Consider the following 144,179-nt stretch of genomic DNA (forward strand, 5'->3'; position numbering starts at 1 on the left):
GGGACTTTTAATGGGACAGTTGAGTAATACATATTCTCCATCCACTGGGATTTCTGTGGAAAATAAGCTTGGAGCTACTGGTGGTCATCTTGTCATTCCTCTGAAGAGAGGAAAGCAGAGCAAAGAGATGGGGACGAATTCCTAATGACATTTAAGCACTTGGATCCAGTTACACTTGAAGACTACCCTCAGAATTTTCAGCTAGGAGCCAATAAATTCCCTTTGCTTCAGCCAGTCAGGTTTCTGTCACTTGCATCTGAAAGAGGCCTAAGGAATGCATGGTGTGCACAGTTCAGTGTACTGCAGAACTCAACTCATGGAGCCATCAAGATGATCTCCTGCCACCCGAAGCAGTGGCTCCTAACCCATTCATTTCACTAAATGTGGGCTCCCTGTTCTGTGTGGGTGCCAGCCCCTGTCTCTCCATAACCATATCCAGCTGCAGCCTGTTTGTAGGTAGTTCTAACCATGAGAGCCAGGTATCAATGGCCCAGAGGCATCATTAAGCAACATCTGGAATTTTATGAATTTGATGTGTTTGGGTCTCACACAGGATTAACCCAAGGAGGAATACACTGAGACACATAGTTACCAAACTGACAAAAATAAAGAGAAAGAGAAAATATGAAAAGCAACAAAAAACATACAAAGAAATCCCCACAAGGTTATCAGCTGATTTTTCAGCAGAAACTCTGCAAGCCAGAAGGGAGTGGCATGATATATTTAAAGTGATGAAAGGGAAAAACCTACAACCAAGAATACTCTACACAGCACGGCTCTCTTTCAGATTTGACAGAGAAATGAAAAGCTTTACAGATAAGCAAAAGCTAAGAGAATTCGGCACCACCAAACCAACTTTACAACAAATGCTAAAGGAACTTCTCTAGGTGGAAAAGAAAAGGTCACAAGTAGAAACAAGAAAATAACGAAATGGGAAAGCTCACCAGTAAAGGCAAATATATAATAAACGTAGGAAATCACCCACACACAAATATGATATCAAAACCAGTAATCGGGAGAGAAGGAGAGTACAAATGCAGGATATTGGAAATGCATTTGAAATTAAGAGCTCAGCAACTTAAAACAATCATGTATATATATAGACTGCTACATCAAAACCTCATGGCAACCACAAACCAAAAATATAAAATAGATATACACACAAGAAAGAAAAAGGAATTCAAACACAACACTAAAGATACTTATCAAATCAATGTGTTTGGGAGAGACAATGTTTCAAAATATGAAGGGAAAATAATGAAGGAAAAAAGGCTAGAGTGAATATATTCTGCAGTTATATATTTAATTGAGATATTAAAATGTAGGCAAAGTTGGTCAATGTTGGGGCAGATCACGTAATTCTATGGGAGAGCTATTTTAACATAAGGCTAGGCTCAGTCCATGTGCTCAGTTTCAGTAATACCTGTTCTGAGAGATACTTAGCCTCAAAGGACATTTGATAAGTCCTTGGTCAGCATCTTGGTAGGTGGTGGATCCTCTATTTATAGGGAGCCCTCTCCTTGGAGTGTGTGTGTGTGTGTATGTGTGTGTATAAAACAAAGTCACCTATAATATTATGTTTTTCACCAGCAAGAAAGAAAAGGGAAAGAGTTTGTGGGCAGAGGGCCAGGAGGGTTCAGTCCTCTTCAGAGCAGCCCTGCAGCTCACCCTTCCCCCAAGCTCCCATCTCTAGCATTCCCTCCAACCATATGGAGCAGAGGGTGAAAATCCCATCTGTAATTTCAGGGCTGGGGGAAGGGCTGGAGCACAGTGTGGCAGAGCAGACAGAGCGTAAGTTTGGACCCAGTTTCTTCCATTCATTAACTGTGTGACCTTGGATTAATCTCTTTGAGTTCCTGCTTCTTCCTTTGTAAGATGGGGATAATAATATCTTCCTCAGAGCATGGCTGTGAGGATTAAATGAGATCAAGTGAACAAAGCTCCTAATGTACTGCTTGGTGAATGTTTTCATAAATGGCCAAAACAACATTAATGACAACAAAATTGGAGAGGCCGGATTGCAGCACATCAAAGATTCAATTTGAAGCCAGCATGATGCCTGACACTTGACAGCATATGCTAGTTCTTTTCTCTTTCTTCCTGCTCCCCCGCCCTCCACCCCGTGCCCGCTGGAAACAACAAGGAAACTATTTATGATTTAATGTTAAATCGAAAGATACATACAGAATTGTGTCTATACTATGATGCACTATGGCACCGGCTTGTGTACATAGGAGGGGCACCATTGGGCGTCCCCTAGGTGCTTCATTTTTGTCATCTTTACACATGGGGTTTATGTTCAGATGGGGGAAATTCTCTAAGCTTTTACAACTTAGTTTATTTTTTGACCAGGTGTGAGTATTTATTACACATAAACCTTACCAAGGCCAGTAGAGAGGGCACTAAAAACTAAAAACAGTTTGATTCTTTGGAGAAATAGGAATTGTGCATTTCAACTCCTGTTGATGGGCAAAATAAACGTTAGTGATAATTTAAATTAGAATTATGGAATGATCCTCTGTCCTTGTTTTACTTTGCTAAGGAAAAATGAATGATTGGATGTAAAGTATTTAGAATAAGTCCTGACATAGAGTGAGTAATCAATAAATGTGAGCTTGTAGCATCAACATTTATGACATGAGAGGCACCATTCCTGCATGAATAAACTTACAGAATCCTCACAACAATGCAGTGAGGGAGGGACTATTAGTATCCCAATTTTGGAGGTGGGAAAACAGGCACAGAGAAGTTAGATCACTTGTCTGGGGTCACATCACCAGTAGGTGGCAGAGCTGGAGTCACCCTGGGGCCCAGGCACCAGTCTTGCTCCTCAGCATTCCACCCATGTGAATGGCCATTTAGCAAAGCTGCTCCCTGTGGGGCTCATGGAAAAGAAAATCGAGTGGCTGGCAGAACTTTTAGGGGAAGATGGTCTTTGGGTCCCTGGGCCTCTAGGGAAGGGGATGACGAAGGCTGGAGAGGAGGAAGAGGGGCGCAGGGGCTGGTCCTGGCCCTGGTTTCTGCACCTTCTGGAGGGGAGGGAATGGAGAGGTTGGGAATGGCGGAACCCTGGGTGGACTCATTTATTCTTTGGTGGAGGGGGCGGGAGGGACAGACATGTCCCTAAAGTCAGACATGGGATCTGGCAGATGAGGAAAAGGGACTGAACCATACGGGGCCACTCTTAACTTCCAGAGTCTTACGTCCAGAAGGCTGTCTGAGATATCATCTGGAGCAACATACCCGCCCAACCCCACCTCCACCCCATGTGCACAATTTAGAGAGCAGGACGCAAGGGCCTGAGATGGCAAGTGCCCTGTCTTCTACTGGCCCATTAGGCTTCTATCAGTAACCCTCAATCCGTAGATGGAAATGTTCCCAGACAGAGGAGACAGAGGTGAAGCTCTCCCCAGTCTCTGCGCCCTGTCTGGGCTCCGCTTGAGGCAGCGTTTCCCTCTCTTCTCAGACCCCCACTCCCACTGAGACCCTTCCCCACTCCAATCTCAATGAGATAGTGGGTAGGGGGTAGGGGTGGGTGGGCCTGGTGTAACCCAGGCAAGGCCAGGATGAAATCAGACACTGAGCCCAGGGCAGAGCTGTCCTGGGTGAGGGATGGGCTCCAGGGATCAGGACCTAAGTTGGGGCCAGAAGCCAGAGGCGTGATTGGGGAGCTCCCACAGGTGCTGCAATTGGAGGGCAAAGCAAGGCCGAGGAGTCAGAAGCAGGCAGGGGCCTTAGGAAAAAATCCTGACCCTCTGCCTTTCCCGGGAGCCATCCCCACTGAGCGGGTACCCAGAGGCTGGAGCTGAATCATGGCTCCTCACCTGAGACCAAGAGAGAAGCCGGCACTGCAGAAGCAAGTTGAGTCAGAAACATGTGAGAAGCTGTGGTCTAAAAAGGGAAATCCAAAGGGTCACCGAAGTGAAGGGGCCAGAAGCAGCTATGGCAGCTGGGCTAGGGAGCCAGGAATCTGAGAACCAGGGAGGTGAGAACAAAAATAGTATGTCCAGGGTAAACAGGATTGGCTTAGAACAGGTGCCGCTGGTAGCACACTCTGGTGGGTCAGCTGGGCATGGTGGGAGTGTGGGCTGCTAAATTTAAAGCGCCAGAACGGACACCAGTGTCCAGGAGACCCGGAACCCATCTCAGCCTGAGAGCCTCTTATAATAGCTCAGCCTGGGTCTGAGATGGTCTAGGCACAGTTTGCCCTGGACCTGGAGCTGGCAGACCAGGCTGAGTCTCTGGGGCAGAGGAAGGCAGCCTTGGAGATAAGGACGAATCTTGCTGGGCTGGACCCTCAGCACCCTGGGGCCTGCACGCTTAGGCCTGCAGGAGAATGTAGGGCTGCGGGAGAAAGTGGCTGATGAGTCACAAGTCCCAGATGTGGAGCAGATGCTATGGGCAGCTCAGGACTGCTTGTCAGTGGATCTGACCACGCCTGGACCAGCTGTCAGGCTCAGGCCACTGGCCCCGTTCCTAGCACAGAGAGCCTAAGAACTTTCTCCTCTGTGAGTGTTCCCGCTTTGAAATGTTTCAAAGCCCCACTCGGGTGAGCAAGTGTATTCTCAGAGCCAGGCTTTACAAGTTGATTTTATGACGCATCTAGGCAGAGGGCGAAACGCCCCAGTCATTAACTCACTTCCCCTTGTGGATGAATTCCACAACGAGTCGTTCATCTGAGCTGTGGAACGAACTTCTCCAGCACACACAGACCTGTCTGTCAGTGTACATTTGGCTGCTCAGATAAATCCTTGGCACCTCACAGGATGTCCCTGGTTCACCTCTGAGACCACGTGCTTTCTCTCGCAGGCAACTTTGCCGGCTGCTTCCTGGAACAGGCCGGGACACAGGGATGGTGTTCTGTGGATAAGGCTGTGCTGTGTCAGGCGAGGCCCAGAATACACATTTGGATGCTTAACCCCTAGCATACCATGGCAGCCAGACGGCTTAATCCGTCCTCTGCTTGTGTCTGTCCTTTTGTTATTTTATTATTATTATTATTTTTTAGTTCACTCTTTCTTTTTAAAATTGAAGTATAGTTGATTTACAACATTGTGTTAGTTTCAGGTGCATAGCAAAAGGATTCAGCTATATATTTTTTTTTTTCAGATTCTTTTCCATCATAAGTTATTACAAGATACTGAATACAGTTCCCTGTGCTGTAGAGTAAATCCTTGTTGTTCATCTATTTTATATATAATGGTGTGTATCTGTTAATCCCATACTCCTAGTTTATCCCTTGCCCCCGTTTCCCCTTTGGTAACCATAAGTTTGTTTTCTATGTCTGTGAGTCTGTTTCTGTTTTGTAAATAAATTCATTTGTATTATTTTTTAGATTTCACATATAGGTGATATCATATAATATTTGTCTTTCTCTGACACTTCACTCAGTATGATACTCTCTATCTAGGTCCATCCATGTTGCTGCAAATGGCAATATTTCGTGTCCTTTTAAATCCTAACTTAATGGTCACAGGTTTTAGGCTACTTCTGTTGTTTTCAAATAGGGCTCTGACCATGTCTCCGAAGGAGGGTCCCCGAAGCAAACGCTGCAGGCCGGCTGCCAAGGCTGACAGAAGGAGAGGCAGCGCTAGAAATAAACACAGGGTGTTTGCTTACAGATTCTTCTCCACAACGTCATGGGTGAGTCAGATGATTTCTCACCCCAGATTCTGTTTTTACCCACTTTCCTACTCAGAGGCGGGGTGGGAGGATTAGATAAAGCTTAAAATATACCCCCCAGCTATCTCCTTTTGTCTTTTGGGTTTTAATGCAGAATCGGGATTCTTTCATTCTTTGATGCAGTCAGGAATTATTTTTGATTTTCTCACTTGCATTCTGTTTTTATTCACACTTGGTTGCAGAAAGAGCACTAGGTAGTGACTCAAGAGACTTCAATCAAGTCTCTTCTCTTCTCTCTTCTCTTCAATCCCAATCACTGGGATTTGGGGCAAGTCAGTCCGCCTCCCTGAGCTTCAGTTCCCTTGTTGGCAACATGGGGTGTCAGTTCCCCCAGGAAGCTGTGAGCATCCCTTGGGCAGGGCCAGTTCCCTGTCTCTGTAGTCCTGGAATCTGAACCCCTGCCCTTCATCCTTTACCTCCCAGATTGTTATGACAGCAAGTTAGATCACTCCTGGAAGTGCTTGGAAAACGAAAATCCTGCATTCCTGAGAGCGATAATTATGACTACACACCATGTTAAAAAAAAAAAAGAGTTTCTCTTCTCTTCAGCTCTCAGCATCTCAGGCAAATCACTTCACTTTGGCCTCCTGAGTCCGGACCAACCCCTTAACTCCATTTCTAGCACCTTCGGGTAATTTTTGTTTTGTTTTAAGACCGATCTATAAGTTCTTTTATTTGTATTGTGGTGAAATAGACATAACATAAAATTTACCATTGTAACCATTTTTAGGTGTAGAGTTCAGTGGCATTAAGTATATTCACACTGTTGTACAGCCATCATCATCATTCACCTCCAGAACTTTTTTCATCTTCCCAAACTGAAACTCATTAAGCAATATCTCTCATTCCCCCTCCCCAGCCCCTGGCAACCACCATTCTCCTTTCTGTCTCTATGAGTCTGACTACTCTAGCGACCTCGTACAAGTGGACTCAGACAATATTTGTCCTTTTGTGTCTGACTTCTTTCACTTAGCATAATGTCCTCCAGGTTCTTTCACATCTGCTTCTTTTCAGAGAGAGAAAATTTTCAGAAACTTTTAAGCAATAGATTAAAAAACAAACCCAACATTTTCTCCTAGAAACTACGGTCAATTAGGAGGGAAAGGCTAAATGGACATACCTACTTCTTTGTTTGTGTGGTTTGTAGCTGTAAAGTTACTTTCTTAAATAAGGAATGAAATACATTGTGTATCTGCATCTGAGTCTCAGCTGGGGAGGAGCTGAGAGGCCAGCATCTGGCATGTGTTGCTGGGCAATGCCCTTCCTTCCAAGTGTTAATTTATACCCGATGATTCACTTGGGGAGGGAAGAACCCCTTAGAAAGAACACTTAAACCATGTCCACTAAAGGGCTTCAGGCATATGGTGTCACAGCTGAGAGTTTGTGGGGTTCTGACTGAAGCCATGTTTCAGGAAGGCAATTTGACCCTTTGAGGGAGAATTCACTGAAAGGGAAAAATGCAGGCTGGCATGGTGAGCCGGATCCAGCAGTGGGGCATGAGCACCTGAGGGGAGCAGCTTTGAGACCCCCGAGTACCCTGGAAGGAGGAGACAGATGTGAAAATTAGAAGACCTCTTTGACTAAACTCTGTAATGCTTTGGGACCCAAAGCAAACCTGCTAGGGGAAGTTACAGCAGGATGTTCCCCATGACGAACAGAGAAGCACATCATGGCCCTCAGTGGCTCAGCAATCTGGGGTCAGAGAGAGGGTCTCCATCCAGCTCAGCAGAGTCAGCGCAGTGACAGTGGTGGGCTAGGTCTGTGATGATGTGATCCAGGCAGGAATCCCAGATGTCGGGCCTGGTGGAGGGCATGTTAGCAGCTGCGTTTTGCATGGACAGAGGCCTGCAGCGTGGGGAGGCTGAGCTGATTCCTGTTCATATGCAAGCCCCCTTAGAGACTCTGGAAAGTCCTGGGGTGAACTTTGTAAGACACTGCAATTCTTTTTTTTTTTTAATTTTTATTTATTTATTTATGGCTGTGTTGGGTCTTCGTTTCTGTGCGAGGGCTTTCTCTAGTTGTGGCAAGCGGGGGCCACTCTTCATCGCGGTGAGCGGGCCTCTCACTGTCGCGGCCTCTCTTGTTGCAGAGCACAGGCTCCAGACATGCAGGCTCAGTAATTGTGGCTCACGGGCCTACTTGCTCTGCGGCATGTGGGATCTTCCCAGACCAGGGCTCGAACCCGTGTCCCCTGCATTGGCAGGCAGATTCTCAACCACTGCGCCACCAGGGAAGCCCGACACTGCAATTCTTGACTGACTGGATGGGGGTCCAGGCCAATGGATTCAGATATTAATGTCAATGTAACCCTAGCTGTACCTCCTGGCTGGTGAGGCTCAGGAACCTCAGGTTACATATGTTTTGATTTGTTAATAACATAATGATGATGTGGTTTATTCCAACAAATTATCAATTTAATAATCTCATTTAATTTAAAATGTTTTGTTTCCAGCAGAGCTACAAATTACTGATACAGACGGACTACGCCTCTTAACTTTTGGCTCATTTATGAAACAGGGACTTTGGGAACAGATGAAATCATCATTATTATAGTCTGCTTTTTGGATTTAGTCACATTTTCAGAAAACAAAAAGACATTGAGAAAACAGGAGGCAAACGAGTCTTGAAACCTATGGAATATAGTTTTTCTATGTGGAAGTTTGTCAAATCATTCTCCACTTCTGAGTGGCCACACCATCAGTGGTTTCTGCTTCTTCCAATGTTCCATTCATCGTTGTCCTAGACCGCTGGGATCTGGAGGGTGCTTGCTCAGAAGTGACAGTTTTTTTTTTTTTTTTTGAGCCTTTCTATGCTAGTTTCCTTCAGGAATGTGTTTGGGGATTTCTACATGTCATGTGGGTGGGTTTTAACAACTCTTGATCCCAAGAAGAATTCTCCAAATGGTTCCATTCAGTCCTACACAAGTACAGGCACTAGAGGGTAGGACCTATTAAATCCCCATCCTCCCCTCGGTGGGGTTTATAAGTGTCCTGAGCCATTGAAAATAGGATCTTTCTCATTAAATAGGTCTCTTGGACTAAGAAAATATCAAGGCATGGGTGGGCATTGTCCCTGTTGGACCATGAATAGTTGCTTCACAGAGGCAACTCCTGGTGGGATGCCCTCCCTTGGGGACAATGAGTGCAGCAAAAGGGGCTCATTGGCACAGGCCACAAGTGTTGGCTGAATTCTGGTCATTGGCCGAGCTCCCATGTGGCACGTTGCACTGCCCAGTGACAGTGCTTACTTGGGCCCAGGTGGTGCTGACTCTCATCTTTGAGTGGCCCCTCCGGTCTTGGAGGCTCCACTGACTTCCCTTCTGGTGCCCCCACCCACTCACCCACGGCAACTCCAATTCCACCTCTTGAGGTTGGATAGTCTAGGTCTTCATCTGTTCTCTCTTCTCTCTCTCTCTCTCTCTTTTTTTTTAATATAGCAGGTTCTTATTAGTTATCTATTTTATATGTATTAGTGTATAGATGTCAATCCCAATCTCCCAATTCATCACACCACCCCCACGCCCCCACCGCTTTCCCCCCTTGGTGTCCATACGTTTGTTCTCTACATCTGTGTCTCAACTTCTGCCCTGCAAACTGGTTCATTTGTACCATTTTTCTAGGTTCCACATATATGTGTTAATATACGATATTTCTTTTTCTATTTCTGACTTACTTCACTCTGTATGACAGTCTCTAGATCCATCCACATCTGTACAAATGACCCAATTTCGTTCCTTTTGATGGTTGAGTAATATTCCATTGTGTATATGTACCACATCTTCTTTATCCATTCGTCTGTCGATGGGCATTTAGGTTGCTTCCATGTCCTGGCTATTGTAAATAGTGCTGCAATGAACATTGGGGTGCATGTGTCTTTTTGAATTATGGTTTTCTCTGGGTATATGCCCAGGAGTGCAGTTGCTGGGTCATATGGTAATTCTATTTTTAGTTTTTTAAGGAACCTCCATACTGTTATCCATAGTGGCTGTATCAATTTACATTCCCACCAACAGTGCAAGAGGGTTCCCTTTTCTCCACACCCTCGCCAGCATTTGTTGTTCGTAGATGTTCTGATGATGTCCATTCTAACTGGTGTGAGCTGATACCTCATTGTAGTTTTGATTTGCATTTCTCTAATAATTAGTGATGTTGAGCAGCTTTTCATGTGTTTCTTGGCCATCTGTATGTCTTCTTTGGAAAAATGTCTATTTAGGTCGTCTGCCCATTTTTGGATTGGGTTGTTTGCTTTTTAAATATTGAGCTGCATGAGCTGTTTATATATTCTGGAGATTAATCCTTTGTCCGTTGATTCGTTTGCAAATATTTTCTCCCAATCTGAGGGTTGTCTTTTCATCTTGTTTGTGGTTTCCTTTGCTGTGCAAAAGCCTTTAAGTTTCATTAGGTCCCATTTGTTTATTTTTGTTTTTATTTCCATTACTCTAGGAGATGGATCAAAAAAGATCTTGCTGTGATTTATGTCAAAGAGTGCTCTTCCTATGTTTTCCTCCAAGAGTTTTATAGTGTCCAGTCTTACATTTAGCTCTCTAATCCATTTTGAGTTTATTTTTGTGTATGGTGTTAGGGAGTGCTCTAATTTCATTCTTTCACATGTAGCTGTCCAGTTTTCCCAGCACCACTTATTGAAGAGACTGTCTTTTCTCCATTGTATATCCTTGCCTCCTTTGTCATAGATCAGTTGACCATAGGTGTGTGGGTTTATCTCTGGGCTTTCTATCCTGTTCCATTGATCTATATTTCTGTTTGTGTGTCAGTACCATATGGTCCTGATTACTGTAGCTTTGTAGTATAGTCTGAAGTCAGGGAGTCTGATTCCTTCAGCTCCGTTTTTTCCCCTCAAAACCACTTTGGCTATTCGGGGTCTTTTGTATCTCCATACAAATTTTAAGACTTTTTGTTCTAGTTCTGTAAAAAATGCCACTGGTAATTTGATAGGGATTGCATTGAATCTGTAGATTGCTTTGGGTAGTATAGTCATTTTCACAATATTGATTCTTCCAAATGAAGAACATGGTACAACTCTCCATCTGCTGGTATCATCTTTAATTTCTTTCATCAGTGTCTTATAGTTTTCTGCATACAGGTCTTTTGTCTCCCTAGGTAGGTCTATTCCTAGGTATTTTATTCTCTTTGTTGCAATGGTAAATGGGAATGTTTCCTGAATTTCTCTTTCAGATTTTTCATCATTAGTGTATAGGAATGCAAGAGATTTCTGTGCATTAGTTTTGTATCCTGCAACTTTACCAAATTCATTGGTTAGCTCTAGTAGTTTTCTGGTGGCATCTTAAGGATTTTCTAGGTATAGTATCATGTCATCTGCAAACAGTGATAGTTTTACTACTTCTTTTCCAATTTGTATTCTTTTTATTTCTTTTCCTTCTCTGATTACTGTGGCTAGGACTTCCAAAACTATGTTGAATAATAGTGGTGAGAGTGGACATCCTTGTCTTGTTCCTGATCTTAGAGGAAATGCATTCAGTTTTTCACCATTGAGAATGATGTTTGCTGTGGGTTTGTCGTATATGGCCTTTATTATGTTGAGGTAGGTTCCCTCTATGCCCACTTTCTGCAGAGTTTTTATCATAAATGGGTGTTGAATTTTATCAAAAGCTTTTTCTGCATCTATTGAGATGATCATATGGTTTTTCTGCTTCAATTTGTTAATATGGTGTATCACATTGATTGATTTGCATATATTGAAGAATGCTTGCATCACTGGGATAAATCCCACTTGATCATGGTGTATGATCCTTTTAAGGTGTTGTTGGATTCTGTTTGCTAGTATTTTGTTGAGGAGTTTTGCATCTATATTCATCAGTGATATTGGTCTGTAATTTTCTTTTTTGGTAGTACCTTTGTCTGGTTTTGGTATCAGGGTGATGGTGGCCTCATAGAATGAGTTTGGGAGTGTTCCTTCCTCTGCAATTTTTTGGAAGAGTTTGAGAAGGATGGGTGTTAGCTCTTCTCTAAATGTTTGATAGAATTCACCTGTGAAGCCATCTGGTCCTGGACTTTTGTTTGTTGGAAGATTTTTAATCACAGTTTCAATTTCATTACTTGTGATTGGTCTGTTCATATTTTCTATTTCTTCCTGGTTCAGTCTTGGAAGGTTATACCTTTCTAAGAATCTGTCCATTTCTTCCAGGTTGTCCATTTTATTGGCATAGAGTTGCTTGTAGTAGTCTCTTAGGATGCTTTGTATTTCTGTGGTGTCTGTTGTAACTTCTCCTTTTTCATTTCTAATTTTATTGATTTGAGTCCTCTCCCTCTTTTTCTTGATGAGTCTGGCTAATGGTTTATCAATTTTGTTTGTCTTCTCAAAGAACCAACTTTTAGTTTTAGTGATCTTTGCTATTGTTTTCTTTGTTTCTATTTCATTTATTTCTGCTCTTATCTTTATGATTTCTTTCCTTCTACTAACTTTTGGTTTTGTTTGTTCTTATTTCTCTAGTCCCTTTAGTTGTAAGGTTAGATTGTTTAATTGAGATGTTTGTTGTTTCTTGAGGTAGGATTGTATTGCTATAAACTTCCCTCTTAGAACTGCTTTTGCTGAATCCCATAGGTTTTGTATTGTCGTGTTTTCATTGTCATTTGTCTCTAGGTATTTTTTGATTTCCTCTTTGATTTCTTCAATGATCTCTTGGTTATTTAGTAACGTATTGTTTAACCTCCATGCGTTTGTGTTTTTTATGTTTTTTTCCCTGTAATTCATTTCTAATCTCATAGTGTTGTGGTCAGAAAAGATGCTTGACATGACTTCAATTTTCTTAAATTTACTGAGGCTTGATTTGTGACCCAAGATATGATCTATCCTGGAGAATGTTCCATGCATACCTGAGAAGAAAGTGTAATCTGCTGTTTTTGGATGGAATGTCCTATAAGTATCAATTAAATCTATCTGGCCTATTGTGTCATTTAAAGCTTGTGTTTCCTTATTAATTTTCGGTTTGGATGATCTGTCCATTGGTGTTAGTGAGGTGTTAAAGTCCCCCACTATTATTGTGTTACTGTCGATTTCCTCTTTTATAGCTGTTAGCAGTTGCCTTATGTATTGAGGTGCTCCTATGTTGGATGCTTATATATTTATAATTGTTATATCTTCTTCTTGGATTGATCCCTTGATCATTATGTAGTGTCCTCCCTTGTCTCTTGTAACATTCTTTATTTTAAAGTCTATTTTATCTGATATGAGTATTGCTACTCCAGCTTTCTTTTGATTTCCATTTGCATGGAATATCTTTTTCTATCCCCTCACTTTCAGTCTGTTTGTGTCACTAGGTCTGAAGTGGGTCTCTTGTAGACAGCATATATATGGGTCTTGTTTTTGTATCCATTCAGCGAGCCTGTGTCTTTTGGTTGGAGCATTTAATCCATTTACGTTTAAGGTAATTATCGATATGTATGTTCCTACGACCATTTTCTTAATTGTTTTGGGTTTGTTTTTGTAAGTCCTTTTCTTTTGTGTTTCCCACTTAGAGAAGTTCCTTTAGCATTTGTTGTAGAGCTGGTTTGTTGGTGCTGAATTCTCTTAGCTTTTGCTTGTCTGTAAAGCTTTTGATTCCTCCATCAAATCTGAATGAGATCCTTGCTGGTTAGAGTAATCTTGGTTGTAGGTTGTTCCCTTTCATCACTTTAAATATGTCATGCCACTCCCTTCTGGCTTGTAGAGTTTCTGCTGAGAAATCAGCTGTTAACCTTATGGGAGTTCCCTTGTATGTTATTTGTCATTTTTCCCTTGCTGCTTTCAATAATTTTTCTTTGTCTTTAATTTTTGCCACTTTGATTACTATGTGTCTCAGCGTGTTTCTGCTTGGGTTTATCCTGTATGGTACTCTCTGTGCTTTCTGGACTTGGGTGGCTATTTTCTTTCCCATGTTAGGGAAGTTTTTGAGTATAATCTCTTCATATATTTTCTCGGGTCTTTTCTCTCTCTCTTCTCCTTCTGGGACCCCTATAATGTGAATGTTGTTGCATTTAATGTTGTCCCAGAGGTCTCTTAGGCTGTCTTCATTTCTTTTCATTCCTTTTTCTTTATTCGTTCTGCAGCAGTGAATTCCACTATTCTGTCTTCCAGGTCACTTATCCATTCTTCTGCCTCAGTTATTCTGCTATTGATTCCTTCTAGTGTATTTTTCATTTCAGTTATTGTATTGTTCATCTCTGTTTGTTTGTTCTTTAATTCTTCTAGGTGTTTATTAAACATTTCTTGCATCTTCTCGATCTTTGCCTCCATTCTTTTTCCGAGGTCCTGGATCACCTTCACTATCATTATTCTGAATTCTTTTTCTGGAAGGTTGCCTATCTCCACTTCATTTAGTTTTTTTTCTGGGGTTTTATCTTGTTCCTTTATCTAGTACATAGCCCTCTGCCTTTTCATATCATCTATCTTCCTGTGAATGTGGTTTTAGTTCCACAGGCTGCAGGATTGTAGTTCTTCTTGCTTCTGCTGTCTGCCCTCTGGTGGATGAGGCTATCTAAGAGGCTTGTGCAAGTTTCCTGATGGGAGGAACTGGTGGTGGGTAGAGCTGGCTGTTGCTCTGGTGGGCAGAGCTCAGTAAAACTTTAATCCACTTGTCTGCTGATGGGTGGGGCTGGGTTCCCTCCCTGTTGGTTGTTTGGCCTGAGGCGACCCAACACTGGAGCCTACCCGGGCTCTTTGGTGGGGCTAATGGCGGACTCTGGGAGGGCTCACGCCAAGGAGTACTTCCCAGAACTTCTGCTGCCAGTGTCCTTGTCCTCATGGTCAGACACAGCCACCCCCCGCCTCTGCAGGAGACCCTCGAACATTAGCAGGTAGGTCTGGTTCAGTCTCCTATGGGATCACTGCTCCTTCCCCTGGGTCCTGATGCACACACTACTTTGTGTGTGCCCTCCAAGAGTGTAGTCTCTGTTTCCCCAAGTCCTGTAGAAATCCTGCAATCAAATCCTGCTAGCCTTCAGTCTGATTCTCTAGGAATTCCTCTTCCCATTGCCGGGCCCCCAGGTTGGGAAGCCTGATGTGAGGCTCAGAACCTTCACTCCAGTGGGTGGACTTCTGTGGTATAAGTGTTTTCCAGTTTGTGAGTCACCCACCCAGCAGTTATGGGATTTGATTTTATTGTGATTGCCCCCCTTCTACCATCTCATTGTGGCTTCTCCTTTGTCTTTGGACACGGGGTGTCTTTTTTGGTGAGTTCCAGTGTCTTCCTGTCGATGATTGTTCAGCAGTTAGTTGTGATTCTGGTGCTCTTGCAAGAGGGAGTGAGGGCACATCCTTCTACTCTGCCATCTTGAGCCAATCTCTGTTCTCTTTTCAAGTTATGTTTTCAATGGACTGTTCCAGAAATCTTCAAGTATACGGAAGATATAGAGCAGAACCATGACATTTGCATGTACATTATCTTGATTAAACTCTTGTTAACATTTTGCCATATTTACTTTAAGAGAAAGTTTTATATATGAAACACTTCAAATTGTAGACTTTTCTCTCCTAAATACTTCAGTATTCAGTATGCATCTCCTAAGAATAAGGTTATTCTACATAATAATACCATTATCACACCTAAGAAAATGAATAATAACTTGCTAATATCATCTAATTTAAATTACATATTCAAATTTCCCCAGTTGTCCCCAACATAAATTTTTGAAATTAATACTTTAGAACCAGAATCCAATCAGAGTTAATGAACTGCATCTTGTTGTTATGGTTTTTAATCTCTCTTATTCTAAAAGAATCCCCTCACCTTTTTCTTTTAAGTTACATTGACATTTGAGTTGTCATGTAGAGTCTCATCTTCTGATTTGCCTGATCATATCCTTGTGGTGTCATTTAACTTTTTTTTAATATAGTTTTTGTTCCCTGTAAGCTGGAAATTAATTTTAAAGGCTTGATTATATTTGGTTAACAATTTTGGTAGAATGCTCACTTTTTTTTTGTTAATGGACAAATATCATTCCTTATTCCTTAATGGTTTGTCCTTTGAATTTCAACAATTCCTGTTTCTCCCTTTTTCTATCAAATAGCTTAGTTCTGGCAAAGCGCTTTTTTTTGGTTGTTGTTCCTACAGCTATGACTACTGAATGATTTCATCAACCCATTTTGGAGTCTTTTTCTTTGTATTCCAGTATAACAATCTTAATCTGCCCTGTGGCAATACACACGTCTCATGGGGAGAAATGGAGTACAAGGAAATGTAAATGAGAAAAGCACCTTGATTACAGTTTAAGAATTACTGTGCCATGCCTTTTTTTTTTTTTTCTCATGAAACTTACAGTCTAATGCAAACGTGGGGGCAGATACTAGTCAAATAGTCACACAAATGAGTGATTAATTAAAACCAAGGCAAGGGCTTAGAAGGAAAGGAGAACAATTCTAAGAAAGCAATCCTAGGAGGACCTAGCCTGGATGGTGGGGCCAGAGAAGACTTCCTGGAGGATGAAACTGTGCCATGCCTTTAAAAAAGTTGTGGCGGACGAAGCTTCTGGAGCAGGTGAGAAGTCAGAGGAAGCAGAGGTCTTGCCCCCAAAGGTCTTGCCAAGGATAAGGCTCATTTTGTAGCCACTCATATTTTTTTCACAGCACCATCATCCTTAGCATTTTTTCTGTTGACTCGGATCTCAGAGATTAGTAGAAGGATAAATTAACTGTGAAATTCACCTTGATTCTGAATAGAGTCTTATAATAGTCTCTATCCTGTTGTGACTTTTCCAATAGTCTTGTGAAATCAGTAGGGAATAGACCATTTATTTCCATTCCAGAGGAAAAAGAATCAATTTTGAACTTTTTTTTTTTTCCAGTACAACAAATGTTTATTGAACCCTTATTGTACAAAGGAGTTGTACATAAAGTTAGCTTGAGCCCACATGTTGCTAATAGTGGGGAAGAAGACACATAAACAAATATCTTCCTTGTAAATGTCAGAGATAAGGTGTCAAGGGGTCAAAAATGAAGGGCTTGGGACTGCCCTGGTGGTGCAGTGGTTAAGAATCCGCCTGCCAATGCAGGGGACACGGGTTCGATCTCTGGTCCGGGAAGATCCCACATGCTGCAGAGCAACTAAGCCCATGCGCCACAACTACTGAGCCTGTGCTCTAGAGCCCTCGAGCCACAACTACTGAGCTCACGTGTCACAACTACTGAAGCCCGGGTGCCTAGAGCCCATGCTCCGCTACAAGAGAAGCCACTGCAATGAGAAGCCCACGCACCGCGATGAAGAGTAGTCCCCGCTCGCCACAACTAGAGAAAGCCTGCGCACAGCAACGAAGACCCAACGCAGCCAAAAATAAATAAATAAATAATAAATAAATAAATAAACAAACAATAATAATTTGTATGATGGTTTGAAAACATCAAAAAAAAAATATGAAGGGCTTATCTCAGCCTTCCTGGAGGAGATGAGGCTGAGCTAAGCCTTGAAGGATGAGCAAAAGTCAGATGCCAAATGGTGAGAGGAGCCTTTTTGGCTTGTTCACTGTGGTATTTCTAGCATCTAGCACATGGTAGACATTCAATCCAGTGCATTTATAAAAGAAATCTCAGCAGAGGAAATGTTATAAGCATGCGCGCGCACACACACACACACACACACACAAAGGCATGGGAAACTATAAATAGATCAGAGTTACCAGAAGATGAATCCTTACCCTTTATAGGGTCACAGACCCCTTTGAAAAATTAATGGAAGCCATGGACCTACTCCCTAGTAAAATAAATATACATTCAAAATTTTACAGATAATTTTAGAAGATACAGATATTCTCTAACCCCATCCATATTAAGAATCTATGCTGTAGAAAAAGAAAAGAAACAAACAAAAAAAGAATCTCTGTGGTAGGGAATTAGGAGCATTGAGGTTTTTAAAAACATATATTTGTTTTATTTTGTTTTGTTGTAAACTAGGGAATGACAAAACTGAAGATTTACTTTGGATGCATCATGAAGGGTGGGTTTAAGGGAGATAACATCGGAGGCTGGGCTAGGGAGCCAGGAATCTGAGAACCAGGGAGGTGAGAACAAAAATAGTGTGTCCAGGGCCACTTAGAGCACTGCTTCTCAAACTTTAACATGCATACAAAGCGCTGGGGTGCTATGGACTGAATGTTAGTGTCCCCCTAAAACTCCTGTGTTGAAATCTTAACCCCCAAGATGATGATATTAGGTGACCTTTGGAGTTGCTTAGGCCATGAGGGTGAAGCCCTCATGCAGGGGGTTAATGCCCTTATAAAAGAGATCCCACAGAGCTCCCTAACCCCTTCCAGCATGTCAGGACACAGCAAAAAGACAGTTGTCTATGAACCAGGAAGAGGGCTCCACCAGACAATGAATCTGCTAGTAACTTGATCTTGGACTTCCCAGCCTCCTAAACTACGAGCAATGAATTTCTGTTGTTTATAAGCCACCCAGTCTATGGTACTTTGTTATAGCAGCCTGAATGGACTAAGATACTATGCACCTTTTTAAAATGCAAATTCTGATTCAGTAGAGCTAGGATGGGACCTGAGATTCAGCACTTCCAACAAGGTCCCTGGTTACGTTGACGTTGCTGGTCCAGAGACCACACTTGGAGGAGTAAGGTTCTAGGGAGTCCCTAGGAGGAAGTGCCTTGATACTATCATGGTCTGTCCTCGGCTTTGCAAGCCCAGAGTAGTGTAATCTAAACCTCTCATCTGCAATTTTGAAATTCTAATGATCTGAAAACCAAAAGCACTTTTGTAACTCCTTTGGAGGCAAAACCTGAACTCACGTGAGGCTATTTATAATCCTATTTCCTATTTTGTATGAATATTCATGTTTTCATTCTAAAAATATTGATGTGTTTGATTATGGGAAGCTGCTTTAGACTCTGCTGGGGGGGGTGATGTTATGTGAGGTACCTGATCATATCCTAGAATATAAAAAATTCCAAATTCTTGGGAATGTAAATTGGTGCAGCCACTATGGAAAACAGGATGGAGGTTCTTTAAAAAACTAAAAATAGAATTGCTGTATGATCCAGCAATACCATTCCTGGGTATCTATCCGGAGAAACCTCTAATTCAAAAAGATACATGCACCCCAATGTTCGTAGCAGCAGTATTCACAATAGCCAAGACATGGAAGCAACCTAAGTGTCCATCGACAGATGAATGGATAAAGAAGATGTGGAATATGTACACAGTGGAATACTAAGCCATAAAAAGATGAAATAATGCCACTTGTAGCAACATGGATGAACCTAGAGATTATCATACTAAGTGAAGTAAGTCAGAGAAAGACATATCATAAAATATCACCTATATGTGGAATCTAAAATATGATATAAATGAACTTATTTACAAAACAGAAACAGACTCACAGACATAGAAAACAAACTTATGGTTACCAAAGGGGAAACAGGGGGAGGGGGCAGGGATAAATTAGGAGTTTGGGATTAGTGGATACAAAGTACTATATATAAAATAAACAACAAGGTCCTACTGTATAGCTCAGGGAACTATATTCAACATCCTGTAATAAACCATAATGAAAAAGAATATATATATATATATATATATATATATATATATATATATATATATATATATATATGCATAACTGAATCACTTTGCTGTACACCTGTAGTAACATTGTAAATAAACTATACTTCAAAAAAAAAATTCCAGAAAGTTCCAAAAAGAAAAAAATGTTCCAAACTCTGAAACATTTCTGACTCAGAGTTTGTGGCAATCTGGGGGATGCTTGTCCCATCCATTCCATAATCTTCCTTCTTCTTCTGGGAATTGTTCTCAATTTCATGGAGCTGGGCCTGAACCTGTCCTCCGGCTCCCAGCTCCCCCAATCAGTCACAGAGAATTTGATTAGGGTGGATATCTGACCCAAATCGGGCCAATCAGATTCTATCTGTGGGAATTTAGAATTGGGACTCACAGGTGCTTGTCTCCTTTGGCTGCTGGCGCTGAGGCAGGTGAGAGGTAGCCTTCTTCAGCTGCATGTCTGAGAAGCAGAGAAAGCTAATCTGTAGAGAGAAAAAAATGAAGCATGTGTGAGACAGAAACGAGGGGCAGCCTTGGGAATGCGAGATGCAGACCAACAGCAGGGGCAGCAGCTTCAATCCTGACTGCTTTCTGGTTTCTGGTTCTAGTCCTAATTGCCCTTTCTGCCCTTGAGTTCTGTGACACACCACCACCGTCTTGTAATAAATTCCTACATTGTGTTAATACTACCTAAAGTGGGTTTCATTGAATTGCCTTAACTAAGACAATAACATAACTATTTTTAGTGCAGGAAAAAAATTTTTAGACTCTGAGAATGGACATACAAATCAAATTCCCAAGAGAAGACTGATTTATTAATTTCTGTGCAGAGTAACTGCCAGTGGGACCAGAATACTCCCACTTACAGGTCAGCCTGTTCTTTCCCAGTGGGAAAATCTACATGGGAAGCCACATTATAATGAGAAGGCAGCTTGATGAGTGCAGACGAACCAGATAATTAGGGGATCTGAGCAGACTGTCTGCATGTGAGGATGGCCACAGGCACTTTTCCCCAGGTCCAGGATGTGCTGAACCTGCCGTGTGGTGTACAAGTGTGCACGTGCTAGGGCACACTTGGAAAACAGGCCACCTCACGAAAACCAGTTCACCCAACAGCCAGGTCAGCTAATGAGCCATTTACCTTAAATGAGTATTTGTTAAAACATTTCATGTGTGATGGAATGGTTTCCACAGCTTTCTGAGTATTTTTCCCCTAAGGCGACTGGTAACTGTTTTATGTTATATAGTTCTTTTCCATCTTTTTTCCTTTTCTTTTCCCTTTCTCTTCCCCTCCCTCTTCCCCTTCCTTCGTTCTTTCCTTCCTTCCTCCCCTCCTCCTTTCCTTCCTTTCCTTCCTTCCTCCCTTCCTCCTTCCCCCTCTCCCTCCTTCCTTTCTCTTCTACCCCTATTTCAAAGATAATTTTGCCCATTGGTTGAAGGTTGTCCACCTTCTCACCTTTATCCATGCTCCCTCCCCCCTCCCCCCTGCCCTTCATCTCCTAGATCCCAAGACTGGAGGTAGAGTCTTCAGAGGTGAGCTAATGAAGACCAGAAATAGTGTCCAAGAGAGAAAATGGGTGGAGTGAATCTAAACTAGACTGTGGGGTGGGGATGTTGGAGGGGGAGCTGAAGGTCAGGAACCAGACCCTCCAGGTGACTTGAAACACCAAGATCAAAGCAGCAGGAGCAGGACCTGTCAACAGGAAATCAAACCTGGAGTCCAGGATGGGACAAGACACTGGACTGAAGGGAGAACAGGCAGAAAGCAAGTGAGGAAATAATAACAGTTGTTCTGTATTTCCATTCCATTAACTATCTCAGACTTCTCTGTTTCTTTAAAATCATATTATGTGTCTTTTGGAAATTTTTGTGCAGTGTTGAATTTGCATAAATCTGGAGTTACTCAGCTCAGGGAGTGTTTTTACTTATGATTCATAGATTTTATCCCCTTTTTAAAACTTCTCCTTCCTGTTGCTTGTTGTCTGCTTCTCAGACATTTGTGTACTAGATTTCATTTTTAAGAAAATTACCCCAAATCCAGTGTTTATTGCTGTGTAGTGAGGCATTTCTGTGTTGACAGGGAGAGTGGAAAGAGGAGACAAGTTCATCAGAAACATATTAAGCTCTATTGCTTTATATTTTGTGACATCTAAATGATGAAGTAACACTACTGGACTACAAATATTAACCCACATATTATTTTTAAAGCTTTTTAAAATCAAATAAAGTGAGTTTTAACCAAAAAACTTTGTTTCCACCATAAAAATGGTATATATTTGTATCTGCTTCCTGTTGCTGCTGTAACTAATTACCATAACTTAGTGGCTTAAGATAATGTAAATTTCTTTTTTTTTTTTGAGATTGTATGATTTTCTTTTTTAAAAAATTTGTATGGAAACACAAAAGACCCCGAATAGCCACAGCAATCTTGAGAAAGAAAAAAGGAGTTGGAGGAATCAGGCTCCCGGACTTCAGACTATACTACAAAGTTACAGTAATCAAGACAGTATGGTACTGGAACAAAAACAGAAATATAGATCAATGGAACAGGACAGAAAGCCCAGAGATAAACCCATGCACATATGGTCACCTTATCTTTGATAAAGGAGGCAAGAATATACAATGGAGAAAAGATAGCCTCTTCAATAAGTGGTGCTGGGAAAACTGGACAGGTACATGTAAAATAATGAAATTAGAACACTCCCTAACACCATACACAAAAATAAACTGAAAATGGATTAAAGACCTAAATGTATAGCCAGACACTATCAAACTCTTAGAGGAAAACATAGGCAGAACACTCTATGACATAAATCACAGCAAGATCCTTTTTGACCCACCTCCTAGAGAAATGGAAATAAAAACAAAAATAAACAAATGGGACCTAATGAAACTTAAAAGCTTTTGCACAGCAAATGAAACCATAAACAAGACGAAAAGACAACCCTCAGAATGGGAGAAAATGTTTGCAAATGAATCAATGGACAAAGGATTAATCTCCAAAATTTACAAGCAGCTCATGCAGCTCAATATCAAAAATACAAACAACCCCATCCAAAAATGGGCAGAAGACCTAAATAGACATTTCTCCAAAGAAGATATACAGATTGCCAACAAACACATGAAAGAATGCTCAACATCATTAATCATTAGAGAAATGCAAATCAAAACTACAATGAGATATCACCTCACACTGGTCAGAATGGCCATCATCAAAAAATCTACAAACAATAAATGCTGGAGAGGGTGTGGAGAAAAGGGAACCCTCTTGCACTGTTGGTGGGAATGTATATTGATACAGCCACTATGGAGAACAGTATGGAGGTTCCTTAAAAAACTAAAAATAGAACTACCATACAACCCAGCAAACCCACTACTGGGCATATACCCTGAGAAAACCATAATTCAAAAAGAGTCATGTACCACAATGTTCATTGCAGTTCTATTTACAATAGCCAGGACATGGAAGCCTAAGTGTCCATCAACAGATGAATGGATAAAGAAGATGTGGCACATATATACAATGGAATATTACTCAGCCATATAAAGGAACGAAATTGAGTTATTTGTAGTGAGGTGGATGGACCTAGAGTCTGTCATACAGAGTGAAGCAAGTCAGAAAGAGAAAAACAAATATCGTATGCTAACACATATATATGGAATCTAAAAGAAAAAAAAAAGGTCATGGAGAACCTAGGGGCAAGATGGGAATAAAGATGCAGATCTACTAGAAAATGGACTTGAGGACACGGGGAGGGGGAAGGGTAAACTGGGACAAAGTGAGAGAGTGGTAGTGTATATATGGACATATATACACTACTAAATGTAAAGTAGATAGGTAGTGGGAAGCAGCCACATAGCACAGGGAGATCAGCTCCATGCTTTGTGACCAGCTTGAAGGGTGGGATAGGGAGGGTGGGAGGGAGGGAGATGGAAGAGGGAAGAGATATGGGGATATATGTATATGTATAACTGATTCAATTTGTTATAAAGCAGAAACTAACACACCATTGTAAAGCAATTATACTCCAATAAAAACGTTAAAAATTTTTTTATTAGAGTATAGTTGATTTACAATGTTGTGTTAGTTTCTGCTGTACAGCAATGTGTATCAGTTACACATATACATATATTCACTCTTTTTTAGATTCTTTTCCCATATAGGTCATTACAAAGTATTGAGCAGAGTTCCCTGTGCTATAGAGTATGTCCTTATTAGTTGAGATAACGCTAATTTATTATCTTACAGATATAGAGATCAGAAATCCTAAAATTAAGGTGTTAGCAGGGCTGTGCTTCTTCCGGAGGCTCTAGGAGAAAATCTGTTTCCTTGCCTTTTCCAGCTTCTAGAGGTGGCCTGCATTCTTTGGCTCACAGTCCCTTCCTCTATCTCCAAAGCCATCAGTGAAGCATCTTCAAATCTCTCCCTGACTACAACCTCTGCTACTGTTATCATATTGCCTTCTTTCTCTAACACTACTGCCTTCCTCTTACAAGACTTATGTGATTACATTGGACCACATAATCCAGGATAAGCTCCCTATCTTGAGATCCTTAATTTAATCACATCTACAATGCCCCTTTTACTGGGTAAGGTAACATATCCACTGGTTCTGGGGATAAGGATATGGACATCTTTGGGGAGTCTATAGAAATACTCATTTATACTATTTGGCCTACCATAATAATCACTCATAGGCATTAATAAAATACATTTCAGAAAAATAGAAAAATATAATTCATGGCTCAACTACTGAAAGGTAAACACAATATTTCCTTCCATCTTTTTTTAAATGAACAGTTTTACATAGTTATGATCATGCAATGTATATGTATGTATACAATTTGAAACCCTGTTTCTTCACTAAATATTATATCATAGTCCATTTTCCATGTTAGTACCTAGCCTGGGCAAACAGTTTTATTGACTACATAGTATTCCATTGAGTGAATATACCATATTTTACTTAAGCCTTTTCTTATTGTTTGGAAATTAGAAGTTGTTTTTAATTTTTAAATATTATAAATAACTCTGTGACAAGTATTTTTGCTCATAAAGATTTTTGTGTTTATGTTTTTCCTTGGGGATAGATTCCAGACATGGAATTACTTTATCAAAGTCTTTTTACAGCAAATGTTTTTCAAAGAGTTTATATAAAATTTCAGAGCCATCAAGATATATATTAGTACCCATTTTACTATATTCTCACCAGCACCAAACAAAACAACAATCACAATAATAACTTTGCCAATCAGGTAGGTAGAATAGATAACTTACTTTTGTTTTAATTTGCATTCATTTGTTTACAAGGGAGAGTGAACATTTTCTCATGGTGTTATTTGACAGTTATTATTCTTCTTTGATTAATTATTGATTCAGGCCTTTTACATTTGGGGGTCAAAGTTTTTGTTTTTTAATTTTATTTATTTATTTTTGGCTGTGTTGGGTCTTCGTTGCTGCACGCAGGCTTTCTCTAGTTGTGGCGAGCGGGGGCTACTCTTCGTTGCGGTGCACGGGGTTCTCATTGCGGTGGCTTCTCTTGTTGCGAAGCACGGGCTCTAGGCACGCAGGCTTCAGTAGTTGTGGCTTGTGGGCTCTAGAGTTCAGGCTCAGTAGTTGTGGCTCACTGGCTTAGTTGCTCCGCGGCATGTGGGATCTTCCTGGACCAGGGCTCGAACTCGTGTCCCCTGCATTGGCAGGCAGATTCTTATCTACTGTGCCACCAGGGAAGCCCTCAAAGTATTTTTAAAATTAACTTGTCTAATATCTATACATTTTAAAAGTTTATTTAATGTTTGTGATATTTGCTATAATTATTTTCTCTTGTCTCATTTCTATACTTTGTAAGTTTTAAATTTGTACATAGTCTAACCTATCCATCCTTTTTTCCACCTTTTTCTTTGCTTCTTTAAAAGTCCTCCTGTCCCTGCAGCAACATGGAAGGACCTAGAGATTCTCATACTAAGTGTAGTAAGCCACAGAAAGACAAATACCATAGGATATCACTTATATGTAGAATTAAAAAAAAAAAAAAAGATACAAATGAACTTATTTACAAAACAGAAAGAGACTCATAGACATAGAAAACAAACTTATGGTTACCAAAGGGGAAAGTTGGGGGAGGGATGGATTAGGAGTATGGGATTAACAGATACACACTACTGTATATATACTGAATCACTGTGCTACACACTGAAACTAACACGATGTTGTAAATCAGCTATACTTCAATTTAAAAAAAAGCTAGGCTAGTTTATTCTAAGAGACTGGCAAGGGTCAGTCAGGACAACCTCTAATTTGAGCCTAAATGCCAATCTGTAAGTTGGTGGCCTAACTGTATATATGAAGGAAGGAGCACAAAATGTGTCCTGGGCTGAGCATGTGAAGACAAAGAGTCAAGCCTTACTTTAAAATTAAATGTTGTTATTTTTATTTCAGTGAATTAAAAGATACTTTTATTGTTTGCAAAAAATCCTCCTGTCCCAATGGTTAAATACACAGTACATTTAATATTCTTCTAGTTTTTCTTATGGTTTAAAAGTGTCTCTTTAATCCATCTGGAATTTATGTTGGTATGAAATCTATGGAGAGGATATCACTACGTAAGTCCCCTACATACGAACCTTCAAGTTGCAAACTTTCAAAGATGCAAACATGCGTTCCATCAACGTCAGGCGTGAGTGAAATTGCAGCTTGCCCCCGTTTCCTATTGCTGAGGTTCCTTCAGCTCTACCATCTCCCACTTCCTCTCCCTCCTCCAGTCAGTAACTCATCTTGCCTGTTCACTCGATGCCAGCCCCTGTATGCCAGCTGTTGTACTGTACTACTGTACTTTTCAAGGTACTGTATGTAAGATTAAAAATGTTTTATTTTTTGTATTTGTTTGTTTTTTATGTATTATTTGTGTGAAAAGTATTATAAACCTATTACAGTACAGCACTATGTAGCCAACTGTGTTAGTTCGGTACCTAGGCTAACTTTGCTGGACTTACAAATTGAACATACGAACGCGCTCTTGGAAAAGAACACTTTCGTATGTAGGGGACTTACTGTACCTGCTAAAATTCTACCCAGAGGAGGGGGCCTGATTTGCACTTCTGAGTTCTTTGCACTGAGCTGCCTTTTCCCTCTTCACTGAAAAGAAAGAAAAGTGGTGACAGAAAGGTGTGAAATGCTATGTTGTTTTCCTAGTCATAGGGAATAATCTCCCCCTTTTCTGAATATGTCCAAACTTCTCCAAATATTCTCACCTTCTGATTAGTATTTAAGCTTAAAATTGAAACAAGTAGCTTTAGATAAATTGGCTTAAATATATTGAAAGTACTCAAAAGTGGGCAAATAGAAAAAAAAAAGTCAAACTTTTAAAAAGCAATGGAAACCATTCTATCAGACATAAAATATTGTATATTTGATAAATATAAATTCTGGATGAATGGGTTTAGGTAAGTTAAGCAAGAGCTGACAATCTTTCCTCTGGACAATAATTAGACCAGCACTGTCCAGTGGAAATAAAATGTGGGCCACACATGGAATTTTAAGCTTTCTAGTAGCCACATTAGAAAAGTAAAAAGTAGCAGGTGAGGTTAATCTAAATAATGTCTTTTATCTAAACCAATATATCTGAAATGATATCATTTCAACACACAATCTATGTTAAAATTCTTGAGATAGTTTATATTCTTTTTTTCATACTAAGTCTTTAAAGTCCAGTGTTTATGTTCCACTTATGGTACATCTCAATTTGGATTAAACTCATTCCAGATGCTCATTAGCTGTGGGGCTAGTGGCCGTTCTCTTGGATAGAGCAGCTCTGGACACAGTGACACATTTTGGCTGCTGGACTTTTTTCCTACACTCCATGCTGAACAACCTTTAAAAAATGTCTTTTTTCAGGGCCGAATATAGTTGATTAGCTTTTGGTATCATTTGGTTACAACTATTTTAAACATAACCCTTCTCACATACAGATGGTCAATAGGCACTTGAAAAGATGCTCATCATCGCTAATTATTAGAGAAATGCAAATCAAAACTACAATGAGAAAAAAAAAAAAAAAACTACAATGAGGTACCACCGCACAACGGTCAGAACGGCCATCACTAAAAAGTCAACAAATAGGGAATTCCCTGGTGGTCCAGTGGTTAGGACTCTGTGCTTTCACTGCTGAGGGTGTGGGTTCAATCCCTGGTTGGGGAGCTAGGATCTCATATGCCGCGCAGCGTAGCCAAAAAAAAAATTGCTGCAGAGGGTGTGGAGAAAAGGGAATCCTCCTACATTGTTGGTGGGAATGTAAATTGGTGCTGCCATAGCAATTCCACTCCTGTGCATATATCTGGAAAAAACTATAATCCAAAAAGATACATGCACTCCTATGTTCATAGCAGCACTATTTACAATAGCCAAGACTTGGAAACAACCTAAATGTCCAAGGACAGATGAATGGATAAAGAAGATGTGGTATATGTATGCAACAGGATACTACTTAGCCATAAAAAATAATGAAATAATGCCATTTGTAGCAACATGGATGGACCTACAGATTATCATACTAAGTGAAGTAAGTCAGGAAGAGAAAGACAAATACCATATGATATCCCTTATATGTGGAATCTAAAATATGACATGAATGAACTTTTCTATGAAACAGAAACAGACTCACAGGCCTAGAGAACAGACTTGTGGTTGCCAAGGGGGAGGGGTGGATTGGGATTTTGGGATTAGCAGATGCAAACTATTATATATAGATTGGATAAACAACAAGGTCCCTATAACACAGGGAACTATATTCAATATCCTGTCATAAACCATAATGGAAAAGAAAAAGAACATAACTCTTCTCGAAAGAACTTGGGTGTTTCCCAATCTCTGCAGCCCTGGTTTATAGACAACCTCTTGGTCACTCTTTCCATCTCTCTGACTCTTTCTCCCTCAGCCTCTTACCTCCCACTCATCCCCCTCCATTTTCAGAATAAAAATAGCTTTATTACTTTTTTCTGATTAAAAAAGTAATAATTATGTTTATTGTAAAAAAGGAAAGAATCAGGCACTCAGAAGGAAAAAACAAAGAAAGTGGAAATCAATTTTAGCTTATTACAGAAAGATAACCCATTAATTGCATTTAGGTAGCTCTTTTTTCAGTATTGCAAATATACATTTATGAAAACAGAATCATACAGCATATGCTATTTCACTTTGCCCTTCACAAATAATATATCACGGATATACTTGTGTTCAGAAATATGAATTGACCTCATTGTTCTTCATGGCTGCACAGCAGTGTTCCATATATGTATTTACCATGTTTATGTAACTGACCTCCTAGTGTTAGACATTTGGGTCATTTCCAACTTTTCACTCTTGCAACTAGTACATCAGAGAACATACTTATATGTATCTCTTTGCATAAGTGTTTCATAATTTTCTAAGAAGACATTTCTAAATTGGGTTAAATTTTGATAATTTGAATGATAATATGTACCTGGTAGTAGCTCCTTGCCTCCAAGATGTGCCAGTCATGAGAGAAGCCACAGATAGTCCTGTTCTCCTGCTGGGTAAATGATAGGTTTGCACTTCCCTATCCAGGGAAAGGGTTAGATTGTCCTTCAGAAAGCTTATGCAATTTACATTTTTATAACAGAGTGTGAGAATATTTGTCATCCTGTATCTTCACTGGCACTGGGTATTAGCAATCCTTTCTAATCACATCCATTTTACTTTGAATCTTCCTAATTTTGCTTGTAAAGTTCTAGAAGTACTTTGACATTGATTGTAACATATGGAGAGGTTCAAAGTTTTGAGAGAATTAAATTACATGCTGAATATCTCTAAATGACTTCATGTAAGTAAGAGGGGCTACCTTGGTGCATCAAACAGGGTGGGCTTGGTTGTGCTGAAGTAAGGAGCAACTCAAAACCTATTTCTCGTTCATGATCCATATTCAGTGCAGTTCACCAGGGGAGTTTTTTTCATGATAGACACCAGGCAATTCAGGCTGACAAGAGACCCAATCTTGTGTCTAGAATTACCTCGTCAGGTAGAAGGGGACCTAACAAATCACGCTCTGGCTCTTGAAGCTTCCACCTCACCAGATACAAGGCACTTCACCTCACATTTCATTTCCCAAAGCAAACTACAAGAATACACCCCACTTCCAAGGCGATAGGGAAGCACAAACCCATCATATACCCAACAGGAGAACAGGGCTATCTGTGACCTTCCCTAATGCTTGGCACATCTTGGAGGAAAGGAGCTACTACCAGTACATACTCTTATTCAAATGTCACAGATAAAAAACCTGAGAGTTAGTTTAAGAAATAGCTCAAGATCACTTAGCAGGTAAGAGACTGTAGTTTAGGTGTGTATAACTTAAAACACGCGCTCTTGGTACCACATTAACCTCTTAGGAGCACCTGCAACATTTCCAAAAAGAAGTCCAGCTTTCGGGACATACATCTCTTTGGAGTCATCCCTGGAGCTGTTTTCATGCTCCTTGCTTTCTCAGTTGGCACATCAAACATGTCACTGTGCCTAGTCCTTCGTAGGCCTTCCTGCTTCCCATCTGACAAACTCTGCTCAGGGTCAGTTCTCCTGTGTGGCCATAGTTCTGCAAAAGTGCCCACTGTGATGTCCTTCTCCTAAGGCATACACTTTGGTCCATCATTTGTAAATATAGCAGTATCATTGCTTTGGGGATGTTTTCTTGCAAATACCCTATGCTCTGATCATGTTTCAGTTCAAAAGAGGTCCAAAGAACATTGTTTTGGACAACTGTGTAAGTCTTGATAATTTACAAGTGTCTTGTCTGTGCACATTTTCTTTTATTTCTTGGCTGCGTTGGGTCTTTGTTGCTACGTGCAGGTTTTCTCTAGTTGTGGCAAGCAGGGGCTACTCTTCTCTGTGGTGTGCGGGCTTCTCATTTCGGTGGCTTCTCTTGTTGTGGAGCACAGGCTCTAGGCACGTGGGCTTCAGTAGTTGCAGCACGCAGGTTCAGTAGTTGTGGCATGTGGCCTCAGCAGTTGTGGCTCACAGGCTCTAGAGCGCAGGCTCAGTAGTTATGGCGCACGGGTTTAGTTGCTCTGCGGCATGTGGGATCTTCCCGGACCAGGGATCGGACCTGTGTCCCCTGCTTTGGCAGGTGGATTCTTAACCACTGCGCCACCAGGGGAGTCCCTGCATTTTGTTTTTGGACAATAATATTCTGGGGGAAGGAAACTAAAATTTCTTGGGAACCTATTGAGTGCCAGGCACTGTTCTAAGCATTTTCATATATTTTTATCCTCATTTATTCTTCATAACAACACTCTGAGGGAGGGATTATTATTCAGGAATATAACTATCCAATCAAAGAGGATGATTAAAGTAAAAAAAAGACATCTGGTCTCGGATTTCTGAATAGGGATAATAACACTTTCTTTATCATGTCTTCCTTTAATTACTCTCATGGGGAGTTTTTCAGCTTCTGCAGTATATTTATAATTTCTAAAAGGTGTGTTTGACCATCCCTGTAGGATTGGAAATGGGTATTAAGGTTGCAAATAAAAAAACTCAACCTATCCTGGCTTAAGCAATAAAAGGGGAATTTATTGGCTTATGCAACTAAAAAGCACAAGGATAGACAGAGCTTCAGGTATAGTTTGACCCAGAAGCTTGATACTAGGTCCAAATCTCACTCTGTTTCTTGGTACTGGTTCTCCTTATATTGGCTTCATCTTCAGACTCTAAGTGGTGGAAAAGAAGGTTTTTGGTAGCCTTTTGTCCTCCTAGATTTAAGTCCAGTAGAAAAGAGCATGTGTTTCTCTCTCAGGAGTCCCACAGAAGTTTTATTGCATTTCACTGGCTATGTTTAGGTCGAAGTTTATCCCTTAAGCAATTACTATGGGGTGGGGACTGTGATACTGTAATTGATCAGGTCTGAGTTTATGTCCGTCCCTGAAATTAGGGATTAGTCACCTTGCCCTTTGCACAGGGACTTCATGAGAGTGAGGGTGGGTTCCAGAGAGGAAAATCAGGGAGCAGTTGCCAGAAGAAAGTTATATGCGTGCTGCATAGTGAAAACAGCTGATACCCAGTACAAACAGTGCTTTAAAATTGTCCACCCCCTTTTCGACCCCTTAGAATAATTTACAGTATAAAAAGGTTTTCATGTTATACAAGCTTAGCTCACAAGTTTACTTTGAGGATAAAGAAAAGTGTTCTTTAGAAGATACACATTTATCTAATAATCACTATGAAACATGAAAACTTTATATTTTTCCTCAGCTATCAGAAAGCTTAAAGCTGTGTTAGTGTTCAATTACAGAGAGTTTCTCTTCCCAAATTCTTGCTACAGTTATTTAGCTTATCTTTTTAAAAAGTAACTTCTTTTTACTTAAAACGAAAAGAAAAAAACATATTCTTGCAGAAAAATTGGAGAATACAGAAAAAAACAGGGATAATCATTTTTCTATCTTTTTTCCTTGCGTTTATGCCATAAATTCTTTTCATGTGCAAAATTGGGATAATGCCATGCATACAACATAACTTTTTTCATTTAACAATATATTGTGAATATTTTGCCATATTTTAAGATATTATTATATGTGATTTTTAACGATTGCTTAGTATTCTCCCAACGGATGTACCACAATTTACTTACAAATGTGTCCCAACATTTTTTCCCCTGTTATATAATATAGCAATGGACATCTGGCGCTGTGTACAGCTGCAGTTAATTCCTTAGGATAAATTTTAGAAGTGGATTTGTTCCCCAGAAAAGCTGTACCGCCATATACAATTTTCATAGACAATTTTTTTTTCCATAGCTGGCAGAGAAGTAAAAGAAATATCAGTAGTTTATTGCTACTTTGCACAAGAACACTAAGCTATATCCATTTAGTAGTTTCCCGGGAAAGGTCACCTGATTGACTCTTGAGCTGTTCTTGAAAAGTCATTTGGCAGTTCTAATTTTCCATCTGCTTTCTCAGTTAGTGGGCAAAAGGCATTTTTTCCCAGATGACTATTGCTATCCTGTTTTGAAGTCATATGAGGCCATTAGTGCTTTATGACCACCATTTAGAGGGAGCACCCTACAAAGGCTGCGAAAATTCTCAGGATACAAGTCAGAGCAGACTTCCTGGAGGAGACAAGTCTTCAGTGGGGAACTGTATTTGGGTAGCATCAAGTAGGCACAGGAGGAGCAGATTGTATCTACTTCGTAGGGACAAAGACCGTTTGGAGCACCTTGCCATAAACCAGCATAATATAAAACCACTGGTACACAAAAGGAATAAAACTGAAAACCTATGCCATTTTCCCATCAGTGAACAACATGCTTTTTTGACCAACAGTTTATCCTCCTAAGAAGCTTCTGTTTAGAGTGTTGCCAGTATCAGCTATGTACCTTCTATGGGCTAGGCTGACCTGCATTCTTTTTATTAAGGAATGAGATGACTGTTTTAGGACATTTAAGAGCTGGAGACTAGTGAAAGGGATATTCTTTGTTTACTTTCATTCTCTATAGAAAGCATTGCTGAGCAACATTCAGATATGACCTGTGTTGTTTTGCAGCTCTTTACCCAAAGTGGGGTTGTTCTGGAAGTTTGAGTAGTCTAGGACCCCCTGGATGGAATGGTCCACTTGGTCTTAGGGAGTGAAGACAGAAGTCATTTGCCTGCAGCTCTTGGCCAAGTCCTCTGAACACTATCAAGCTCCTTTGGCTACTACCCCTGGGGAACAAAATGGAGTGTTCCTCTGTTTGATGTAGGCAGTCCCAGCGGGGAGGCTTTCTCTACCCTTAACAAGAATATTTAAAGGACAAGTGAACATAATTTTTGGACACAGAGAAATTATTACAGAAAATTTGCATCCATTTCACGTTCCACTGGTTACAAGAAGCATAGTCTTCTGGAGGGGTACCCACAGACTTGGTGTGACTTAAGCACGAGGGTCAATTACAACTGTCTAATCCCAATGGTTTCCCATGAGAAGGAAGAAGCTATCATTAACTGCATGAGGAGTGTTAGGGGGTGTTGGGTCCGTCAAGCAGAACTTGTTCAGGACCTTCCAGCCCTTTTACATCAGGTTAAGCCAGTAACTGAAGAAACACCAAATACTTTCACTTGAATTGGAAGTGCTCCAGAAATATTGCTGCTAGTGAATCATGCAAAGGTGTAGTCAGAAAGCAATTCCAGACAGGTGGGAAGGAGAGGCTTTGGAATACTCCATGGTTTGAAGTTCCCCTGGGATAAATATCTAGCCTGAGACCAACAGTAGTGGCACCAGCCTTGTGTTCTGAACTCTGTGGAATCTCTCAAGAGCCAACTAGGTCCAGCCCTAAAGCTCCTGGTAAAGATGACCCCTGGAGAGAAAAGTGAACACACATGGGCTGCAGACTGAGCAGCCTGCAAAATAAGTCCTTGTTTGTCTTTGAGGTCCTCATGCTAAGGAGGGGACCTCTGTGCTGTTTGTTCCTGCCATAGCACCTGGCCTGCAGCAGTTGTCAACATCTGCTGGAAGGATGAACGGATGGGTGAGGGAGGCTAGGCAAGAGCAGTTCCAACCGCCTCTGGTCCTGCCTGCCCGGTCTTCACGCATGCGTGCGCAGCGCTGTACCTTAGCAATGAAGGACGACGTGACAGAGGCCGCGGTAGAGCACAGAGGTGATGAGCTTGGGATTTGGGGTCAGACACATCTGGGCCCTAATCCTAGCTCTGCCACTTGTTCACTGTGTGACCTCAGACCAGTTACTTGATCTCTGACTTTCGTTTCCACACATAGAAAATGGATATAATAAAATCTTCCTCATTTGGCTATCAGGAGAATAAAATAAGATAATGCCTTTAAAACATTTAGCTAAGTCCCTGACACACAGTAAATGCTCAATGGGCCCATCTGGGATTCTTTGCATCTGTAGATGCAATGCTGTAAACCCAGAGAGTTAGCCTGGGGGGCACGGCACACGTCACTCTTTCTAGAGGGTGTGGCATGGTGGGTTCTGGACCCTGTGGTGTCAGCCAGTGTACAGTACTGGCACTCAGGGTTATTGTCATGTGTGTGGGCCACAAATCATGAGTGAAAGGCTCTGAGGCCACATGTGTGGGGATGAGGTCAGAGCTAGACTTGATAGAGTCACACTGAGCCAGAAGCAGATCTGCTTGATTCTCTGGATAAGAGTTATAACTGATATCATAGAAGATGAGAGATGGAAGGGAGCTTCAGCTGGGTTTAGCCTGGGTCTGAAATTTGATGGGGCTTCCTCATCAATCAAGGCATGTGTCTGCTCAGCAGGGATGGACCCTCCCTGTCCAGCGCATTTATAGGGCCATCATGACTGTTAAATTTGATTCAGGCAAGATGCACCACTGGGTAAATTTTATTGTGAGATCTCCATGCCAGGAGCTCATACAATCTGTGATCTGAGAAAGCCCCAGAACATTGAGATAAGAGCCAAGTTTTGCCCTGTCGGAGTGATGATTGTGTTTGTGAAATTTTAATTGCTCAGGCATGACTGATGGTGCTGTGAGTGATTACTGAATTACACCTTTGGTAATCAGTCGTTCACGCAACAAACACCATTTTCCTTCTTTGCTTTCCTCTCAGGTGAAACTGTAGCAGTGAAAGATCACTTATTTGGGCCCACAATGTGCCAGGAGCATGGCACGCTTCTATGCAGGCTTTTTCCTCCTGCTTGCTTCCATACACAAAAGTGACTCTACATATGAATCCCAGGAGGTTTGGTGGCTCTTTAATATTGCCAGACCTACCTTTTAAAGAGTGAGGTTACTCGAATTCCAGCATAGAGGCTGGATTCAAATGCTGAGCAGGAACACTTGAGAGAAGATGCATATTGTAGCTATTGTTTAGCATCTTTGTGCATGAACTATTCTTATTATCAGATAAAGGAATAATTAAATAGCAGCCACGGTAGCTATGACCACTCAGTGGAGCTCATGGTAATAAATACACTTTGAGATCAAATCCCAGTGCCCCTGTGTACGGTACATAAGTCTCTCAGAGTCACTCTTTCTCCAAGGAGTCAGCATGATATGGTGAATGCTACGTTCTGACCTGGAAGTTGGGATACTGGGGTTCAAAATTCTGGCTCTGTCACATACCTGCCAAGTGACTCTGTGAAAGCTGCTGCTTCCTTGTCTGCAGAACAAGGGGGCAGTCCTTAGAGTTACTCCCAGTTCCAACATTCTAGGAGACTGAGCTAGCTTGGAGGGTCATTTAGAAATAGGGAAACAACGTAACAACTGTTCAAATTAGGGTATCCATGGTAACTCTGAGCAGGGGTCACAGACATTTGGCACTGGATAGCGAAATCTCAGAGCTATGGAACTCAACTCAAGTGCAAAGTCCCTAGAACCACTCAATTGTCACAAGTTTTTAATGTGAAATTCTTTAATGGACACTTCCATGATATTGGTGGATAATGACTTTGATTAAATTAATGCTCTTTGAAATCTATTTGCAAACTCTAGTCGCTTATTATTTTTCATTATTATTAGTAGGAAGAAAACAGCATCAACTATGTATTCAGTGCTTATGATATATTAAGCACTTTTTACACTGTGCTAAGCATTACCTCATTAGATCTTCCCAATAACTCTATTATTGCCCCCATTTTACAGATGAGAAAACTAAGGCTCAGAGAGGTTCAGAGGCTTTTCCAAGTTCCCATCATTAGTAAATGGATGCAGTAGGATTTGAATCTGGCTCATTCTGACTTCAAGTCCACACTCTATTTTTTTCTTTTTTTTATGGCTAGAAATCTAGAGTTTTGTATCACATATGAACAGCATCATTATAATCAACACGCATTTGCAAACTGTCAGCTGTGGGCAGAAGGCAGGGGAGGAGAAATCAAATTTAGTCCTTGCCTTTAAGATCTTCAAATCTAGGAGATGGAGCATGCCTGTAAATGATACAACAGTATAAGGCAATGAGTGGTATTGATTGTTAAAACTGGAAGGGCTCAGAGGCAGGAAAAGTCCCTGAGGATTCTGAAAAAGCTTTATTAACAAACTGGGACTTCATTTGGATCCTAAAGAATGGAGGCTGAAAATACCTTGGGAAAGCAGAGAGAAGAAAGATACTGGAGGCAGGTGGAAGTGTAAGAGCAAAGACCTAGAGATGGGAATGTACTTGGTATGTTCTAAGAACATTGGGTAGGTGTGGCTACCTGACACTAGCATAAGCTTTGGGGAACAAGAAGGAAGCTTGGCCACCAAGTAAGGACTCAATCTCCTCTGTGAAGACAGTTCCCCTAAGCAGGTGCACATATACTGGGTGTGTCTTCTTTGTAAAGCAAGAAATGAATGACTTCTATAGAGATATTAGATTGTTTCTCCTACATAAAAATACTGACTCAGATAGTTAGAGAAATTTTGCTAATGAACAAGCACCCACTTAGAGGATATTTGTAAATCTCATCCAAGACTCTAACATTTGCTTGGTTACACTAATGAAGCAAATTAATAAGCTGTCTTTCACACTGCTCATGTTAAATGCTTATGCATTTATTGACAGGAATTGGAAGCAAACAGAATGACTAAAAAAGCTGTGTTAGGATGGTGGCATTATGGGTGATTTTCTTTTCCTCTTTAAACTTGACTTTAAGATTACTGTTAAATACTGACTTTTTTTTCAATGAGCCCAGTCATGTTGGCATCCTAAGGAAATTTCTGAATTGAATATTAACTAAGTTATTTGCAATTTTTAGTGACCAGAAATTCTGATTTTAAAAATAGATGGATTGGAAGAATTAATATTGTTAAAATGGCCATACTACCCAAAGCAGTATACAGATTTTATGCTACCCCTATCAAAATATCCATGACAGTTTTCACAGAACTAGAACAAATGAATAATCCTAAAATTTCTATGGACTCACAGAAGACCCTGAGTAGCCAAACAATCTTCAGAAAAAAGAACAAAGCTGGAAGTATCACACGCCCTGACTTCTGACTATACTACAAAGCTACAGTCATCAAAACAGTATGGTAATCGCACAAAAACAGACACAGAGATCTGTGGAACAGAATAGAGAGCCCAGAAATAAACCTACACACTTATGGTCAATTAATCTTCAACAAAGGAGGAAAGAATATACATTGGAGAAAAGACTGTCTCTTTAATAAATGGTGCTGGGAAACCTGGATAACTACATGTAAAAGAATAAAATGAGAACATTTTCTCACACCATATACAAAAATAAACTTAAAATGAATTAAAGATCTAAATATAAGACTGGAAACCATAAAAATCCTACAAGAAAAGATAGGCAGAACACTCTCTGACATAAATCGTAGCAATATTATTTTTGGATCTGTCTCCTAAGGCAAAGGAAACAAAAGCAAAAATAAACAAATGGGACTTGATTAAGCTTAAAAGCTTTTGCACAGCAGAGCAAATCATCAACACAATAAAAAGACAACCTACTGAATGGAAGAAAATATTTGCAAATGATATGACTGATAAGGAACTAATTTCTAATATATATAAACAGTTCATACAACTCAATATCAAAAAAACAACCCAATTTAAAAATGAGAAGACGTGAATAGACATTTTTCCAAAGAAGATATTACAGATGGCCAATAGGCACATGAAAAGATGCTCAACATCACCAATCACCAGAGAAATGCAACTCAAAACCATAATGAGATATCACTTCACATTGGTCAGAATGGGCTATCATTAAAAAGCCTACAAATAACAAATGTTAGTGAGGATGTGGAGGAATGGGAACCCTTGTACACTATTGGTGGGAATGTAAATTGCTGCAGCCACTATGGAAAACAGTATGGAGGTTCTTCAAAAAACTAAAAATAGAACTGCCATATGATCCAGCAATTCACTGCTGGGTATTTATCTGAAGAAAACAAAAACACTAATTTGAAAAGATACATGCACCCCAATGTTCATACCAGCATTATTTACAGCAGCAAAGATATGGAAGCAACCTAAGTGTCCATCAACAGATGAATGAATAAAGATGTGGTGTGTATATACAATGCAATATTGCTCAGCCATAAAAAAAATTCTGCCTAGAGAGTATTATGCTGAAAGACATACTGTATGTTATCACTTATATGTGGAATCTAAAAAAAAATAAACGAATATAACAAAACAGAAACAGACTCACAGATATAGAGGAAAAACTAGTGGTTACCAATGGGGAGAGGGGAGGGGAGGGGAGAGGGGCAAGATAAGGGTAGGGGATGAAAAGGTGCAAACTACTATGTATATAATAAATAAGCTACAAGGATATATTGTACAACACAGGGAATATAACCACTATTTTATAATAACTTTAAATGGAGTATAATCTATAAAAATATTAAACCACTATGTTGTACACCTGAAACTAATATAATACTGTAAGTCAACTATACTTAAATTTTAAAAAGTGCTTGCTACTTAGTAGGTACTTAGTAAATAAATGTTGTTGGAGTTTGAATAGCTTGGGAAAAAAAACTCATTAGAGAAGAAATCTGCAACAAATCAAAGGAGATTTTACATACCATTTGTTGGCCTGGATTGCCTTTGTTCTCTTTGGCAGCCAGGGGAACTCCTATTCATCCTTCAAAAACCCAGCAGGCTTTCCCTTCTCTTTGAAGCCTTCCCATCCACTCTGCCCATTTATACTCCAACCCCCACCACCCCCTGCTGGTAACTCTGTTTGTCCATTCTACCTTATATCAGTAGGAAGCAGTAATTTGGGGTCATTTAGGCAGTTTAAGAATCATAGCTCCACTATTTGTTAGCTGTGCAATTGTTACATAACTGAGCCTCAGTTTCCTCGTCTGTAAAATGGAGATAAAACCTTTGAGCAGATGAGGATTGAAATAAAGTAGCATAAAACGCTTAGGCCAGTTTACAGCATTTAACATGTGCTCAGTGTTTCCTTTCATAATTAGCTGTTTTTATGATTGCATTTATCACATTGTATTTGCTGCTTACTTGTTCTTCTCTCTCACCAGCCCTTAAAGGGCAGGGACAACATTCTGCTTATCTCTGGTACCCAGTACCTGGCACACACTGGGCTCTCAGTTAAGGGTTTATTGAAGAAGGGAACAGAGTGAGCTGCTTGGAGGTCTGGGGTACCGGCTCCATGAGCTCTCCTCTTCCCCTGCAGCCGGTGCTTTATGCTCACTGGCTAAGCCCCCTCTGGGCTCCACCATCACCTCTAAGCGTATTTGGAGTCTTCCTGACAGCTTCTGCCGCGGGAAGAAAGGCTTCAAGCGAGGGCAAAACAGTCCTGAACTCCCTGCAGCTCTGGGCCTTCTCGGAGAGCCCAGGCCCTGCGGCCCAAGTCGCGTCAGGGCACCGAATGCCCCTCTGAGGTGGCAGGACACCCCCCGGCCCCCCGCGAGCCAGTTAGGCCCCAGAGGCCCCAGGAGGGCCTAAGGCTGCGGCTCAAAGAAGCCGGTGTTGAGGGCTGTTGTGCAGGGCCCCTCCGCCTCTCACTTGGGTGGCTTCCAAGCAGGGACTGGCCCCTTCAGCTCCACTCCAGGGTTTCTGCAGTTTGTTTGAAGGCAGCAGAGGGGGCCGGTGGAGGCCCCCAGGCCCAGGGCCTAGGCTGGCAGCCCCCGAGGCCCAGCCGGGGGAATAACATCCCCCCCACCAGCACTGCAGGGGCCCCGGGAGGCAGAGCTGCGGGGCAGCTTGGGGAGAACAGTCCCCAGCAGACGGGGGCGCCCTCGGGAGGGACGTGGGGCAGGATTTGAGGGGAGGAGGCCTTAATGAGGACTCAGCGGAGAAAGAAGCCTGAGGGATACGAGTGGGGAAGCTGGAGGGAAGGGGCCAGAGGCCCCCAGCCTGGACGCTCTGACACAGAAAGGAAGGAGCCAGGGCAGCCAAATGACCTCCATCCATCGGGGAGTGGGGCAGAGGCCAGGGAGGAAGTGGTGCTGGATTCAGTGGGGGGAGAGAGGAAAGGAGCTGAAGCGAGGGGAGAAGTAGAGGAAGGGAAGACAGGAGAAAAGAGGAGAGAGGCAGAGAGACAGAGGAGAGAGAAACAGAGAGAGACACATACAGAGACACACACACACACATCAACAGAAAGAGAGCCAGCGGCAGAGAGGGAGTGGGGAGGGGAGGGGAGAGAGAAGGAAGGAGATGGGGGGTGGAGAGACAAGGGGAGGGGAGAGAAAGAAAGAGGGGGAAAACCTAGAGAGAAGTGGGAGGGGGATAAAGGGGGAAGGGAAGGTGGAAGAATGCAGGGAAGGGAGCAAAAAGGCGAGTGAGCTGTAGAGCCTGAGCCAGAGGGAGAGGGAGGGGAGGCAGCTGCGAGGGAGAGGCTTGGCAGGCAGCCTGGAGGAGGAGGAGACTTTGAGGAGGCCAGTCTGGCAGTTGAGAGAGAGAGAGCTCCCTCTCTGATATGACCAAATAAAAAGGCTCAACAAACAGGGAAGCATGTTCCTTGGTCCTTGGGTCACTTAGTCAACAGCAGGGCGGGCTGTGCCGGGGCTGCTGAGTACTTCCTGGAGGTGGCAGTGGGGAGGGCAGGGAGGAGAGCAGAAGGAGAGGGCAGATTCGTTGCCTGGGTGTTGGCTGAGGGTCACAGATGGAAGGAGGTGGTGTTTATTTATTCTTTTATTTGTTCAACAAACATTAAGTGAGCAACCATGCTGAGCACTGCCCCAGACTCTAGGACCACAGAGACATAGCCTCAGCCACATATTGTGAGCAGTCTAGTGGGGGTTACAGATGAAACACACATCCCAGCAGTACAACCGGGGGCCAGTTACTTAACTGCTCTGTGCCTCAGTTTTCTCATCTGGAAAATGGGGTTTATTAGGAGACCTACTCTATAGGGTTGTTTTGAGGATTAAATGAAATAATCTATATTAAGTACTAACATGGTGCCTGGCACAAAGTGATACTCCAAAAGGGTTTACCTATCAGTGTTTTTGAGCTGTTGGGTCTTGAAGGAGAAGACATTTGCCAAATGGGAGCAGAAGGGGAGGAACCTCCCAGGCAGAGGCCACAGAAGCCCTAAGAAGGAGGGCTGACTATGATGGCTGTGGGGCTAATGAGAGCGGTGGGAATGTGGATTACCTGCAATAGCATCACCCTGGGGGAGGGGCTTGCTAAATGTTCAGATTCTTGGGCCCTTCTTCAAACCTACTAGATCTGGGTCTTTGGGCAGGGCTTGGAAATCTGTATTTTAAATTGCTCCCCAAGGCAGTTCTGTTGCATCCCTTCCCTCCATGCTAGCCCAAGGCCCTGTCCTAGTTCAGGCTTTATTGTGTGCAGTATAATAAACAGCTTTCTAATGGATCCAGCCCTGCTTTAGTCTCCCCTGTAATCTGATCCTCCTTTAAAAGAGGTCTTCTCCGTGAAGACTTCCCTGACTGCTCAGGGCAGAAGTAATGGCTCACTTCTGTTTCCACTGCACCTTGGACGGCCCTGTATTATAACTTATGAAACTATCAGAGTCGTTGCTATGTGTGTCTATGTCTCTCCCTATGCCTGTCTCTTACAAAAAGATGAGGCCTTGAGGACAGAGGCAGGGCCAAATTTATCTTCTACCCCCTGGCCTGACACATAGTAGAGAATCTTATGAAGACTTGTTCACCAAATGGGTGTCTGGCTCTCTAGAGGATGCCAGTGAGAGGGAATCCCCTTACATCCTCTTCTAGGGGGTCTCTGGGTTTTTCTTCCCTTTGTTTTCTTTTGTTCATTGGGCCTCATTTGGCAGCAAGATGATCTCCTGTAGAGAAATTTCTGGTCAGAGTACACGGCAGATTTTAGGCAGTTATAAGTCAAGTTGGCCTTGACTGAATCTCAAGGACCTCATGGGGTAATGTGTCCTGGAGAGAATCCTAAGCTTGTTCCCACATTTCTGAGCACACTGTGTTTTAGATGAAGGCGGTGGTAGGTAAACTCCTTTTTTCTTTGTAGGTGGGGAACCTGGGGCCTGCAGCAACTGGGAAGAGCCAGGACAAGGGACATACTGCTTGGTAGTGATGCGGAGGAGTGGGAACAGAGGGACCTGACCGGGAATCCCATTTGCCTCTCCCAAGGTCCTAGCCTCTAAAATCTAGGCTGCTTCATTTTATGTTTTTCCAGCTGAGTCAACTCTTAGATTTGCACTTTCAGGGCTCCCATCCAAGAGAGGTCTTCAGCTGGCATCAGTTGTGATGGTTCCCATGGGGATGCATTTAAAAATGATAATGATGCTGATGTCAGGGCTATGGCCTGGCCCTGTGTTAAGGGTCCCCTCACATATTGTTATTTCGTCCTCATAACAGTCCTATACAGTAGATCATATTCTTCCCTTGCCCCATTTCACAGATGAGGAAATTGAGATACAGAAGGGTTAAGAAACACACCAAAGATCACCAGCTAGTAAGTAGCAGAGCTGGGTTTTGAACCCCTGCCTGTGTCATTCCAGAAATGGGGCACTTAACGACATGCCTGACGAACAGTTTAATGCCTTTTCATTCCATTTCATTGCACTAACATGCTATTGACTGTCAATGAAGAGAACAACTGCAAAAACCTCTAATGAGCATGGAAAATACTGATGATCAGAGATCCATGGAAAAGAAAGGGATGCTTCATGGAGTGGGTGTTGTGGTTGTTAATTGTCAGAAAATAATTAAGAGTAGGAACAAATAAAAATAATCCTGTTAGCATGATTGTGGGTGAACTTTAGTTTTTTTACTTTCAGAAAATATCCTTAGGTCATTGTGTCATAGTCTTTACAAAAATATAACATAAAGAACAGAAGCCCCGGGAATTCCCTAGCAGTCCAGTGGTTAGGACTCCACACTCTCACTGCAGAGGGCCTGGGTTCAATCCCTGGTCAGGGAACTAAGATCCCAAAGCCTTGCAGAGGGCCAAAAAAAAAAAAAAAAAAAGAGCAGAAGACCCCTGGCTTGGTGTGTCATACCGGGTATGGCCACATGGTGTCCCTCCAGCTCAGTCTAAACCTTCCAGACTACGGACTTCCAGTCTCCGCCTGGCTGAGAGGCAAGGGCTAGTCGGAGCTGAGAGGACCGTAATCCATCGAGCCAGCTTCTAACTGCTGGAGCAGGAAAGGCACTATGGCCTGAAGGGCAGAGGGGACAGAAGGCCAGAGGATGGCAGTTTGTTTGCTTCTGAGTGTCCCAATGTTCTGACATTGAATGTTCATTATACTTGTCTGAAGAAAGGAAACAGGAAGGTTTTAGATTTGCAGAATAGGAGGGCTGCTTTCTGGGTCAAATAATTTGAGGGAGGGCAGGAAGGAGGTTGGAGTGGGGGCTGAGAAACAGGAGGGTCCAGAGTTTTTGTAGGAGGGTGAAGGGGCGGCAGTGTAGTTGGAAGGAAGGGTTGGGGATTTGTTTTGAAGCTGTGTTTGCACAGCAAGCACGCTATGTCACACATCAGTAAGAAAAAAAAACGTTGTCTAAAGAAGACTTTCACCCCATATTTTATTTTCGTTTTATTGCCAGTTGGTTCTAAACTCTGGCTTTTAACCTATCAAACCGGGCAATCGTTATTTTTTGGTATGATGGCAGACATTCAACCTTTTCAGTGGCATTCGGATTTCTTGTAGGACAGTGGTTCTCAAACTGGTGTGTATTACTATCAGCTGGAGGGCTTGTGGAAGCAGATTGCTGGGCCACACCCCAGAGTTTCTGATTCAGTAGATCTGGGGTGGGGCCTGAGTATGTACTTTTCTGAAAAGTTCTCAGATGATGCTGATATCGCTGGTCCCAAGACCACGCTTTGAGAACCACGACTGTAAAGGAATTACTTTCCTCACACGGTCTGCCATTGTACTCTCATTTTAAAGCCAAAAGTCAAAGAGCTTAAATTCTTTCACTGGATGCCCACCTTTAGAGTGGGTGGGCTGCGACATTTGCTCAGCCAGTGGGGCTATTTTTTCAGGGAGACTGGAGCAAATGTTGCAAGGCTAAGTTGGATTGGTGGGAGGTTGTTAGGGGCAACAGCAGCCTCCTGCTGATTGGGCCATCAGTATTGTGTGTTGCCCAGGGTTTTGGTGGCTTGGCTAGTCCAAGCCAGGTGTTCCAATCTCCCCTGATTCTATTCCTTCAGTAGGAGTAGTAAATTCCCTTCTTCTTGACTTAGCCAGAGTCCCTTCTGTTGCTTGCATCCAAGATCTCTGACTCAGCCTCTCCTCTGTACTGTCTCCCACTACAGCAGCATGGAGGGAACTGAGTGAACTCGGATGGCATTCAAGTTAGCAGCAGAGCTAAGAACTGGAGTCTTGAATTTCTCTCTCCCAGGCGAGGGCTCTTCCCTCTACATCTACAGCTTCCACCTCTGATCCACAAAAGAGCCCTGCTTAGAAAGGCATTTGCAGAATGAGTGTATTAAACTTTTCTGAAATATGGTAGGGCATCCAAATATATAAATAAAACCAAGCAGTAGGCACTCAAAGTTTGCAGCCCTAAGAACGCTACAATTCCATGACTAATGTTTCTCTTAAAAAAAAGAAAGGATTCAGCCCTTTTAGCAATTGCAGGCAGTTTTAAAAATGGTAGGACTCCCACTCTGCCTTTAAGTATTGTCAGCTTTTCATCTGTTTTAGGATTTCAGACCTTGTTGCTATGGATAGTCATTTACTATAAAGATATTGGTGGCTGGGGAGCAGAGGCTCCCAAAGGAAAATGCGCTTGTATTCAAGTCGGTCCCTCTGCTCTTCCCTGTATAGCACCCTGCAATCCCTAGGAAGGGGGCTGTGGAGGAAGGGAGGCAGGTCAGCAGCAGGACTGACAGAGGTATAACCAAGAAGTCCACAGCCCTGGAGGGGTGCATGCACATAGCAGAGCTGTCCCTTCTCCCCTTGTATGGTGCGCCCGGCTTCCGGGTACCCTTGGAGTGTTAGAGCAGGAGGAGAATGAGCTCTGGTCTCAGCTCTTCCAGGTACTAGCTGTGTAACTTCGGGGTTTTTTTTTTTGTTTTTTTACCTCTCTGGGTCTTGTAGGAGTTTCCTATTACTGCTGTAACAAATTTCCACAAACCCCATGGCTTAAAACAACACAAGCTCACTATTTTATAGTTTTGGAGGTCAGAAGTCTGAAAATGGGTCTTACAAGGTTAAAATCAAAGGCTGTGTACCTTCTGGAGGCTCTAGGGGAGAATCGACTTCTTGCCGTTTCCAGCTTTTAGAGACTGCTCGCGTTCCTTGGCTCCTGAGCACATCACCCTGATCTCTGCTTCCATCATCACATCTCCTTTTCTGACTCTGACTCGCCTACCTCTCTCTTTTAAGGACCTTTCTAATTACATTGGGCCCACCTGGATAACCCACAATACACTCATTTAGATCTTAACCTGCCAAACCCCTTTAATCATGTAAGAACATAGATTCTGGGGATTAGGGCATGGACACCTTTTGGGGGCGGTCTATCATAATATTCGTTTATACTGTTCAGCCCTCCATAATATTCATTAATAAAGCATTAATAAAATACCGTTCAGATAAATAGAAAGAAGAAAAATATAACTCATGGTTCAAGTACTGAAAGATAAACACAAGGAACATGCTTCCATCTTTTTTTAAATGAAGTTTTTACATAGTTATAATCATACTGCTGCTACAATTTGAAATCCTGGTTTTTCATTAGATATTATGTCATAATCTCCTGTAATAATCAAGATTTCACAGGCAGCTGCGAAGATCAAAGGCACTAGTCTTTCTGAAGAGAGCTTGGTATACAGTAAGGACGGGGACAGCTGGTAGTTATTGCTCTTATGACCCAACTCACCTGGGTGGGTGGGTTGGGAAGAGGCACTTGAACTCATGACTCAGCTGTATCACCCTAAGTTCCTCATGCTGTGTGTATGTGCGCGTGTATCTGCGTTTGCCTGCATGAACGTAGGGCCTAGAGTGGGGACAGTTTTGTATTCAGCAGCTCCTCTCATTCAGAAAGACCCAGCAAACCTATGGACAAATGTCTAGAACAGTCGTTTGTAACCCTCACTGTGCATCAGAATCACCTCATGAGCTTCTAAAAAGCATAGATTCCCTGAGTTCCATCCACCAGAAGTGGTGGTTCCATTAGTCCAGGGTGAAACCCAAGCGTCTTGTTTTGCCAAAGCTCCCCAAATGATTTTGATATACTGGAACCACTGATCTAGACCAACACGTGGGGAACCTGGGAAAAGATTCCAGCTGGTGTGGAAGGCTGCGATGGGCCGATGGCAAAGGCAAAGGTTTTAGTCAGGCGTCTTCATTTAAGAAGACAAGCTGTTACCTCTCCCTGCTGCTCTGCTCTCTGGCCCCAGTACTAACCCAGAAAAATTGTCTTGGGGGAGCCAGCGGAGGGGCTCTGAGTGTATCAGGATAGTCACGAGGGTTTGCTCTCTACCAACAGATCCTCTTTCCTCAGGCCACAGTGAGGCCAGGCCATGCCTCTGAGCTGTCTGGGCTCTGCAAGGGGGATGCACATCTTTCAGTATCTCCTGTTTTCAGTGAGAGGAGCAGGTGGTGGAGGGAGTGCAAGCAGAAACCTCCCTGAGACATGCCCCACCCCCAGCCTCCCAGGGAGGAGGAGGGGCAGCAATCAGTCACCTGGGGCAGCAGCCAGACTGTTAATTAGTTGGGGACAAGTGAGTGAGGCAGTGAGAGGGCACCTTTTCCAGAACTACTGGTACTAGGATGAGCAGCCTTCTTTGATCTGGAAAAAGAGGCCTTCTGTTTGCTGATTGTCTTGTTTCTAGACATGAAGCAGTGCCTTTGGGGGCCCCAAGTGCCATAGGTGCGTGGAATTTGCCACATTGAGGGATTTTAAGACCGACTCTGGGTTCTGTCCCGCAGACAATGCTCGGTTCACTCACAAGCTCATTTTTCTATAAGAGCAAGGGAATATGTATATATTTAGGGCTTATTGCATGTTCACCACTTATGCTACTTACAGGCATTATCTCACTTATTTTCCTCACAACAATCCTGGGAAACAGATACTATTACTTTCTCATTTTACAGATGAAGATGCAGTGACTTAGTTTGGTTAAATAATTTGCCCAGCATTACTGGTGAAGGCTGAGCCCAGATCTTGTTCTCTGACCACAATGCCTTTTACCAACAGATGGGTATGGGGAAGATGGGTAGAGGAGAGTGGAGCAGGGGACCCAGAGGAACAGGTCACATGTGCACAGTATAGTCTGTCTCTGCCCTCCAGCCATGCCTGGCTCAGCCCATTTGATCCAGGGCGAGGAATGGCAGTGGGTGGGTCTGGAATTCCTACTCAGGAGCCTGATGGTTCACATGCCTGGGGGGGCCCTGAATCTCCAGAGTCCACCAAGTCAAAGGCTCTCTCTCCCATTACATGGCTTGTCCTTGATCACTGAATTCCTGCTTTTCTCCCTTCCTATCTGTCCTCTCCCCCCAGCCCCATTCAATCGACATCCACCCCATCAGATCCTTTGCTGCGTGTGGGCTTCCAGGCTGGGCTGGGAGCCCTGCCCTGGCATGAAGGAGCCGTGTGGTTGGGTTCTGATTCTCTGCCTGGTCCTCTCTGTGGGGCCCCCTCCTTGGAGAGTTTGGACCTGTCCTCTCAATCCCCAGCCCTCACTCAGCAGGGCCCTGATGGATGGGCTCACGGCTGACTGCTGGATTTGCTCTGGCCGCCCAAGGGACCTGTGGCTTTGGCTGTGGTTATTGGATGGCCCTGCTGACCCTCGCGGCCCTCCAGCTGTGTGTTGTTCTAGTCTCTGTCCTGCTGGGCCACAGATTCTTTCCCTTCCTTCTGTAGGGGAAGCTCTTTAGCTTTTATGCAGTTGCCAGACTGAAGTCAAGAGGACACTGGCTGCTGGGTGATTCCACCTCTTCTGTAATTCAGACATTCTGCCCTGCATTTGGCTCTCACCCTCCACAATTTCTCATACGTATGTATGTAAGTGGTGTCTGCGTGGGTGTCCAGATATTCGGTGTGAATGCAAAGCATAGTCTCCTGGGAACAGAAGAGCAGGAGCTTCTTTATTACCTCTATTCAGAATCTGCATATGAAGATACACGCTGTCCCCAGGGAGGTGCTTTAGTCACTCTAATGAGCCTTCCTGCAGATCTCAAGGGACACTCACTGAATGGCCATATAGTAATTGGGAATTTGGATGTGGAGCTGATGTGGGCCAGATGTGCTCCCTTTATAGTAACCATCAAATACTAGAAGTCTCTTTAGACTTTACAGATGAGGAAACCAAGGCCCTGAGGGGAGAGGGTTGATGTAACCAGGGCCTGACTGCAGCTGCCGTAGGACTCCCTGGGTCGGGAAGCCGTTAAGCAGGGTGAACAGTCAGCACACAGGAAGATTTAACAGAGAAATCGCCAACCCCACAGCCACAGGTGAGCCATCATGTTGTATTTCTGAAGGACCGGCAGACAGGATATCCCCTTGCTTTGCCTTCCAAATCTGCTGAGGATGAGTAGACGGGGAATTACATGCTTATCTTTTATGGGAAAGAAGTGCAGTTGCTCCTTAGTTATTGCCACAAGCACTGGAGGAAGAACTAATAAAGGGGGCTGCTATGGGTTGAATCGGTGTCCCCCCAAAAGATATGTTGAAGTCCACAGTCCCCTAGTACTTGGGAATGTGACCTTATATGGAAATACAGTCTTTGCAGAGGTAATCAAGTTCAGATGAGATCATGAGGGTAGGCTCTCATCCAATGTGACTGGTGTCCTTACAAGAAAAGGAAAATCCCGCATGAAGCTGGAGACACAGAGAACGCCACGTGATGACAGAGGCAGAGACTTCAGGGATGCACTTGCAAGCCAAGTCATGCCAAGGATTGCTGAGCACCACCCGAAACTGGAAGAGGCGAGGAGGGATTCTACCCAGAGTCTCAGAGGAAGTGTAGCCCTACCAACACCTTCATTTTGGACTTCTAGCCTCCAGAACTGTGAGAGAATAAATTTCTCTTATTTTAAGCCACCCAGTTTGTGATCCTTTGTTACAGCCGCCCTAGGCAACCAAGGCAGGGCTCTACATAGTGAGTCCCTGCTCTGTATGTGCCTGACACTGAGGCTTAGGGCTCTTGTAAGTTGGGAAAGCCCATCGTGGCCTTGATGCAATTAGAGAGGGAGGCTGTGTGTGAGGGCTCGGGGGAGGAGGTGATGAGAACGGCCTGTGTGAATGTCCCCCTTTCCTTCCCTTTCCTTTCCCCATCTCCCTCCCAGTCTGAGCTCTAACCCTTGGAGCCTGAGCTCTTGGAATCTTGGGATGGAAGTGATGGAACTCAAGGTGGCTGATAGATTCACACTTATGGACTATTTGCCTCCCAAAGGAAAAGCTTGTTGAACCACCAGCATCTCCATGCAGTGGGCTGTTTGGATCTTGAGTGGGGCGGGTGGGGAGGCTGAGTGAGAGTGGGGACTTCCAGTTTCTCTGCAACTTCAGGGGGTTGAGCCCTGGCTATTAACATTAGCTCTCCTGGAGCCAGCACTTGGCCTGCCAGCCCACCCCCTGCTTAGCCCTTCTGTTGTGAACTTCCCCAACATCCACAACCTCCCTCACTCCTTGTGTGAACTTTGTGGTTTGGGAGGGAATGTCCAATCCCACAATCCAGGTCTAAACCTGTCAGGTAGTCCCACCCTTTAGCCACAATGATCGGCTCATGTAGACCAGGTCTAAGCCAATCAGCACATGAGTCTCCTCTGACCACAGGGAACTTTTGTTTTATAATTGAAGGAGCCCAGTTTTCTTTCTCTGGCTAGATATGAACAAGGAAGCATATACCCCTTAGTGCTGTTAGCAGCCATTCTGTGACCATGAGGAGAGCCAGTTTTAGAATGATACGTTGGATAACAGAAGAGTCAGAAAGATTCTGGGTCCTTGATGACTTCAATGAGCTACTGGATGAATCACCATCCTGAAATCTGCCCTATCTCTGGATTCTAGCGTGAATCAATACATCTCATTTATTTTTCAAGCTAATTTGAATTGGTTTTTATCTGTTGCTTATAGTGGTGGTTTTTAAAATGTAACCACAAATTTTTTCGTATTCCTCCTTTCAAAAGATAAAGCCTAAATCCCCTACCCTTAAGTGTGGGATTGACTTTGTGATTTGTTTCTGATGAATAGAGATTGTGGCAGAAGTGACAGTGAGTGACTTCTGAGATTAGGACATAAAGACACTGTAACTTCCTCCTTGCTTTTTCTATTGAGTTACTCACTCTGGGGGAAGTCAGCAGCCATGTTGTGAGAGGACACTCAAGCAGCCCTATGAAGAGGTTCATGTGCTCAGGAACTGAGGCCTTCTGCCATCAACCAGCATTAAGTCACCAGATATGTGAGTGAGCCATCCTGGAAATGAGTTCTCTAGCCCCAGTCAAGCCTTCATATGACAGTGGCCCCAGCTGACATCTTGACTGCAACCTCATGAAAGAATCTGAGCCACAACCACCAAGCTGAGCCACTCCTAAATTCCTGACTTGCAGAAGCTGTGTGATAATAAATGTTTATTATTTTAAGGCAATAAGTTTTGGGATAATTTGTTATGTGGCAATAGATAATATTACACTTATATCTGAAGGCATGCTAACCAATGCACTGTGCTAGTTATAATTACTGAAGCCCAGGAGTGAATCTAAAACTGTTTATTTTACTGGGGCCACCATATTCATTTCATTCTAGGGTCCCAGGGAAGTGAGAAGATGACAGAGAATACACAACTGGGTCGTGTGTCTTGGTCATAAGTTCCCTTTGGCCAGCCTGTTGTGGATATCCACAGGGTCTTACACAGCTCCACAGTTGTGGAGGTCCAGCCTGGTGTGGGAGGAGCACATGGCCAGCACAGTGTGGGAGAGCAGAATTCCTAGGCACTGGAGAGGGGTATGGAAGTGGCTGGACAAGATGAACCTGAATGGGGTGTACAGCTGGGAATAACAGGTGATAAAAGAACATCTGAGCTTTTATCAGTGAGGGTAGATAATAGCAGAAGACCAGAATAGCACTTCCACTTCAATGCCCTGGTGCTCTATAATTCTGGGAAAAAAAGAAAGGAAACTCAGTGGAATGAGGCTTAAAAAGAAAATGAGTTATGGAAAAGTGAAGTCATATTTCTTGTGTGCTTGAGTTGTGACCTTCGATTCATAGCCACCACACTTGTAATACAATTTGCTTGTTGCTAGAATGCTTCTTCCTCCCCTGCCCCACAACATATGCACAGTGAAATGACTATGTCTCAGGGCTTCTTCCCCAAGGAGCTCCCCTCCCTTGTGGGTCCTAGAGACTCATGTGAGTTCCTCTGTAGCCTATATCCTCCTACTTCCAATGCTGTTCTACATTCCCACCCCCAAGCCTTCACAGAGGCTGTTTTACTGTAGTTCCTCACACATGAGCTAGCCTGTTTAGCCCATAAAAATCTGTCCTCCATGCTGACTTAACCCTTCCTGCCATCACTGGTGATGAGCTAGTTATTTTTGCATGGTTTCTGATGTTGCTACCTTTCCCCTTAACCTCATGCCATCTTGTTTCTCTGCTCAAATAATTGTTGAGCTAGGATGGGAGAAGTTTCCTTCCCCAAATATTATCATTATTTTTCTAATATGCTCTAAAAAGAATGACCTTATTCTTTATTTTATTTATTTTTTTAAATTGGGGTATAGTTGTTTTACAATGTTGTGTAAGTTTCTACTGCACAGCAAAATGAAGTGGAGTTCCCTGTACTATACAGCAGGTTCTCATTAGTTATCTATTTTATACATATTAGTGTATATATGTCAATCCCAGTCTCCCAATTCATCCCACCCCCCCATTCCCCCTTGGTGTCCATACGTTTGTTCTCTACATCTGTGTCTCTATTTCTGCCTTGCAAACCGGTTCATCTGTACCACTTTTCTAGATTCCACATATATGCATTAATATACCATATTTGTTTTTCTTTTCTGACTTACTTCACTCTGTATGACAGTCTCTAGGTCCATCCACATCTCTACAAATGACCAATTTCATTCCTTTTTATGGCTGAGTAATATTCCATTGTATATATGTACCACTACTTCTTTATCCATTCGTCTGTCGATGGGCATTTAGGTTGCTTCCATGACCTGGCTATTGTAAATAGTGCTGCAATGAACATTGGGGTGCATGTGTCTTTTTGAATTATGGTTTTCTCTGGGTATATGCCCAGGAGTGCGGTTGCTGGGTCATATGGTAATTCTATTTTTAGTCTTTTAAGGAACCTCCAGACTGTTGTCCATAGTGGCTGTATCAATTTACATTCCTACCAACAGTGCAAGAGGGTTCCCTTTTCTCCACACTCTCTCCAGCATTTATTGTTTGTAGATTTTTTGATGATGCCCATTCTAACTGGTGTGAGGTGATACCTCATTGTAGTTTTGATTTGCATTTCTCTAATGATTAGTGATGTTGAGCATCATTTCATGTGCCTCTTGGCCATCTGTATGTCTTCTTTGGAGAAATGTCTATTTAGGTCTTCTGCCCATTTTTTGATTGGGTTGTTTGTTTTTTGATATTGAGCTGCATGAGCTGTTTATATATTCTGGAGATTAATCCTTTGTCCATTGATTCATTTGCAAACATTTTCTCCCATTTTAAGAGTTGTCTTTTCATCTTGTTTATGGTTTCCTTTGCTGTGAAAAAGATTTAAGTTTCATTAGGTCTCATTTGTTTATTTTTGTTTTTATTTTCATGACTCTAGGAGGTGGGTCAAAAAAGATCTTGCTGTGATTTATGTCAAAGAGTGCTCTTCCCATGTCTTCCTCTAAGAGTTTTATAGTGTCCGGTCTTACATTTAGGTCTTTAATCCATTTTGAGTTTATTTTTGTGTATGGTGTTAGGGAGTGTTCTAATTTCATTCTTTTACATGTAGCTGTCCAGTTTTCCCAGCACCACTTATTGAAGAGACTGTCTTTTCTCCATTGTATATCCTTGCCTCCTTTGTCATAGATCAGTTGACCATAGGTGCGTGGGTTTATCTCTAGGCTTTCTATCCTGTTCCATTGATCTATATTTCTGTTTTTGTGCCAGTACCATATTGTCTTGATTACTGTAGCTTTGTAGTATAGTCTGAAGCCAGGGAGTTTGATTCCTCCAGCTCTGTTTTTTTCCTCCAGATAGCTTTGGCTATTCGGGGTCTTTTGTGTCTCCATACAAATTTTAAGATTTTTTTGTTCTAGTTCTGTGAAAAATGCAACTGGTAATTTGATAGGGATTGCGTTGAATCTGTAGATTGCTTTGGGTAGTATAGTCATTTTCACAATCTTGATTCTTCCAATCCAAGAACATGGTATATCTCTCCATCTGTTTGTGTCATCTTTGATTTCTTTCATCAGTGTCTTATAGTTTTCTGAGTACAGGAAGAATGACCTTATTCTTATTTTATAAAATAACACAGCTAGCATTTCAACTTTTATTTTGCTCTTTCTTCAGTTTTAGGCTCAAGGGCTACTTCCTCCATGAAGCCTTTCCTCATGCAGGGCCAAACTCCCCATCACTTATTCCTATATCTGTGGTTTACATGCATTATATTGTACTAAGATGATCTGTTTCTGCATCGTTCCCTCTCTGAGAGCCTCTAGAGGCAGGCACTGAGTCTGATTTATTTCTGTATCCTCAGTTCCTAGTATAAAATAGGTGCTCAGTGAACATTTGATGACCTGAGATATTACAGACCATAGCTCTGTGATTCTGTTTAATATCTTTTGCAAATCTATAGCAATTTCTCAACACTTAGAACCTAGGAAGAAAGGCCAGTATTTTTCTGGAACTTTTGGCCTTCAAAGGGTTTTGGAACTAACAGGACTGGTTTAGGATGACTGGATCTGACCTTCCAATATTTAGAGACCAAGATTATTTTAAACATGTATGGAGGAGGATAACAATTTGCATTTTTCATTAATAACTGGGATGGAGTTTGCATCCATGTTCCATCTCACCCATTAGCTGAAAGATGTTGGTTCTTTAGTATAAGAAGGAAAGTTAGAAACTGGTCCAGCCTTCCAAGGGCTGACTAGGCGTGCCCTTCTGTTTCCACTTAAGTTCTGCTGCAGTCATTACTCAGTGATGGTTTTCTGCCTCTGCCAGGCCCAGACTCAGGGGGCTATTCTGAGAGTGTTCCCCTTCGCTCAGGTCTGAGCTGAGCTCCTGCACAATGGCCTGACTACACTCAAACTAGTTATGGAGCAGCTGGGGACATGCCACCCGGATATGTGCAGCATCAAGGGCTGCAGGCTGTGGCTTGGGTAGATGGCTTTGCTTAGGGCTGAGGTATTTCATAAGGGCTCCCTTTCTGCTCTTGGAGGCCTCTGGCTCTGAGATGTGATGACCCCAGAGATGCTCCCTGGGTCCTCATTCCTTCCCCTACTCCTCCAGCAATTAGACAGGACAGCTGATCATCTGTAAGAAGATGATCATGACATTCTTTCCTCTCCAGCCCCTTCTTCTGTTCCCTGAGCCCAGCCCTGCATTCCTAGGAGGTCCGGCAGTGATTCTGTCCTGAGAGTCAGGCCAGTATGGCCTCATGTCAGCCCGATTCCTTCTACCTGGGCTCCAGATCAGCCCAATGGCACCTACACCTTGCCTGCTGCAGTTCAGAAATGCTCTCCCTGGCCTAGTCTGAATTGTGGCTTTCGGTTCAGCAAGCCCCCCTTTCAACAGCTCCTCGCCTGCTTCACTAATAGGCACCAACCACTGACTGCAATCACCAATCTCGGGTCTCAGCTGTGGGACTCGATTCATCCTCTCCAAACACATGCCCTCCAAGGGGGGGCAGACACCATTGTAGTTGCTGAAGAGCCATTTCACATATGCTCACAGAACGTCCTCCAATTCCACATAGGAAATGGGCTCCATAAAACCTTTGTTCATTAAGTGTTCCAGGGACCACAACAAAAGGACTTAGAATTAACCAGAACTGATTAGAATTGGACCATCCAATTCTTTGATTAAAAAGTGCAGGGAAGCTGGTTGTCTGGGCAATCAGGGTGGCTCTAAAATGGGCAATGTTGTATTATAATTCGAATAAACTGCTTGACAAGGAATGAGCACTGTCTGTGCAGAGGGAAACCACAATGAGGGGGTGTTACCAGTCACCCATGCTCTCCTTGGCCCACCATTCTGGAAACCTATTGCAAATGAGGAGGAGGTACAGGGATGGCTGTTTGACAGTTCCTGCCACTTTAAGGTTTAATTGTGCAAGAGCCACTGGTTATTTCCTCCAGGAATTCATATGCCATATGGGCACTTGCTACCAGGTGAACTTAGTGCCTGAATTATGGTTACTGAATTAGATTTTTCTTGGATGTTTTAACTGAGAGAGAACACATGATCCAACGCAGTGGTACCCCACTTTTTTGCATGTCAGAATAACAAGGGGAGTTTAAAATTCCTATGACCGTGCTGCACCCAGATCAATTAAATCAGCATCTCTCAGGGTGAAACCCTCTCTGGCATTAGTGTTTTTAAAAGCTTCCCAGGTGACTGAGAGCCACTGTCTAGTCACTTACACTTTTCCCATCAAAATCCTGTATTAAAATAATTGAATTGTTACTAAATATACATAAAATGATAATTCAGAATTAATAGTGAAATAAATATAACTACGTTAAGTACAACATAGAGATTCTCATGCTAGATTTCAATTGCTATCGATTATTGCTCTCTGTAATTCTGGTTTTCTTTATTCTCCTTTAAGGAAAAGCCCTGAACTTTCTCTCACTTATTCTTGGTGCTAAAAAGTCCTAGGCCATTTATGAGAAACGGATCAAGTGCTAAAAGCTGAGAGGAAAGTTCCATCTCTGGAGTAGAGGTCAAATTTGAAAACCACTCCCAGAATTTAAAGAAAATATGAGTTGAAAGAGATGGAAAAGCTGATAACAGATACGAAAACTCAAAGACTAAGAAGCGGGTCAGAAACTGTTAAGAAAATTACATGAAAAACAATTGAGTAATTTTTAAAAATGCTGAAATTAAAGATTAACCATCTTCGGATCATGCAGATCTTAGATGGTTTCACAGAGTTGAAGTCAGAAAAACTGATCAGCTTGAATCCACACCTAAGTGTTGGCATTCAAACTAGACATAGACTGGCCTGGTCATTAAAAACCTGCCTTGAACGACTAGAACTGGTCTCACCTATGTGAAGGGAAGCACATCCTGAATTTCCATGCCTGTTACTTTTTAAAAATTTAATTTTTATTTTAAAAAAGTAATATGACTATATAGTTTAAAATGGCAAAGAGTACTCTACAGATTTTAATAAAAAGCAGCTGTTTTATGCCTGTCCCCAGAAATCCATGCCTGATTTCTGCTTCCTAGAGACACATTTAACTCTGGTTATTTCTATAGGCATTTATATCCTTATTTATAAATAACAGGCTTATACTGTTATTTCTTACACTTCCAATTTTAGATGCTTCCTACTAACTTCCCATGATGGGAGATGAAGACATCTTCCAGTTCTCTTCCTCCTTTTCTCCTTCCTGCTCAAACTTCTCTCCATCATCCTCTCCAGAGAGTTACACCATAATTCTTAGTTAGATCAACATTCAATATTTACCTGCTTATGACCATTTAATTAAACCACAGATAGCCAATAGGTAACCTATGAATACATTTCCTTTCTTTCATGGCATTTTGTTTTTCTTGGAGTTAAAAACTGTCTTATTTTCTCAGTTTCCAGGGATATTTTGGTGAACATATTCCCCATTCCCCCCAAACTCTTCCACAGAGCTGTAAAACTCGTTGGAGTAAGTCAAGCAAGCACATGAGGGAATCTAGCAGTTCCCTTTCTTTCCCTTGGTACATCCCTCCCACAGCCCTCTGTCCTCTTGATGTGGTTTGGACTGGTTGTTCTCTAGCCTCAGGAACAGCTGAACTTTATTGAACCCCCCTTTCTCATTACCATGTTGGGTCCTTGTTTCTAGAACTCAGTATTTTCCTCTGTCTTGTTTTACTCTCGCTTTGCTGGAGTATATCCTCCAGTTTCTTTTTCAGAAAGGGTGCATGTAGCTAAATTCCTTGAGACCGTGTGTGTCTGAAAAGGTCTGAAGAAGAGCAAAGGTGGTGGGGGGAAGCTGAGCAGGGCCAGAGCACCAGGCTCGTGGAGGGCTGGAGGCCCAGAACCATCCCAAGGAGGCAGACAGGCAGTGAGAGATGGAACTGTGCTGAGGATCCAAGCCCCCGGCTCAGTGCCCCATTGGAATTCACTTACAAAACACAAGCTGAAAGATCCAATTATTAAGAATTTCAAAGTCAGAGCATTAAACCAGGCACACAGGGCCATGAGTGTGAAACCCCGTGTGACTCCACATGTAACACATCTATGAAGCCAGCCCTGGTGGGAGAAAAAAGATCGGCTTATGTATTATACCATGTTCTCCAACTGACCCTATCCATCCAGAAGAAAATGAAGAGAACTTTAACTCCTTCTACATATTAAAATAAATTTCAGATGGATTAAGCATTTAAATGTAAAGGATGGGCAAAATAATACAAGGGCAAAATTTAGGAGAACACACTTATAACTTGGTGGCCTGGGAGATCTTTAAACCAAGACAATAAACGCAGATGCTATAATGGAAAAGACAGTCACATTTACTTGACAAATGATAGACTGGGAAAAAGCTGTAGCATATGAAACAGATAAAGGATTAATGTTTAAAATATGTAAACACCTCTACAAACTGATAAAGAAAAACATCCCGGTTGGAAAATAAACAAAGAATATGAATAGACAATTCGTCTAAGAGAAAAAATCCAGATACAACGTGAAAGATGTTAGGAAAGTGCAAATCAGAGGGACAATGAGATAATACCTCTCACACACCATACTGGGAAAAATTAAACAGAGGTAATAATTAGTAGAGGTTTTTGCTGCGGAAAGGGCACTCTCATATAACTGGTAGAAACGTGAATTGTTAAAAGCACTTACCAAGGGGAATACACATGCTCATGATGCAACAATTTCATTTCTGGGGATTCGTCCTGCAGAAATTAAGAGACCAAGAAATAAGGTTGTGTCCACAAATGTGTTTATTGCAATACTTTTTGTTGTGGCAATAAACAACAATAACAAAACAAAGCTACAATTAAGAATAACAAAAAGTAAACTAAATATCCATCAACATAAGGATTGTTGACCAAACTGTAATATATTCATAATTGAATCATTGTGTAGCCTAGAAAAAAATGAGTTCTATCTATACCAGTTGACACAGAGAGATTCAGTTAGGAGGGAAAAGCAGGATATAGAGAAGGGTATACAGTAAAATCACATTTTCTTTGTGTTTGCAAAATAATGCCTAATCCCCCAAATTGTGTGTGTGTGTATAATTTCATGAATGTGTGATAGTAGAGAAAAGTGTGAAGACACACATCAGTTTTTGATCCTTGATTTTGCTGGGAGTTGAGAAGGAGGAAGGTAAATGGGAGGATAGGATGGAGGTTGTTTTGGTGAGAAGAGGTGAGTCTGAACTCTGAATGGAATGCGGATGATTGCACAATGGAGAAACCTTTAGTGAAAGCTTATTCATTTGAGCTGGGCTTTGGCTGTTGCTTTCATTTCTGACACTTGGGTTCCAGGGTCAATAACAGTCATAGTAAAATTTAATTTCAAGGACGTAGTAGTCCCAGAAGCAAATAAGCTGAAAAACTTAGGATACCTTTAGAGGAATCTGCCTAATGTTAGATTTCTTCTCTAAAACAATAAATTTGAGAAGTCAGTGGTACAATGCCTACAGAAATAGAGAACTCTTACCTAATGCTATAAACTGAATGTCTGTGTGTCCCCCACCCCCAATTCATATATTGAGACCTAATGCCCAAAGTGATGGCATCTGGAGGTGGGGCCTCTGGAAGGTAATTAGGTCATGAGTGTGGAGCCCTCAGGAATGAGATTAATGCCCTTAGAAGGCGATTCCAGAAAGTCCCCTCCTGCCCTCCACCATGTGAGGTTGTATGAACCAGGAAGTGAACCCTCACCAGACATGGTATCTTGGACTTCCCAGCCTACAGAACTGTGAGAAATAAAATTTCCGTTGTTTATAAGCCACCCAGTCTATGGTATTTTGTTATAGCAGCCCGAATGAACTAAGACACCTAGCCATGTTGTCATCAATCCATGACAACATTCTCTGATCTCCAAAGGCTAAGAAAAGGTACCACCCAAGCACTCTTTCTATAAAATGACTCAAATATTTTTTCCAAATTACATGAAAATGAATCAAAACAAAAATGCAAGATGGGAAATTTGGGATTGGAAAGAAGCAGCAGCAAGCACAAAAACCGGTTAAAGAAACACAAAGTTAATCATAACCTCTAACCGCTAATGAGAGAGGGTTTGATACAGATATTTGTAAATAATTGCTACCATGGCGACAAAATGGAATGTAAAATCCTACAACTTTAAATATTTATTTACCTATTTATTTGTAACAGCATTTTCAGGTGGTAAAAGAAAATAAGCTCACTGTAATTAATTTTAAAATGCAGAAAAAATTATAAAGAGTATTTATATCCCATCATCCAGAGGGAATGCTGTTAATGCTGTTTTTGTGAGTTTTTCTTTCTCTGTGTGTCTCTCTGTGTTTAAAAAATGGAATTTTATTACTTATGCAGTATAATATTCTATTTGATTCACTTTATAATATGTTATGAATATTTGCTCAGTTCATTAAATATTCTTTGAAAAGTTGATTTTAAGGGACTTTATAATATTTTATTGTAAGGAGTACCATAAGTTATTTAACCGTTTCTCATTGGGCAACATTTAGGTTGTTTCTAGTTTTCAGGTATATTTAAGAAAAATTCTGGTACAAACTGCTTTATTAATTATAATTATTCTTAACTGAAATAGCTAATAATTTTCTTTACATAGATTCTGAGAAGTGGATTTACTGGGTCAAGAGATATAAACTATTTTTAAGTCTCTTGATGCCTGTTGCCAAATAATTTTCCGGGAAGTTAGTTCCAATTTATCCTCCCACTAGCAGTGCATGACAATGCTCATCTCCGTGTACCCTTCAGTGTTGGAGTAAGAAATGAAAGTTTTGCCAATTTGATAGGTAAAAGGTACCATTTCTTTAAAAGTTCTGTATAATCTTTCTTTTAAAATCAATATTGTAGATAATTTGGAAAACACTGAAAAACATGGGGAAGAAAATAAGTATATTACTCTTGAAAATACAGAGCACTTTCACACATTTTTCATTGAGTCCTCCAAACAACTTCATGAAGTACAGCCTTTAGTGTTGCCCCCACCTTGCAGTTATTCCCAATGCAGATCAGAGAGGTTAAGGGAGTTGCCTACATCACACAGCTAGTGAGAGGTGGGCTGGGCACTACATCAGGTCCTTTTTAACACTTAATCTCATGCTTTCCCCACTATACTAGTTGCCCCTGGAGGGGCTAGAGATGAGAGGTGAAGTGTACCTAATATATTCCTGATAACTCAGAGCAGGGAATGCATTGTTAGGTCCCAGGAGACTTAGTGGGGAGTCTGGAAGCCGTGAGAAGAAAACCCGGAACCAGAAGCCAGGAGCCCTGGGTCCCAGTCCCAGCTTGCCCATGGATTTGATCTGTGACATGGAAGTCACGCCTCCTTTCTAAATCTCAGTTTCACAATTTTATAAATAAGGGTTTTCATTGGATGGTCTCACAGGCTGTGACTCTAGGAGGCAAAGCCTGTGTTCTAAAGAGGTTGGCTGGAGAGATGGGCATGGATGCCAGGGTGCAGTTGGCTGCTGAGTCTTTGATATTTGGCCCGGCTTGATCCACATCTGCTTTGGAACCCTAGCGGCAGGGTCTTCATTCTGCCTTCAGCAGGGAGAGGCTGCTTCCTGGACCACATTCAGGGGAACCAGGCACTGGGAACAACAGAGCAAACGTCCCCTCTATTGGTGACCCTTAGCAGAGGTCGGGGAGGGTCATCTTCAGGCTATGCAGGGACCCTGGCAGCCCTGCTAACTGTTCCACTCTGGGATCCTCTCAACTTTGCTTCCAAAATGAAAATTTGGAAGGACATGGGTTAGATCACAAGAGATTGGCCCTGGTGGGAGCATAAGCTACCTCTGGATTCACAAAACTCTTCTGATTTATAACAGAAGACCCAATGGGGAGGTGAAGCTTGGGCCTTTCAAAGATGCCTAGTTGGGAAGATCCTTGTAATCTGTAGGAGGTAGCCTCTCTCACTTCCCAGATCACTTTGGCAATGAATCTGTTGTTACCCCCACTTGTGGCTTTTTCCTCTGCTTCCTCCAAATACATAGCTTAGATCCTCTGGCCTCCTTTAAAACTCTGGTTTCTTGACTCCAGGTGCTGGCAGGCCCTGGCTCTGGTCCTGCATCCTCTTCATACCGTAGACAAGCTCTCTCTTCTTGGTTTGGACATTCCTTCTCCCTCTCCCGCTAGACTCTCTGCTTAGGACAGATCTATTGGGTTAGAGAAACAACCTGAGAATGGCACACTGGGAACACCCCCTTCTACCTCTGCTTTATGGTTCACACCAGGTCTTGAGAATCTGGATTTCATTTTAGTTTTCCCCTTGTGTTCATAACTTTAATTTTAGGAAAAAGTTTGTGATCTATATCCACATAGCATAGTCTTGGTAATGAAATGACCACTTAGGATGGTCTTAGATATTACATTTGGGGTTTTGCTTAGACCTGGCTATATACAAAGACAAAGCATGGCAGCTGTTAGGGGTTGGTATGTTTCTACGATGTATAAAGTTAGGGATCCAGGAATTCCCATATCCTAGCACTTGAAATTCCTAAGGGAACCTGTATTCTGCAAATATTCATTCATCAAACAAATATTTATTGAACACCTGTTACATGTCAAACACTGTGTTGGCATACAGTAGTGAAAAAAAAAGACAAAAATTCTTGCTCTCACGGAGCTTATGTCATGGTGGGAGCGGGGATAGGACACAAGGGGTGGGGGGCAGCTAGGGGACCAGGCAGGAGGGTGAGGGGCACAGTTTGTATAACCCCAGGGGCAGACTGTCTGCATTTCACAATCACATAAGATAACCAGACTGGCTGGCCCTGCTGCAGTCATTTGGAAAGATGACCATTGTTTTTTCATCTTAGGTTATTCATAATCATAGCAGCCAACACTGAATGCATACTGTATGCCAGGCACTGTGCATTATCACTCCCATTTTACAGATGAAGAAACTGAGGCACGGCATGGTTAAGTAATAGTCCCAATGTCACACAGCTGGAATGTCCATCTCACTCTAAAGATGTGCTCTGGAACACTGCTGATGACTGCCTCCACCCATCTCTGAATGGGAGTGCTCAGCCCTGGAGGAAGGCCACTGGGCCTACACAGGAGAATGGAGGCAAAGCAGTGGGGATGGCAGGGAACTGGCTTACATATCATTCCGCGTCTTATTCAACTTACTCGTTTCTGCACCAAGGCCACCAATAAAACTGTTTATAAAACAGTTAGAAAGCACTGAGCTGATCTCCCTGTGCTATGCAGCTGCTTCCCACTAGCTATCGATTTTACATTTGGTAGTGTATATATGTCAATGCCACTCTCTCACTTCATCCCAGCTTACCCTTCCCCCTCCCCGTGTCCTCAAGTCCATTCTCTACGTCTGTGTCTTTATTCCTGTCCTGCCTCTAGGTTCTTCAGAATCGTTGTTTTTTTTTTTTTAGACTCCATATATATGTGTTAGCATATGGTATTTGTTTTTCTCTTTCTGACTTACTTCACTCTGTATGACAGACTCTAGGTCCATCCACCTCACTACAAATAACCTAAAGAGGTGGGATAGGGAGGGTGGGAGGAAGACGCAAGAGGGAGGAGATATGGGGATATATGTATATGTATAGCTGATTCACTTTGTTATAAAGCAGAAACTAACACATCATTGTAAAGCAACTATACTCCAATAAAGATGTTAAAAAAAAAAAAAAAGCAGTTAGAAGAACTCTCTTACAGAAGCTGCTGGTGACAGCAGCCGGTTGCTAGGTGTTGCTAGGGCAGCTTAGCTGGGAGTCTGGTAGTGAAGTAATTAAGCAGGGTATTTAAATTACCTCAGCTGATTCTCCCCAGAATAGGCAGTTGCCTGCATGAAGGGAGGTGACTAAGTTCCATCTTTCCTCCCAAAGACAAAACAGACAGGAAACCTTTTGAAGATGTGTAGGAACACGTTGTGGTCCGGGTGGTGAGCTCCTCTTCATCTCCCCCAGACTAGCTGGGCTGGCCAGGTGAGACAGGGGTGTTCAAAGGTGCGTGTGGGCAGATACTAGCAAGGGCAGAGCATGATGGGGGCCTAGGGATAGGCTGGGAGGAAGGGCAAGAGGCAGAAGCCAGGACCAGAGCTGATAGAAACCAGAGAAGAATGGGCAAAATAGCAGGGGAAAACCCCCCAAACTAGCCACCCACATCAGGTATGAGGAATCACCAGAATTTACAATGAGATGGAATGAAGTTACTGAACAGGGCTAGGAAGGGATTCTAAGCTGTGATATCAACCCTTCCACTTCTTGTCTTAACAGAAACATTTACTGAGCAAAGTGTCAGGCCCTGTATTAAGAGGTTGCATAGATTTAATATAATTGTATTGAAGGTATGCAGTATTATGCTCCCATTTTACAGAGGAGGAACCCAAGGATTACTCTTCTTGTCCAAGGTCAATCAGTTAACACTGGATTCTGGAATCAAACCCATTTCTCTCTAGCTCCAAAACAGAGACCTTTAATCACCCTGCTAGTTTGTAGTCACTCTACTTATGGGAATCTCCATGTCCAGCTTGCTTTAAAAGCACTGAGCTACCTCTGACACTGCCTGTCCTGTCCAGGCTTGGCTCAGGACCTGCCATGGGCTGGGGTCTGCAGGTGTGAACACCAGTGTGGCCAGCTGCAGGTTTCTGCGGGAAGACCAGTGTACAAGGAGTTAGGAAGGGGCCAAGAGCATGCATACTGTTGGTGAAAGAGGCTGCAGAACATGGTGAGTTCTGTGAGAGATGAGACAGTGCTTGGAGGATGCACAGAGGAAGGAGGGAGTGAGTAATGAGTGGCCCGAGGCATGCCCTCTTTCCTTAGATCTCTGTTTTTCATTCTCCAGCAAGCTGTGTAGTTCCCAGAGATTTGGCTAGCTTGTTGAAGACCTGAGCAAGCTTCTGATGCCCTCACACTCACTTTGCAGTGGCTTTGGAGTCTTGCTGTGGAGGCTGCAGTCATTCTGGCCTTGAATATTTGAGAAAATATGTGAGAAAAAAATTTTCCCATAAATATGGTGATGAGAGTCAAGAGAAGTCACAATGTGTATTAGTTCGCTTTTGCTGCCTGGTAGGTCACCACATCCTACCCCATTCTCTCATGCACCCCATTAATACGGCAAATCTCATACAGTTTCTGAGAGTCAGGAATTTAGGACAAGTTTAGCTGGGTGGTTCTGGCTCAGGATCTCTCATGAAGCTACAGTCACGATGTCAGCTAGGGCTGTGGTCTCATCTGAAAGCTTGTCTGGGGTTGGGGATCCACTTCCAGGATGGTTTATTCACGTGGGTGTTGGCAAGAGGCCTCAGTTTCTCTCTATAGGACTGCATGAGTCTTATATAGGACTGCCTCTCGTAATGACAACTGGTTTTCCCCAGCGTGAGTGTTTGGAGAGAGGGAGAGGGCAATGCACTTTTTGACCTAGTCTCAGAAGTTCCATACCATCACTTCTGCCGTATTTTATTTGTTGGAAGTGAATCACTAAGTCTAAGGGGAGGAGAAATAATCTACACCTCTTGAGTGGAGGAGTATCAAAAAATCTGGGACATATTTTGGAGACCACCACACTGTGCAAACAGAAACCTGGGTGAAAAAAATTACATGGCCAAATGCAGAGATGGGGAGTGGGCAAAGATCCTCCAGAGATGGCTGCCGGTGCTAGGCAACACACCTGCGCTCTGCACACAGGGGAGAGAGGGCTCGTGTGCTAGTCTCTGGTGACTGCTACCATCCAGATGACAATGATACATTCCATTTTCTCTTTGTCTGAAGAGAAATCTCATTCTGTGCAAGCCAAGCTGTTTATGGATCTTTCTAGCTATTCACCCATTCATATGGGACCCAGGGCATGATAACAGCTATTCAAATTGTGGAATGTTAATTAGATGGAAAAATGTACACACCAGCTATCTCCATTTCAACTGAGAAATCTGGCTGAGGTACATAATTTGCTTCAATGTCATCTGTGTCAGGATTTTGAAAGGGTGGCAATATATCACTGTGTTAGACAAAAGGCGTGGGATAAAAGGAGAAGGAACTATTCATGGCAACATGGGTTTCAGGATATTAGTAAGTGCAAATATTTGCTTCTCTATGGAAGCATTAAAGCTCCCTTCTTATTTCTCGGTTCTCATGCCCTAAGTTATTTGCTTTCTACTACTGACATTGAAGTAGAATATTAGATCATCTTTTGGCTCTGAAATGTAGCTTGTGCACTTGCACAACGGGCAAGTGCAACAAACAATCTCAGTGCTGACTAGTCCCCCCTCTGTCTTGACTGTGATTCGGGGAGTCTGTAATGAAAGGAGTGACTGATAGCCAAGTGTGATATTAAATAGGCTGCAGAGGCAGAGCTCCGAATCATCTTCACTTTGAACTTATCTCTCTCCCTTCCTCCTTTCCTCTCTTCCTCCATGCTACAGTAGCTACACTGATGAGGAGATAGGTGCCTGGTGACTCTTCCTCACACGAGGAGTCATTGGTCTTGCCTCCGTGAACCTTGATCCTAAGGCAGTCTCAGTCACATCTTGGCAAATAGCTCAGACACCTCTCCTGTGGAAGAGGACATCGCCAAGAAAGTCACAACTGCCTCCCAAGTAGAGGAGGTGATACAGGCTCCCTGTGGAGGGGACAGGAGAGCTGTCCAGAATTTCTGCGGACTTACAGTGAGCAGAGCATGCTCAGGAAGGGCATATTTCATAGGACCAAACCATACTCCACGCAGATTCCTCTCTACTCATCAGGGAGGGTGTAGAACTTCAACGACATCCCTTTTCTAGGTCACAAATATTCCACAAAAGGGAGAACAGACACCTCTTTCCACATCCTACCCCATTCTCTCATGCACCCCATTAATATGGCAAATATGAGTTTATCTTGGGGGCAAGAACTAGTTTGGAAGGAAACTGACCCTTGGGTGGTGAGATGTCTCATTTTAGACACACCAGAGGAGCATCCACTGCAGCTCAGAGGGGCCGACCTGCCTCTGTTTCTTCTACCCCCCTGGCATCACAGGACCAGAAACAACTCTCTCCCTCCCAGGGGAGTCGGTGGCCTCTGTGTAAACTTGGCGAAAGAGGGAGTCACAAGCCCACACTACTTCCCTCTAATTTCTAAAGCCAGATCATCAGAGGTAATGGATGTGAAACTACTTTCACACAGTGGGACCTTGATCAATATTTGTTGAATAAATGAATGAATAAACTCTAAGGTGGTGCAAAAGTACAGCAGTCTGATTATAGCTATTTATTTCATTGTCAAAGCATGAAAGGGTTTGGGTTCTTTCAGAAATCACCCTCCTGTTCTCTTCAGTTTCCACTCCAAAGCCAGGGAGGTCGTCTCAGAGGAGGTGGCATTTGAACTGCGTGTTGAGCGGATCATTCATACTTTAGGTCAAGTGAATTCAAATTCACATGTTCTGTGTATGAGCAGGTGCTGGGTTAGGGTAGGAAGTTACTGCAGTATAGGGGTTTAAATAGAGGGTTCCAGACAACATCTGGATGTGAATCCTGGATCCTCAATTACTGACTGTAAGTTGCGTGGATAGTATAATTCTCACCTTCCCAATTTATATAACGAATTTAATAGTAGTACCTTTCTCAGGAGCTGTTGAGAGGATTAATTAAATGCAAGTGTGCATACAAGTAATCAAGGTATCACAGCATAGTAGGTATACACATTGGCTTGGCACACAGACTGTGCCAGAAGCCCTGGATTTGAGTCCTAGCTCTGCTACTAGAACGTGTGTGAATGTGGGTAAGTTACTTAAGTTTTCTATGCCTCAGTTTACTCCTCTGTACACTGGTGATAATATATTGTGGGGATTGATGTAACATGTATAAATAACTTAACACAGCGCCTGGGACACAGATAACAGTCCCACTTGTTAAGAGGAGTATAAAACATTAAGAGCGGGCTTCCCTGGTGGTGCAGTGGTTGAGAATCTGCCTGCTAATGCAGGGGACACGGGTTCAAGCCCTGGTCTGGGAAGATCCCACATGTCGCGGAGCAACTAGGCCCATGAGCCACAACTACTGAGCCTGCGCGTCTGGAGCCTGTGCTCCACAACAAGAGAGGCCGTGATAGTGAGAGGCCCGCGCAACGCGATGGAAGAGTGGCCCCCGCTTGCCACAACTAGAGAAAGCCCTCGCACAGAAACGAAGACCCAACACAGCCAAAAATAAATAATAAATAAATTTAAAAAAAAAACAAAAAACAAACATTAGGAGCACAACCCATGAACCAGACTGCTGGGGGTGAATCCCATGTCTGCCATTCATAGCCAGGTGCCCTTGGCTAAGTCCCTTAACCTTTCTTTGCCACAGTTTCCTCAACTATAAAGCAGACATAATAAAAGCACTTGCTGTGTAGGGTTGTTGTAAAGATGAGTTAATGCATGTAAAACAGTTAGTACCATAAGTGTTAGCTTATTGCTATTGTACCGATTTGGCTGTTTTCCATTCACTTGCTTTTTCCCTGGGACATTCCACCCACGGAAGGTTCTGTCCCCAGTGTGCCTTGCAGGTTGCGTAGCTAGGCTGTCCTAGAGACATGGATGGAACACAGGCCTGCTTGGCTTCGAAGTCCAAGTGCCTTAACTTGTCACAGGTCACTCCATCCACTTGTGGGAAAGGCGAGGAGGAAGAGTGACTTCTGCGGCTGTGTTTTAGGGGTTGGTGGGCCAGCAGGTGTGGCTGCTCATAATCTACTCTTCTTGCGCATACCTCAGGAGGAGGCCTTGGAGGCACCTGCTTCTGCCAGAGGCAGGGGCTGTTGGACCTTCCCAACGTGATGGGGCGGGAAGCCGGCTCTTCCGTGGCTGTCACCTGGTAGCCTCCAGTCATGACAGGTGTGTAGCTCGGAGCCCAGACTGATGACAGCGAGGGCAGGAGGCTGCAGTCATCACTCAGTGGCCTGATCATTGGGTATTTCTATAATGACAAAGCATAACTGCTTCTCTTGTCATCGGTGTAAAGCATTTCCAAAGCAGTGATTTCGCAGGAGGGGACGTGGCTGTTATCCACCTAAGACCATGGAAATGCCCAGCGTTGGGGAGGCGAAGCCTGGCTGAGTGGGGCCATGTTGGTGCACTGCTGGCCCCTGGGTATTCAGCGCTGGCATTGTATGCAGAGAGATCAGCCTCCTGTCGTAACATTATCACTGTTAATTCTGCAGAAGCGTCACGTTGAGATGGTCTTGGATACTTGCAATTTATTATTTGGCTCCAACCTCTACTATTTTTTAATTTGACGAAAGGACAATTGTGAGACATAAACATCAGTGGAAAGACCAGTCTTTCTTAGTCTGCAAAATGCCTAGCATTCAAAGTGAAGAATAATCTTGGAAATTTATTCTCGGGCCTCTGGCCTATTACCTGAGCCCTGAGGATCAGATTGGGGGTAAGAAAGCTCCAAAAGGTCTGCTTTGGCCTCCAGGATGTCAAATCTCTGCTGTCCCCCCCAAATCTAATTCCTACGAGAGAAATGCTGGAAGATAGGCTGAAACCCTCCTTGTCCTAGGGCATCTAGGGGCTGCGGAGGAGGAAGACAAGGCCACAGGTAGAGAGAATAGCACGTGTCATTGAACCTTTCTGAGCTGGGCGTCCATTTCCTCATCTGCAAAATGGAGTAATTGTGAGGATTTATGAATTAATGCTTGCATAGCACTTAGAACAGTGCTTGACACATGACTTGGGCTGCCTGTAAGTGTCAGCTACGAAGAGTATGTGTTTCAGACCTCTCAGAGTTTGAGCCCTTTCCAGCCTAAGAGATGCCATGGAGATGAAGATGAAAACCTCTCCAAAGGGCCAACTCATTCTCTCTGTCTTTTATTTTTCCTGGGAAGATCTCCCTTCAGTCTCTGTCCTGGTAGCCCCTGCCCTCCCCAGGCTCAGCTGCTTCCAGGGAGGACCTTTTGCCTCCAGGGCCAGACCCACCCGGTTGTGGAGCTGGCTCTGATTCAGCTCATCTGTTCATCCAACACAGTACCAAGCACCAGTGCCAGGTGCTGGTGACACAGAAGTGAAAGGAACGGGGCCCTTGCCCTCAGGAGCTCACAGTCCGCTGGGGAAGATGGGCCTGGACACAGATCACAGCCATACATTTTGACAACTCTGAGGTGGATGTAGGGACAGGGTGCCAGGGGAGAGTCTGAGGTGGCAAGGGCTAGCTGCCCACCTGGTGGCACAGGAACATGTTCCGTCCAGGAGTGACCTTGTGGCTAGTTCTCGCGATGGGATGAGTGGAGTGAGGTGTACCATTTCTGGCCAGGGATTTTAAGAAGCAGATATGCCCCTTCCAGCTCCTCTCACCCCTCCCATCTGCTGGATGCAGAAGACTCTGAGATTCCAGGGTTATGGAGCCAGAAGATTCACCCCTAAATTTCCATGTGAGGGAAAGCTTCTTGCTGAACAGGGACACTACATTAAACTATACTGGGATGAGAAATAAACTTCGAAGGGGTTAAGTCACTTACATTTAGGAATTTACTTGTTATCTAGGATTATCCTAGTGGACACAGATGTCTAATCCAACTGGTGCCTTCAGGGAAGGATTCCAGGAAGAAGTGACCCCAGGTCCTTGGTGCTAGCTGGGTTGACTTGTGGGGACAGTGACTGTGTTGAGATGAGGGTTGGGTGGAGGGAGGTGGGGGAAGCTGGGAGGATCCTTCAGGCAGAGAGATCAGAATAAATGGAGTATGGAGAGAGAGAGTGTGTGTGTGTGTGTGTGTGTGTGTGTGTGTGTGGTGTGAATAACAGGCCATTCAGTGTTGCTGGACTATAAACAGTGGGGCAGAGGGCAGTAAATGAAGCTGCAGGACTTTGTTGAGGACCACGTAGGACCTCATGTTCCAAAGAGTTACAATGACTCCTATAGACCACAGAATGGCTTAAGGTGGGCAATAGGACCAGATTTGTGATTTCTAAAGATCACTTTGCGGGAAGTGTGATGAGTGGATTGGGGAATGTGAGACCAGAGATAGGGAGACCAGAGAGCAGTAGGACGGGAGGTGGTGCAATAGTCCAGAGGGGGATGGGGGTGGTGTGCCTGGGCCGGTGGTGGAAGGGGCAGAAAGACCTGGTGATTGGTTGGGCTGGTGGTGGGGAAGGAGGCACATGAGATGAAGCCTGGGTTTGTAAAGCCATCCATAATTTTTACTCACGCTACAAGTGGATAGGAAGGGGAAATTGGGATTAAATTTTTTGTGATAGGCAAGCCCTTATTTTTTTTCTCTTCTTTCTTTTTTTTTATTTATAAATTTATTTATTTATTTCTGGCTGCGTTGGGTCTTCATTACTGCGTGCGTGCTTTCTCTAGTTGTGGAGAGCGGAGGCTACTCTTCATTGCGGTGTGTGGGCTTCTCTTTGCGGTGGCTTCTCTTGTTGTGGAGCACGGGCACTAGGCACGTGGGCTTCAGTAGTTGTGGCACACGGGCTCAGTAGTTGTGGCACATGGGCTTAGTTGCTCCGCGGCATGTGGGATCTTCCCAGACCAGGGCTCGAACCCGTGTCCCCTGCATTGGCAGGAGGATTCTTAACCACTGCGCCACGAGGGAAGTCCCTTCTCTTCTTTTTAAGTTAACTCTCTATAGCACTTACTAGGGGGCAGGCACTTTTATAAGCCCTTTACATATATTAACTCATTAATCTTAATAATAACTCCACGGTGGGTACAATGATTAGACCTATTTTACAGATGAGGAAACTGAGGCACAAAAGGTTAAGAGACTTGCCTAAGCATAGGATTTGGACCCAGGAAGTCTGGCTCACAGCCCATGCTCTTAGCTGCTGTGCTGTTTCTTCTCTGGTACGTAGTATAAGGTCCCAGTTAGAGTGCTTCTCTGAACCCAAGGGCCCACATAGAACTTTTTGGACGCTGAAGCCAGCCTGGACTGGACCTGACTATTCAGTGATCCCAGTCTGGACACTGAGATCTGGATTCCTGGGACTCCCATCCAGGGCTCTGCTCTGTAGTCAGCCTCCTCCCCCAACTCCAGACTCGTTCTTCCTTAGCATCCTTTATCACCCTCCTTAGCCCTTCCACTGCTGAGACCCAGTGTGAGGGGCAGCTGGATGCCCATCGTTATCACACCCTTGGGACCCCTGTAGCCCTGAAACACCAGGACAACTGCCCAGGCCACACAGCCAGTAACTAGTTAAATTGGATTAAAACTCAAATCTGTCTGGCTCCAAAACCACATACTTTCACCATTCTGTGGGTTCCCCTATTATCTCCAGAGGTCTACACTCCATCCTCAGGACTACAAGATCAAGCCTAGAGCAGTCCCCCATTCCTCCTGGGCAATGCAGAGTTAGATCAGGCCCCCCGAGGCTGTACTCCAGCCCAGGTGCCATCCGTGGGGACACCCCCGTTCTCCTGGTGCCAAGTAGAAAGGAAGAGAGCCCAGACTGGCTGTCCAGGTGAGCCCAGCTGGCTAAGCTGCAGCTCACAGACTTTGGCTAATTTGTTATTAATTATTTAGGAGCACAGAACAATCCTAACAAGATGCAAATATCAATGGCTGAGGAAAAGAAAAAGCAACCTTCTGAGCAGAATGTGCGTGAGGTGAGTGGCTTTTAAAAGGCCTTGACAAACTATTTGGTGTGCAGCCTGGCAAGTGGAGAATAAATGACTTTCTTACATTGATTCATATATTTTTTTCCAAGTTGGAAAGAGGAGGGAGGTAATGGGCGAGGGTGAGGGACCTGGTTGGCCTCGCAATGCCAAGATAATTATTGTTCAGTTAGAAGCCAGTGATTTTTTACTAATCATATGCATGGAGAGCAGTGGGGGCTATAATGGGTTTCCAAGTGATGGAGGGTGCAATAAAGGTCAATTAGCAGTAATGGCATTGGTTGGGAAAAAAGCATCAACAACCCAGGACACAGCCAGCGCCTTCCTTCCTACCTCCTTTGTGCCCAGCAATGGGGAGATAGGCTGAGCTAGAGGGAGAGTGATCCCTGCTGAGGGATGGGACTGGGCAGGAGAGGCCCTGGGCACACAGCCTGTGTGAGGGCCACACTGCATGCCTGGGTCTAGGCTGCCAAGTTCAGTGCCAAGACACATGGCAGCCATTCCTGAGACAGCGCCATGGCCTCCATTTGGCAGAACAGGCTGGGCAGGCATCCCTGCCCTGACGTTCCCACCAGGGGCCCAAGTAAGTCAAGAGGAGTTGCCAGGGGCTGGGAGCCTTGGGGCCTCAGAGCAAGTTTATAGAATGGAGAGACCTTACAGTGGCTTACCAGGCCCTTTGTGACCTGCCTGGCCACTCCCTGCCACCCCCCCCCCCACCTCCGTTGTGATTTCCTCTCACTCTGATGCACACATGCTGGCCCTCTTGCTGTTTCCCTAACGTGGCGGGCACCCTCTGCTCAGAGCCTTTGCTCTGTTCCCTTTGTCCTGATTGTTCCTCATCTAGATATTTCTATGGCTTGAAATCTTACCTCCTTCAAGTCTTCAGCACTCAAATACACCTCCTCAATGCAGCCTACTCTAATTTTTTTGGCAGGGGAGGGTATACACCTAGGAGTGGAATTGCTAGATCATACGGTAACTCTACATCTAACTTTCTGAGGACCTGCCAAACTGTTCTCCACAGTGGCTGCGCTGTTTTCCATTCCTACCAGCCGTGCACGACAGTTCTAACATCTCCACACCCTCCCCAACACTTGTATTTTCTCCTTTGTCGATAATAGCTATCCTAATGGACATAAAGTTGTGTCTCTTTGTGATTCTGATTCGCGTCTCCCTAATGACTAATGATGTTGAGCATCTTATTGTGCTTGTTGGCCATAGGTATGTCTTCTTTGGAGAAATGTCTATTTAGATTGTAGCCTCCTAATCTCCTGGGTGCAGGGAATAGAGGGAGTGTCCTGTTGTCTGTCTTTACCCTGCCCGGGGCAGGTAGGCCTGCAGAGGCACTGGCCAAGGGGCTGGGATTTGAGCTGATGTCTTCAGGAGTGCAGCTGGATGGGACTACTAGGTGCCTTGAGGTCTTCAGGATGAGCTAAGTCATGGCTCACATGGGAGAGGTGAGGTTCTGGTGTCAGGGTCCTTGTACAAAAGCAACATCTCCAGGGCTGGAATTGGGGTGGGGATGGTGAATGGGGTGAGGTCAGAGAGGAGGCAGGTTAGTGATAAGTAAGGGCAGTTATGTCCACACAGTGATTCTGGGCTGGCAGGGAATGGTGTGTGCATGGGTGTGTTGTCTGCATCTCTGGGAGGGGGCAAAGTGTCTACTTAATCTGCCATCCTGCAGCCAGGCCAAGTCCCAGGCTGCATATCCTCTGCAACCCGCCTCTGTGTTTCCTGGGAACTGGGCTAATCCATAGCTCTGTTCTCACATCTTCACCCCACAATCCACACTGGGTGCTGACGCCTAGCAGTGGGCAGGCTTGTGTGTACACACGCCAAGTGTGTGATGCTCTAGAGGGGAAGGAATTGGGAGGCATGTGGATCCGAGACAGGAAATGGAGATATTGGTTTCAGTGTTCCACTTTCAATTGATAGAGATGTGGTGTTAGTTTCTGAGCTTAGGCTCTGAGATCTGCTTCTTCACAGCCCAGCGGCAAGAGCACTGGACATGAGATCTCGTCTTGGGTCTGCCTCTCACTGAGTGAGAAGGGGAATTAAAGTTGGTAAGGAGAGGCTCGTGTACTTGAGCAGGAAAAGGCTGGCTCCCTTTCCTCTGTGGGGGAGGGCCAGGGGGCCTGCTTCCTGAGTCTGACCCTGCTAAGAATCATGGGGGGCTACTGTACACCTCACCTGCGCCCTCAAAGGTACAAACAAGCACCCTTTATTTAGGAATTTGTAAAGACCACAAACAGCTTAGCTAAGAAGTGAGCCCCCTGCATTTCGCTGACTCAGTTAACTTCGTCACGACTACACTTACGTGAGCCACACACAATACGAGGCTCCACTTCAGAGAGGGCCATGTGCTCACTGCCAGCCCCGGTTCCCCAAGGTGACATTGACCTCTTTAGACACAGGCCACTTAAGCACCATCCGGTTCCCCCACCGCCTGCCTTGTCCTGATTCTGCATATTCCGCCAGCCCATTTCTGCTTCCCACGCCAGTTCACGACCTGCACGGCTCCACCCTGGTCATTTCTCCTTTCAGAGCAGAGGCCTCGCTCACCCAGAGTTCTCAGGCATTCCTGCTTCGGGGGATCAAAATTTAGCCTTCCAATGACTGAGTTTTCATAACTGTGTTTCTGGGTTTCTAGCGATTCCTGGTCCTGTGTGCTACTGCAAAGATTACTGTAACAGGGAAGCAGTGGAAGTTTGCTCTTCTCCCATGTGAAGGCATATTGGCTGCTGCAAGGTGTCAGCCCAGGGCTTGCTTGGGTCCCCAGAGCCAAGTCCAGCAGACCAGGTGCCAGCATGGACTGTGGTCGAGGCAGACCCCACTTCACCTTCCTGTTTTGCTAGGGTGACCGCATTGCCCCAAGGCCTGGGTAGGCCAAGTCAACTGGGTAGGGCTGGACAGGACGGTACTCCAACTTGTCTCCCTCCTTTTAGATATACAGACCACCAAGACCCCCAGACCCGCCAAGAGTGGGTGCTGGGCAGACAGCCCTCTGACATTCATCTAAGTTGTTCATCTTATTATTTTGTTTCCTATTGTATTGTTTTATTCTATATCATTTCATTTTACCTTATGAGCTTGGTTGTTTTCACAACCGACCTCCTGCTTGGCTCTCTGCAGTTATTCTTTTCTTTAACATCTTTATTGGGGTATAATTGCTTTACAATGGTGTGTTAGTTTCTGCTTCATAACAAAGTGAATCAGCTATACATATACATATATCTCCATAGCTCCTCCCTCTTGCATCTCTCTCCCACCCTCCCTATCCCACCCCTCTAGGTGGTCACAAAGCACCAAGCTGATCTTCCTCTGCTATGCAGCTGCTTCCCACTGGCTATCTATTTTACATTTGGTAGTGTATATATATCCATGTCACTCTCTCACTTCGTCCCAGCTTACCCTTCCCCCTCCCTGTGTCCTCAAGTCTACTCTCTAAGTCTCTGCAGTTATTCTTGATCACAACTGCAGTCCCAGGGAGGTCCCCTCTCCAGGGGTGTCTGGCAGAAAGGGGAGCGATATGTCAGGGGCAGGGGAAGCTGGCAGAACCTTTTTGTCTACCTAATATTTTATTAGAGTCCATGTAGCAATGTATATAAAGCAAGTCCCATGGTGGGAAAATGCAGAATAAATTACTGCCTGCAATTTCCTGTTTGGCATTGATTTTGTAGATTGGAGACTCAAAGTGGGAGTCTGGTATTAGTATGTCAACATCACTGTTGAAGGTCCCACCAATTGCTCATGAATCCTACAATGTCAGAGCCACACGGAGCCTTGAGACCAGCCAGTTGAACCCAACATAACAGGGAAGAGCCTCAGAGACCCAGAAAGGCCTGAGGCTACATGGCGAAGAGGACATAATCAGGGCAATGATACTAGTTCAGCTTCAGCATCCCGAGGCCCAGATTTTAGCAGGTGTGAAAGATTGTTTTAAGGCAGCCACAGTTGGTTATTACTTATGGAGAGTTCCCGTCAGAGCAGGTGGCCTGCATTCTCTGTGTTTCAGGTTCAGCCTTGAGGCTCTTTGGATTTTTTGATTCCTTTGGCAGCCAAAGGCAGCTTTGAGCTGCTAAGAGCTGTTACAGGAGCAGAAAGTGCCCAGGGCCTGGACAAGTCAGTTACCCAGTGGGACCCTCAGTTTTGTCCTCTGTGCCATGGGGCTGGTTATCCCTGACCTGTTTCTGCCAGATGGTGACAGATGGATGTAAAAGAGCCCTGTAAATGGAAAGGCCTCCTTCGTAGCAACAAGCCAGGACCTGAGAGGGCTTAGTGAGGAAAGGAAAGGCTCCCATCTAAAAGGCCTGCTCCCCTCTTGAAACTGTCTCCCCAAGTCTCACCCTCCCCCAGCACCTCACCTCCTGATCCCCGATGCCAACACCCACCAGGAGAGAGAAGTTGCCATTTATCATGCTGCCCGACACTGTGTGTTCTCCTGTGTCTACACATTTTCTTTTTACTCTCGCCAGTGATTACACTGGATTCTCTTTTTCATACCCTACAGAGCTGTGTTCATCATCTACGGGTGTGTAACAAATCACCCTAGAACTTAGTGGCTTAAAACAACAATCATCATTTTTTTTCTCTCTCATGTTTTCTTTGGGACAGAAATTCTGGAGCAGTGTGGCTGGAAGGTTCTGGCTTGGCCTCTCCCGAGGCCACGGGCAGATGTCAGTTGGGCCTGCCCTCATCTCGTGGCTTGACTGGCCCTGGAGGATCTGCTCTCAAGCCAGTTCACTTGCACGGCCGGCGAGTTGCTGCTGGCTATAGGCAGGGCCCCAGTTCCTCTCGCCAGGGTAGTGTGAGTGTCCTCACATCATGGCAGCAGGCTTCCCACAGAGCAGATCTGAGCCCAAGGAAGAGGCTGCCAGGCCCTTAAGACCTAGCCTCATCTTCTCTGTATTGCGTTAGTCACACAGGGCCAGCCAGCCCTGATGCAGTGTGAGAGGGGATTACACAAGGGCAAGAATACGAGGAGCCAGGCATCCTTGGAGGTTGGCTACCTCAGTCTACCTTCCGGCTCCTGTGATCCAGACATGTCGCACATGAAAATACACTCACCCCTTTCCAAGGTCCCCCAAAGTCTCATTCCACCGAAGCCTCAACTTGAAGTCCTGGGTCTTGTCATCTAATCAGGTCCAGGTTCAGATGAGGCTCCTTGGATGACTTTCTGAAATACAGCTCCTCCTGTACAGTTCCTCTTGATCTGTAGGCCTGTGAACTAAAGAAACAGGTTGCCTTCACTCCACCTAATATACAACGGTGGGAGAGGCACAGGATGACCACTATAGGTCCTCTTGTAAAAAAGAAAACCAAAACAAAACAGAAAAAGGAAAATGAGAGTTACACAGGGATCCTTAACAATTCTGAAATTCTGCTGGGCACATGGGTAGTTTATGGATTAGAACTCAGCCCTGCTGCTTGGGAATGGCTCTCCATGACTCTTGGCTCCACCCTCTGGGCTCAGAGGCAGAAGTTCTCTGAGCCATCCTTTCTTTTCCATAAGAAATGGCCATTGTTTGCAGCTAAGTCATTTTCTCAGCCTGCTTTTATATGATAGTTTGCAGGGCCAAAGACCAATTTTCGTACTGTACTGCCTCTGCACCTTTTTGTCCAAACAGGCAGTGTTTCAGACAGTGCAATCACCTTAAAATCATTGTGAGCTTTCTATGAATCTTACTGCTGTTCTCTCCATTAGATAAAACTCACAACCACAAATATCAATAACATAAGCCCTTTTCTTCCTTGAGTTCCCTGTAAAGCTGCTAGGGGACACCGCACTTAAGATTATCAGAAGCCCTCAGTGGGGGTAGGGAGGCAAGGATTGGGAGTTTGGGATTAGCAGATGCAAACTATTATATAAAGGATGGAGAAACAACAAGGTCCTACCATATAGCACTGGGAACTATATTCAATATCCTGTGATAAACCATAATGGAAAAGAATATGAAAAAGTATATATATGTATGTATGTAACTGAATCACTTTGCTGTACAGCAGAAATTAATACAACATTGTAAATCAACTACAATAAAATTTTAAAAAACGATTATCAGAAGCCCTATTGTTTATTGGTGAGGCTCTATGAGGGACTTTTTCTTCTGTTTGAATCACTGCCTTACATATTTCCAAGGTCTTAATAAAGGGTTTTATGTTCATTTCCTCAGGGGCATCTTCAGACTATAACATCCTGACAGTACCCTAGGTTTGATCTTTGCCTAGAGGTCATTTAAAATTTTTAGCATCATTTCCTGCCTGGAGAGTCAAGAATAAGACATTTTAATTTTCTTTCTTTTTTTTTTTTAACGTCTTTATTGGAGTATAACTGCTTTACAATGGTGTGTTAGTTTCTGCTGTATAACAAAGTGAATCAGCTATACATATACATACATCCTCATATCTCCTCCCTCTTGCATCTCCCTCCCACCCTCCCTATCCCACCCCTCTAGGTGGTCACAAAGCACCGAACTGATCTCCCTGTGCTATGCGGCTGCTTCCGACTAGCTATCTGTTTTACATTTGGTAGTGTATATATGTCCATGCCACTCTCTCACTTTGTCCCAGCTTACCCTTCACCCTCCCCGTGTCCTCAAGTCCATTCTCTGTGTCTGCGTCTTTATTTCTGTCCTGCCCTTAGGTTCTTCAGAACCTTTTTTTTTTTTTATTCCATATATATGTGTTAGCATACGATATTCGTTTTTCTCTTTCTGACTTACTTCACTCTGTATGACAGTCTCTAGAAGACATTTTAATTTTCAAACCCAGCGAGTCCTGACTCCTTTGTGCTCAATGGTTCTTTCCTTAACATGTTCTCTCTCTTTTCACATTTGATTATAAGCAGCCAGAAGAAGCCAGGTGACGCCTTTGATATTCCGCCTGGAAATCGCCATTGCTAGATTATCTAATTCATTTAGTACATTTTGTATTCTCCTTTTTACCACAGAAGACAGTGTTACTAAAGTTTCCCTGACTGTATTATGCGCTGAATGCTTATGTCCCTCCAAATTTATATATTGAAGCCCTATCCCCCAATGTGACCATGTGTGGATATGAGTCTTGTGTGGAGGTGATAAAGGTAAAATGAGGTCGTAAGGGTGGGGTCCTAATCTCTAGGGCTGATGCCCTTATAAGAGGAGGAAGAGACACCAGAGAGCTCTTTCTTTGCCGTGTGAGGACACGGTGAGAAGGTGGACATCTGCAAACCAGAAGAGCTCTTATCAGGAACTGAATTGGCTGGCCCCTTGATCTTGGACTTCCCAGCCTCCAGAATTGTGAGAAATAAGTTTCTGTTGTTTAAGCTACTCAGTCTGTGGTATTCTGTTATGGCAGCCCGCGCAGAACAACACACTATCTAACAAAGATCCCTTTTCCTCCATCTTCCAATGTGATCTTCCTTACTTTCCTTTACGTCCTCATGGGTAGCATCCTTGAAGGCCATCAGATTCCACAGTTTCTTCAATACACTTCCACCTTCTGCCCTCAAAGCCACTGTTTTTAGTATTTTTATTACAGTATCATACCCCTTCCAGGTACCAAAATCTACATTAGTTACCTGTTGCTGCTAATGTAGGTCAAACGCCCCAAAACTTATTGGCTAAAACAGTGATAGTCACTTATTCTCTCTCCTAGTTTCTGTGGGTCAGGAATTCAGGAGCAGCTTGGCTGAGTGGTTCTGTCTCAGGGTCTCTCAGGAGGTTGCCGTCAGATGGTGTCTGCAGTCATTTTACAGGCTTCCTGACTCCTGTGTCTGGGGCCTGGGCTAAGAAGACTTGAACAGCAAGGAGCTGAACAGCCAGCACTCCTCCCGTGTCTTTCTCTATGTACTTTCTCCATGTGATTTCTCCAGCATGGTGCCTTCAGGGTAGCCAGAATTTTTACACGAAGGGCTTTTTACAAGAGGGGCTCCCAAGGCACGTGTTCCAACAGAGAGCCAGGCGGAAGCGGTGTGCTTTTTATGACCCAGTCTTGGAAGTCACAGAGCATCATGTCCGCTGCACTCTATGCATGAGAGTAGTCACAAGCCCTTGCCAGATTCAGTGCGAGGGGGCATAGGCCCTACCTCCCACACTGTAGCAAATGCATGTGGGAGGGATACATACTTACATACATATGATCTGACATAAGCACCCAGCACATAGTGGGTCTTTATCGAATGTTTGTTGCTCATTTAATTGGTTTACTGACCTTGTGGCATAATCATCATAATAATGTTAAGAATAAAAGTAGTAATGATAATAACAACTATAACAACCTCTTTTTTTTTTTTTTATTCAAGACCCATTTATTCTCTAGTTCTGCCCACATGGAGACACCCTCCTTGAAAAGGGGTTGAATCCTTCCGTTCACTTTAACACCCTGTGCTGAAATCATGTCTTCTGAGGTTTCAACTCCGAGATCCACAGTCTTAAAGCACTGATTCTTAAACCTCATCTAGAATTCTCCCCTTGGATGGGGGGTGATGACCCAAACACAGAGAAGAACAGCTCAGGACTGTGGGCTCTGCTCACCCAGAAGACCTTGCAGCTCCCCTGACCAGCCGGCTGGAGCCAGGATTAGGGCCCTGAGACGAGGGGCGCCTGCTGGGCTGCTGCCAATGCCCCCACCCCCGTCCTCTTCACTAGGCTGGCTGTCACCTCTAGTTTCCCTGGAGTCTGGGGATTCCCAGCGGTCTCTGCTCACACTTCTGTGTCCGGCCTGCTGCCTCAGCACTGCTGATCCACACCAAGCGGGAAAAGCACACAGAACTGCTTTGCAACACACCAATGTTCCACACACAAGTTATTTCATAAGCCTGCGGGTTCTTTTTCATCAGAGGACATTCCCAAGGCCATGACTTCCCCGGCTCCCCACTGCCCTTGCCGGCACACTGGATGTGCGTGGCCACCGTGCTGAGTCGGGCACACCCCCTGGCTCCCCTCGGGCGCACTCTCCTGCAGAACTGAGGGCGGTGCCCTGGGCGCATCAGCAGGATCTGTCCTGAAGCCAGTCCTAGAGTGACAAGAGCCACACCTGCAGGTCTATTCCACTGACCAGACGCACAGGACCGAGCTGGGCCCACGGACCTTGGTCTGGACTGTGTCGGCTGGTCATTCTTGCCTAGGTTCACAGGCCAACAGCCAGTGTCCTTCCTTTCCTGCTCATCACTGCACCAGCGGCTCCCTCCTACCTGCTGCCGTCATGCGCCTGGCAACCTCGTGTTCCGGGGCCAGCCAAGAACTGAGACCCCAGCAGGCCCCTAGTTCCCAGCAGGCAAACTCCCCATTAAACTACTGCTGCCTAGCCGTGTTCTCGAGGCTTCAGAGCCGGGAAAGTGCGGAGAGGATAGCAAGCCGCGGCGCCCCCAGCCCCGGACCCGCGATGCTCCGCGGAGGCGCCGGAACCTCGCCGCACCCACCCCCGCCAACACAAGGGACCTCTGCGCCCGCCTGTCCCGCGAACCCGGGCGCACATCCGACCACCGCGACCCACGATGGAGACACGGGGGGCGGGGCTCGGCCAGCGGCGGGCGCTGGGGCGGGCGGGGACCCGGGCTCCGGCCCCGAGGCCGCGCGGACCCAGCAGGCCGCCCGCCCTCCCTCCCCGCCGCCCGGAAAGCACAACCATTTATTAATTACTTACTACTCTGTGAAGGACTTCTTTTAAAATTTCCTTTGTGATTGAAGTGTAACTTTTATGCATCAAAGTTCACAAAGCTTAAGCGTACTGCTCAATGAATTTTTATACATGTTTACACACCTGTACTCAACCTAGAACTAGAAATAGAAAACTTCCAACACACCATAAAGGTTCCTGCATACCCAATCAATGCCCTTCCTCCTCCCAGATAAACACTCTTCTGATTCCTATCACCATAGATTAGTTCAGCCTGTTCTTGAACTTCGTATAAACGAAAGCCTATTTTTGTTTAGCTTCTCGACTCTGCAAAGCACTTTATATGCATTATCTCACTTAATTCTCACAACAATCTTATGAGATAATCAAGAATTTACATGCTGTTTATACGTTGGCCAAGTGTGTTTTGTTTAGCTTGCACAGTGTTTTAAAAAATATTTTGTGTTTGCCTACTTCTAGCATTAGAAGTTGAATGCAATCCCTTGTTATTTTATACCCAGGAAAAGTCATTTATTTTCCCTGCCTTGGCATATGTAGGCATTGAGTTTGCAGACTCTAAGGGGAGAACTATTATTGCCTCCAGCCCCTGAGAAAACAGAGGTTCTTTGAGAGGCTAAAAAACATGTGTTTAAAATCCCACATCAAGTTGATGGCAGCAGCGGAATTTGAACTCAGGTCTGTCTTCCTCCAGGACTCCCCTGTAAGGATCAGAGAAGACAAGTTTGTCCTCCAAGTCTATTGTTTCTGACTCTGAAATGCCCTTGTCTGCAGCCCAACTACCTCTGCCTTAGCCTGTGGGCAGTGCTGGCCACTGTGACCAGCCCTATTCCAACCCCAGTCAGCTCTGACACTCACCAAAAGGATCCCCAAACTCCCACTTGGTCCTGCCAGTGCCAATCACATTCCATGTTGCTTTCTTTTCACATCTTTGCTGGTTCTTCCTGCCTGCAATGCCCACCACCTACTTAGTCATCCATCCTTCAGCCTCAGCCAAAGATGCTACTTTCTCCTTGTTGCTTGCACCTCCCCTGGCCAATCAAATACTTCTTTTTCTTCTCAGCACACTGAGACTCAGTCTTTAAAATTTGCAATGCAATTACCAAAAGATGAGTCAGACTGACCTAGAGTGACTTTTAGGAGTAAGATCAGAGTATCAGTCCCATAAAAGGTTAAAAAAGAAACCTAATGTCATTTATTTGATCTCTGCTAAATGCATCACTAACTTTTTATTGATTCTTAAGAAAGAGCGATAAGAGAAATCTGTGCCACCCCCACTGGGTGCCCAATGAACAAGCAGTCGGAAGTTTATTACTTCCAGATACCCCACTTGCTTTCCAGATACTTCCGTGGGTTTCAATTCCATCTCAGCGATGCTTGCTGAGCAGCCCTGGGCTTGACGTACAGGCTGGGTGTCTGGGAGAAAGAAAAGAGAGGCTGCAGCCCCGGGTTGGGAGGCATCAAGGGCCTGGTTGAGGGTGTATGTGGAGACAATGGCAGGGTGGAGTGGCAGCTGGTTGAGGGGTACCCGGGCATATTACTAGAGTTCAGCGTTCTTGAACCCGGCCCTATCTCTTCTCTTTGTGAGATCTTGGGCTAGTTATTAACTTCTTGTGGCTTCAGTTTTCTTATCTGAGAAATGCATATTCCAGGTAACTTTAAGAGTTTTTGGACCTGGGGCAATATAATTGCCCTCGATAGAATTTTGCTTTTCCTCTATGTTTTGAAAACTGGTTCAGAGGTTGGAGAGGCAAAATTATATTTTCTTTCTTACAGCAGTGTTTAGACCACCATGGAAGTGACCTTTTACTGGACATTTACTGTGTGCCAGCCTTGCGCGAGGCAGGCCTGTCACACGCGTTCCCTCCTTCCTCCTTACTACAACGGCTGCCATCTCCCCTGGATGGATGAGGACAGCAAAGCTCACAGAGGCAAAGTCACTTGCTGGATGTCACAGGGTTGGTGCACTACTGAAATCTGACTGAGCAAATCATTGGTAAAATAAAGGGTGTCCTTTCTAGTTTATTTTCCTGCTCAACATCTTTACTTGTCCTTTGCCTTTTGATAACAAATCTGGCATATGGGGCCAAAGGCAAAGTCAGTCATAGTACCCCATGTCACGGGCCCAGGATTGGTCCAGGAGGGTGCATGTGGTGTGGACTGGGTGAAACAGAGCCCTTCCCTCTGATTTTCCAAACTGGAGCCTGAGAGAGAGCTCTCTTCTTTCTTGGATTATGGTTTCAGAAGGGGGCGGGGCTGGAGGTAGTCATGATCTCTCTCACAACTTGGCGGGGGAAAAGGCAGAGGTGGGGAGAGTGGAGAGAGAGAGAGAGAACGCTGACGGTAACTGGGTCCCTGGTTCAGTTCCTGTGCTGGACCCTGTTATGTGCTGCCCATATTCTCCTTCAGGAATTGTATTAATCTGCTTGATCTGTCATGACGCAGTACCATAGACTGGGTGGCTTAAACAACAGAAATTAATACTCTCACAATTCTGGAGACAGGAAAAGTCCAAGATCAAGGTGCCAACATGGTCAGGTGCTGGAGAGGGCTCTCTCTTCAGCTTGCAGTTGGTCACCTTCTCACTGTGTCCTCACAGGGCAGAGAGAGAGCTCTGGTGTCTCTTCTTCATATTAGGGCACCAGCCCTATTAGATTAGGGCTCCACTCTTATGACCTCATTTAACCTTAATTACATCCTCACAGGCCCTACCTCCAAATACAGTCGCATTGGGCATTAGGGCTTCAAAGTTTGAATTTGGGGAGTGGGGGAGACACACACTTCCAGTTTGTAATGGGAATGAAGGACTGCTTACCTCCATCTGCCTGGGAGCTGCCCGTCTACTACAGGGATTGCCTTAGCTAAAGAAAGCTGCCTTGCTGGTCATCAAAGCCTTGCTTCCTTAACTCAGGACCACTGATAAACACGCAGGGATTAAGGCTTGACATCCTCTCCTCAGCAGTGAAGGATCATCCCAGCTTCAGAACGCTCCCCAGGTGGCCTGGGGCTTCCGTCAAGTATGACAGGTTCACACCTCAGGTTCTTCCTCCGCCCAGTCCTGCTTCCTTCCCTCCACAGCTCTCCTGAGCAAACTTCCTCCATGCTAATATCCATCTAAGATCCGCTTCCTGGGGAACCCAGCCCCTGCGGCTCCTGCAACTGCTTACTTCTTTATCTTTTTAATTCTGTGAGCTACTCCAGGAATGTGTCCTTATTTTTTGCTTAAAACTCTATAAAATCAGAGCTTTAAATCCGTTATTAAAATTACCAAAAGTCCCGTCACCTGTGATCTCAGCTGCCTGGAACCCTGATGTAGGCGATTCATAGGGGGACGAATGGAAGCCGCAGCAGAACCTCCTTCCAGCACCTGCACAAGCTGGCTCGCTGGCCTGTGTCTGGGGAAGGATCATGGCTTCCGTTTCTCCTCCACCTTTCAAATCTCGCGGGAATGGCTCTCATTCGTGGACTCGAAACTAGAACCCTGCCGCAAGAGAATCTGGGAAATGTAGTCTTTAGGTTTCCTGCTTCTGTGGATACAGGAAGAGTTCAGGGGGCAGGGATGGTGCTGAGTGCTAACAGTCAGCAACCAGCACAAAATACATTTGGAAATTACAAAAAACATACAACTCAAAGAGCCCCGTGAGATGTGAAGGAGAATACATCTGTGAATTTCCTTTGACAAGTAAAATGTACCATGCAAATATAAGGTGTTGCTGGAGAGGGTTCAGAATCGTGGGCGAGACATTTCAAGGAAACAATTCAGTTTTTATTTTTAAAAAAGCCAGGTAATTGACACAATTATTTTTTGTTTTAATTTTCTGAATAATTATTTCCAAACTCTTGTTTTAAGTGAGTGAATGTATTTATGTGCATTTGTCAGAGAGTGCCTGTTTGTTGTGTGATGGGTTCGCATATGCAATTTTATGTTTTCTCTGTGTTTGTATGAATCTGAGTGAGGAAGCCTCTGTGTGTGCGTGTGTGTGTGTGTTTGCATGTTGGAGTGTCTCTGTATATGTGTGTATACATATACAGTGTATATGCATGTATTTGTGAATCTGTGTGTGTGCGGGTTGCATGTTGGATTGTCTCTATGTATGTGTGTACACATACTGTGTATATGCGTGTATTTATGAATCTCTGTTCATGTCTGAGTCCACTCCAAATTTTAGTGAGGATGTGAGAATTGGCCTTTCTCAGCACATGGATAAGCACCATAATTGAGCTTCTTTTCTCTCCTTTCTGACAGCCACACGATCTGCTTTCTTGCCCCAGGAGCGGCTCTTTGGCACCAGGGAGCAAAGGGTTACGATTTGTCATTACAGAGAGAAACTGAAGAAGCTGGGAATAGAATACAGAGAGGGTTTTTTTTTATTTTTTTAATTTTATTTATTTATTTTTGGCTGCGTTGGGTCTTTGTTGCTGTGTGCAGGCTTTCTCTAGTTGCGGTGAGTGGGGGCTTCTCACTGCAGTGGCTTCTCTTGTTGCGGAGCACCGGCTCTAGGCGCGCGGGCTTCAGTAGTTGTGGCACGCAGGCTCTAGAGGGCAGGCTCAGTAGCTGTGGCGTTGAGCCACGGGTTTAGTTGCTCCACGGCATATGGGATCTTCCTGGACCAGAGATCAAACCTATGTGCCCTGCATTGGCAGACAGATTCTTAACCACTGCACCACCAGGGAAGTCCCCAGAGAGGGTCTTTGATTGAGCTTGGTGAGCTTTCCAAAGGGGAGGTTTTATAGCACAGTCATGTCAATAAAGGAGTGGAGCTCTGTGCATGTGCATGTGAGTGTGTGTGTCATGCGTGCACACAGACCTGGGCTCAGGCTGGGGACCATGCTAATAAAGTCTATCAGAACATCTGTCCTAACTATTCCTGCAATGCCTTCAGATTCCAGACTAGACCCCTTCTTCTCCCTCCTGATTCCTCTCACCCTCTCTCCCACATCCAGTTCTGTATCTCAAACAGCTCTCTGTCTACAATAATCTCCCCATCCCCACTGCCTTGCCCTCGTGCATTTCTGCTCATGACCATGGCAACAGCCTCTTCAGCGTCTCCTCCCTTCTACCTTCAAATCATTCTACTTGAGAAAATTCATGTTTTCTGCATATAAACTGAACTCCTATTTTATTCCTCCATTCCTCACTGGGTGTAGAAATGAGTCCAGAAGTCAAATGGGTTCCACAAGGAACCCCACTATTGCATTACTGCAGTGAGCTGAAACTTGCAATTCATGTCTTTTAATTAGATAAGCTGCTAATTGAGGAGGGGCAGCCCAACCTGATTTGAGTCTTGATACAGTGATTAGAGCCTTAATTACAAGGAGAAGAGGCATCATGTTTCCTAATCTAGTCTTATCCCTGTTCACACTCCTGGCTGCAGCTGCCATGGGGAAGGCAGGGAACATTCTGGACTATAAGATGGCTCTTCAGTGGCTGGGGCTGAACCAAGCCCTGTGGGAGGACAGGTCTCCCCATTAAAGATGTTTTTCTGCATGGGACTGGTCTTGGCTTTTTCGACTTCACAGGTGAATCTGGAAAGGACAGGATTTCATCCTCCCACAGCAGTAGAAAGTCACCCTGCTTTTGAAGCAGCTTCTGAATCATTCTAAATCATTCAGAAAAGCAATTGCCTCCCACCATTTTGCAAGGGCCTTGCTTCTTCCTTCCCTCTGTTCTTCTCTTTGTACCAGGCCCTTAATTATGAATTAGCTCCATGAGGTTGAGCTGTCTGACATGATCTTCACTGTATCTCTAGCACTGAGAGCCTTGCACAGGATTGATATTCAGTATTTTGTCATTGTATGAACATTCCAGAAACTCATTGATACTGTTGTTGACTCCAAGTAAACAGACTACCAGATATATCTCCAGCAAAGATGGGTTTGTTTGAGATCAGCAGAGAATTGTACTTCGAGGTCTGCAACCATGGAGAGCCACCTGCAAGTTCCCACACAACAAGGGAAGGAGAATGCTTTTATAGAGGGGAAAAGGAAGTTGGGAGGGCTAGAGTAAACAGAGAGTCCATGGCTTTTCATTGGCTGAATTGTTGCTAGGATAGAAGAGTCTTTCTTCTTCCTGTTGGGTTCGGCTGTCATGGCAGGGCATGAGAGCTCCCCTTTCTGGTCTTCTGGTCTCTTGACTATTTAATTGAGGTTTCTGTTTGTTAATTTCACACTGGGATACAAAGATGAATCTGACATAGATCCTGCTTTATAGAGGACGGAGACAAGGAAACCAGCAATTAAAATACAGCCAGGCAAGGGCAATGTGAGAGGTGAACACAATGCGATAAGGGAGCCTAGAGGAGTAGAATCTGACTCTCCTGCAGTCAGCAAATATTTCCTGGATGAGGAGATGACCAAGCCGAGTCTTAAAGGTTGTGGTAGTTTTCTAGGTGGAAAAATGGGGGAAAAGCATTCTAGGTACAGAGAATAGCTTGGGCAAAGTTGTGAAGGAAGCATGAAGTACCAGGATGTGTTCAGGGAATTGTAAAACATTTGGAGTGGCTGGAACATAGGGATGAGGAGGCAAGTGGTGGGATGTAGGGCTGGAAGGTCTGGTCCTGGGGGCAGGGCCGCAGTGTGTGACTGCAGGCCGTTCGCTTTATGAGGACACCTGCCAAGGCGCGGAGGGGCTGAAATACAGCTCTGGCTCCACCTGGTAAGCACGTGCTTATAGCTACGTCCTCCCAGATGAGGCTCTACTTCTAATTTACAAAAAAGCTCCTATGGGCCAGCAGTGTCTCTGTGGAGGGCCTTGCATATCTTGCTAAGAGTGCACCTCTATTGGGGGCAGTGGTTTTCAAACTTTGCTTGTTGGAATCACCTGGAGGGCTTGTTAAGACAGAGATAGTGAGGCCCCACCCTTAGGGTTTCTGATTTAGTAGGCCTGGGGTGAAGCCTGTGAATATGCATTTCTTATATATTTCAAGTGATGCTAATGCTGCTGGTCCAGGAGCCGCACTCCAGGAATTACTGATTTGGGTAATAGGAAGCCACTGGACAGGGTTAGGTAGCAGAAGCAGAGCCAGGGCTCCAGGTAAGAGGGATCTGTTTTCTGAGATTAGGGTTCTGGTATCCCTTGAGAACCAGTTAGGGCAGCTGAATATATCAAGGACAGTGGATATACAGTATTCCCCATCTTGTCCTGCCAGGTGAAGTTTAATGGCTCTGTTCATTCAAGTAGGACTTCTATTCAAGGGGCTCCCTGTTTAAGAAGTTTTTGCCCACAGATGATTTAAGGAGTGGCCGTATCATTACAAGAAGCTCACCCCTAGGGCTTTTACTTAGTGATCTCCCAAATGATTTAAATATTTGTTTACACTTTATTAATTACTCTCTGGAGAAGCTGGGCACCAGAGACACCTAAAGCCACCAACTAAAAGATGAGTCGTACCTGGTGATAAAGCTTTTTTGGAAACTCTTATTAGTTCAATAAATACTTGATTTTAAAAGTATAATGTGTGTGTGTGTGTGTTTGGAGAAGGTGTAAGGGAAGGAAGGACATGGAACCACAACGTGTCAGGACCTCACACACATTAGTAAATGTGCACTGAATAAAGATGGAGTGGATGGAGCCCAGTGATGGAGACTCCTGGGAGAGGCTGAGTGAGGGAATCTGGGCTGACAGGAAGCTGTCAGGTGGTATCTGGTTCTGGGCTAGGGTTTGGAACTTGGCTTGGGAAGCCAGAACTTCCTGGAGCCCAGTCCTCTGTTGTGGCCCCCGAACATCCTAATAAGATGTCCTTGCACACGGAGAGAGAATGGTGGTACCCTTCCTTCCTTTGGGGGCTCAGGCCCAGCCTGCCCTCATGTTGGGGACTGGAGATGAGAGGTGGTGGGGGTAGAGGGAGTCCATCTTTATTCTCTGGTTAGCATAGTCTCCAGGATAAATTAGCTTTGGACAGGGGTAGGGAGAGTGGCTGCTGGGAAGAGCAGCCAACCTGATTATCTTCAGCCTATTTCTAACCTCAGCCCCAGCCTTTCCTGAGAGCCAGGGCAACACAGGTGCAGTGAGATCTCTCTTAACCACTGATTTAGGTTGCCCATTAGGGAGCCTGGCTGAAGGGCTGCCATCCCCAACTAGCTCAACTGTTTCCAAACTGAGCCTGTCAGCAGTGTTATTGGGAGAAGGAAAGCCTTGTCAAAGGAAGCCAGATTCTGCCTCTAGATGTCAAGGAGAGAAGGAGACGGGAGGATGAGGAGGAGAGTCCTCTCAGAGGCTGCAATCAAGATCAGGTTGTTCTTAATTAAGATAGCTCCAGGCAGTACCTTTCCATAATTCCCCATTAAAGGGTCCTGCTGTATGAGTCACGGCAGGAGCATAGTTCCTCAAGTCAGCACTATTCTGTGCCTGAGGCTCCTCAAATCAAAAAGCCAATCCATCTCAATCACCCAGGCTTTCTGAGCCTCTGGGATGTCATTGGCCCTGTGCCAGATACCGTGCCCAGCCTAGAGAGGGACACAGCCATACATATGGCTTTAGTCCCGGCCCCCCCCCTGCCCCCACAACCAAGGCAAAAGCCCCAGCTAGACCCTGACCTTAGAGGAGGAATAGGGATTCAGAAGCACTTGGGTGTGAGGCTACTCCAGGTGGGCTTGGTCCTTCCTGTGATGACTGGGAGGTAGCATGGGACAGAGGGGAGCCTAATGGATTTGGAGACGGAAGGTCTGAGTTTCATTCATTTAGCAAAACTTTGTTGTCTCATGGCAACCTCCCACAAAGTAGGGAACAATCTGCAAGGTAGCGGAAGGACGGTTCCTCACAAGACTGCCTATCTTGGCGATGTTCTTGGGAGGATGCCAGGGTGTTCTGCAAAGATATAGGTCAGACCGTGGAGAAGCCTTGGCTGTGTGGTCCATGTGGAAATGTTCAAGGTCACTGTGCTGCCACGGCAGAGCTGCTCCTTTACAAAATGCTTTTGAAAACTTTCCTGAAATAGATACTTAGAAATAGATACTAATAGATACTTAGTCATACTAAAAGTGACTCAGCAAGAATCAGGAAACTTGACTAGACCTATAACTATGAAATGAACTAGAAATAATACTTAATAATCTAATTCAAAAGCTACCAGGTTTAGATGTTTTTACAGGAGAGTTGTAGGAAACCTTCAAAAATCAGATAATCCCTCTTAAACTAATTCACATAATACAAAAAGCAAGAAAGCTACCATTTGTGAGCTATTTAACAAAAAACAGACATGGATAAAATAAGAAACAAATTATGGAGTAATCTATCTTATTAACATAAATGCAAAAATTTTAGGTAAACCAGTTGTAGTAAGAAAAATAATACAGCCAAGTAGGATTTATCTCTGGAATTCAAATGTTCAATATGAGAGAATACGTTGATGTAATATACCTCATTAACAAATTAAAAGAAAATTCATATGATTTTCTTAATACAGAAAATCATTATGTATAAGTTTATATATAATTTATTATTACATATAATAGAGTACATATCATTTATAATATATATTACTAATATATTGTTGTCATTTATTATTAAAATTATTAGAAAGTTAGAAGAAAATTGTCATGATCTGACGTAGTGTATCAAAAACCCAAAATGCACATGCAAAAGCAGGCCTAAGATAATTTTGGAGAAGAAGCAGGTTTGGGCAGGAGGTGGTAGGATGATTCTCTACCAGATATCCAGACTTTTGATAAAAACTGTGTGTTATTGGGAGAGCAATAGAGAAATAGACAATAGAAGAGCCCAGAAACAACCCATGTAAACATGGAGTCTTGAAGCATGGTAGATGTGGCATTATAAATTGGTGAAGAAGGAGAGACTATCAACAAACAAATTAGTTATTTATATGGAAAAATAAAATTATATCCATACCTTTTACCAAATGCAAAAATATATTCCAGATAGGTTAAAGATATAAATTGAAAAGCAAACCTGTAAAACTTTTGGAAGAAAATAAAAGAGAATATCTTTAAGGCTTTCTGGTTAGGAAGGACTATCTTAAGTAAATTATAGAAAGCAAAACCAGAAAAAGATCGACGATGTTGACCACCTTAAAACTGAAAGCTGAACCATAAATCAAATGAAATGACAAGACCTAGACTGGGAGAAGATTTTCTTCAGTCCAAGTTGAATTAACATTCAGTATACCAAAAAGACTCGTTTAAATCAGTAAGAAAAAGAAAACGCCAGAAAATCAGGAAAAGAATACGAGCAGGCAACTTATACATGAAGAAACTTATAGACCAATAAACATGTAGAAAGATGTTCCTGACTGAGCCCGTGAGCCACAATTACTGAGCCTGCGCGTCTGGAGCCTGTGCTCCGCAACAAGAGAGGCCGCGATAGTGAGAGGCCCGCGCACCGCGATGAAGAGTGGCCCCCACTTGCCGCAACTAGAGAAAGCCCTCGCGCGGAAATGAAGACCCAACACAGCCAATAAATAAATAAATAAATAAATAAATAAAAATTAAAATTAAAAAAAAAAAGAAAGATGCTCCTGCTCATCCTCACTGGCAAAAGTTTTGAAGCAAATCACATCAAGTTTTAGAGAGAATGTGGGGAAGTGGGATCTCATACACAGATCTGTGAGGGTGTGGATGAATGTAGCTCCTTTGGGGAGCAATTTACAGACTGTAAAATTGAAGATGCATGTTGTATCAGCCAGCGTTCTGGCTGGAAACAGGTGGCACACTCCAGTGTATAATTTGAGGAGAGTTTAATAACGGGGCTATTTAGAAAGTCAGGGACAAGATGCCGGAAAATCACAAGGAATAGTGCACTCCCCAGGAACTAGTGTTAGTGGGAACTTACCACACCCAGGCCTGAAAGGGAAAGATGAGGGAGCTGTTATTGGAATCTGGAGACAGAGATGGCCTTGAGGAGAAGTCAACCTGCGACCTCTAATGGAGGGACCTAGCCAGCCAGCTGCAATCCCATAGGGAGGGCTCTAGGGAAATAAAAACCATGACTCACTTTCCTCCCCCCTCCAATCTCCCATTGGTCCTCTCCATTGGCCAAACACAACATGAGGCAGAAGGCAAGGAGCCTGGTGATTAGTCCACATAATTCAGCTTCCTGGGCTCTAGAGAAGGAATGAAAAGGGTGGAGGGTAGTATCTGGAAGGGTGAACAAAAGATCGTTAATCACACTTCTGCCCTTTGACCAGCTATTCCACTCCTAGGAACATACCTGAGACAAGTTCATACACTTGTGCACAGGAGGTGTATGCCAAGTTGTCTTTTACAGCACTGTTAAGAAGAATACTAGAGGGACTTCCCTGGTGGTCCAGTGGTAAAGAATCCGCCTTCCAATGCAGGGGACATGGGTTTGATCCCTGGTCAGGGAGCTAAGATCCCACATGCCACAGGGCAACTAAGCCCGCGCACCACGACTACTGAATTTGCACATCTCACCTAGAGAGCCCGCGTGCCGCAAACTGCGTAGCCCAAGTGCCCTAGAACCCCGTGCACCACGACTAGAGAGAAGCCCGTGTGCCACAACAAAAGGTTCCGCACACCTCAACAAGGACCTAATGCAGCCAAAACAAAACAAAACAAAATAAATGAAAGAAAGAATACTAGAGAAAAAGTGGAAACAACCAAATTGTCCCCCATTAAGTTGTTACATAACTGTGTTGTATAAACTGTGGTTTATTCATAAGATGAAATGTCATACCGCAATTAAAATAGATGAATTAGAGATACACGTATCAATTCTGTAAATCTCAAAAAGATAATATTGAGTGGATTTGCGATTTGGGACAACACGGATAAACCTGGAGGACATTATGCTAAATGAAATAAGGCAAGACACAGAAGGACAAAGGCTGCATGATACCACCTATATGAGGTATTTAAAATAGTCAAACTCATGGAAGCAGGGAGTAGAATGATGGTTGCCAGGGGCTGGAGGCTGAGGGAAACAGGGAGGTTTGTGTCAAAGGACACAAAGTTTCAGTTATGCAAGATGGATAAATCCTAGAGAGCTACTGAGTAGCATGAGCCTGTAGTCAACAACACTGTACTTTTGGAAGTGACAGATATATTTATGCATCGATTGTGGTGATGGTTTCACGGATATATACTTATTTCCAAACTCATCAACTTGTATACATTAAATGTTTACAGCTTTTTGTTATGTCAATGATAATAGTTAAAAAAACAAACAAACAAAATAAACAGTGGGCTTCCCTGGTGGCGCAGTGGTTGAGAATCTGCCTGCCAATGCAGGCGACACGGGTTCGAGCCCTGGTCCAGGAGGATCCCACATGCCGCGGAGCAACTGGGCCCGTGAGCCACAACTACTGAGCCTGCGCGTCTGGAGCCTGTGCTCCGCAACAAGAGAGGCCGCGATAGTGAGAGGCCCGCGCACCGTGATGAAGAGTGGTCCCCGCTTGCCGCAGCTGGAGAAAGCCCTCGCATAGAAACGAAGACCCAACACAGCCATAAATAAATAAATAAATAAATAAATAAATAAATAAATAAATAATAATTAATTAAAAAAGAAACCAGTAACAGTCATTTATTTTGCTGCGGAGTCTGGGATTAGACAGGGTTCCGTGAGGCAGCCCTTTCTCCATCTCTCACAGTGGTGGTAAGGGCTGGGGTCACATGGAAAGTTCTTCTCAGTCTGAGGTAGGGGCTGAAAACATTCAAGCAGCTGGACCTGAAAACAAGAGGGGCTCTTCAGGCGTCTCTCTCCCTTTCCCTGTGCTCTTTGCCTGGTGGCCTCAGGGTAGCTGAAATTCTTACTGTTGAAAGGCTTCAAAGCTTCCCAAGAGAAACTGGCAAAGGTGCATGACCTTTTCTCACATGGCTTCTGAAGCCACAGAGGGTCACGCCTTGCCACATTCAACTCAGTTCCCTGTGGCAGTCACAAAGACTATGAAAATGAACACAGTTAATGTACTTGAAGCTTTCCAAGCCGGTGCTTGGCATAGAGTAAGTCCTAGATGGGTTAAAAAAAAAAAAAAAAAGAATACACAGGGATTCCTGAATTTTCTAGCTGGGGATTTTAGTGCTTACAAATAGACACGTATGCTCTAACTGGTCCATGTATGGGAACTTTCCTGTCTCCGCAGACTCCATCTGCTGTTGCTGTGTATGTCTTTCTCTTCACTGCCCTTCTGCCCTTTCCTTCTTCACCTCCACATGGATATGCCAATAATCTGTGTCTCATAGCTACGTACCATCAAAGATTTGAACCTTGAACCTTCCTTTGAACTCATTCTTTCAGTCATTCAGCAATCACTGCTGGAGCGCCTGCTATGAGCAGGTCGCTGTTAGAGGACCTGGAGAGAGAGTGAAGACAGAATCTGGGTCTTCTGCCAGCATCTGAGCAAGCGGAGGCCAGCTTGTTAGCTTGTAGGCAGGGGAAAGCTCAGATCCTTCACAGTTCTTGACACCACGCAGGGGGACGTGTGTTGTTCTGTAAGGAACCACAGGATGTGTGTGCGCGCACACGTGTGTGTGTGGGAGTGTGTGGTGGACGGTGGGACCCAGAGGAAGGACAATGGTCATAGCATGAGGATATGTGTATATATTTAGCGAAGGGGCCAGCGGAGGAGGCACCATGGGAAAAAGGACATTTGAGCTGGATCTCAAAAGGCGAGTGGGAGTTTTCCAGGCAGACTCTGTAGGGAAGGGCATTTTCGGCAGAGGAAGAGAATGTGCAAAGGTCCAGAGAAATGTTTGGGGAAACTGGGCAGTTTGACAAGAGCAGATAAAGAGGCAGCTCCAGGAATCCTGCCCAGAATTCCCAAGTTACCCACACACAGGTGGCCTTTGGCAACCTCATATGGTGCCATGGAGCTTTGAAGTCAGATGGAACTGAGTTTGAGTCAGACCTTGCACTTGGGTCCTCTGTGACATAAGAGAAAACCATTCTCTGAGCTATAATTTCCTCCTCTTTAAAATGGGATAATAATATCTTCCTCACAGAGGCAGATAGAGATGAAATGAAATGATGTATGGGAAAGCACTTGGCATTGTGCCTGGCCTGTTGTGGGTACATGAAAATAGTAATTATTACTCTCCTATAGGGCTGCTCCGAGGTGTGTGTGCACACACGTGAATACAGGAGGATAACAGGTGCCTCACAGGGAGGTATACATGGCAATTCCCTTTCTCCCTTATTGTCTAATACCTTCCTTAATGGGAGGCAAATTAATGTGGAGTAAAGACAAACCAGGGTCCCAATTATAGCTCTGCCACTTACCACCTGTATCATTCTGGCAAATTACATCCCTTCTCTGAACCTTCATTTTATTATCTGTAAAATGGGAGGTATTAAGTCCTAACTCATGGTATGAGGATTGAAAGGGGATAATACATCTAAAGTACCTGGCATAGTTTTTAGGAGCTCAGAAACTATGACTGTGATGTGAAATTGCTTTGTACAGCATATAGCACTGTACAATGTAAGAGGTTATTATTTTATTGAGGCAAAATTCATGGATCCAAAGGTTAGTAGCTATTTCAAGCCAAGGTTTCATTTTTCTGCTGACTCTTTGTTGTTGGGGATGGAGTCGTGGAAAAACTATGCCTTCATTTCCTGTACTGTCTGGTGACTGACATTGTTCCTCACACCCTGCGGCCATCAGGCAAGCCACAAAGCAGCCCAACCAATGTCAAAACAAAATGCAAGGTTGTGTCTTGACGTCCAGGGGAAAGATCATGTTTGTAATTGTGTGAAATGTGATGCAACAAGAAACATGGACAGTATGGCAAACAAGTTAAATTGACTGTGAAACCTACATAATGATTCTAAGACAGCTTAAAATTTGAGATTTGAAAATTTTCTATAAAAAAAAATAAGAAAATTGTGAGCGCCATCTTGTGGCGAGATCTCTATTAAAACATCGTATTGAAGAATCACTTCCTCTATGTAGAACCTCTAAAAAGGCAGACAGCACCCATCCATCCACTTTCCCATACATCTATCCATTCATCCACCTAATAATCCATTCAATTATTTTTTCATTTGTTTGAATGCTTTCTATGCTTTGGTCCGGGGATGCCAGGACCCTGCTTGGAAGGAGCCTACAGAGGGTGATGGCAGATATGGGCAAACCAACAGTTCTGGGAACCTTAATGGAGGGCACTTAATTCAGTTCTTGTTGTCGTTGAGGTGCAGGAGACAAGCAGGGCAGGCTTCCTGATGGAAGCGGCACCTAAACTGACATCTGAAGGATGAGGTTCTAGGTGAGAAGAGGAGAGCCCTAGAGTCCTAAATTGGGCTACTTTTTCTGTGCTGCCCTCCTGTCCCCACCTTAGTAGTGAGGACAGATTGGAGTGTGTCCAGCAGACAGTGGTCAGTGTGGTGAGAAGGCACTTAAAGAAGCTGGGGAAGAGCTGCGAAATGAAGTGCCTGCTAAGTTGGACAGATTCTGTTACATAAGATGAATGCCACCTATTAATATTAGAAGGTATTAATAGCTGCTATTATGTTGAGTTCTTCATTTAATAGAATTCGTTATCCTCACATCAGCAGAGCTGTGTTAGTATGGGCCATTGGTCAAGATGTGGGAATGACCTCATTACATGTGGCTGGACACATAATAATGTTCTGCATCAGGAATCTACCTCTATTACCTGTTACAGGTTGTTAATTGATAAATGTATTATGGAAAAAAGGCTCAGCACCAAACTGGTTAAATCGGCCAGTGCTTGGCCCACATTTGAAGGATGGATGGCCCTTTAGCCATCATCCTCCATCCCTTTGCAGACTCCTGGAATTAGTGCTGAGCAGAAATTTTTGCCTTAGCAAAGCAAACAGTAGTCTCAGCAGACGTGAGCAGGGCCTGCTGTCTTCAGACAGAACGAGTGCTCTTCAGCTCAGCACAGTCCCCACCATGCTCAATCGTCTCAGGACTTTCAACTGTGCATCCGTTATCTTTTGCCTCACCTTTACACTATTGCTCTCCTTATGATAGAGAAGTATTTCCTTACATCCACATCTTTAGTAACACTAATGAAAAAACTGACCAAAAAGGGGTTGCGTATTTTATGCAACACAGTGGAAAGAATATTTCTTTGTGGGATGAAAAAACATTCATATGTGTTTTATGTACAAACCAAGTTTATCTGTGTCTTAGAGCTTGGCCATCTCCTTCACTCACAGTATTTTCTTGGGCTTTGTGGGTATTTGCTTCAGGATAAGCAGGAGCAGCCCTGAGCAGTGTCCTAAAGCAGACATTTTTGGCCTTGACTGTCCCCCCTCCCTGGTGGCACGTCCTTCCCAGGTCCCTGCACTGTCCACGAGCAGGCTGCCCACATTGAAAGGGCCATGGATGGGACTTAGGGGCAAAGCCTCTACATTTCAACAATTTCTTCTAATGGATCCTTGCTTCCCTTCTTTAGTTCAACTTAAGTCAAAAGCAATGTGATGTTTTATTGGGATGGCCTTGGTGTTTCACTGTCTACAGTCAACTGTGTCTAAAATAATTTGTTTTCTTTGCAGCCAGCCAATGATCTGTGAGTCTACTAGTCAGGCTCCTGCCTCCCAGCCCTCACCACCTCCACAGTCAGGGTAAATGGAGTCTCAGCGTCAGGCTCTGTCCTCCCAGCCTCCTTCCTCCAGGCTCTGGAGCTGGTCCTGTCTTCAGTGGGGCAGGTGGGAGGAAAGATACTGTGGGGATGGGGGTGAAGGCTGCCCTGCTGCCTACCTGGATCTAATTCTTACCTGATCTGCTGTGAGGCTTCTGCTTTGTCCCTCTGACCAAATGCTAGCCCTTGAGGACCTTCCAGAACTTTCTGTTCCTATTTAGAACAGTTAAAGTGCTCAGATGAACTGTTTCTCCATTCAAGCTGCTGGCCCATTCAGCATTCTTCAGGGGAAAGGACTGTGAACAAGGAGGCCATAAAAAAGTAAAGAAGTCAGTCTGACCCCTCAAAAATATTTACCATACCCACTGGCCAATAGAGGGTAAACTCCACTGTATCAGAGAAACTGATGATGTAATGTTCAGGAAATAATAGTGCTCCAAACTTAAATGATGTATGGACCCCTTTTAAAGGAAAAAATGCTGACCAGTTATTTTATTATCATAAGTAACTTAAATATGTGTAGACATTAACCTAGGTATAATCTCCTTAAAAACCAAAACAAATGTATACATTTAAATAAAACAACACTGTGTAAATGTTCTCATTCAGATAAACCTTTACAAATTTATAAAGTATAAACAAATCCACAGATCTAACAATATTCCTCTATTCTAAATAGCCTCCATTATAAATATCATGATATCTTTGTTTCTACAGCATGTAGTGAGGGCATTTGTTTTTCACTTGACAATGACCACATCATTTGTGTGGAAGTTGTCCTGTTCAACTTCCATTAGCCTGAGTTAGCAAACAGTTCTCTTTGTCCTCTATGCTGTCATAAACACAAACCTACATGCGGATACGGAAATTCTGTGGTTGAGCTTGTCAGCCAGTTGATCCACAAGATACTTGTATTGATTATTTTTAGATTTTCATCAAAATGAAAACACAAAATTCAAATAAAATGTCAAAAACTCATGAACCCAGAGAAAATGTCCCAAGGCTGTATAGTTTGAGAAACACGAGTGTGAAAAGCCCAATGGCATGACTGTCTCCCTGGTGTGGTAAATGGAGGGGAGAACGAGGGACTTCTTAAACTGTCAGAGGGTGCCCAGATTAGTTTCTATCTGCTTTAATCTATATCTCCTCAAAGCTGGTCTGCTCTCAGATTTACTGGGGACACAGAGGCAGCCTAACTACTCGTACGAGTTCTGATCCTCGACTCTCATTCTGTGTCTGACTATCTGCTGCCAGACCTCTCCTGCAGTGAGTGCTTGCCAACTTCCACCCTCAGGTAGCTCATAACAGATCTGAGGTCTTCTCAGGAGCCACTCAGAGTGGGGTTAATGGTTGGACTAATTTGATGCCCAATCCACTGATTTTGGGGCCAGAGCAAACAGAATTCTCCCCTATCACCCAACCCCGATGGGGGTGGGATTAGCAGAGAGCTTACGTTCTAGAATTAGACTGCTCTTTGATGCCGAGAGTGTCCAGGTGGGGAGTTGGGAGGACAGCAAGTTCAGTTTCTACAATCTCATAGCTCCGACCTCACTTAATTTGGAAAGTCTCAGAACACTAGCGGATGAGGCCCTTCCGCCCTTGTTGAAAGATGACACTGAAGGCACAGCCAGAGAGCTTCATCCCACCAGTGGCTGCCGCGCCATGAAGTTAGAAGGAACCTCAGGCCATCTTTCCTTCCTAATGGCTGGAAACATACGTCTCCGGCAGAATTTATGAAGATATCACTTTATTCTTTGTCTCCTCATTTGTGAGTCGGTACACAAATAACTTGTTTTCTGGAGCTTCAGGGAAGTTCAGATTGACATGTTAGCCAGGAAGTAATGTGCCTTCTTTCTGGGATGGCTGTCCATATGCATTCCAATCCAGATAAAAATATGTCAGAATTTGTTCAAAATCTATCAGTTGGGCCATTTTCTCAATGGCAAACAGATGGCTCCTTTGAGTTATTCAGAGGCAGAACATTTTCCCTTTTGTTCATCTCAGTTTTTATGGTTTAAAAGAATTAGTGTTTAATCCCAATTCCAAAATCGTTAATTAGTTTGTATTTGCTTCACTAAATCTGTTAAATAGATTTTTATCACTTCAGCTACATCTCCCTGGCAGCATCTGGTATCAAGTTTGCAGAAATAATGTTGGTTTTACAGCCAAAAATCAGAGGTTAAACCTCCAGGACTACAGATGTGACAGCATTAAAGGGAAATTCATCACCCCAAAGGCTTTCATTCCCATATAATTTAGAATCAGCCCAAACATGAACCAATGTTCTTTTTTCTCTTTCATTCTCAAGGAGCACAGTTGCTCAGTTCCTTTTTGATTTATGTGTGTGATTGTTGTTGACGAGAGCTCCTGGGGAGACCTCAGCCCACCCCAGCCATAGCCTTGGAAAATTAGCAGAGGATCTTCTTGCTCAACCCCTTTTCTGTTGCTTTCAGGGGCTTCCATCCCTGGCTAGTGCTATACAAGACCAAGGCAATTTATCAATTCAGTTGATAAAGGGTGGGGTAGGAAGAGCTGGGCAGACACAAGCTCTGTAACTTCATCTACAGGTAGGGGGCATAACAGAGCAGTAAAAGTAAGGCGGACTCTTGCAAACCGGCAGTTTCGAACTTGAATCAGCGGACTTGGGGGAAACAATTAAGTGAAAGACAGCAAATAACCCTAAAGGCTGGGAATATTTGGGGGAGTGGGAGAAGGGGGAATTGGATGAAGATAGTCAAAGGGTACAAACTTCCTATAAGATAAATAGGTCCTAGGGGTATAATGCACACATGATAGATATAATTGACACTGCTGTACATTATATTGGAAAGTTGTTAAGAGAGTAAATCCTAAGAGTTCGCATCACAAAGAAAAAATACATATTTTTCGAATTCTTTAATGTTGTATCTATATGAGATAACGGATGTTCACTACACTTATTGTGGTCCTCGTCTCATAATGTAAGTCAAATCATCATGTTGTACAACTTGAGCAGTGCTGTGTGTCAATTATATCTCAATAAAACTGGAAGAAAAAAGACTGGGGGCGTTTGAGTAACAGGGAAAGGCTGTTGGACAGTAGTAATCAATCTAGGTATCTGTGGTAGGCTGGTCCTTGAAGATATCCACATCCCAATCCTCAGAACCTGTGAGTGTTACTTTACGGGGCAAAAGTGACCTTAGAAATGTGATTAAGTGAAGGCTCTTGTGAAGGGGAGAGTATCCTGGATTCTCTGGATGGGCCCTAAATGTAGCCACAGGTGGCTTTATAGGAGAGAGGCAGAGTGAGATTAGAAAGAAGAGAAGGCAAGGTGGTGATGGAAACAGAGACTGAAGTGATGCCCTTTGAAAATGGAGGAAGGAGCCACAAGCCAAGGAATTCAGGCAGGCACTTGCAGCTGAAAAGACAAGGAAATGGATTCTCCTCTCACAGCTTCCAGAAGGAACCAGCACTGCTAGTACCTTGACTTTAGTGAAACTGATTTCAGACTTCTGACTACCAGAACTGTAAAATAATAAGTTTGTGTTGTTCTAAGCCACAACCTTTGTGGTAATTTGTTACAGCAGCCATAGGAAAAGAATGCAAGTATCTTTTCCTTGCCTGATGCCAAAGAGTTCCACTGCAGCAGTCAGAAGTATTTTCCAGGGGCAAGGAGAGCTGGAGGGGGTCAGCATAGGGCATTCCCTTCCTCAGGAAGTTCCTCCTTGTTATAGGCATGGTCTGCTGCAGCTGGAAGCAGACATGGAAACAGCAGCTGTGAAGATCTGTGCGGTGGGGAAAGAAGATTTCTGAGCATCATGGACAGTAGGCAACTGTAGACACAGAGACTGAGAATTCTCGGCAATTGACATATTTGCATAAATATTAGGAAAAGGCCAGATAAGTATGGAGAGCGTAGGTCAGAGGTAGTTGGAGAGCAGAGGTGCTCAGGAAAGAGGATCCACACAGGGATGAGGCCAGAGGTGCCACCTTCGGCACATCCAGTGCTTTGGTGCAGAGGGACTGGCAGTGAACAGCCAAGCTTCTGTGGTCTTGACTTCAGGTGGAAAATCTGTGGAGGGTAGGAGGGGGTCTGAGTGCAGATCTCTGGATCCAACATCCCCATTTCATTCAGAATAACTTTGAGTTTGTATGTTGAACACATTGATTTTCCAGATTGGATTTCATTTAAGAAAATATTCCACTGGTGAAAAAAAATTTTTTTGACACTCTTAATTTTGATATAATTTTAAATGTTCAGAAAATTGCAGTAGTACAAAGGACTCCCATATATCCTTCATCTAGATTCACCAAGAGTTAGCTTTTTGCCCCATTTACATGATCACTGCTCTCTTTTTCGAAATACAAACATATCTGAACTATTTGAGGGTAAGTAGGCATTAATTATAATCCCTTTACCCCTAAATATGTCAGTGTGTATTTTTTTTAAATGAGGGCATTTTGTAATTTGTCATTTGTACTACAGTAAAATTATCAAAATTGGGAAATTTAACATGGACCAAATGCTATCATCCAATCCACAGTCCAAATTCAAATTTTGCCAATTGTCTTTATAGCTATTTTTTTCCTGGTCCAGGATCTGATCCAGGTTCACACATTGCATTTAGTTGTCATGTCTCTCCAGTCTTCTTTAATGTGGAATATTTCCGCAGCTTTTGTCTTCCATGGCCCTGACATTTTTGAAGAGTACAGGTCAGTTATTTTGTAATTACCCATCAATTTGGGTTTGGATAGTGTTTCCTCAGGACAGGATTCAGATCACGCATTTTTAGCTTGAATATCACAGAAGTGATGCTGTGTCCTTTTCCGAACGTTGTATTGGAAGGGACATGATGTTGCTTTTTCCCATTATCGGTGCTGGTAACATTCATCCCTTGATTGAGGTGGTGTCTTCCAGGCTTCTCCACTGTAAGTTCTCATTTTCCTGTTTGTAATTAAGTAATTTGTGGAAAGATACTTTAAAACTATGTAAATAGGAGGAGCTTCAAGATGGCGGAAGAGTAAGACGCGGAGATTGCCTTCCGCCCCACAAATACACCAGAAATACATCTACACGTGGAACTGCTCCTACAGAACACCTACTGAACGCTGGCAGAAGACCTCAGACCTCCCAAAAGGCAAGAAACTCCCCACCTACCTGGGTAGGGCAAAAGAAAAAAGGAAAAACAGAGACAAAGAATAGGGACGGGACCTGCACCAGTGGGAGGGAGCTGTGAAGGAGGAAAGGTTTCCACACACTAGGAAGCCCCTTCGCGGGTGGAGACTGCGGGTGGCAGAGGGGAAGCTTCGAAGCCACGGAGGAGAGCGCAGCAACAGGGGTGCGGAGGGCAGAGCAGAGAGATTCCCACACAGAGGATCGGTGCCGAGCAGCACTCACCAGCCCAAGAGGCTTGTCTGCTCACCCGCCAGGGCGGGCGGGGGCTGGGAGCTGAGGCTCGGGCTTCGGAAGTCGGATCCCAGGGAGAGGACTGGGGTTGGCGGCGTGAACACAGCCTGAAGAGGTTAGTGCGCCACGACTAGCCGGGAGGGAGTCCAGGAAAAGGTCTGGAGCTGCCGAAGAGGCAAGAGACTTTTTCTTGCCTCTTTGTTTCCTGGTGCGCGAGGAGAGGGGATTCAGAGCGCCGCTTAAAGGACCGCGAGCCACGGCTATCAGCGCGTATCCCAGAGACGGGCATGAGACGCTAAGGCTGCTGCTGCCACCACCAAGAAGCCTGTGTGCGAGCACAGGTCACTCTCCGCACCGCCCCTCCCGGGAGCCTGTGCAGCCCGCCACTGCCAGGCTCCCGTGATCCGGGGACAACTTCCCCGGGAGAACGCACGGCGCGCCTCAGGCTGCTGCAACGTCATGCCGGCCTCTGCCGCCGCAGGCTCGCCCCGCATCCGTACCCTTCCCTCCCCTCCCCTCCCCCCCGCCTGAGTAAGCCAGAGCCCCCGAAGCAGCTGCTCCTTTAACCCCATCCTGTCTGAGCGAAGAACAGACGCCCTCAGGCGATCTACACGCAGAGGCGGGTCCAAATCCAAAGCTTAACCCCGGGAGCTGTGCGAACAAAGAAGAGAAAGGGAAATTTCTCCCAGCAGGCTCAGAAGCAGCGGTTAAATCTCCACAATCAACTTGATGTACCCTGCACCTGTGGAATACCTGAATAGACAACGAATCATCCCAAATTGAGGAGGTGGACTTTGGGAGCAAAGATATATATATATTTTTCCCTTTTTCTCTTTTTGTGAGTGTGTATGTGTATGCTTCTGTGTGTGATTTTGTCTGTACAGCTTTGCTTTTACCATTTGTCCTAGGGTTCTGTCCGTTTTTTTTTTTTACTTAAAAATTTTTTCTTTCTTAATAATTATTTTTTATTTTAACAGCTTTATTTTATTTTATTTAACTTTATTTTATTTTATTTTATTGTCTTTCTTTCTTTCTATTTTTTCTCCCTTTTATTCTGAGCTGGGTGGATTAAAGGCTCTTGGTGCTCCAGCCACACATCAGGGCCGTACCTCTGAGGTGGGAGAGCCAACTTCAGGACACTGGTCCACAAGAGACCTCCCAGCTCCACGTAATATCAAACGGCGAAAATCTCCCAGAGATCTCCATCTCAACGCCAAGACCCAGCTTCACTCAACAACCAGCAAGCTACAGTGCTGGACACCCTATGCCATACAACTAGCAAGACAGGAACACAGCCCCATCCATTAGCACAGAGGCTGCCTAAAATCATAATAAGGCCACAGACACCCCAAAACACACCACAAGACGTGGACTTGCCCACCAGAAAGACAAGATCCAGCCTCATCCACCAGAACACAGGCACGGTTCCCTCCACCAGGAAGCCTAAACAACCCACTGAACCAACCTTAGCCACTGGGGACAGATACCAAAAACAATGGAAACTACGAACCTGCAGCCTGCGAAAAGGAGACCCCAAACACAGTAAGTTAAGCAAAATGAGAAGACAGAAAAACACACAGCAGATGAAGGAGCAAGGCAAAAACCCACCAGACTTAACAAATGAAGAGGAAATAGTCTACCTGAAAAAGAATTCAGAATAATGATAGTAAGGATGATCCAAAATCTTGGAAATAGAATAGAGAAAATACAAGAAACGTTTAACAAGGATCTAGAAGAACTAAAGAGCAAACAAACAGTGATGAACAACACAATAAATGAAATAAAAAATTCTCTAGAAGGAATCAATAGCAGAGTAACTGAGGCAGAAGAATGGATAAGTGACCTGGAAGATAAAATAGTGGAAATAACTACTGCAGAGCAGAATAAAGAAAAAAGAATGAAAAGAATTGAGGACAGTCTCAGAAACCTCTGGGACAACATTAAACACACCAACATTCGAATTATACGGGTCCCAGAAGAATAAGAGAAAACAAAAGGGACTGAGAAAATATTTGAAGAGATTATAGTTGAAAACTTCCCTAATATGGGAAAGGAAATAGTTACTCAAGTCCAGGAAGCACAGAGAGTCCCATACAGGGTAAACCTAAGGAGAAACACGCCAAGACACATATTAATCAAACTATCAAAAATTAAATACAAAGAAAAAATATTAAAAGCAGCAAGGGAAAAACAACAAATAACACACTAGGGAATCCCCATCAGGTTAACAGCTGATCTTTCAGCAGAAACTCTGCAAGCCAGAAAGGAGTGGCAGGACATATTTAAAGTGATGAACGAGAAAACCCTACAACCAAGATTACTCTACCCAGCAAGGATCTCATTCAGATTTGATGGAGAAATTAAAACCTTTACAGACAAGCAAAAGCTAACAGAATTCAGCACCACCAAACCAGCTCTACAACAAATGCTAAAGGAAGTTCTCTAGGCAGGAAACACAAGAGAAGGAAAAGACCTACAATAACAAACCCAAAACAATTAAGAAAATGGTCATAGGAACATACATATCGATAATTACCTTAAATGTAAATGGATTAAATGCTCCAACCAAAAGACATAGACTGGCTGAATGGATACAAAAACAAGACCCGTATATATGCTGTCTACAAGAGACCCACTTCAGCCCTAGGGACACATACAGACTGAAAGTGAGGGGATGGAAAAAGATATTCCATGCAAATGGAAATCAGAAGAAAGCTGGAGTAGCAATTCTCATATCAGACAAAATAGACTTTAAAATAAAGACTATTACAAGAGACAAGGAAGGACACTACATAATGATCAAGGGATCAATCCAAGAAGAAGATATAACAATTGTAAATATTTATGCACCCAACATAGGAGCACCTCAATACATAAAGCAAATGCTAACAGCCATAAAAGGGGAAATCGACAGCAGCACAATCATAGTAGGGGACTTTAACACCCCACTTTCACCAATGGACAGATCATCCAAACTGAAAATAAATAAGGAAACACAAGCTTTAAATGATACATTAAACAAGATGGACTTAATTGATATTTATAGGACATTCCATCCAAAAACAACAGAATACACATTCTTCTCAAGTGCTCATGGAACATTCTCCAGGATAGATAATACCTTGGGTCACAAATCAAGCCTTGGTAATTTAAGAAAATTGAAATTGTATGAAGTATCTTTTCTGATCACAACACTATGAGACTAGATATCAATTACAGGAAAAAAATCTGTAAAAAATACAAACACATGGAGGCTAAACAGTACACTGCTTAATAACCAAGAGATCACTGAATAAATCAAAGAGGAAATCAAAAAATACCTAGAAACAAATGACAATGAAAACACAAACACCCAAAACCTATGGGATGCAGCAAAAGCAGTTCTAAGAAGGAAGTTTATAGCAATACAATCCTAACTTAAGAAACATCTCAAATAAACAGCCTAACCTTACACCTAAAGCAGTTAGAGAAAGAAGAGCAAAAACCCCCAAAGTTAGCAGAAGGAAAGTAATCATAAAGATCAGATCAGAAATAAATGAAAAAGAAATGAAGGAAATGATAGCAAAGAACAATAAAAGTAAAAGCTGGTTCTTTGAGAAGATAAATAAAATTGATAAACCATTAGGCAGACTCATCAAGAAAAAAAGGCAGAAGACTCAAGTCAATAGAATTAGAAATGAAAAAGGAGAAGTAACAACCAACACTGCAGAAATACAAAGGATCATGAGAGATTACTACAAGCAACTCTATGCCATTAAAATGGACAACCTGGAAGAAATGGACAAATTCTTAGAAATGCACAACCTTCTGAGACTGAACCAGCAAGAAATAGAAAATATGAACAGACCAATCACAAGCACTGAAATTGAAACTGTGATTAAAAATCTTCCAACAAACAAAAGCCCAGGACCAGATGGCTTCACAGGCGAATTCTATCAAACATTTAGAGAAGAGCTAACACCTATCCTTCTTAAACTCTTCCAAAATAGAGCAGAGGGAGGAACACTCCCAAACTCATTCTACAAGGCCACCATCACCCTGAGACCAAAACCAGACAAAGATGTCACAAAGAAAGAAAACTACAGGCCAATATCACTGATGAACATAGATGGTAAAATCCTCAACAGAATACTAACAAACAGAGTCCAACAGCACATTAAAAGGATCATACACCATGATCAAGTGGGGTTTATCCCAGGAATGCAAGGATTCTTCAATATACGCAAATCAATCAATGTGATACACCATATTAACAAATTGAAGAATAAAAACCATATGATCATCTCAATAGATTCAGAGAAAGCTTTTGACAAAATTCAACACCGATTTATGATAAAAACCCTCCAGAAAGTAGGCACAGAGGGAACTTTCCTCAACATAATAAAGGCCACTTATGACAAACCCACAGCCAACATCGTCCTCAATGGTGAAAAACTGAAACCATTTCCACTAAGATCAGGAACAAGACAAGGTTGCCCACTCTCACCACTATTATTCAACATAGTTTTGGAAGTTTTAGCCACAGCAATCAGAGAAGAAAAAGAAATAAAAGGAATTCGAATTGGAAAAGAAGTAAAGCTGTCACTGTTTGCAGATGACATGATACTATACCTAGAGAATCCTAAAGACGCTACCAGAAAACTGCTAGAGCTAATCAATGAATTTGGTAAAGTAGCAGGATACAAAATTAATGCACAGAAATCTCTAGCATTCCTATACACTAATGATGAAAAATCTGAAAGTGAAATCAAGAAAACACTGCCATTTACCATTGCAACAAAAAGAATAAAACATGTAGGAATAAACCTACCTAAGGAGACAAAAGAACTGTATGCAGAAAATTATAAGACACTGATGAAAGAAATTAAAGATGATACCAACAGATGGAGAGATTTACCATGTACTTGGATTGTAAGAATCAACATTGTGAAAATGACTATGCTACGCAAAGCAATCTACAGATTCAATGCAATCCCTATCAAACTACCAATGGCATTTTTCACAGAACTACAACAAAAAATTTCACAATTTGTATGGAAACACAAAAGACCCCGAATACCCAAAGCAATCTTGAGAATGAAAAATGGAGCTGGAGGGATCAGGCTCCCTGACTTCAGACTATACTACAAATCTACAGTAATCACGATAGTATGGTACTGGCACAAAAACAGATATATAGACCAAGGGAACAGGATAGAAAGCCCAGAGATAAGCCCATGCACATATGGTCACCTTGTCTTTGATAAAGGAGGCAAGCATATACAGTGGAGGAAAGACAGCCTCTTCAATAAGTGGTGCTGGGAAAACTGGACAGGTACATGAAAAAGTAAGAAGTTAGAACACTCCCTAACACCATACGCAAAAATAAACTCAAAATGGATTAAAGACCTAAATGTAAGGCCAGACACTATCAAACTCTTAGAGGAAAACATAGGCAGAACACTCTATGACATAAATCACAGCAAGATCCTTTTTGACCCACCTCCTAGAGAAATGGAAATAAAAACAAAAATAAACAAATGGGACCTAATGAAACTTAAAAGCTTTTGCACAGCAAAGGAAACCATAAACAAGATGAAAAGAGAACCCTCAGAATGGGAGAAAATATTTGCAAATGAAGCAACTGACAAAGGATTAATCTCCAAAATTTACAAGCAGCTCATGCAGCTCAATATCAAGAAAACAAACAACCCAATCCAAAAATGGGCAGAAGACCTAAATAGACATTTCTCCAAAGAAGATGTACAGATTGCCAACAAACACATGAAAGAATGCTCAACATCATTAATCACTAGAGAAATGCAAATCAAAACTACAATGAGGTATCATCTCACACTGGTGAGAATGGCCATCATCAAAAAATCTACAAACAATAAATGCTGGAGAGGGTGTGGAGAAAAGGGGACCCTCTTGCACTGTTGGTGGGAATGTAAATTGATACAGCCACTATGGAGAACAGTATGGAGGTTCCTTAAATAACTAAAAATAGAACTACCATACGACCCAGCAATCCCACTACTGGGCATATACCCTGAGAAAACCATAAATCAAAAAGAGTCATGTACCAAAATGTTCATTGCAGCTCTATTTACAATAGCTAGGACATGGAAGCAACCTAAGTGTCCATCAACAGATGAATGGATAAAGAATATATGGCACATATATACAATGGAATATTACTCGGCCATAAAAAGAAATGAAATTGAGTTATTTGTAGTGAGGTGGATGGACCTAGAGTCTGTCATACAGAGTGAAGTAAGTCAGAAAGAGAAAAATCAATACCATATGCTAACACATATATATGGAATCTAAAAAAAAAAAAATGGTCATGAAGAACACAGGGGCAAGATGGGAATAAAGACACAGGCCTACTAGAGAATGGACTTGAGGATATGGGGAAGGGGAAGGGTAAGCTGTGACAAAGTGAGAGTGTAGCATGGACATATATACACTACCAAACGTAAAATAGATAGCTAGTGGGAAGCAGCCGCATAGCACAGGGAGATCAGCTCGGTGCTTTGTGACCACCTAGAGGGGTGGGATAGGGAGGGTGGGAGGGAGTGAGACGCAAGAGGGAAGAGATATGGGAACACATATTTATGTATAACTGATTCACTTTGTTATAAAGCAGAAACTAACGCACCATTGTAAAGCAACTGTACTCCAATAAAGATGTTAAAAACAACAACAACAAAAACCTATGTAAATATCCTGTTCCTTATCAAACTATCTTAGCATCCATTGATAATTCCTAGTTGAATCTATTATTATTATAATGATTGCAAAATGGTGATTTTCCTAACTCCATCATTTCTTCTACATTAATTAGTTGGCATAATTTTATAAAAGAGCTCTTTCTTTTATCTCCCATTTATTTAGTCACGTATTTAATTGTATTTCTATACACTTATAGATCTTATTTTATTCAATGAGTTATAAGTCATTGCTATCACTATTTATTTTAATACTCACATTGACCCAGATTTGGCTAGTGGGAGCCCCCTCAAGTTGGTTCCTATATTTTTTGGTATGCTTCTATAATTTTTTGAGCACTTCTTTACTTTCTGTGACAAGATATTCTAGGTCCTTCTTGTCTCAACCTTGGAATCAGCTATTTCTCCAAGGAACCCTGGTTCAGTATGTTATTATAAGACATAATATTTAGAAGATTTGGGCAATAGGTGTGTTGATTGTTACTGGCATATCGTTGCTTCTAGGCCCTTTCAGCTTACAGATCTAGAAAACACCCCCCAACACACACACACAGCTATCTGTCTCTCTATTCCATACCTCTAATTCCAATTCTACACGACAGGGTTCATCCTAAACTCCCGTTCCATGTTTGTAACAACTGTCTCTCACAGTGAGACACCTGGCTCCCACCATTTCAATCTATTTGTTCATTTGCTCAATCCAATGTTTCACAGAAAGTGGTTTCAGAATTGCTAACCCATACCGCAAGAACAAAGCCTATAGTAGAACTATTTATTTACAGGGTTTTTTTTGCCTTTATATTGAAGGTACATAGTCAAAGCACTGTGCTTAAATCTTACTTGGATTTGTTATCTTGTTTTTTTCTCCTTCACTATGGTTACGTTATTCTTTTAAATTATGGTTAGGTTCATTTTTCTTTTCTGCTTATATTCAACTTTAGAGTTTTCAAACTGACGTCCATATTGATTTGACTTATTTTGTTAAAAAAAAGTCTTTAAAACATTAACATGGGATTTCCCTGGTGGCGCACTTGTTAAGAATCTGCCTGCCAATGCAGGGGACACAGGTTTGATCCCTGGTCCAGGAAGATCCCACATGCCGTGGAGCAACTAAGCCCGTGCACCACAACTACTGAGCCTGTGTGCCACAACTACTGAAGCCTGCAAACCTAGGGCCTGTGCTCTGCAACAAGAGAAGCCAGTGCAATGAGAAGCCCATGCACCGCAAGGAAGAGTAGCCCCCACTCACCACAACTAGAGAAAGCCCACACACAGCCACGAAGACCCAGTGCAGCCAAAAATAAATAAATAAATAAATAAATTTATTAAAAAAAAAAACAACATTAACATGATTCCAAACTCCAAACTTTATAAAAAGTTACTCTCACTGAAGCATTACTGCTTTATCCACCTGGTTCCCATCCACACCTGTAGCTAACAATTCTCATTAGTTTCTGGTTTGTCTTTTCTCACTTTCCTTTTGCTATTAAGTAAGCAATTACATGTAAATTTCTAATTTCTTCTTCTCACACAAAATTTAGAATACTATATATATCCTTTTGCTGTCTGCTTTTTTACTTACAAAATATGTTCTGGAAGTCACTCCATATCACTTCATAGACCATCCCTATTGTCTTTTACCACTGCACAGTACTCCATTGTGTGGATACAATTTATTCAACACATCTATGTTTGAACATTTAAGTTGTTTCCAATATTTTGCAATTACAAATAATGCTGCAATGAATAAACTTGTGTATATATCACTTTGTATTGTTGCAGGTGTATTTTCAGAGTAAATTCCTAGAAGTGGATTTCTGGAACAAAAGGTAAGTGCATATATATTTTTATCAAATACTGCCAAATTCCCCTCCATAAGGCTGCATAATTTTGCATTCCTAACAGCAGTGGATGAGAGTGCTTATTTCTCCTCAGCTTTGCCAACACAATGTAGTGCCAAGTTTTTAAATTTTTGCTAATTTGATAGATGATAAATGGTATTTCAGTGTAGTTTTAATTTGCATTTCTCTTTTTATGAGTTGAACTTCTCATAAGTTTCAGAACCATTTAATATCTTTTTTGGGGGGTAAATTGTTCATGAATTTTTGCCCATTTGTCTCTCAGGTGTTTGGCCCCTGTGTCCTCAATTTTTAAGTGTTCCTTATGTATTATGGATATTAGACCTTTAACTAAGACATGTGTTGCAAATACTTCTTTTTGGAAAAAAGGTTTAATATCACTATTTTAGATGGTTAGTAACTAGCTATAAATACGTATACTTGTGTTGACCATTGACAAACTCTATGCTGTTTACACCTGTGTGTGTGGGGAATAATTATAAACCTCAAATACCCTTGATTTAGCCTAGATTAAAATGAAAGTTATATAGCCTTTTCAACAAATAGTATTGGAGCAATTGGCCATCTATAGGCAAAAAACAAAACAAAACAAAACAAAACACCCCTCAACCCAAGTCTCACACTTTATAGAAAAATTAATTCAAAGTGGAAAATTGTAGGAGATAAAACTATAAAACTTTTAGAAAGAAACATAGGAGACAATCTCAGGGATCTAGGGCTAGGCAAAGAGTTCTCAGACTTGAAACCAAAAGCACAATAAGAAAATGGACAAATTAACTATGAATGGAGTATAACCTTTAAACATTGTGAATCACTATTTTTTACACCTGTAACTTATATAATATTGTATATTAATTAGACTTCAATGAAATAAAATAGAAAATAAATTTTAAAAAGAAGAAAAAAAAAATGGATAAATTAGACCTCATTAAAATTATAAGGTTTTTCTCTGTGAAAGCCTATATGAAGAGGATTAAAAAAAAGCTATAGATTGGGAAAAAATATTTGCAAACCACATGTCTGACAAAGGACTAGTATCTAGAGTATATAAAGAATGCTCAAAACTCTACAGTAGAAAACCAAACAGTCCAATTAGAAAATGGCTAGAATATATATAATGCCAAAATAATGGTACAACCACTCTGGAAAGCAGTTTGACAGTTTTTTTTTTTTTTAAATAAAAACTAGTATACAAGCCAGCAATTGCACTTTTGGGATTTATCCCAGAGAAATGAAGACTTATGTTCACACAATAGTGCACAAATATTTATAGGAGCTTTATTTGTAAAAGCCAAAAACTAGAATCAGCCCAGATGTCTTTCAGCAGGTGAATGGTTAAGCAAACTGTGGTTCATACATATCATGGAATACTGCTCAGCAGTAAAAGGAACAGACCATTGATATATGCAACAACTTGGATAAATCTGCAAAGGAATTCTCCTGAGCAAAAAAAGCCAATCCCAAGATGTTACATATTGTATGATTCCATTTATATAATATTCCTGAAATGAAAAATATTTAGAAATGAGGGGACAGATTTCTGGTTTGTAGAGGTTAGGACTGGGGGAAGGGAAGAGATATGGGAGGGAGGTGGATGTGATTATAAAAGGGCAAATGAAGGATCCTTGTGTTGTTGGAACTGCTCAATGTCTTGACTGAGGTTGTGGATGCATGATCCTACACAGGTGACAGAATTGTATGGAACTTACACACACACACACAAATGAGTACAAGTAAAACTGAGGAAATTGGAATAAGATGGGTAAATTGTATCAATATCAATATGCTAGTTGTGATATTATGCTATAATTTTGCAAAACTAAACAAAATATTTTTTTACTCATGGGGGAAACTGGGAAAAGTATACAAAGTATCTCTATGTATTATTTCTACAATTGCATGTGTTTCTACAATTACCCTAAAAATTCAATTAAAAAATTAAAGCCAAAGCCTGCACATTTTTAGCAAAAACCTTGAGAGAATCTTTAAAGAGCCATCAATCCTTCTGCTTTAAGAATGTAGAGCCCTGCCAGTAGGATCCACTCACTAACTCATTCACCAAGCATTTACCAATGTACATACACTCTGACAGGCATGACCCAGATGTAGCCCATGCCCTAAGGACCTCAGAGGCTGGTAGGGGAGACAGGTGTGCACACACAACTCTCTGATACCAGGTGCGAAGAACTGAGAGCTATGGTAAAAGCCCAGGTGGGAGCCCAGAGGACAGTTCATCCCTGGGGGACCAGGGATGGCTTTAGGAAGGACAGGCATTTGAGGTTGGCTTTGAAGGATAAACAGGAATATGAGAAGCTAGACAGGGGAAGGTATTCCAAGGAGAAAAGGCAGGATAAACCCAGGCAGCGAGGCCTGACAGCCTCCAGCCTGCTGGGGCACAGAGGTGAGCAGTTCGCCAGCAATACAACACAGGGAGAGTGGGCATGTAATGCAAAGGAAGCTGGAAAGGTTAGTGACAACCTCCTTTTGAAACTGACTAAGGGGCTCTAAAAGGCTATGGAAGAAATTCTGGAGACTATTTCCTTAGTAAATTTGCATATTTGGAGAGTTCGATTTTATACTCATTTTGGTATCTGGTATCTCCCTGTTTGCTTTATCACAGATTGCTGCCTCCGTTGAAACTAAGGCAAGAGTCTCATTCTAAAATCCTATTACACCTACATTTCTAAGGGGTTGGGAGCTTCATGGGGAGAAGAGAGGGAGACACAGAGAGAAAGACACATATATACAGATATACACAGAAAGAGAGAAAGACCAAAACAGAGAGAGAGAGAGAGAGAGAGACAGAGAGCGAGAGGGAGCCAGAGTCAGACAGGGAAGAGTGTCAAAAATGGACATGGGGAAAGGCCGTGCTTCAGCTGGTCTAAGAGACCACCAGAGGTCAGTCTTGTGTCCTTCAAGAGGAAGCCGAGAGGCCTTTGCTAAGCACTGGGTCTCACCTGAGGACCATTCAGAGGAATTTATTCCACTTTAATATACTATGGAGTTAGCAGCTTTGAAATTCTTTACCACCAAGGGGCCCTTAAAAGCAATGAAGCAGGAATATCAGGAATGACCCACATGTTGGTCCTGCTTGTTTATAACCCTCAGGGCCACAATAAAAGGCAAGTTTAATCATCTGGTGATTCTGGGCTTGTGAGACCCAGATGTACGAACCCACCCCTCAGGCCCAGGAGTCTGCCTGAGCTTGGGAGGGAGGGAGTTTGGTGCTGGGCCTGGTTGAGAAGCCTCAGGCTTGGGCTAAGTCCAGGGCTGGGTTGGTCTGGGGCTGGGGCTAGAGCTGGACCAGGCCAGCCTGGGTTTTAACTTCGGTCCCCAGGTTACTGGCTTTCCCGTTGTGGAAATCAACTTCATGGGCTCTGTCAGGAAAATGTGCTGCCACTACAGCTGTTTTTATAGGAGGCTCTCCGAGGCCCCCATCCCTCGAGTTCAGTGAGGAGATTGGTTTTCAGCTATCCCACTCTGGGGCCCTGGGGCTTCCCAGCAGGGAGCAGACTTTGGGACCTGGGAACAGATGTTCCAGGTCTCTGTCGTGGCCCATGTCATTACTCATAGGCAACAGGGATCTCAAGGCTCATCTCTCATTTCTTTTGTTTGAGTTACATATTCTGGTCCAGGGGAGCTGGACCAGCAGGTCGGGGCAATATCCTTTGAGATGTCCTCATCTTTACTTGCTGTGGCTGCTGGTCCCTGGGATACTTGAGTCCTTGTGAGGCCTGGGGCCCTGGCCTGGCCTGCCACCAGGGAAGGGGGCAGATGAGGGGCGGGAGGCTGCCAGAGAACCTGTGGGAGCCAGGCTGGTCAAGTGAAGGAGACAGGGCAGGGCAGTCCCTTTTGTTCCATTTTATCCCATTCTACAAATGAGCCTTTGCCAAATATTGGCAACACAGAGCATCACCACCACCACCATCACCACTACCACCACCCTCATCGAAACTATAGCCCCGGCACTGTTCCAACAACTATCTCAAATAATCTTCACAACACCCTATGCGGTAGGCACTATTACTGCACCATTTACAGAAAAGGAAATGAAGGCCCACAGACAGAGGTTAAGTAACTTGTACGAAGCCACACAGCTAGTAAATGCAGAGTCACATAGCCTACACTCCGAGCCACTGTGTAGATGAAGGAGAGTATTCTGGCCCTTGAAGATCTTAACACTTCAGTGGAATGCAAGCCACTGACGTGGACCAGAGTCACAAAAGAAGACCCAGGGGCTGAGTGTGGAAGGCTGGGTAGGGTTTGGCAAAGCAGGTAGGAGGCCGTTAGAGGAAACTCTTATTCCCCATTGGTTTTTTTTTTTGAAATTTCTATGCTCATTTCAGTTTTTATTCCCCATTTTTGATGTTCCCTTCCATGTGGAGGACAAGTTAGTACAACCCTCCTGGCTTCTTCCCTGACAGGTGTGTTTGGGACAAGGGAATGGGCACGTGCAGCTCGGCCCCCTTCTTCCTCGGGGTGAGCGGACTAGGAAGCGTAACCAGGGCAGGCGTCAGTGTGAGGGCCTGTGGTTGGCCAGCGCTGCTGTCCATTCTCTTCTGGGCTTCAGTATGAGAAAGTCCTTTGCCGTGGACCTCAGCCATATCCTTCTGTATCAGCCTTTTCAGTAATAAAGTTCCAGCTTTTGTCTCGCTACTCAATACATTGAGATCTCAGTCTGGGAAAACAGCGTTGCCATTTATGGGCCCCCCTCAAGCTGTTTTAGGCACAAGGTAAATTAGCAAGAGCAAAGAAGCAGTGCCTGTAAAGCCGTCTAAGCCGTGTCCTGGAACCACCACAGTGAGCAGTGCTAAGCCTCACGAAAAGGCCATCAGGAATTTTAATTTCTTCCCTTCGTGTTCAAAGTCCAGTTGGGCAGCAATGCCAGAAGCATGACAGCTCTTCACTTTTTTTCTCTGACATCTCGATGGGCTTTTCCCAGGGGAAGAAGGGCCCTTCCCGGAGACGGCCCACCTTCTGGCAGAGAGCCTGGTGGGGCAGGGAGCAAGGAGGGGCCGCACACCCAGGAGCTGCCCCGCTGGCACAGACTGGAAGGCATCCCTGTCAATGCCTCGGAGCCTCCTGGCCTCTCCCTCGCCCTTGCTGGGTCACTCAGAGGGGCTGGGAGTGTGGGCTGTGCCCCAGGAAGGAGAGCTCTCCTGGGTCCTGCCTACAAAAGAGTTTCAGGTGTTTGTGCAAACTATCAAGACCAAACAGCCACTCAGGATCAAAGTCCCTGTCCCTTCTGGGGCTCCTGGGGGAACATGGGTGCCTCCCCCATTTGTGCTGTGCTGGACCTCAAACTGCAGATAACCTCTGCCAGAGGAACGTTTGGAGGCACAAAGCCTTCATGTCCTTGACTGTCTCAAAAGCAGCTTATTTTACTATTGATAGTTGAGACTAGGGTCAGGTTGCTAATTAGGAATAAAAGCAACAACAAGAACACCACCACCAGCTATTGGGAATTTACTGTGTGCCAGGCACCGTTCTGAGCTCTTTACGTGCTCATTGCATCCCCGTAAGAATCCTATAAGTGCTGGCATTATACCCATTTTACAGAAGAGGAAACTGAAGCTTAGAGAACTTAAATAACTTGCCTCAGGTCATGCAGCTGGTAAATGGCAGAGCTGCGGTGTAAACCCAGGCACTCTGGCTCTGTAGCCATGCTTATAACCCATAATACTATATAATGGCACAGTCTGAAATGCCTTTGGGGAGGCTGTGTGTTAATCCTCTTACTGTGGCAGATGAGGAAACTGGGGCCCAGAGAGTGGAAACAATTTGCCCAAGGTTACGTAGTCAATTAGTGCTAGAGCTTGAACCCAGACTGAGGTCTTCTGGCTCCCAGCTTAGAGCTCTGTCACAGCACCATACGTAGCCGTGCTATATACCAAACCAAGTCTCAAGTCATTTTAGCCAAAACTCAAGCCTTGTGTTGATTAACTGGAAAGGAATAGAATTTTTACTATGGTTGCCTGGCCTTAAAGAGTTAAATATTTCATAACTCAGCCCAGGCGCTGTCAGCTGGCCAGAGGGTATAGGTACCATGAAATAGCACCTCAAACTATGGAGGACCTCTCACTTCGGCAGGATCCAGGCCTGGGTCAGCTTATGCCCCCAGTACTTTCACGTCCATTTCCAGGCCAGGAGAACATACCCTGGGCAAGTGAGAAAACATGGCATTATTCCCTGTGTGGAAAAATATATATGCAGTTTCTTCCTTCAGGCCAACAGGCTCCTTTCACATCACAAATGGTGACAGGTTTTCCACGGGAGGCACAGGCTCTGACGGGAACAGAGAGCTCTGGTGTAAACAACCCTCAGAGAAGGAGTAAATCATCTCTTGAAATGTTCTTGGCAGCTATTCACTCACTAACAGAAGCACCCTGCTTGGTGTAACGATGGTCAACTCAGAAACCACTCCAGAGGCCCGGCAGTTTGCAAGGTGTGGCTCTGCTCAAGGAAGGCTGGGAGGTGGACAGAGGGCAGGGTGTCCCAGGCCCCCCTTAGGGGTGATGTACAGGGGGAGGGGTGCCCCGAGGGGCTCCGAGCCGCGCTAGGCTGGGAAACAGTTGCGTGGAGTTCAATAGTGCCTTGTTAACTGGGCTCCCTGGCAACCGGCCCCTGTGCCTTGTTCGGTGGGTGTGTGTTGAAAGGAACTGAAATCAATAGTGAGAAAATTCCGAATTGAGGTTCAAAACAACAGACTGCTCAAGTGTAGGAAGAGGAGAGCTGGCTTAGCAGAGGCCAGGGTCCAAATCTCCGGGGAGCTTTAGCCGAGTGAGCACCCATTACGGGCCGGCTCTGTGGCACGGCTGTCGGCAGAGCTAATGAATCCATCCTAAGCTGTGCTCCCGTCAGCTCTGATTCCTCATCAAAGTGAGAGGTAAATCCCTGCCGGCTTTGCTTTGGTCAACCCATCAGTCCAGATCTGAAAATCGGTGTCCACCTCCGGGCCTCACATGTTTAAGGGGATTTGGGCAAATTGGAACATATTCAGGGAAGAAAGATGCAGAGATTGATGCAGAGATTTGAAACCATGTCACGCTGACTGATGAAGGGACTGGGGCTGGTGGGCGGCAGAGCGTGGGTCTGGGAGCAGGGAAAAGGCGGGGAGTCCAGCGATGTTTCAGGAACTGTGAAGGGCGCTCATGGGAAGAAAGAAGTAGGCATTGGACCCAAGGCAGCAGAGAGTTGGATAAAGAGCACAAGATTTAGAATCAGACAGACTTGGGTTCACATCCTGGTTCCTTCCCATTTGGTTGCGTGGCCACAGGCAAGCCACGTGACCTCCTCAAGCTTTGGGACTTAATCAGTAAAATGGGGACAGAAATGCTTTTTTTTCAGCATTGTCAGGATTATACACCATTCAAAAGACAAGCTGTGCAGAGGAGTATAATTGCAGGAGGAGGGGTGTGAACCCAGGGCAAGAACAAACTTTCTAACAACCCCAGCTGGCTTTGAAAGCTGACTTGATTTTTCTATTGCTTTGTTTATATTCATGTTTTTCTCCCACAAGAATGCCTTCACTTTTATTTCCTTTCATTCTGGCCTGACTTATCATATTTCCTAATATAAATTATTCAGCTGCTTTTCATCTTTTACTCTTTAAAAGTGAGAAACAGAAAGCATGAGTACAAGGGATCTGGCCCTCACAGTTGCTTATTTTAGCCAGGGGCTGGCTGTCTCTTTGGTTAGCCCTGAAGAGGCACTTTAAGTCTTAAAGTGCACTTCCCCTTCTGGGGCTGGATGACCCATCTGATCTTAATACCCCTGAGTTGAGTTGCTATCCCAGCCCCAGAGCCTCTGTCCCAAGTCCTGCAAAGGGTTAGAGGCCCATATCGCTGCCCCTACTCCCACCAAGAGAGCTAACTGGATTGGGAGATAACTCAGGGCAACTGTTAGAACTCTGTCCAGGCCTCTGTAAATGTGAGTGGGAACCCACTGTCCCTCCCATTCCTGACTTCTGATGGGCCAGGCCTCATGGTCTACCCTGACAGGCAGAGTGTGGAGATTTTATCTGTTAGACTTCTTGGAAGGAGGCTCCCTTGGAGACCCATGACTAACACCTATCAGCAAAAGCGGACAGCCCTCACTCGGATATTCTGCGAGACCCTGAAAGATGGCTGGGTGGAAAGTGGGTGGGTGCAGTCAGGGGAGCGTGTGCACTACTGTCTGGGTGGCGCTGATGGGCCTAATGAGCTGATGAGTGAAATATGGAGTTTGGAGATTCGGAGTCGGTGGGCAGTGGAGTGCCATTTACTTAAGGCAGCATGGCTGGAGGGAGAACCTGGATGAGGGGTGCGGTGGCAAGCCCAGGACTTGGTGGGCGGGTAGTGTAGAGCATCACCTCTGGAGGGATGGGTGCAGTCAAAAACAGGACAATGGACAATGAAGTTTGTAAGCAGGGGAGTGAAGAACAGGATGGAATAAAGGCCAAAGAGCAGACACGGAATTCAGCACTGATGTCATGAGCAGTGGGAGGGGCTGGAGGGCGTGGTGGGGGAAGGGATGGTGGATTAAAGGGCCAGGATGCTCAAATACTGGCCATGGACCTCATTTCAGGATGTCCCCCCAGTAGGCTCCATTGATCCCCTAGGATGGGGAAGTGTGATCTCAATTGGACCAGGGAACATGGTCAAAACAGAGATCTGTCTCTGATGTGCCTGCCAAGCCTAATTGGGATCCAAATAAGGTCCATAATGGCACTTGCCTGTATGTCTCTTAGGTATCTTTTCATCTATAGTGTCCCTTACTTTTGCTTCTTTAAAGTTTACTTGTTGAAGAAGCTGAGCCTTTTGTCTTGCAGAGTTTCCCACAGTCTGAATTTTGCTGCTTGTCTCCCTGTGGTGTCTATAACTTGGTAGATAAATCTAGAGGTTTGGTTAGACTCAGGTTTGATTTTTCCAAGGCTATTCATAGCTGGTCCATCAGGAGATACATGGTATCTAATTGTCTATTCCTTTGTGATGCTACAACTGTTGATAATCATTGATTGGATTCATTAATTTACCAGGGGTTGCAAAATGGTGATACTGTACTTTGATCATTTCTTGTTTATTAAATGAGAATATTTCTATGGAGAGAAATTTCCTCTCATGAATTGTCTATTAAACTGTACAGTCACATAGAAAAGGCAGCAAAATACCATAGATTTTCCCTTTATTTACCAATTTGCAGTTTGTAAACATATTTGCTGCATTTCAATCCATTGCAGTGCTAAGCATCTCCTTATTGGTGTTCATATCATCCCTTCATTGGCTGACTAGGAGAAACTTATTCAAGTGGCCTCTCAAGACCCTTTGACACAGCCTAATGGTCTTTTTTAAAAACAATTTATTTTATTTATTTATTTTTGGCTGCATTGGGTCTTTGTTGCTGCTCACAGGTTTTCTCTACTTGCGGAGAGTGGGGTCTACTCTTCGTTGCGCTGCGCAGGTTTCTCATTGCAGTGGCTTCTCTTGTTGCAGAGCACGGGCTCTAGGTGTGCAGGCTTCTGTAGCTGTGGCTCGCAGGCTCTAGAGCGCAGGCTCAGTAGTTGTGGCGCACGGGCTTAGTTGCTCCGCGGCATGTGGGATCTTCCCAGACCAGGGCTCGAACCCGTGTCCCCTGCATTGGCAGGCGGATTCTTAACCACTGTGCCACTAGGGAAGCCCAGCCTAATGTTCTTTGATAGCTTCTTTCCTTTCTGGTATGGCAAAATGTTCCAGGCTCATCTTGTACATTTCTTGCCCTAACCTGGAATCAGCCATTTCTCCAAGGAGACTTTTTTTTTCAAGTGGGAGATGGTTTTAATTGGCCATAATTTGGGTGCTATGATTTTCACTAATACTGTTTCTAATCTTTGTTTCTAATCATTTTAATCATTGTTTCTAGTTCTTATAAAAGAATGGAGCTAGAAAATATGTATTTTTAAACATTAAATATACTACGAGGGTGTTTATTGTTTTCTTTATGAAACATTATGGATTAAAAACAATCTCATCAATCTTATATCTGTATCTCCTTTCATTCGTGTTGCAAATACAGGCTCTCAACGACATCAATATAATTCTCATTGATTTATTCTATATTACACATACAACAGCCTCAGAATAGCAATAGTAACCCTATCACTAAAAATATGACTACTGAAAACAGCTTAAAATTATCTTCTCATTCTTTTTGTTCTTAGGGTTGATTGCACTAGGAATATGGAGTTAAATTATGTGTTTTAAAGTCACTTAGAGTAGTTCTCTGTGTGATTATGCCTCCAACAATACACACATTTAGGCTTTTGTTTCATTTTACTTTCGATTTTACGGAGGACTTTTTGAAGTTGCACTTGTTCTGTAATTATGTAAAATACTTAAATGTATCAAAAGTCAAATCTACAATGTAAGGTATATTCATAAAATCTAGTTTCTATTCCTATTCTCTCCACCTTATTCTCTCCCGTTCCTATAAGTAATTATTAACATTTTAAAAATAGTTTATTATTTGCCTTAGTTTGGGTTTTTCCACACAGCAGACTATGAGACAATGACTATGTGCAGGTAATTAATTTCTGGAGGTGACCCCAGGAGACGATAATGAGAGATAAAGGAAGAGAGAAACAAGTAAGAAGATCAGTCTAAGAATGTGTTATTGAGCTGATAACTACAATGGGTAGCTGGGGCTTAAGCCACCAAGAACCTTCTGAGGAACTGTGTAGAATGTGCCTCGGAATTGTCTGCTCAAGACGTGGAGGATGGGAGTACTGATCCACGGCTCCTGTGCTCTTGTCCCCTGTTGGTCAAGGATTGCCCTGCGGGTGTTAACTCGCCTGGAACTTCCAAGTGTGCTGATGAACCACAGTGGTTGTCAGCAGTGGCCAACACACAGGAAAAGCAACTAGCTCAAGCTGATAAGTAGAGCTAAGGATTTGAACTCGGGCAGTCTGGGCTTTTAGCTATGATTGCTTCTTGCCCAAATGGCAAATGCAGATGGACATTAAAAAAAATCTTGAGGGGGATTGGGGACGGATGGATTGGGCGTTTGGGATTAGCAGATGCAAACTATTATATATAGAATGAATAAACAACAAGGTCCTACTGTATAACAGAGGGAACTAAATTTAATATCCTGTAATAAACCATAATGGAAAAGAATATGAAAAAGAATATACAGGGGCTTCCCTGGAGGTGCAGTGGTTAACAATCCGCCTGCCAATGCAGGGGACACAGGTTCGAGCCCTGGTCTGGGAAGATCCCACATGCCGCGGAGCAACTGGGCCCGTGAGCCACAACTACTGAGCCTGCGCGTCTGGAGCCTGTGCTCCACAACAAGAGAGGCCGCGACAGTGACAGGCTCGCGCACTGCGATTAAGAGTGGCACCCACTCGCTGCAACTAGAGAAAGCCCTCGCACAGAAACGAAGACCCAACACAGCCAAAAATAAATAAATAAATAAATTGTTAAAAAACACAAAAAACAAGGCAAAGGTTTATTTACATCTTAAAAAAAAAAAGAACATACATATGTATAACTGAATCATTTTGCTATACAGCAGAAATTAACACATTATAAATCAATTATACTTCAATAAAATTTAAAAAAATCTTAACTTTCTATGATTGGCTGCTTTTAGGTTCTATGGATGACCTGTCTTCAACCTCCACATGAGTAGTAGAGCTGTGGTAGATCAGCCAGGAAGCAATGGGTAGAACTGCAAACAGGGAGTTTCACAGGGAGAATGAGTTCTGGTCTCCCAGCTCTGGGAGTCTGGGGCAGGGGGAGGGTAGTGGAAGGAGAATGAAAGAGCCTGCCCAGATCCTGCAGTAATTTCTGATTGAACTACCAGGTACCCTACACTAATTTTCCCCAAGAATCAGTTTTGGTCCTGGTAGAACTCAGAGGCAAGGAACCCAATCATCCAACCCCTACCCCCTCCCCGCCACCCTGTAATCCTTCTACCTGCTTATTTCTCCTGAAATCCTGTAATGGAGGGGCTCTCTCCTTTCCCTCCACTGAGAGAAAACTTTTAATGTGTAAAAAATTAATAAATAGAAACCTTAATCAAATAGAGTCAAGAGACCAGAAGGGGGAGCTCTCATGCCCTGTGATGATAGCAGAGCCCAACAGAGAGAAGTAAGACTCCTCTTCTTCCTTGGCAAGGAGTCAGCCAATGAAAAGCACTGGACTCTGTTTACTGTAGCCCTCCCAACTTCCTTTTCCCCTCTGTAAGAGCATTCTCCTTCCCTTGCCACATGGAGACTTACCTGTGGCTCCCCATGGTTGCAGACTCTGGAGTGTAGTTCTCTGCTGATCCCGTATAAACCCATTTTTGCTGGAGAAATTACTGGCAGTCTTTTTGTTTCAGGTCAACAAATGCATAGTCCTCTGGGAGGGAAACACATTGTTGTGGTTGATTTTAGGTCTCAGTACATCTGATCTGATCCACTCCTGCCTTTCTCGGGTAGATTGCCTATCTCCACTTCACTTAGTTCTTCTTCTGAAGAACTGCGGCCTCAGTCTGTCTAAGTTGCTATTTGTAGTTTTATGTGTGTGGTAGGTTAGTTATGTTTCTCGACCTTGGAGAAGTGGCCTCTGTAGGAGGCATCCTATGCATCCCAGCAGTGCACTCCCCTCTCATCACCCAAGCTATACGCTCTAGGGATGCCCCCTAAGCGGGCCGTGTGGGTCCTTCTGTTGTGGCGGGTTGACTGTGTGGGTGGTCTGGTGGGCTTGGTTGGCCCCTAGTCTGGTTGGTTGCCAGGCCCTGCCTCATGCGGATGCCGCTGGCTGCTGTTTAGCAGGGCCTGGTCACGAGGTGGCTGGTTGCAGAACCCTAGGAGGCCCGGGCGCTAGGGCTGGCTCACTGGTGGGCAGAGTCAGGGTCCCGAAGATTCTGGGGCTGCTGCCCACCCACTGGCAGGTGAAGCCAGGGCCTGGGATTAGTGCGGGACTACTGGCAGGCAGAGCTGGTTCCTGGAGTCTGGCTGCAGGACCTAGGCATCCCAGGGCCCATTTCAGATCCTTGGTAACGGGTGGGAGGCTGTTCCTGACACAGTTGGGTATGGGGTCGGGGGTGTCCTGAAGGTTGCATGGTCCTGCTGGTGGGCAAAAGCCAGGGCCCAGCTGGTCCCAGGGTAGGGTCTGGCTTACCTAGACTGCTTGGTTCCCAGACTGCTTCTGGTGTCCGCCCCCTGGTGGGTAGAGCTGGGTCCTGGCCCTCTGGTGGGCAGGGCCATGTCTAGCGCTGCGTCTAGAGGTGGCTGTGGTCTCTTTAGTCCTTAGACAGCCTGTCTGCAGGTGACTGGGGCTGTGTCCCCGCCCCGTTGGTTGTTTGGCCTGAGGCGTCCCAGCGGCAACTGCAGGCTGTTGGGCGGGGCCACGTCTTGGCGCTAAACGCGAGAGGGAGGAGCCCACGTAATGGCGCCCGCCAGCACCGCCTTCCTCACGGTAGAATCAGCTCCTAGGAATGGCCACTGCCGGTGTCTGTGTCCCCAGGGTGAGCTGCGGCAACCCACTCCCCCTTCTCTGGGAGACTCTCCAAGAGCAGCAGGTAGGTCTGGCTCAGGCTCCTATCAAATTCCTTCTTTTGCCCTGGGTCCTGGTGCACATGAGGTTTTATGTGCACCCTTTAAGAGTGGAGTCTCTATTTCCCCTGTCCTGAGGGGCTCCTGCAATTAAGCCCTGCTGGGCTTCAAAGCCAAATGTTCTGGCGGCTCGTCTTCCGGGTGCCAGACCCCTGGGCTGGGGAGCCTGACGTGGGGCTCAGAACTCTCGCTCCTGTGGGAGAACCTCTGCACTATTCTTATTTTTCAGTTTGTGGGTCACCCACAGGGGAAGGGGGAAAGATGGAGTTTGATTATGTTTAGAATCCGTCCCTCCTACTGTTACCGAATGCAAGTTTGTGTGCCTGACGCACAGTGAAGCCAAACAATCGATGTGTTTCAGAGCACACCACCCTATGTCTTATTTCTGCAACTGAAACGAGCACCCGTTTCTTGGCTTTCACGTTGAGTCTCCATTACATCTGGGCTTTGGCCTTGTGGGGTAAGCTGTGACTTTGGCCAGTGGAGTGATGGGGAGCATTTAGGGACACCCATCAAGCCTGTGCCCTCAACTTCGCTTCTCTGAGGCCTAGAAGCTAGAGGCCAGCCTCTGTCTGCCTGGGAACCAGTGAAAAAACAATAATAATGAAAACAGATTTTACCCTTATATAGCCATTTGTAAAAATTTCAGCTGAATTGTGCTGTGTGTCTTCTCAATGAAGGGGGTTCTTTTAAGCTGTGTTACAAGTGGGGAAACGGAGGTTCCGAGAGACCAAGTAACTCACCCAAGGTCTCACAGCTGGAGGGTGGCAGAGCTGGGCCTCTCCCGCAGGTCTGTTTGACTCCAAAGCCCTGGCCCTCCCCCTGCCCAGAGAGCATTGGAGTTTGACGCAGACTTTGCCATTCAGACTGCCAAGTGGAAACTCTGCAAGATGGATAATGAGGAAGTCATTTTTCAGTGGATCAATGTGGGTGAAAGATTAATTGATGAAACCTTGCCAAAAGGAGGCTGCTGCAGAGTCTGGGTTCTGTTCCAGGAAACTCAGAGCTCCAGGAGGAGGGAGAATACTCTTCTGGAGGAGAAAGCTCATGGGAGAGAAATGGAGGCTGTTCCTCTGGGCACTCAGGGCCCCAGTCGTCAGGCCTCAAGCACTGCTGTTGGGTAGCAGCGCTCACTGGATGCTGCTGTTCAGAGTCTGGCCACCTACTGGTCCCTTGTGCCCAAGTGGAGACCTGGCGTCTCTCCGTCTCCTGCCTCCCACGCAGGCAGCTGCTTCTGCGGGAGGCCTGCCTGCACCACGCCTCCCAGGCACACGCTCATCTCAGCCCCACCAGTCCCATCGCCTGGGGCTGGCTCTGCTCCTGTTTCCCCTGCCTTCTTGGACGTGTGTCCTAGGGAGGTTGTGTCACGCTGCGGAAAGGGGGCAGAGCAGCGTGAAATCCAGACCCCATCACTTGTGGTGTCACCTAGGTCACTTACCCTCTCTAAGCCTCCTTCCCCTCAACAATTCCTGTAGCTGTTAACTGTGAGTTTAGCTTGATTTAAGGGTTTGGGGAGGACCATTTAACTTAATTACTGCTAGTTTTGAGATGTCCATGTGAGTAGGGTTGGCACAGACGTAACAATGTGGAAGACTAGGTGATGGGGTCACACTTATCTGTGTTCCTATGGAAACTATTTGAATATTTGTTTTACATGGATTTTTATTCACTTTTCAAACATACTATCAGTACTAAAGCGTGCCCCTCAACTGCTGAGCAAGTGTTTGTAGCTTGTGCATTGGCAGAATGGGCCAGAAGCTTAGTGTTGTGACCTGTTTAAAAAAAAAAAAAAGTATCTTGGGAATTCCCTGGCAATCCAGTGGTTAAGACTCTGTGCTTCCACTGCAGGCGGCACAGGTTCGATCCCTGGTCGGGGAACTAAGATCCCTCATGCTGCGTGGCGTGGCCAAAGAAAAAAAAAAAGTATCTTGAAAAAAAAAAAGATAAGGACAATATACCCACCGGCAAGAGTTTTGCCGAGGGTGAGAGTCAGGCTTGAAAACTCCCAGCCCAGTGCCAGGCCTTGGGAAACTGCTCAGGGAGAGGGGGCCGTTCAAAGCCTGACTTTCAGCAGGTTGGCTCTGATCTAGGACTCTCGTTCCTTCTGACCTAACTGCCCTGTGCTGGGAAGTTAGGTCAGAAGGAATGAGACCTAACTTCCCAGCTGGGTCAGGGGGAGGCGGAGAGGGCAGCTTCCCTCCCTGGTCTTGCTAACCTCCTGTCCACTCTCCTTTTCCCTAATACCTTCCTACGCTGCTCCCAGCTTGTGGGAGGTGGATGCAGCTCACTCTGGGTAATCTGTCCCTGGCAGGACCCTGTTCCAGTGCCAGAGCCCCCAGGCCATCCAGGCTGGTGTTCCTGGGCCCCTGTCAGGGTCCCTGCTCTGCAGACCTAGACTTCTTCCTCCCCTCAGCCTTTGGTAGAGCTGGGGATAGTCACACCTTTCCACTCGCTTGACCAGGAGAGGCCTCAGGCCCTGGAACCAGGTGGGATGGGCTTCCAGGGGTGCAGTCTCAGAGCTCGAAGCCTATACTTCTCCCAGAGGGGCCAGTGCCAGTAGCTAAAATGCCTTAAGGGGAAGGCTCCCTCCATACCTCCCCTTCTCTTGCATAGTGTCTGGCTGACACGAGTGACAGCTTGGTGGGAGGACTATGAAGGCGTAGCAGGACCAGGCCTGTGGGCAAAAGAGGTGCCAGGGCTGATCACGTCTGGAGCTTGGTAGGGCTGTTGGGTCGGTCCCTGTGGTGGCTGCCAGGTTTCCAAATGAAATGCCCCTGGGTGTGTAGAGCACTTAAGCCTGGCATGGGCTGGCATGACAATCTGGAGACCTAGGAGGGGCAGTAGGCATCTCATGAAGTGGTGAGACTCGGAGAGGATGAGCACAGCATCTGGTGTCAGGTGGGTGGTAAGGACAGAGAGTGCAGAAGGAGGGATCCTGGACCCCAGAGGCAATGGTGGCCAGAGCTAGGTCAGGAGCCATACTATAATCATGGAGGCTGGGCACAGGCAGTGCCAGCAGAGACTGACATGCTGGAAGGAAAACAGAGGCAGAAGCCCAGTCTTACAGCCTGGGTCAACGTGATAGGGGCTTGGGGGAGTCAATAAGTTTATGAGAACGTGGAGGTCCAGGTCTCTCTTGGTGCCCCACCCGCAACCCTGCTAATGGAACTGAAACTTCCAACCTTCTCCCCATCCTGGTACAGGGAAACTTTAAAGACTGACCAGGCCGAATGTACTGATGTTTGACTTGAGTGTACAGCCGGGAGGAGCTGGAGAAGGCAGGGTCTTCAGCTTTTCCACTGGCTCTGACTCATGGTTTCTCTCCCCTTCCCTTCTCCCCCTCCTTGTGCTTCTCTGGCTGGAATCTGGTCTTGGGTTTTCCTTCTTCTTACATTGCCAACCTCTTGGCAACCACAGGCTCCTCTGGCTACCAACCAAACACAGAGCATCTTCTAATGGTGATGATCCTCTCAGGTTTGAAAACTTCTTATTAATTCTCAGGTGAAATGCCTCAACTCCTGATCACTTCTGCTAGAGAAATGCTCACCTCTGAGGAGGGGCTGAGGTGCAGGGTGTGGGGCACTCATGAAGTCCCAAGAAGAAGGGGGATGACGTGTGCAGTTTCCATCTTCCAAGGAGAGAACTGAGTGTGAAAACGTTAGACAGGCAGAGGGGGTGGGGATGGAAATGAGAGTCAGACTTGGGGAAAAATGATCGCACCAAGCTCCAGGGCAATATGTGAGGAGATGTGGAAATGGGCATGCAGAGCACGGCGACTGCCTGCAAAAGGCCAGGCATGGTGATTCATTCCTCCAGCTGACTGTTCTCTCAGCCATTACGGGGCACCTACTCTGAGCCAGGGCTGGGTGCTAGTGGCACATAAATGAGCAAGACGCTACTCTTGCCCTCTGGGAATCCCCAGCCTAATTAGAGAATCAGACCAACAAATGGATAATTTTCAAACAGTTGCGAAATCATGGAGTATTACAGGAGTGGAAAGGAAGGGGCCTCTAGCTCAGCGTGGGCTGCAGAGTGATGGTGGGTGGTGCAGAGAAGCCTTCCAAAAGATCAGATGGCTGAGCTGCTTTTGAAGGGTTGAAGAAGCAGCTGGTGAAGAGGAGGAGGTAGAGCAGTCCAGGTAGAGGGCACGGCATGAGCAAGGGCGTGGAGGGGAACTTGGGACAACCGCAGGACATTCTGTGTCTTAGAGAATACAGCAAGAGGCAGGGAGTGGCATGGGAGACTGGAGGTACCCAGGGGTGGGTTCTTTGGCCTTGGCCCACCCCAAAGGAACCAAAAGTCCTGGAGGAAGCTGGGAGAATGGGCCAGGCACAGAGGGGAAGGGCTCTTTGATGGATGTAACTCAGGATCAGCAAGAATCCAGCCTGCCAGGCTAAGGTAGTCATGAGTTGACATCTGGGGTGGACAAACTATGGCCCATGGGCCAAACCTGGCCCATCACCAGTTTTCCTACACAAAGTTTTATTGGAACACAGTCACGTTCATTTGCAGGCTGTCTCTGGCTGCTTTCATGCTACAACCTCAGAGTTGACTATTTGCAACCACAGAGACGATATGGCCCAGGAAATCTAAAATATTTCTCATCAGGCTCTTTATAGAAAAACTTTGCTGACTTCAGATTTAAAGCAAAGACCAACTGGACAGCAGGTGTAGGAGGCTGGACGAGCAGGTCAGCACATGTGTCTTGCAGGTGTGTTTATAAGGTGGTCTCTTCTCAGGCCAGTGTGGTTCAGACTGGGCTTGGGGTTAGCTGCGCTGTTGATGCTGAGTGGAGCTCCCAAGAGCTTTGCCCTGACGGCACTTGGTGATAGAGGTATTTTACTCAGGACACTTTATTGCTTCCCAGGTCGCTGTGTCCTCTGGGAGAACGCCCTGAGCTCTCCACAGGTGAGGTTTCCTCCTCTTTCAGGAGTTTTCAACGTGATATCTGAGTCCTGAGAAAGCAAGAATCTGACCCCAGGAGTTTGCTGGGGTTGGAAACTCAGCGTTTTCATGGTCCCTGGGTGAAGACCCCCACCTGCAGCATGGGTCCTGACTCCCTAACAGGCCTGATCTCTAACAGGCCTGGATGCTTGCAATCAGAATTAGTGCTTCAAGGATCCATAGAGTTATCTATTCTGGTCCAACCCCTCTTCTGAAAGTCTTTAAATCATCTGAGATTCTAGCCTCACAACGTTCCTTTCAAAGGGCCATCAGCCCTAACATCTCCATAGGCTTCGAGAGCTTGCTATGGCCCCAGGCAGTCCATTCCACCACTGCAAAGCTCCAGAAAATAAAATGGGCTTGTTTGTAGTTTCTTTCATGCTATCCCACCTGCTGTCCCTCAGGGAGTAGCACAGAGCGTAGCTCCCCTTCTCCATGACGGCCCCTAGATTTCTGAAGGCAGCAGCCATGACCCCAGCTGCCTCCTCTCCAGGTTGGGCAGCTGCAGTTCTTTCAGATTTCTCCAGTTTCCACCCTTTCCAGACACACAGCTGCCTGCCAATCTTCCACTCAAGCTATTGCACCCCAAACTTCCCACAACAATCCAGGGGTGTTCTGACTCGGGTCCAGGTGTCACCAAAGGTCAGTAGACTTTCTCTGAGGAGCAGCTTCCAGCATCCATGACCTGCAGAGACAGGCTCCTTCAGCCTCCAGGTTAAGATCCACATTAGACTCACTTCTGCTAAAATATACCAGCAGGATGCATGGCTGGGAAAAGTGGTAGGTGCTTCAGGGACCCTGGTGATGGGAGAGTTTTGGTTTTTTAAAAATTAATTAATTAATTAATTTTTGGCTGCGTAGGGTCTTCGTTGCCGCGCGCGGGCTTTCTCTAGTTGCGGCGAGCGGGGGCTACTCTTCGTTGCGGTGTGCAGGCTTCTCATTGTGGTGGCTTCTCTTGCTGCGGAGCAGGGGCTCTAGGCCTGCGGGCTTCAGTAGTTGTGACTCGTGGGTTCTGTAGTTGTGGCTTGCGGGCTCTAGAGCGCAGGTTCAGTATTTGTGGCACCCGGGCATAGCTGCTTCACGGCATGTGGGATCTTCCCGGACCAGAACTCGAACCCGTGTCCCCTGCATTGGCAGGCGGATTCTTAACCATTGCTCCACCAGGGAAGCCTGATGGGAGAGTTTTGGAGAACTGCAGGGGACTGAAAGAGAATGAGACCATATCTGTGCATAATTAGATCACCTCCACAAATTTACTCCTTGGAGGAGTAGCGTTGCTATGCTTGTAGCCTTAGTTAGATGGCCACAAAACGAATAATCCAGAGGTTCTCTGCCACTCTGCACATGCTAAAAAAGACTGACCCAAGGACCTAAGGCCTCACTTTACATTTGGCTCCTGGGACAAGGCCAGGTGACCAGGAGATGCATTGTCTCATATCACCAAGGACCTAGTGACCTTCTGGTGGGCATTGGACAATGATTGGGGTGGGCAGTCTGCTGCTCCAAGCTCCCACACTAGGCTTGCTTGCTTCCTTCCCTGAATCCTGTCTTTTAAGAGTCAGTCTTTCCTGATAGGCCTGATGCCAGCAGGCTGCCCTGCCCTTGACCTCACTGTCAGCATAGAGGAAATGCTGAGAGGGCAGGCCTGGCTCAGGCTCCCAGCAGTCTGGCTTTGAGCTTGGTGTAAAAGCCCAAGCAATGACTCAATCAAGGGCTACTGGAAATGGGGAGGGTACTTTTCTTTTTTTTTTTTTTTTTAAATTTATTTATTTATTTTTGGCTGCGTTGGGTCTTCGTTGCTGCGCGCGGGCTTTGTCTACTTGCAGCGAGCTGGGGCTACTCTTCGCTGCGGTGCGCAGGCTTCTCATTGCAGTGGCTTCTCTTGTTGCAGAGCACGGGCTCTAGGCGCGCGGGCTTCAGTAGTTGTGGCTCACGGGCTCTAGACTGCAGGCTCAGTAGCTGTGGCGCACGGGCTTAGTTGCTCCGCGGCATGTGGGATCTTCCCGGACCAGGGCTCGAACCCGTGTCCCCTGCATTGGCAGGCGGATTCTTAACCACTGCGCCACCAGGGAGGTCCCTTCTTTTTTAATTTAAACTTTTATTGTGAGATAATTACAGATTCACATGCGGAGAAATAATACAGAGATCCTTTGTTCCCTTTCTGCATTTCCCCCAATGTCAGCATCTTGCAAAACTATAGTACAATTTCAAAACCGGGATATCAATATTGGTATAATGAAGATGCAGAACGTTTCACCCATTACCACAAGCATCCCTCCTGTTGCCTTTATACAGCCACACTTGCTTCCCTCCTTCCCCCTCCCCTCTTTAACCGTGGCAAACGTTCACCTGTTTTCCATTTCTATAATTTGTCATTTTAGGGATGTTATATAAATAGAATCATACAGTATGTAAACTTTGGGGATTGATTATTCTTCCCCCGCTCAGCATGATTCTGTGGCCATCTATCTGAGTTGCTGAGTGTATCAATAGTTGATTCCTTTTTATCGCTGAGTAGTATGCCATGGTACAGATTGTTTAATCACTCACACATTGAAGGACGTCCAAGTCATTTTTGCTTTTGGCTGTTGTCAATAAAATTAATGTATAGGTTTTTGTGTGAATATAAGTCTTTGTATCTCTGGGATAAGTGCAGAGGAGTGCAACTGCTGGATTGCGTGGTAGTTGACTGCTGGCTTTTAAAAGAAACTACCAAACAGTTTTCCAGAGTGGCTGTGCCGTTTTTCATTCCTACCAGCAACATATGAGCCATACAGTTTTTCTGCATCCTTGCCAGCATTTGGTATTGTCACTATTTATTTTAACCACTTTGATATCTTATTGTGGTTTTAATTTGCCTTTCCCTAGTAAGCAATGATGTTGATGGAACATGTTTTCATGTGCTTAGTTGCCATCTGTATATTCTCTTTGGTGACATGACTTTTCCTTTCCTCTGACCATTTTCTAATTGGGTTGTTTTTATACTGTTGAATTTTGAGAGTTCTTTATATATTCTGAATATAGTTCTTTGTTGAATAAGTGGTCGGCAAATATTTTCTCCTTGTCTGTAGCTTTTTTTTTTCTTTCCTTTTTTAAAATAAATTTATTTATTTATTTATTTATTTATGGCTGCATTGGGTCTTCATTGCTGTGCACGGGCTTTCTCTAGTTGCTGCAAGTGGGGACTACTCTTCGTTGCGGTGTAATCTTTCATTAATTGGATTGCTTTTCTACCTTTGTGAAAAATCCATTGGGCATATTTGTGGAGGTCTGTTTCTGGGTTCTCTTTTCTGTTCCATCGATCACTGTGCCTATCCTTCTGCTAATACCACAGAGTCTTGATTAGTGTCATAAGTCTTGAAATTGCATACATTGATTTCTTTTGCTGTACTCTTTTTCAAAACTCTTTTTAGCTATTCTTGTTCTTTTACCTTTCCATATAAATTTTAGAATGATCTTGTCTGTATCTACAAAAAAGTCTCTCTGGGATTTTGGTGAGAATTGCATTACACCTGTATGTCAGTTGGGAGAGAATTGACATTTTTGCTATGCTGAGTCTTCCAGTCCGTGAGTGTGAAACGTTTCTCTGTTTATTTAATTCCTCTTTGGTGTCTTTGCTCAGTATTGTGTAATTTTCAGCATATACATCTTGACTACTTTTGTTAGATTTACACCTAAATATTTCATTTTTGGAGGGACTTAGGATTGTATTTTAAATTTCCATGTTCATGTGTTCATTGCTAGTACATAGAAACACAATGATTTTTGTGTGTTCATGTTGTATCCTGTGACCTTGTTAAATTCGTTTATTAGTTCTAGGAATAATTGGGTTGGCCAAAAAGTTCGTTTGGGTTTTTCTGTAACATCTTATGGAAAAACCCAAACAAACTTTTTGGCCAGTCCACGTATTTTGTAGATGCCTTGGGATTTTCTACATAGACAATCACGTCATCTGCAAATAGGGACAGTTTTATTTCTTTCTTTCTGATCTGCATGCCTTTTCTTTTCTTGCCTTATTGTATGGGCCAGAACTTCCAGCGTTGCCTTTCATATTCTTTTTTTTTTTAAGCATAATCTTTAATATTCATTTTTCATCTGTTCTTTTTTAAATTTTTAAATTTAATTTTATTTATTTTTTTATACAGCAGGTTCTTATCAGTTATCCATTTTATACATATTAGTGTATGTATGTCAATCCCAATCTCCCAATTCATCATACGACCACTGCCTTTCGTATTCTTATGTTGAATAAGAGTAGTGAGAAGTGAACATTCTTGACTTGTTCCTGATCTTAAGGAGAAAGCATTCAGTTTTTCACCATTAAATATAATGTTAGCTATAGGTTTGTTTATAAATGCTCTTTATCAAGTTGACGAAGTTCCCCTCTGTTTCTATTTTCCTGAGGGTTTTTTTTTTTTAATTGTGAATGGGTGCTGAATTTTGTCTAATGCTTTGTCTGCATTGATTGACATGATCATGTGATTTAAAATTTTTTGCCTGTTAATATAGTAGATTATATTGATTGATTTTTGAATATTGAGTGAGCCTTGCATCCCTAGAATAAACTCCACTTGGTCATGGTATGATTCTTCTTATATATTGCCAAATTCTATTTGCTAATATTTTGTTAAGGATTTTTGTCTCTGAATTCATGAGAGATATTGGTCTGTAGTTTTCTTTTTTGTACGGTTTTCTTCTGGTTTTGATATGAGGGTAATCTTAACTTCATAAAATGAATTGGGAAACATTCCTTCCTCTTCTATTTCTTGGAAGAGATTGTGTAGAATTGGTGTTATTCTTTAAATGTTTGTTAGAACTCTCCAGTGTTCATAGTTTAAATGAGACATCCGCTGTCATTTAAATTTTTTTTTCCATATAGGTAGAATGTTTTTCTTTTGCTTCTTTCAAAAAAATGTTTTTGTCTTTAGTTTTTAGAATGTTAACTATAATATGATATGTTGGAATTTCTTTAGATTTATCTTATTTGGGATTCCCTTAGTTTCTTGAATCTCTAGGTTTATCTATTTTGCCAAATTTAAAAAGCTTTCAGCTTTTATTTCTCTGAATTCTTTTTCATACCTGCCCTGTTTTTCTTCTCCCTCTGGGACTCCAGTGACATGAATATTAGATGTTTTGTCATGGTCTCACAGGTCCCCGAGGCTTTGTTCCTTTTTTTCAGTCTATTTTCTCTTTGTTGTTCAGACTGAGTAATTTCTGTTGTTCTAGTTTCCAGTTCACTGATTTTTTTCCCCCTCCATTCCCTTCATTCTGCTGTTGAGCTCATCCACAGAGCTTTGTATTTTGGTTATTGTATTTCCAGTTTTAAAATTTCAATTTAGTTCTCCTTTATATTTTCTATCTCTGCTGAAACTTTCTCTTTCTTTGCTGAGGCTTTCCAATTTTTTCATTTGTTTCAAGCATGTTTGTCATTGTTCATGGAAACATTTTTTTCTAAGCTACTTAAAGATCTTTGTCAAATAATTCTAACATTTCTTTCATCTTGGGGTTGGCATTTTTGATTGAATTTTTCATCCAGTTTGAGATTTTTCTGGTTTTTGGTATGATAAGAAATGTTTGTCTGAAACCTGGACATTTTTGTATTATAAGACCCTGGATCATGTTCAAACCTCCTGTTTTGATTAGTTTTCTCTGACACAGCTCTGACAAGGGTTGGAGGGTTGCTGCCTCATTACTGCCAGGTGATAGCAGCAGTGCAGTTTCCTCACTCAACCTCTGTTGACACTATCGGGGGTGGCCCCGTTACTGCTGGGAGGTGGTGACTCTCCACTAGGGCCTTGGCAACACCACTGCAGTGGGGAGTGGAAGGATGCCTCACTACTGCCAGATGGGGATGAAGGTCTGGCGCTTCATCCAGACTGCAGGAGGGGAGCGGTTGGCCTCATTACTGCTGCAGGGATGTAAGTCTCAGCTTCCTACTTGTCCTTCTTTGACACCACCTGACTGGGTTGTTAGGGTGCCTCATCATGGCCTCACCAGAATGGAAATCTGAGCTCCTCACTGAGCTTTGCTGGCATAGACGGGGATGAGGCTACAGATTTTTTATGTGGTGTTTGCGGGAGTAGAGTAGTTATTGAGTAAAACTTTTCTGTCTTACCAGGCTGCTCCTTTTCTGGTTCTTTGGCTAGAGAGAGCAGGCTTCTGTTGGAGCTTTTTTAGTCTGCAGCTCCTGGCATTTTCAGGCTGCTGGTTTCTCTAGCACCGTGTCTAGGATATAGGAAGCAAAAATAAAACCCAGGCAACTCATCACTATCTCATTCCTTGGTTCCATGGTCTCTAGCTGATCTGCCTACTTATCTCCATCTTTCAGATGCTTCTCAGGTTTGTTTTTGAATATAGTATCAAGGGCTTTTTGTTATACTTAGCAGGAGGAATAGGAGAAAATATGTTTAGTCTCTCTTCCCAGAAGTGGAAATTCCCCTGTCTGGGGAGAGGCTTTTTGTTTCAGAAGACATCAGTGGGAGGTCCCAGCTCCAGTGAATAGGTAGGTGGTCACTTCTGCCATGAAGCAATCGCTAAAGACTGTCCTCTGACTGCCAGTCCTGCGGCACTCCCATCACCCCTGGTAGTTCAGACGCCAGCCCTGCTATTTTGGGGTTGGCATCATATACTCTTCTATTCGTGGAAGAAATTCTCAGCTGCAAGCACAGAAGAATTTTCTAATGCTCAGCTCTTCTCTCACGGGAGACCATACCCTGGAGAATGTGAATTCCCCATCCTTGGAAACATTCCATCAGATGCTGAAAGTCCTGGGTTGGGAAGGAGGAGGCACTAGACAACTCCTGAGGCCTTTCTAATGCTAAGATTGTGAAACTGTGAGTTCACCTTGTTCTTTTTTGGATGAGCCCAGGGGACAGGGGCCATGTGTAAGTTTCCATTTGTTTGGTGCAGGTCCTCATGCTGGGCTTTGCACACAGAATGCTGTTTGTGTCACTGACAGAGTGGTGACTGAGTGGCTGAATGACTGAATAGTGCAGGGTCCAGGTGGCATCCACTCAGACCAGCTACACTCAAACACATGGTAGGTGGGCACAGCTGGCTGATACCCAGATTATGGTGTGGACTTGGGAGAGAATCTTGATGTCAAACTTCTCCCTTCTCCACCATCCCTGTATATTACATAATACTATGGCTCAGTCAGTGCCAGCAAAGATGGGCTGACTCAAAACTCACAGCACAGCAAATACCCTTAGAGAATGTGGAAGCATTTACACTGCCTTGCCACTTCATCCTTGGCTCAGGACAGTCGGTCTCTCCTGGATCTGATTACAGCATGAGGGCTAGATACCCAAGGCTCAGATTTAAAGATTTAGAAGTTCATTAGGTAGGGAAGAGAACCAGGTGGTAGAAAGAGCTGGCTCAGCACTTTTCTTCTTCTGAGCCATGCACAGACATCAACTAATGAAGATGCTCTTTCAAGAGCATGGAAGTCCTGTGGAGGAAAGAAAGTTCTATGACCAGGAGAGGGATTCAGGGATTTCTGGGGGAAAGTGTCTTTAAATGGTTTCTTCAAAAGAAATAGAGAAGCTGCTATGTTCTGGACATTTTCATATGGGTTATCTCAGTTAAGTTTCATGGCACATGTGTGAGTTAGTCATCATTATCTTGGTTTTCAGAAGAGGAAACAGGGTTAAAGAGGTTAAGAAATTTCTCTGAGGTCACAAAGCTGGCAAGTGGCAGAACTGTAATTTACACCTGCTCTGACTCCAAAGCTCATGCTTTCATCAAGCCACAATTCTGGCTTTTCTAGAGGGGGAGACGTTCTTAAGAGATTTGCTTTAGAGGTACCAGGCTTAAGAAGATGAAGAAGGAAATGAATGTGTATTTTTCAGACTGACCTGTAGTTACCACCTTCTTGGGTTATCAGTCCTATTGCATCTCAGACCTTCTATCTGTGATCACTGTTCTACTGAGTTAAGCATGCCCTTTAGTGCAGATATTAATCTGGGTCCAATCAGGAGAGAGAAACCACACAGTAATTTGAGCAGGGAAAGTTTAATATAAAGAATTATTAACTATAATGGGGACTAGAGTAATAAGGGATTGGGTAATAAGTAGCAAAGAGAATATAGTAATATAGGCTGTTTCCTGTGTCTGCTATTCCTATATTCTTTACTACTACTATATGTATTTGTCTAATATATACTGTATTTATGAAACGTTAAGAACTGGAACCAGGAAGAAAAACTCCCCTGCAATATCTCTCCAGTGCCCTCTATTGACAAAGCTTAATAAGATGCCAGCCGGCAAAAGAAAAGTATTTAAAGAGCTCATCTCCACTTTTGTAGAGCAGAAGGGTGGATTTGGAGCTGAGAAACAATAAATTGATGACTGGCACTGTGAAGGTCTTTTGATGACCCCTGTATCAATTTTCATCTGAAAGTTTCACCCCCATTCTTGATAAAAATTTTGCTGGGTGTACAATTTCTTTTTTTCTCAGCACTTGAAAATATCATTCCACTGTCTTTTGGCTTTAATTGAGAAGTCACCTGTCAGTTTGATGGTTTTTTGTCTTTTTTTTTTCCTGGTTATTTTAAAGGTTTTTTCTTTGCCTTTGTTGTTTTGCAGAATCATTTTGTCTAGAAATGGATTTTGTTTTAATTATTCTGCTTGGAATTTGCTGAATCTTAGGATCAATGTCTTTTTAGCTTTGAAGAAGTCTCAGCCACCAGATCTTCAAATAATGCTTCTCCCCTACCTCTCGCTCCTCTCCTTTTGAAGCTTTGGTTAGATGTAAGTTAGAACTTCTCACTTTAGCCTCCATGTCTCTTAACCTCTCTTTCATATATTCAGAATGTTTTTTTTTTTACTTCTACATTTGGTAATTTTTTTGGTACTTTTGCATTTGGGTAATTTTTTTTTTTCAGATTTGCTTTAGCTTTGATGAAATCTCTCATTAAGTGTGTCTAATGATGTTACATCCATTGATTGACTTTTGATTTCAACTATTACATTGTTTTGTTTGTAGATGGTGTATTTGATTCTTTTTCAATCTGTATATGGTCATGTTGATAGTTCTTCCTACTCTTAGGTTGAGTCCTCCTTTTATTTCTAAGCATATCAAACATTTAAAATTTTGTGCCTGTTAATTCTAATATCTGAAGTTGTTATGGGTATGATGAGGTTGATGTTGTTTTACTCATGGTGTCATATTTCCTTGTGTGTTAAGCTTTTTTGAGTGTAATTACACTTTCCTTGGAACTTTATCTATAGGAATTATTTGAGGCCTTGATTGAAGACGAGTTGCTCCAGAAAGGGTTTGTTTGTTTCTGACAGGCTCCTGGCGACGCTATTAAACAGGGACCTCTCTCTCTCTTTTTTTTTTTTTTTTAATTTTTATTTTATATTGGACTATAGTTGATTTACAATGTTGTGTTAGTTTCAGGTGTACAGCAAGTGATTCATTTATACATATACATATATCTATTCTTTTTAAAATTCTTTTCCCATTTAGGTTATTACAGAATATTGAGCAGAGTTCCCTGTGCTATACAGTAGGTCCTTGTTGATTATCTGTTTTATATATATAAACAAGATAAGTGACAGTCTTAGCTTGAGGTTTTGTGGACAGTTCAGGTAATAACAATTGCAGCTTCAAATCCCGATTCTAACCTGGGTTTGTAGTTACAATTCTCAGAAATTTTTGTCTTTTCCACCTAGAATTCAAGGGCTGAGGTAGTCAGTTTTCTTTACTGCCCCCTCTGGTGGGGTGTTACTTCTACTTTACCCTTTGAGGACACAGCCTTTTGAATTCCTAGCTTTCTGCAGGGGACAGTGGTTCTCAAGTTAGACTCCCCACTTTGGATGGGCCATAACATTTGTCTCTTGTTCCCTGTAAACTACTGGGTCTTGGATACTGAAGCTCAGGGTCATCTGGGTTTACCAAATGCCCTCCAGGGAGAGTTGGTTTCAGTGTTCTCTTAGGTTTCCATCTTTACCCTATTTTTGGCCCCTGAGAATTTTTTACTTTCTTCCTGACTCGTTTATTTCCAGACTATTTAGCCTAGTGGAGGGTTTGTCAGAATATCTAGTTTGCCATAGTAAGAAACAGTAGTTTGAACTAGGCTAGATGTAACGCCACATTTAGTCCTCACAATAATCTTGGGATTATTAACTCAATATTTTTTGGTCCAGAAAGTTGAGACTCAAGGAGTTCACATAGATAGCAAGTAGTGGAGCAGGGCTGGGACTTAAATCTACATCTTCTGGCTCCACTTCATCCTATGTTCTCCCCACGACACTATTCTGGTTCCTTGGTTTTCTGGAACTCTTTGGGATTTGGACTATTCCTTAATCCCAGAAGTGCACTGAGAATTCTAGAACAGTCTTATTTAATTCTTCTCTCGCTTGACTGAACACAGTCCAGCTTCTCTTGAGGGTGCCCGCTTTCTCATGGTGGAAGACCCAGTAAGGACTGTCCAAACTGATAAACTGGGACCTCATGGCTATAGCCCATGCATCCCCAGAGATCTGTGGGGAGTGAGGGAGCGTGGTCTCCTTGCAGGGTATTTTCCTACTCCATATGGTTTACAGAATGTACTCCAGATTCTGGAGTCCCTTGGGGAATAGTGTGCGCTGACCAGGCCCCTCCTTTTCTCCCTCCCTCCTTTCCTCTTTGTCTGCCTTTCACCGGTTCCTCCCTCTCTTACCAGGAAATTCAGTAAAACTCCAGGGACTGAGTCCCTGTGTCAAACAGCCTTCAACATTGGAAACGTCAGAAGTACACATTCTGTATTTCTTCCAGACTTGGAAAGAACTGGGGCCAATTAGAAGTGAACTTTTAAGAGAAATGAACATCTTGCATGCCAGGTTTCAGCTGAATGTCACTGCAATTGCCTGAATTATAACTATCAGAAAAAAATGCATTCTAATTATGGAAATGCCATTAGGAGGTGTTCCTTCTGCCTAGAAGTTTAAAAAATGACTACCACTCCTACCTCTACTCTATCTCTCAATACAATTTCTGTAGTTCAGAGGGAAAGAACGTGACATCCTGTAGTGAAAAGAGAATTTGTACCATCCAGAATCTGGGTTTGGATTCTAACTGCATCAATTATTGGCTATGTGACCTTGGGCAAAACAGTCGACCGCTCTGATCCTCAGTTTCCACATCTGTAAGATGAGGATAATAATACCTACTCCATGAAGGTGTTGTCAAGATTAAATGAGATGGCATATATGATGTACGTAGCATCTAGCCTGGTACATAATGGATTGTAAAATTGAGTAGGTGGAGATAGAGGGACAAGGATAATTATCATAAGACTGAGGAGAGAACATTGATGCAAATAATAACTGACACAGTTACTAATTTAAACAGTGTTTCACTCCAGTGATCTCTACACATTCATTTAGATGTGGAGAGTCACACACTTATTTAGATATTACTCTTCGGTGCCTGCAGGCATGGATGGCAGACTTCACACAGGAGGAGATGAAGACACTTAGAACTCCATCTTCCCATAGAATCTTGGCTCTGGGAGGATTTCCATTCCCTGATCTTGCTGATATCTGGTTTGACCTCATGCAGGTACTCCTCTGCCATAGCAGAGTATTCCCTCCAAGCCCCCCACCTCCCACCCAAACTTTGACATAATCTGGATCAATCTTTTCCAACAAGTGAAATTTGTACCCTGGTGGCTGGGAAAAAGTAGATTTATTGCAAAGAGTTCCACAGATCCATACAGTCACCAAGCATTGCTTATAGACAGGTATATCTTGAAATTATATATTCACATATATTGAAAATCTGTAGATGCTCTTGTGAAAAAAACTTAAAGACGGTAGTAGATTCAGGGAGACCTTTTGAACTGTGTTTTCTCAGTCAATGAATACTGAAAGTACAACCTTGTGGGTCTGAGAATATTTTGTATTTCATTTGAAAGTGGTGGAAATGACCAGAGATCTGATGAAAGACTCATGTCTTGGTGGGCTGACCTCCCCTGCACTCTTCCATCTCCTTAATCTATGAGGCTGATGTTGAGGAAGGTGACAGATCATCCTCACCTGCCAGGGAGGCATCTCTCTGAAGGACAACTGTGCCTCCAGCTGTGTTTCCTTGTACCTCCTGGAGGGCTCATTAGCTGGGTATTGGGTGCTTGGACCTGGGCACCTCAGTCCCAGACTCCCTCTGTTGCCTTTATGCTTGTCCTGTGCTATGAGGCTGGTCATGGTGGAAGTGGAGGCTCAGCAAAGACCATATTAATGACAGGCAAGAGGGGCAGGAAAAGGAAATGGACAAGAGGGCTGGAGCACAAACAAGCAAGATGGGGAAAGGATGGATGTGGCAGGAGCAGAAATACACCATAGAGGGTGACAAAGTGTTCTTACTCAGTAACTCCTGGGAGAAGTACTCAAAAGAGATTAAATTGTGGGGATGATCCAGCCTCTATGTTTTATCCTTTTCTCCTACGGTACCCCCCTTTGCCCTTCTCTCCTACTCTCCCATTCCTATAGAGGCGTGCTCTTCCTAAGACTTATCCCATCACCATGGCTTTGTGCCCCTCGCCCTCTCATATCCACTGTAGCCCCACTCTCTCAGCTACCACTTGTCTCTTCCATATCTTCTCTCCCTCCTGGCTTTCCCCCTAAGCACATGACCATTGGGCTTGAAGCCATACCTTCACCCTAACTCTCTCTTTTCCTTCACAGCTAAACATCTGGAAAGAGTGCTCTACTGTCTTCTCATGCCCCGTCCACTCATTTCCAGTTTGCTCCTCAACTTAGGGTAGCATGGCTTCTGTCCCCACCAACCCACTCAACCTGCTCTGGGTGACCTACCAATGTCCTCACCATCAAACAAAGTGCACAGTTTTCAATCCTTATCTACTTGGGTCTCTCTGGTGCATTTAACTATTGATCACATCCTCAGTTTCCTTAGGTCCTCCTCTTCATGAGACTCACTGACCTTTAAGTGTTGGTGGTCTTTAGGGGTCTGAGTTTGCCTTCTCTTTCCTCTTAACACCACTCCATTCCCAGGAAATCTGTGGTTTTAACTATTCTCTGTAAATACTGTCTCCAGCTCTGACCTGAACCTTGAGCTCTGGACTCCTATGTACAATCATCAACAGGATGGCTTCTCTCAGATGTCCCACCAGCACTGTAGACTTAGCCTAAGATGGAATTTGCCATCACCAATTGACTAGCCATCTGTCCCCTTCCCCCACCTGCGCTTTGTATCTTTGTGGTAACATCCCATCCTTTCAGCTACTCAAACAACATAATCAATCCTGACTCCTTGCTGTAGACTGAACTGTGCCCCCCTACAAATTCAAATGTTGAAGTCCTAACCCCCAATATGACTGTATCTGGAGATGGGGTCTTTAGGAGGTTACCAAGGTTAAATGAGGACATAAAAGTGGGGCCCTAATCAGATCGGACTGTGACCTTATAAGAAGAGGACCTATGAAGATACAGTGAGAAGGTGGCAAGCCAGGAGGAGAGCCTTCACCAGGAACTGACCCTAGGGGAACTTGATCTTAGACTTCTAGTCTCCAGACCTGCCAAAGTTAAGTTTCTGTTGGTTAAGATGTCCAGTCTATGGTATTTTGCTATGGCATCACAAGCTGACTAATTCTCTCCTCTTTCTTTTTCCTTCTTGCAATTAGAAAATTCTATCTATCCTAGTGTCTAAATAGTTCTCTTGTTTAAAGTTT

The 144,179-nt window shown here is 43.8% G+C and overlaps 1 long non-coding RNA gene across 1 annotated transcript; it reads right to left on the reverse strand.

The window, feature by feature from the left end:
* Nucleotides 1-19,286: 19,286 nt before the first annotated feature.
* On the reverse strand, nucleotides 19,287-84,916 carry LOC132370670 (uncharacterized). Its single transcript, XR_009504655.1, has 4 exons — nucleotides 84,809-84,916; nucleotides 76,978-77,137; nucleotides 58,036-58,088; nucleotides 19,287-19,675 (listed from the first exon to the last, which is right to left on the reverse strand). It is a non-coding gene; the product is annotated as an uncharacterized LOC132370670 (long non-coding RNA).
* Between the last annotated feature and the right edge of the window lie 59,263 nt (nucleotides 84,917-144,179).

This window comes from Balaenoptera ricei, chromosome 8, assembly GCF_028023285.1.
Source record: "Balaenoptera ricei isolate mBalRic1 chromosome 8, mBalRic1.hap2, whole genome shotgun sequence".
Classification (NCBI taxonomy): Eukaryota; Metazoa; Chordata; class Mammalia; order Artiodactyla; family Balaenopteridae; genus Balaenoptera; species Balaenoptera ricei.